At 40.1% G+C, this 118,497-nt stretch overlaps 11 protein-coding genes across 26 annotated transcripts; 4 read left to right on the forward strand and 7 right to left on the reverse strand.

The window, feature by feature from the left end:
- Nucleotides 1-8,564: 8,564 nt before the first annotated feature.
- On the reverse strand, nucleotides 8,565-25,601 carry ranbp3a (RAN binding protein 3a). 2 transcript variants are annotated; one of them, XM_042056836.1, is made up of 18 exons: nucleotides 25,522-25,582; nucleotides 24,039-24,116; nucleotides 19,644-19,699; nucleotides 19,485-19,521; nucleotides 19,293-19,376; nucleotides 19,113-19,184; nucleotides 18,956-19,021; nucleotides 18,197-18,289; nucleotides 17,887-17,996; nucleotides 17,371-17,484; nucleotides 16,680-16,780; nucleotides 16,515-16,590; nucleotides 16,266-16,374; nucleotides 15,893-16,029; nucleotides 14,399-14,519; nucleotides 14,037-14,179; nucleotides 13,606-13,819; nucleotides 8,565-12,472 (listed from the first exon to the last, which is right to left on the reverse strand). In XM_042056836.1, exons 2-18 carry the CDS (start codon nucleotides 24,049-24,051, stop codon nucleotides 12,429-12,431), a joined length of 1,590 nt encoding a protein of 529 aa, XP_041912770.1. In that variant the 5' UTR covers nucleotides 24,052-24,116; nucleotides 25,522-25,582; the 3' UTR covers nucleotides 8,565-12,428. The 2 variants fall into 2 exon arrangements, with proteins under 2 accessions (XP_041912770.1, XP_041912769.1); XM_042056835.1 differs by lacking the exon at nucleotides 24,039-24,116 and having other exon boundaries at nucleotides 25,522-25,601.
- A 302-nt stretch (nucleotides 25,602-25,903) lies between these two features.
- Nucleotides 25,904-31,063, reverse strand: ctns (cystinosin, lysosomal cystine transporter). 4 transcript variants are annotated; one of them, XM_042057605.1, is made up of 12 exons: nucleotides 30,915-31,063; nucleotides 30,610-30,677; nucleotides 30,434-30,512; nucleotides 30,262-30,349; nucleotides 30,027-30,130; nucleotides 29,752-29,889; nucleotides 29,550-29,673; nucleotides 29,106-29,225; nucleotides 28,076-28,246; nucleotides 27,359-27,476; nucleotides 26,122-26,979; nucleotides 25,904-26,091 (listed from the first exon to the last, which is right to left on the reverse strand). In XM_042057605.1, the coding sequence occupies exons 1-11, from the start codon at nucleotides 30,926-30,928 to the stop codon at nucleotides 26,834-26,836; spliced, it is 1,170 nt and encodes a 389-aa protein (XP_041913539.1). In that variant the 5' UTR covers nucleotides 30,929-31,063; the 3' UTR covers nucleotides 25,904-26,091; nucleotides 26,122-26,833. The 4 variants fall into 4 exon arrangements, with proteins under 4 accessions (XP_041913539.1, XP_041913541.1, XP_041913542.1 ...); XM_042057607.1 differs by having other exon boundaries at nucleotides 30,610-30,714; nucleotides 30,914-31,059; XM_042057608.1 differs by having other exon boundaries at nucleotides 29,550-29,649; nucleotides 30,915-31,056.
- An 8,109-nt stretch (nucleotides 31,064-39,172) lies between these two features.
- Nucleotides 39,173-40,791, forward strand: ccl25b (chemokine (C-C motif) ligand 25b). The gene is made up of 5 exons (XM_042058006.1): nucleotides 39,173-39,191; nucleotides 39,407-39,494; nucleotides 39,752-39,869; nucleotides 40,130-40,258; nucleotides 40,358-40,791. Exons 2-4 carry the CDS (start codon nucleotides 39,431-39,433, stop codon nucleotides 40,251-40,253), a joined length of 306 nt encoding a protein of 101 aa, XP_041913940.1. The 5' UTR covers nucleotides 39,173-39,191; nucleotides 39,407-39,430; the 3' UTR covers nucleotides 40,254-40,258; nucleotides 40,358-40,791.
- Nucleotides 40,792-43,299: 2,508 nt separating this feature from the next.
- LOC121678022 (serine/threonine-protein kinase NIM1) lies at nucleotides 43,300-47,638 on the reverse strand. Its single transcript, XM_042057194.1, has 4 exons — nucleotides 47,551-47,638; nucleotides 45,360-45,653; nucleotides 44,615-44,883; nucleotides 43,300-44,212 (listed from the first exon to the last, which is right to left on the reverse strand). Exons 1-4 carry the CDS (start codon nucleotides 47,570-47,572, stop codon nucleotides 43,466-43,468), a joined length of 1,332 nt encoding a protein of 443 aa, XP_041913128.1. The 5' UTR covers nucleotides 47,573-47,638; the 3' UTR covers nucleotides 43,300-43,465.
- A 1,564-nt stretch (nucleotides 47,639-49,202) lies between these two features.
- pole4 (polymerase (DNA-directed), epsilon 4, accessory subunit) lies at nucleotides 49,203-50,399 on the forward strand. 2 transcript variants are annotated; one of them, XM_042056870.1, is made up of 4 exons: nucleotides 49,203-49,557; nucleotides 49,781-49,865; nucleotides 49,957-50,022; nucleotides 50,166-50,399. In XM_042056870.1, exons 1-4 carry the CDS (start codon nucleotides 49,318-49,320, stop codon nucleotides 50,177-50,179), a joined length of 405 nt encoding a protein of 134 aa, XP_041912804.1. In that variant the 5' UTR covers nucleotides 49,203-49,317; the 3' UTR covers nucleotides 50,180-50,399. The 2 variants fall into 2 exon arrangements, with proteins under 2 accessions (XP_041912804.1, XP_041912805.1); XM_042056871.1 differs by having other exon boundaries at nucleotides 49,215-49,557; nucleotides 49,981-50,022.
- Nucleotides 50,400-55,565: 5,166 nt separating this feature from the next.
- ccl44 (chemokine (C-C motif) ligand 44) lies at nucleotides 55,566-57,780 on the forward strand. Its single transcript, XM_042057083.1, has 4 exons — nucleotides 55,566-55,663; nucleotides 56,402-56,531; nucleotides 56,846-56,993; nucleotides 57,317-57,780. The coding sequence occupies exons 1-4, from the start codon at nucleotides 55,603-55,605 to the stop codon at nucleotides 57,323-57,325; spliced, it is 348 nt and encodes a 115-aa protein (XP_041913017.1). The 5' UTR covers nucleotides 55,566-55,602; the 3' UTR covers nucleotides 57,326-57,780.
- Nucleotides 57,781-60,702: 2,922 nt separating this feature from the next.
- On the reverse strand, nucleotides 60,703-67,754 carry slc1a6 (solute carrier family 1 member 6). 3 transcript variants are annotated; one of them, XM_042056853.1, is made up of 11 exons: nucleotides 67,653-67,754; nucleotides 67,297-67,484; nucleotides 64,978-65,238; nucleotides 64,419-64,556; nucleotides 63,554-63,761; nucleotides 63,374-63,416; nucleotides 62,900-63,210; nucleotides 62,388-62,621; nucleotides 61,898-62,092; nucleotides 61,630-61,764; nucleotides 60,703-61,317 (listed from the first exon to the last, which is right to left on the reverse strand). In XM_042056853.1, the coding sequence occupies exons 3-11, from the start codon at nucleotides 65,192-65,194 to the stop codon at nucleotides 61,119-61,121; spliced, it is 1,680 nt and encodes a 559-aa protein (XP_041912787.1). In that variant the 5' UTR covers nucleotides 65,195-65,238; nucleotides 67,297-67,484; nucleotides 67,653-67,754; the 3' UTR covers nucleotides 60,703-61,118. The 3 variants fall into 3 exon arrangements, with proteins under 3 accessions (XP_041912787.1, XP_041912786.1, XP_041912788.1); XM_042056852.1 differs by having other exon boundaries at nucleotides 67,297-67,731; XM_042056854.1 differs by lacking the exons at nucleotides 63,554-63,761; nucleotides 64,419-64,556; nucleotides 64,978-65,238; nucleotides 67,297-67,484; nucleotides 67,653-67,754 and having other exon boundaries at nucleotides 63,339-63,392.
- Nucleotides 67,755-73,229: 5,475 nt separating this feature from the next.
- tax1bp3 (Tax1 (human T-cell leukemia virus type I) binding protein 3) lies at nucleotides 73,230-76,390 on the reverse strand. Its single transcript, XM_042056869.1, has 4 exons — nucleotides 76,132-76,390; nucleotides 75,468-75,587; nucleotides 75,100-75,177; nucleotides 73,230-74,691 (listed from the first exon to the last, which is right to left on the reverse strand). The coding sequence occupies exons 1-4, from the start codon at nucleotides 76,168-76,170 to the stop codon at nucleotides 74,557-74,559; spliced, it is 372 nt and encodes a 123-aa protein (XP_041912803.1). The 5' UTR covers nucleotides 76,171-76,390; the 3' UTR covers nucleotides 73,230-74,556.
- Nucleotides 76,391-76,917: 527 nt separating this feature from the next.
- On the reverse strand, nucleotides 76,918-85,137 carry hsh2d (hematopoietic SH2 domain containing). 5 transcript variants are annotated; one of them, XM_042056861.1, is made up of 7 exons: nucleotides 85,127-85,137; nucleotides 79,047-79,358; nucleotides 78,815-78,954; nucleotides 78,602-78,691; nucleotides 78,256-78,421; nucleotides 77,873-78,163; nucleotides 76,918-77,758 (listed from the first exon to the last, which is right to left on the reverse strand). In XM_042056861.1, exons 3-7 carry the CDS (start codon nucleotides 78,934-78,936, stop codon nucleotides 77,231-77,233), a joined length of 1,197 nt encoding a protein of 398 aa, XP_041912795.1. In that variant the 5' UTR covers nucleotides 78,937-78,954; nucleotides 79,047-79,358; nucleotides 85,127-85,137; the 3' UTR covers nucleotides 76,918-77,230. The 5 variants fall into 5 exon arrangements, with proteins under 5 accessions (XP_041912795.1, XP_041912792.1, XP_041912794.1 ...); XM_042056858.1 differs by lacking the exons at nucleotides 79,047-79,358; nucleotides 85,127-85,137 and adding an exon at nucleotides 80,184-80,504; XM_042056860.1 differs by lacking the exons at nucleotides 79,047-79,358; nucleotides 85,127-85,137 and adding an exon at nucleotides 79,772-80,150.
- tpm4a (tropomyosin 4a) lies at nucleotides 80,600-93,713 on the reverse strand. Of its 5 annotated transcripts, XM_042056866.1 has the most exons (10): nucleotides 93,599-93,713; nucleotides 93,355-93,503; nucleotides 91,841-91,966; nucleotides 85,596-85,729; nucleotides 85,234-85,351; nucleotides 84,964-85,034; nucleotides 84,679-84,754; nucleotides 83,856-83,918; nucleotides 83,672-83,741; nucleotides 82,350-82,598 (listed from the first exon to the last, which is right to left on the reverse strand). In XM_042056866.1, exons 2-10 carry the CDS (start codon nucleotides 93,466-93,468, stop codon nucleotides 82,516-82,518), a joined length of 855 nt encoding a protein of 284 aa, XP_041912800.1. In that variant the 5' UTR covers nucleotides 93,469-93,503; nucleotides 93,599-93,713; the 3' UTR covers nucleotides 82,350-82,515. The 5 variants fall into 5 exon arrangements, with proteins under 5 accessions (XP_041912799.1, XP_041912802.1, XP_041912800.1 ...); XM_042056865.1 differs by lacking the exon at nucleotides 82,350-82,598 and adding an exon at nucleotides 80,600-81,525 and having other exon boundaries at nucleotides 93,355-93,673; XM_042056863.1 differs by having other exon boundaries at nucleotides 93,355-93,672.
- Nucleotides 93,714-108,617: 14,904 nt separating this feature from the next.
- Nucleotides 108,618-115,551, forward strand: lpl (lipoprotein lipase). Its single transcript, XM_042056857.1, has 10 exons — nucleotides 108,618-108,881; nucleotides 109,656-109,843; nucleotides 110,134-110,313; nucleotides 110,591-110,702; nucleotides 111,015-111,248; nucleotides 111,397-111,642; nucleotides 112,508-112,628; nucleotides 112,770-112,952; nucleotides 113,120-113,227; nucleotides 113,646-115,551. Exons 1-10 carry the CDS (start codon nucleotides 108,788-108,790, stop codon nucleotides 113,695-113,697), a joined length of 1,518 nt encoding a protein of 505 aa, XP_041912791.1. The 5' UTR covers nucleotides 108,618-108,787; the 3' UTR covers nucleotides 113,698-115,551.
- Nucleotides 115,552-118,497: the final 2,946 nt, after the last annotated feature.

The raw sequence follows: 118,497 nt of genomic DNA on the forward strand, positions 1-118,497 counted from the left end.
CACACAGACACAATATGCACACTAACTCTCACACCCCATGCAGATACACACACACAGACCATATACACTAACTCTCACAACTACATGCAGACACACACGCACGCACAAACATACACATTCAGGGTTCTATTTTAACGAGCCGAAGCTCCTGGTAAATAAACAATGTTTACATATTTTCATATTTATTATTGCCATTGGTCTCAGAGTTCATATCAGTTTGATATCAGAATACCTTTATTTCAATTGTGACCGGTAATAAAACTCACTTTTTCATCTACTTTTCTACATTTTAAAAAAATAATTATTGATTACTTCAAAGGGTTGCTAATAACACATGATTTGCATATTTGCATGTCTGGGAAAAATTTGGGCTTAAATGGGTTAAAAGAAATATGCTGAATTTTGACAAATAGTTTTGGACCTCCCTCCACCCTCAAAGAAAAGGAAATATATATAAAAGAAATGTGCCCTTTGGGCAAGCTAAAACCTGTTGGTCTGCGCAGAAGTGACGGAATCAGAGCTACTCTGTTTCCTGAGCCTCTTGAGAGTTGAAAGGCCATGGAAATAAGGCAGGTGAAATGGATAAACCCCACAGCCAAGCAGAACAAGTCCAATCAGATTTCTGCAGGTATTCACCATATTCATTTATAAATATGGTGGTTCCCTTCAGCGGAAGTCCTTTCAGTGCTCACTGTTCATTCACTGTTCATACAAATGCTAACCTTGTGGGGGTAACTCTGAATTCTGTGCCACATCTAATCAAGTGGAACCAAAAGTGACCTAATTTCAATTCTCACTCTGAGAAAAAGTAATCTGTGACCCGATGCAAATTTCTGGGGGGCTTTCTGCTTTTCCTGCCTCAGCATCGTCCTCATTCGTTACATCTTCAAACCACAACAAAGCTTTCCCTCGCACAATAGAGTGACTTAAAAACATAGAATGACCCGAGTGGCATCTTGGTTTTCAAATGATTTTCAGGCTCTGTTAAGTATGTATGCCAGGCCAGTTCAGGAAGGAATGGCTACTCTTTTCAACGGAGTAAGCGCCAACATTTGCAAGCATATGGACTTAACTGGGGAGAATGTGATGTATTGTTAAGCAATGGCTAGTTAAAATGCATTCTCAAAACCCCAGACTTTCTGGTCTGTGCACACAAAAGTTTCTTAGGTCAGCATTAAAGGAAATCTCGCAGACAGGTACTGTCAGCAAAGCACCGCTGTGGCTAGTGTGAAAGTGCACCATGCAGCGGGACAGAATTGAAAAGTTTCAAGCAGCAGTGGTCAAACGTCTCAGATTACCTTCACACTGGGTCCTCAAAAGGAGACATCTGATTTGGAGAGAGAAAAAGTATGACAATATGTATTTCTAGTGTCTATAAATATGCTCAGCAGTGCTATTCATTTTGTGCCAAATATCTGGATTTGATTAATGACCGAAATCAGCAGGCTCAGTGCATTGGTGGAGAGAATACATATGGTTCACCTCTTGAACCTAAATATCTGTGATTCTTATGAGATTCTGCGATGAAAGGACTGCTTCCTTTCCTTATTCTATCCTCCTTAAAATTGGAAATTCAGTCACCCGTCAAATATACTATCCATCTGTCCAACCACACTCCCTAAAGAAACCAATTTGAGGTTAGGATCATAATAGAGTGGGTAGGGAGTAAAAAAACATTCTCACCATAATGCAGTGAGACCTTGTCTGGCCCAATCTATATGATGACAAAATTATGTGTACTGTCCACCCACACACTCAGTTGTTTAACCTTGAATGGATATGTCAAATTTGCTGCATGAAAACAACAAATTACCAGAATTACCAACCAATCACTCAGATAGGGGAGCCTTTTGTCTAGAGTTCGACAGACAGGCATAAATGTTAGGGTAACCAAAATAATGCCCAAGGAGCCTTCATTTCACAATGCCTCTTTTCAATATTTGGCCACTGCTGTCATCACATCATTGCCCTGCAACGGCCAAACAACACCAAGCACTGCTGTGTGTGCTTCCCCCCGTGCTGCGGTATGCAGGTTAGAGGCGCTCAAGGTTTTCCGTCTGTTTGGCCTGCTCTCAGTGATGCGGAGCGTAAGCACGGTGAGGGCCACAACACTCTATTTATCCTGACTCTAACCCCCAGCTACCACCGGTCAAGCGTGAGGTGATAAAAACCAATAGAGGATACCAGAGAGTGAGGCACAGCGGCCTGCTGGTGTTACTGGTGGTTAAAGCATCCAGCTCCTGTTGCAAGAGCCGGCACCGCTTCGCTCCTCTGATTTTCAGGGGCCTGGTTAGTCTCCCCTAATTCTCCCAAAAAACACAACCAAAGCCTTTCCTGTAATTTGTCTGTTTGCTCTAGAGTGGTTTAGGACTACACTCCCCTTTATTTCCACCTGCGGAACTGATGGTGGTCTGGCTCATTTCCTGTGCAATGACTGAGGTTTGTTTAGAAAATTCTGACAAATGTGAGGAAATCTCTGCATATTTTCCATGCTGGTTATAGACCCTTTCAACAATAAAAACAAAAACAATGCTTGAACGTTCTATTTGGGCCCCAATCTACTTCCTCTGCATTAAGATAACATATGGAATGTTAAAACGGAAGTCTTGTGGGGCCAACTATGATGCTGAGAATGGAACTCTCTTGAAAGGGTCCATACAGTTTAGCAATCACAAGCTGTATTCACCTAAGAAAGGTGTTGTTTGACATTTGCCATGTAGCATGTGTGAGTGACCTCAGTGCTGTCAGCTCACAAACAGTCTCACACGCTCCATAAAGATCAAAGAAAGCCACAAATGCAAATCTGTCTGTGAGGCACATGTATCGTGTTTTCATAGAAATAGAAACACAAACACGATCAATCATGGCAATGCTCACATGTTTGGGTCGACTTCCTCTGCATTGAAGCGTTCCATGAGGCATAAACATGACTGGGCCAGCATGGGTGAGTCAGGCAGTCAGAGTCTGCCCTGTAGGAGATGGAAATGTGAATCACCTCTGCCATTGTGTGTCACCCTATCACATGGAGGTATTAATTAGAACCAGAGAGAGGGAGAAAGTACCACTTTTGTTCATTTCTATGGCCCATTGCCTGACTAGCTGCTTCAGTCAAAAAAGTTTGAAATTCACCACAACCATCGTTTTCAAAATGGCGTTTTGCTGGGCTCAGTGTTCCTTGGCTTCATAAACACTTAAATAAAATAGGCTATAAGCTATCATAAGGTGAAGTAGGCCTGCTTGCAGCTGTCACTTTTTTTTAGGTACATTTTTGGGGCTGACAGGTGGTGAATGGAAGGGACATACGGGGTGGGATCGGTAAATGACCTGGTACAGGCACTGTAGCCTGTTGTGCCACAGCGCCCCCGCAGCTGTCATTTCTGGTATGGTGATGCTACTGATTGGCGGAGTATGTGACTTTTCGCTATATGACGCACTTCCTGTGCCATATCTCATATGGTGCTTAAAGATCCTGGGGCAGGATTTCTGGGGCAGGAGCTGTAGGAGCAAAGAACCGAGGAAGCAAATAGAGATATGAGCTGCAGCCTATGGCGTCATTGCGTATTGGTGGTTGCGTTGGCAGTTTCCTGCTGGAAGGATCAGCCAATCCACACAGTTGAAATAATTTGTGGCCATAGACCTCTGAAGTTCGCCTAGGAAAAGTACCCAACGCTGGCATCTTTGCCCATATAAGGAGATCCGGAGGCCGGGAAGCTAACTACATATGAAAAGTTGCACTGCAAGTTAGCTCTGGGGTGGCAAAAATCAAAGTTCGCCATCTTAACATACCAAAGATCACAGTACCCACTACAAGGCAGAGGACAAAAGTGTGTTGTCTAAAATGCAGACATTTTGCTCTTCTTCATCCCAGCGAGAGTTTAGTGTGGTAAAAATTAAAAAAATTCACAATCCCCATGTTATTTCCCCAGGCAAAATCGCAAGATTCGCAAGATCTCCTTATATGGGCAAAGATGGCAGCTTTTTTGTAGGCGAACTTCAGAAGTCTATAGACCCCTTCATGGTCCACGTCACAGAAAAGGTGTGCGCATGTTGGGGTCAGAAAGCTTTCCATCCTATTGAATTGTTTGTGTGTGTGAATTGACTGAAACGTCAAGGAAACGTCAAGAAAAATGCTTATTTGTTCTACTTATTTGCATGTATACACTGTATACATATACTCTGTTGTCGTCTACCCATTCTGTTATCAGTTCATGATCAGGCAGACAATTACCATTAGCTAAGACTAATTTATTAAAGTATGGTTTGCAGCTCTTACAATAACAGTGACAACATGCAGCTCTTACAATAACAGTGACAGCATAACAATGACAGTGCATTCCTTGACAGCTCAAAATACTGGCCTATTAGCTGCGCCATTTTTCTGACGCATGCTATGCACACATCACCATCCTAGGCTCTGGATGGATTACAAACATTGAAGGGGTCAATTGGAAATGTGGCACCTTAGGCGTGTTTGTGAAAAAGGTGCCAGAAATGAGAATGTCAGACGAAATTTTTATAAAGATGGTGGCAGCCAGCTGGGATTCGAACTGGCTGAAGCTTACCCTCCAAATCCTGATCTCCTTGCTGCTACTGGAAGAAACTGGAATCCATGCATTTCCACTGAATTATTTTTGGAATCTGATCCCTTATCATACCTGTTCATTCTTACTAGTTGCTCGACTTATCGTGACATATCGTCATATTCAAAATGGCTGCAAACGCTAAACTTCGTGAAGATACTGTCTGTATAAATCGTCTTGTAAGTAAACTACCAGTGCTTTTTCAAAGTTCTCAATGTCTCGTTTTAAATGTCAGGGCCCTCGGAAGTCTACCAATGAAGTGTGGAGATACATTGAGCCTCGTAAATGGGTGTAAAACAGTGATTTATTTGCATGGCTAGCCCGATGCCGAAGCACCACTATTGAAAAAGCTGTTGGTAGCATCGGCATTGTACTTTTGCTTCCTTGGAAAGGTCCCAAATCTTCAGAAGATTGATCACACCTTTCAAAACAGCAGTGTGAATGTAACATGTTATGCTAGTCAACAGAAATGAACAAACAGGATATTTATTGGGACAAAGAACTTCGGATAAGACAAATAGCGGAAACAAATATGCTCTCAACAAGACCATAAACTGATCTTGGAGTTCAGACCAATTAGTTGAAACTGCACAGGCTATCAGTCCCCAAATCATACAATGTAATGAAGTCATTAGGGTAAAAAAAACCCCTCTAAATCAAGGCCTGCTTTACATAACTTAGGATTGCTGATTATATTTAATATACATTATGCTGAAAATGTCAAGTGACTCGATAGAAACATACAATTAAGAAAGCAACTCCATGAACACACAAAATGTTTACAGTATATCCAATGGAACACGTTCTGCCCTTTCAAATATAATTCATACCTTGTCACATAAAGTCCTAAGCTTTAGCACTTAAAAATAGCAGTGACTGTAGACATTTATGGTCACTACTAGACATGAACAGTTATACAAAACTGATACATGGCTTTCTCTCCTTCCTGAAAGTAAAAACCTGGAAAATTACTCTCTGAGGCATGAGTGAGATCTGGTCTGAGCAGCATCTAGCGTTGCTCCATGCGGCCATAGTTACAACAAAAACAAAATTATGGAAGAGATAAATATGGCCATCATTACAGGGACGCGCGAGAGTCCGCTATTCTTGTTCCTCCCTTGGTTTGCTTACATAAGACAACACAAAACGAAAGCCCTGGCTGGGGATACAACCCTCCCCTGTCCCTTTATTTGTTATCTTTCTTAGTCATAAGAACCACTGTGTATATCGGTCTAGGCACAGCCATCAAAAGGTATAAACATTTGAATGAGGTCCAAAATATCATTTTGGGATAATCCGCTGGACAGAGTGTCTCTCAGCTCAAATGAAACCCACACTTATTCTCTCTCGCTCACACACATATATACATACACACACACATACTCCACGATAGAATCTCCACACACTAACACTCATACACACACACACACACACACACACACACACACACACACACACACACACACACACACACATACTCCAAGACAAAATCTCCACACACTAACACTCATACACACACACACACACACACACATACTCCAAGACAGAATCTCCACACTACACTAACACTCATACACACACACACACACAAAGCTATTTTTGTCCAAGCACATTCAGCCATTGACAAGCACCTCCATCACCTCTGGCCCTGTGGGCGAGAGAAGAGGCGCACCACACCACAGTATCCTTCTGTTTAGACTGGCATTTTAAAGAGGTGCTGTCAGGAGACTCCTCGCTCCACAACATCCATCCCTCAACCCCCTGACCATGTGTGTGTGTCCGTGTCTGTCCGTTTGTCCATCAGGAGCTGTCCACCTCTGGTGCCCGCGTTCAGGCTTCAGCGGCCAGCCGTGTCCCACCTGTCAGGAAGGGCCGCTGCACTCTCCCAGGGCCTGGATGTTTAAACATGAAGGCATGAATAAATAAGTGTTTTCATATGCACAAAGCAAGGGGCCAAACCTCTTTGACGTAAACATCAGATGCATCCTAGATGTGGTGCTGTGGGACACTTGCCTTCTGTTGGCACATTTGTGACACCCTAAATAGGGGTGGTTGAGGGGGATAGGAGAGAGAAATTAACAAAATATTATAGTCACTGAGCTGAACACTAGTGGAGCTAAAGTTTATATTACCGTAACTGTGAACTCAGTGATAGAGATTTAGACCTCAGCAGATCCGATTTACAATTTCCCTCGGGATGAATAAAGTATCTATCCATCTATCAGATCCACTCATCTTTCACATCACCTTAGAAGGTCATTCAGGCAAGAGAAGTCCTGGTCAGATGCCAGTGACGTGCTTAATACTGAGAGATGATTTCATTGAATACAATGCAAGTTAAAGAGCAAAAAGTAAGATTGAATCATTACGTTTGTCTACTCGAATCAGGTAGATGAGTGCTGAGAAGACCACATGTGGAAGACATCTTGAGATCCTGCATTTACAGTAGCCTATGCCTCACTTTGGCCAAATTGGACAAGACAAGCTTTTCAGAAAAATTCTGAGAAACCATTTAAGAGTTGAACACTGGCCAAAACCTTTTTTTCCCACATCCTGGTGTACTTCTATGCACCATCCTCATGGCTAATGTCTATTATTCTGGGATACACAATGCAGTCACATACACTGATTTATCTCGCAATTACAAGTGTCAACTCAGGACTCGTCTGTCGTCATACTGGTGCCTGAGGAGCTTTAAACATCAATAAATACCTTTAATCGCAGCATGGCAGCTTTGTTGTACCTGGCTACTGAAGGTTCTAAATGGAAGCAAGGTAAAGAGCTATTCGTTGGCAGAATGTGTTTCACCATCTTTGGGGTTAAAAAGGATTTATCTGAACAGGACCATATACAGTAATTCATACAAAAAATATTCTGTGCAAGCGACCCAAGTACTATTACAAGGTTCTGTTGGGATACAATGATTCTATTAAGGGCAGACCTCCAGACTTGTGGAGGGGTAAAAGCACATTCTAAACATAAGGTGTTATATTGACTGCAGAGGAACTGCAGATGTCCTGGACTCCTGGTACTTTTCAAAACCTTCAAGTCAGTTATTGCTGGAAAGCTTGTCTTTCACATGAAAAGTCTTTGCCGACAGAAAACCCTTAACCTTGACATCTCAATCAGGTTTTTCTCGTATCGCCACATTTCATGATTATGTAAATAAACAAAATCAATGGTGGAAAAACTCGAGAAAAAATAGCCTAGATTGAAAAAAGATAAACTTTGCTGTCAGTCTAAATTTGCTAGGTGAAAATTGAAATCTTTTGAATCGGGAGGCAGTTTTCCACATTGAACTTCGTTTCCTCTCGCTATGAGTGCAACAAAGGTGACAAATGTCTTCAAATCTTCTAAGCAGGTATATAAAAATATGAGATTGCCTCAGAGTAGGCTACAGTAAAATACAACAAACAGCTAAAACACCAGCGCCATCTTGAGTTTAAATGATTGTTGGTCAACCTATTTTAGAAAAGATTTACCTTATATTTTCAATAACACATTTTCTGTCATTGCCTCTGCAAAACAAAATAGCAGTCATTTACCAACTTGCCTAAAGATGCTGAGATGGTTTACAGATGTAAACTGTAGACCACTTGTTTCTGACCAAAGCATAGGCATTTAAAAGCCTAATGACAGATGATTAAATAAATTCCGATGACAGTTTTGGAACACGAGGGCATATTGACTGACATTAGCCAAGTGCCTTTTCTCTACCGTCGCCTAACTATATGAAAACGAATGTCACAAATCAAAGTATTTCTTGAGAGATCTGTAAAACATGTACTTTGAACTCTACTTCAAATTTGTTCTGAAAAGCCTTCACAGCTCATCTGGGAACATACTGCTTACCTCACTTGCATCTGCTACTAGCCCAAGGGTGCCATCTGGTGGCCTCTATGACACATTTTACTAGATTGAGCAGCTTAAAGCAGGAAGAAGAATTTCATTTCAGAAAGCAAAACAAAAGGCAAAGGCAAAATGTTACTGTTAAAAATTTTAATGTAATTCTCAAATACATTTGATATGACAATTGTACATAAACTTTTACATAACGACATGTTTCAGCAGTTAGCTGCTTTGAACTTTTTTTATTATTGTTTTATTTTTTGTTTTACTTTTATTGCTGAAGCTCAAAGCAAAGACACAATGTACACAGATTTTTTTTTTTGAATGGTCAGAAGAGGCATTTCCCCACAAAGAGGTTGACTGCACGGCCCAATCGAAATTAGTGGCGCGACAGAGAGGTCGTTTGTTGGCAGGGCAAGTCGACCACTCCCTAGCTTTCAGAGGCCCTTAGATCCTGTAGTTTGAAATCTCCCAACTCCTTAGCTCTTGGTTGAAGCTCTTTTGACTCATATCAGTATGAATAAACAATAATCTGTTCACAGGTTAAAAAAAAAAAAACAACAACAATCCATTCCTATACCCTATCAAAGGCAAACTGACTGACCAGCACAAAAACAGGTCTAGGTGCTTCTTCAAGGAAAGGGGAGAAATTATAGAACAACGATGCACTAACCACTTAAAGCCACTGACAACCAACAGAGGGAAGAAGGGCAAAGGTCAACACAACTGAGCAAAAAGAAAAGGATTTTCCTACTCATAGAAACCAAACCACTCAAAAGGGGTGCAGGTTCATTTGAGGTCTCATGCCTGTGCAAAGCGGTTTAGGAGCAGGAGCTCACTCGCTCGATGCTCCAAAAGATTTTACAGTACTGGGCTTTGGGTTGGGCTGAATCACGTTTCCACTAAAGAGGAACCCTTAGTGTGGTAGGGCAGAGCTACCTGATGTTTACAAAGAGACCACAGTGCTATCAATGACGCAGTGAAGCACCTGATGAGAGTGCGTTGTTCACAAGTGAATATGTAGTGTGTGGTTCCAGAAACATGTATGGTACACGTGGTTAAGATATGAATGTTAAAGAGCATTTTGTTCTCGGCCCATTTCCATCGTGACTGCACGCATGTCTAAACTGAGAGCATAACAGGTAAAAAATGCCACACAGATTAACCTGCTTTTACATCCATCTACACTGCGCTACGATAACAAAGAAAAAATGTTGCATGATGGTAAGCAAGATGGGCAATGGACTATCTACATGTGTCTTTGCATGGATCAATCATTTGCTAATCATTTTTACCCATCTGCACAAAATGTACTAATTACTGAGAGGAATTGGGCCTGGGCAAAACAACTGTTTTGAGAGGGAACATGCCAAGAATGTGACCTCTCGCTTGACTTCTCTGTGCTAAGTGATTGGTTAAGGACATTGCAGCGTCGCTCCTCTATACAAATGATCAAAAATATCCTGAAAGTAAAATCACAGCTGTTCTGTATATTTTAGGTCTGCTGTAATTATTACTAAAAGGCCTTCACCTTCTAATTCAAACAGATCATACTTCAATATCCTGATTAAAATGTAATATGTATTTTACAAAATCAGATCTGAGGGTTGATGCCAGGAGACCTACTTCAGAATTTAGAGGCTGAACTGCGGTGCACATACACATCATGATTGTAACTGTTCCTTTAACCAATGGCCTGCGGACCCATATTGCAGGACCTTAGCAAATGTGTATTGCTTTCAACATTTTTTGTAATCATTTTACCATAGATGTTTAGGCAATTCAGGGGCCCTCACAATACATACTTGTATTATTTAGTATGACCGGAACCAGGACCCAACCAAAATGGCAGGCAACAGAAAACAAAATGGAAACAAATGGAACACAAACCATGAAGCAAGTAGCGCTTGTGCGGGCAATCTCCTAAATAACAACATTTTTTTTAAAAAAGCCAGAGTGTAAACATTTGTACTGTAGATGGAAATCTACCACTTCACATTGACCTAAATAAGACATTTTGATCAATGCACAACCCCTGCTAACGTATTTAAATAGTCATATTCATATTGATGGGAGAGAGAGAGAGAGAGAGAGAGAGAGAGAGAGAGAGAGAGAGAGAGAGAGAGAGAGAAAGGGGGGAGAGGGAAAAAAAAGAGAGAAATACAGAAAAGTGCTGAAGAATTCCGGCCCTTTAACAAAGACGAATGCCTTACATTCATATCTGAGCCCTGTGCCCAAAGGAACGGTCCTGTGTCTCTGCTGCCGAGCAGAATGTAGAGAATGTGTTAGACAAAAAAAGAAAGAAAGAAGACAACAAACACGTTCACACGTATAAACAGTGACAAATCTATAGTTTGCCCAGAAAGAGTACAAAATAAAGAAGATTATCTTTACAACACCTCAAGGCTGCTTGCTCAGTAATATACATATAGATCTCAACATCTTCTTAAACCCGATAATACTCCTACAAGTAATTTTTTTTGTCTTTTTCTTAGTACTGGTTTTGTAGTTAAAATACATATTTTTCACATCAAAGGCTTTTTTTGTAGTACAAGATGAGGAGTACAATATAATACAAGGATTTAAAGAGTATTCATCTCACTGCTCTGAGGAAAGAAATATTTAAAAAAAAAGGGTAGCTACGCTTCACTGAAGGAAATAAGATCAACTTTTATTAATCTATCTCTCTTTTAAGAAGTACTGAACAAACACCATTGTATTTGTGAACACTGAATTAGCCTGCTCTGTGTGTAATAATGCCACCTCTCTCAAACAAGCAAGTAATGGCAGTATAGGTTGCAGATATGAGATATGTTTCTACTGTAAACACAGTTAAAGAGGGACGGGGATGGGGTAGGTGGGGTGAGGCATTCATCCATGGGCTGCAGTAGTAGTAGGAACTACCATTTCTCATTTCAAACCTGTTTGCTTGTCCATATTGACATCTCCAGAACAGCTCTGAATGCTGAGGGGGCGGGGGGGGGGGGATTGGGGGGGTACTGCATTACTATGATGTGAAAAAGAATCATTTAGTGGTGTACTAAGCAACCAAGAAACCAAGGGGTCATTTGAGGTCACTTTTAGTCAAAGATACTATTGAAGGGTCTGTGTGTGTGTGTGTGTGTGTGTGTGTGTGTGTGTGTGTGTGTGCGCGTGTGTGGACCAAACAGGACTTTGAAATAAAACGAAAAAGAACGGAAAGTGTCCAAAGTGTCAGAGGGCAGATAATCTCTTAACAGACTGAGAACAGCTAGAAAAAGGTTGTCTTTATAAAAGATAAAGAGGCATTTCAGCTATTACTCCCATGAAAAAAAGAAATGTGAAATGACGTTTAAAAATGATGATCTGAGAGCCGGCCGATCCCCTTCCTCTCAAAACAATTCAAGGCCTTCAGGACTACTACTACTACTACTGCTGTGTTTTGTTTTCAGTTAGTGGATAGACAGATCAAATGCATACTGTCCAAACTGTACATCTGAACCACTTTGAAATCTGTACATGTGAACCACAAGCAAATAAATCCTCAGTCACCCCCCCACCTTTACAGATCCTTCCATTCCGACGCCCATCCGCTCATCAATATGATGAGGCTTCGGCAAGCCATAGCGAGAGGTGCTGCAGTTCCACAGGCCCTTGTCCCTCCAATGAGTGGAGATCTACTGTACAGATGTGGAGCAGGAGAAAACGCCTGCATAGGATCCAGCCTGGAGCTAGCCGTCTGCAGGAGGACAGAGCTGCATCTGAGGCAATGGGGTAGTCTGCTTCGCTCCGCAGAAAGAGAAAGGAAGGGGGGGGGGGGGGGGGGGGGGGTGTGGAAGATGAGAGGAGGGGATAGATAAAGAGAGGGAAAGAGAGACAGACAGACAGAGAGAAAGAGAGAGAGATAGATAGACGGGGAGAGAGAGAGAGAGAGAGAGAGAGAGAGAGAGAGAGAGAGAGAGAGAGAGAGAGAGAGAGAGAGAGAGAGAGAGAGGTGGGTGGACAGGAGAGGAGCTGAGGTTATGTGCTCTCTGTAGACTGAGTTTCTCCTTCTTCAGCCTCACCTGTTGAGCAGAGACAAAGAGCGGGAAATCAGAACACCACCAGCATCCTCCAGACTGCTCCTCGCCCAAGGCCAGAGGAGAGCAGGGAATCTCAGCATCATTAGCCATTTCTGTCTAAGCAGCAAGCACTGGCTCGGTCCAAAAGATTCTCCCCTTATTTAGTTACTGTGCATAATGCATAATTATGTACATCAAGCTAAACATTGGAACTAGTTCAAATTGTAGAGTAACTCTAACTGAACAGGAGTACTGTGAAATCTGTGGAAACTGCAAGTCAGTTTTCAATATGAATTATGGCATCTGACAACATAATCAGTCAAAGGCTAATCTATTAAATCTGAATACTGAACCCACGGAGCCAATCATATTCCAAACTACAAGCAACCAGTCATACTCTTGACAACAATCAACCAAACACAATCAAATCAGGATCTAGATAAACAACCAACTAGTTCTAATAACACGAATAGAAAATCACATAAAAAGCCAAAAGTTAACTTAATTAAATTAAGTTAAACAATTTTTAATTAAATAAATTAAGTTAAACAATTTTCACATAACAGTAGTTCCCTGGCTATAATTCAATAATCAACAGACAAGCAAGGCACAAACATGATCACAGATAAGTAAGACAAAAGACAATCCAATAAACTGTCAAACGTGTTGTCTACAGACTCCTTTCCATGTTTACAAACATTGCAGCGCATGAGCGCACTAGCTGAAATCAGAAAGCCTCCAGCTGTTATCAGAACCAACACAAACTTGACCATTTCAGCGGTGTCTTTTAATGCTTTATCATCAGGCAATCCCACATTGCATCATTTTAAATATTCAGTTTTTTGTCCCTTTACAGAGAGTTCCATTATCAGCATCACAGTTGGCCCCACAAGGCTTCCTTTTTAACATTCCATATGTTATGTCAATGCAAAGGAAGTAGATTGGGAACCAAATAGAATGTTCAAGCATTGTTTTTGTTTTTATTGTTGAAAGGGTCCATATCGTATAGGACAGTGGAGAGAGACAGGAGGCGAGTGGGAGAGAGGCAGGGTGGGAATGGAACATGACAGCAGGCTGCAATCCAACCTGGGTCCTTTTGACATGACATGACATGACATGACATGACAGGCACGTACCACTGGAAGGCGTAGGCGTGGACGCGGACGCAGGGGTGGCAGCCATGCCCGAGCTGGAGGTGTGCTGGTTCTCCTCGTCGCTGTCCTCCTCATGGGAGTGCGTGATCTCTGGCAGCGGCACCTTGACCTCGGGCTCCTGGTCCGCGCGGCTGCGGAGCGCCAGGATGCGGTGGTGGAGAGCTGCAAACAACTGCCCGGTGTCCTTAGAGCTGGCCTGGAGAGACACCACACGGGCCATGAACCCTTACTGACAAAGTCAACCCGACTCAACAACTACTCAGCTCTGGCTTTACAGCAAGCCTCGGACCACCAGAGGTTAGAACAAATATATGGTGCATAAAAACTGACTAGAAACTAGCTCTTCAAAAATATTCTCACCAATCAAATCTTTGACCACAACCAGTCTCTTTTTGAGGAGTCATGAATCTTACCGATATGAGAAAGACCTTGACCCCCTGGTCCTCAGTGTCCATGGCCGTGATGCGGATGCTCTTCTCACTGGCCTTGTCCACCTGCATCTGAGGCCACAGCTTGGTGTTGAGGATCAGCCGCAAACTGCCCTGGGTTCTCATCACTGCACAGCACACACAGACCACAACACATCAGCTTACCTTAACTAGGATCTAGACATCTTCCAGTTATTTTGCAGCAAGTCATTTTGGAAAAAGAAGCAGATATTTGAGACTCGTTGAACAGGGCCATAAGACCACATGTTAAGGCTCCTTGTAGAGAATAATAAGAGAAAGTGTCTAATTTTAACCGAGACAAACTAAATATAAATCATGTTTATTACCCAATCTTGACTGCAGTGTTCCATCATCTGTTGACGCCATGTCATTCAGTCGGAGTAGTCCTCGTCCTCTCTCTATCCAGGACTGGGCCGTCTTGTCAAACACAAAAAGCTTGCCCTGTATCTAAGGAAACAAAACATAAACAAAATCTTGTTTAAAAAAAAAAAGATGCATTCTCAGTGCTACTAAAAATGTGTGCTGCTGACAGCAGCGTCTTTGGCTACTGACAGAAAAAAAAGAAAGGACATCTATTTTTTCAAACATTCCCAAAACAACACAGCATCAGGTTTTTGTAATTTTCTAAACATTAATATTGCTTATTGTTTGTGGCTGGCAAGCACACACAAGACCAGAGAAGATAGGTGTTAGAGGCTTTGTAGCAAAGTCAGCCACAACACTTTTGTTAGGTTTTGGTTTTCGAGGATGGTCACTGAAAGGAGCTATAAAAGAGCTATCTGAGGCTGCTGAAACGTCAAGCCAATGGCTATGGCGTTCACAAACTACTTGGGGTCATGTTGTTGTTACCTGAACTGACACTGAGATTTTGAAATCTTGGTCATGGTGTTTCTGAAGTGGTAGTTGTTGGTGCTGGCATCAGGGGCTGGCATTTTACCTGATTATGTTGCTGACTGGATCATAAATAGCCATGGCAACAAAGAGGAATGGCCAAAGAATTGGCCAGATGGGAGTGGGTCTGGGACGCCAGACACTGCTATTGAGCCTTCGGAAGGTGTCGTGGGCCAAATCCAATGAAACCCTGATGATGGAATGTTCCTGCTTGATAAGCCAAGTGAAATGTTCACAAAAGCTGCTCTGTTGGTGATACTGGCAGTGCATGTGGTACTGTGAAGGAGGGCGGTTACTGATCTTGGGTACAACATGCAGCACGTTTGCAACTGCCACCAAAGACCTTTTAGGCAAGTCCCACTACTCAGCGGCCATATTGTAACGCTTTTTGGGCATTTATCGGGCATCTATTTCAGCAGAAATGCGCGTGCGCAAGGTTTCACAACACCAAACTTGCTCCAACGGTGAGACCACAACTCATGATTGGCACGATGTATTCACAGCACACCACATGATTGGCACAATGTACATGTCGACTTTTTTGCCGCGGAAAGGGCTGGATATGTGTAGACAACTGCCATATTGGCGTTAGAAAACTAACCTCATGCATTTCTATGGAGGATTTTTTGAGTGCTGTGTCTCCTCATTAGAAAGTCTCTGCTGCCACCAACCAACAGTGTATTGTTGTTGTTTCCTGCATTGTGTTGTGTAATGTTAAATAGGCTTGATTGTTGACTGGCCTCTGACAGGCTCGGCTCAGCACAGCACCCTAAATAGCTAGCAACTGTCATAGTTTAGGTAGGTTGCCTGAATATTTCATTCCAAAAGTCACACAGGATTTGCACACCGTTACGTTGACACAACCCATCACTGCAGGCTGCACCATCCTGTGTATCCTGTGACCCCCAGAGGTCAGCAGTGTGGCCCACCTGCAGCACGTTGCTCTCCGACTCCTCCCCGGTCCGAACCTCCACCTTCTCCAGCAGGCACCTTTTGGCCGTGGCTTTGGTGTAGGCAGCAGCAGACTGCTCCAACGACTCTGCTCCGCTGCCGCCGGCGCCAGTGTCTGGAACATGGACAAAAACAACAAACATTTGACACACAGACAACCACAACACTTGGGTTGTGTTTGAGGTCTGTTTTAATTGATGACTAATCATGACAACTGCTGACTTACAGCCAATTCTTACTGCAGCTCTATTCGTTTTCAGGCAGAAACAGTGTGTGTTTGTGTGTGTATGTATGTGTGTGCAGTAGTAGTAGTAGTAGTAGTAGTAGTAGCAGCAGAAGCAGTCATGGTACCCTTTTCTGGGGTGTTTTCCTGTGAGGAGCTAGCTGGCTCAGAGACTGGAGCAGATGGTGGAGGGTCTTTACTGCCCTCCACTACTGCCTCACCGCTTTTAGGGGGACTCTGAGAAAGGGGGAGAGAAAGGGGGAGAGAGTGAGAGAGAGAGAGAGTGAGAGAGAGAAAGAGAAAGATACAGTCACAGTGTATGGGTGACACACCAGAGAGATACTGCTACAGGACAAAAATAATCTCCCAGCTCTTACCAGGACACGATCGGACATGTTCTGTCCAAACACAAACTTTGCACTGGAGTCGGCATTGTTGGCAGCCCGGCTGGCGCTTCAGGGAAAACACAAGACCAGATCTGTCAGGTTGTTTTACCAGAAGGTACTCTTAATGTCTGTACACAAACAAAGGCTGAGACCTACCCCGTGGTGCTGATATACTGTAGAAAGTAGTTGGTTTCCTCTGAATCGGTTGATGGCGACCCTGTGTCTTTGCTTTTCGAGGAATCACAGCTTTCCTCCACCTGAAAATGTCATGTGATAAATGAGAGGCCGCAAAGACAGTTTGCCAGACAGAAAAGCAGTTTGGGAATATCAACTGTTGAAAGATTAACTGTATTCATGAGCTCTCTAGAGGTTAGGCAATCAGCAAGTACAATTTTTATATGACCCAGATGTATTACAGTAAGCACATTTGTGAAGCAGGAAACAGGCCATTTTGCATCTCACAACGCGAGAAGGCGTGTACTCATTTTGGAACTGCTAACATGCTTTGTAACCCTGCGACTGCATTACAACGTGCTAGAGGCGTTAAGAGTTAAAGGTCCAGTATGTAGGAAATAATGGAAAATAAACTGTAACCATTCCAAAAATGATCACCATATGTTGTCAGAGAGTAAGGAAAAAAGACAGCATCAACATCAAGTTATGATAAGGCTGTAAAAAACGCATTTCTGATAATGTGCTGTCAGCTACAGAACTTGACAAGAGTGCACATGCCAATAACAATAATCCAATCATTTCAAAGTGAGGACACTGCCACAGGGCCCGAGGCGCTCTCTCATTGTGAACAGACATGAATCAGCTCCCCTGTGAGAATGTGAGGAGGCCAAACCTTGGCTCGGTCTCGGACGTTTTGCCCGAAGACAAACGTGGCTTCCAGTGGGGCCCCTTTTCCCACAGTGTTCTCCCCCTGAGCCTTGGCTCCATCCTCTGCTTTGTCACTTGCCTGAAGAACAAAGGCAGGGAGAAACAATCAGCACCATTTGATCTTATAAATAAGTTGCACTCACCATGTGCTTTTGTGTGTGGGTGGGGTGGGGGGTGGGGTGGGGGGGGGTACTGTGTGAAACCCAATCAGACTATGACATACGGAACTTGAACATGCCCTTGAGCTTTGAGAGCCAAGGGCAGGCAAAACAGCGGACAGGCCCAGCTCACCAATTCCCTCTCCCACACCGTGGCGCTCTCTTCACATGACCCTACATTGCACATGGAGCAGCCCACATACTTTGAAGTTCAATCCTTTCAATCCCTCGACTGAATTCAATCCAGGATGGCAGAGGTTGTGATAGACAGTGTGACAGACAGAGCATGCAAAAAAGGAAAAACAGAGACCTAAATGTCTCACCGGTGACTTATCTGTGTCCTCCTTGCTGTCCCTGGAGTGCTCGGTGTTGTTCTGAGCATCTGACGGCCCTTCTGACTGCTGGTTCAGCCCATTGGTACTGCCCTTTGAGTCTACAAAGAGGGGGGCAAATATATTACCAAGTTTACATCAAATGTAACAGCAGCGCTAAGAAATTACTGTCATCCTAACGTTCATATTCACTCCCACTAATATGACACAGCCATCTCCAGTGTTAATGAACAATGTCCCCTGACATGTCCCCTGAACACCGCTACGATTCTGGTTCTGGTCTCTGGCCCAACTGACTTACTGCACTGGCTGAAGGCCTTGGGTGGAGGTGCCTGCAGCATGGCTGGGCGGAGGACACTCCGGTGCTGCTCCTTGGGCTTCTGACTGGGGACGCCTGCAGATGAAGAGCCGCATTAAACACAAAACAAATCACAAATGGGTGAGTGTGCTAATAGTTAGACACACATACAAACCCTGGCACAGCGCATCAAAATGAGAGCAGATGACTTCCTGTTTCCAGAAACTTGAACAGTCTCTTTTATTTTTTTTTCATTTGTTTTAGTTTAGAGTTTGCATGCATTTCTGTATTAACTCATAAACAGCTACTTACTTTCTGGATGTTCAAGGAGGGAAAGTCTAGACTGGCTAGACATTTAGGCTCGTTTCCCATATATGGATTAAGTCCTGGACTAATAGAGATCTCTACTGAGAAAAAGCCTTCTAGGACTAGTTTTAATATACAGCTCTGGAAGAAATTCAGAGACCACAGCACATTTTTTCCCGAGGTCATCCTACGGTTGCTGAGTGACATTCGAATGAGTTGACGGTCATTTTCAAATTTGCACTGGTCTCTTCATTTTAAATATGACTGTCAACTCATTCAAATGTCACTCAGCAACTGTAGGATGACATCAGAAAAATGTGCAGCGGTCTCTTCATTTTTTTCCAGAGCTGTATGTACAGGGAACTGGCCCATAATCTGGTTGTCAGCTATGCAGTCCTGGTTTAATAAGGATTGGAGTAGCAAAGCAAAACACTGCTACAGATCACGTGTGCCTACCTGCACTTGGGGCCTGGCCATGGATCAGCGTTGGGGGTTTCAAGCGAAAGCCAACCGTCTTCTCCTCTGGTAATAACAATGTGCAGGCACAAAGATTAGTTTGTTTATGAAAAACATACCACCAGCACAATGCCTGGAAGGAGTACAAAATCCCAACCTGGTTCTGAATCTGAATTTCCAGTTGGAGACTGGCAAAAACTGGATGGCATGAACACATTATTCTTGGAAACTGCGAGGGGGAAAAAATCATGCATCAGAACAGATGAACAAAAAACAATATACTCCATGTCCTGAATAAATTCATAGAAATTTTATTTGGATTTTAATTAAGTGTTACCAGAGTTGGAAGGTGGGAAATGTGTTAATGACGAAGTTCTCTCCCTCTTGACAGGAGGGCTATAACTGTCCTCTTTATCCGAATCTAAAACACAAGTGGATGCCAGTGAGCATGATTACATTTTTACATTTTACATACTTAATTTTACTTTTATATACTTCTGAACAAAAAGGTTAGATTAAAGCTCCTCACCCTCTCCATCTTCAGCACTGGACCCATCCAGAGACCTCTGCAGATCCATGGGAAAACCAACAACTTCATCAATTTCATCATCATTTTTTAAATAATGGAATAATATCTATTTCAAATTTTGCCATTTGGTCATTATATGGTCAAATATATCTGCCTTACCTTCTGAGCTTTGTCTTTCTGAAAAACAAACACCGGTGGCGCTATGGCAGGTTTTTCTGCAATACAAAAAAATCTGTGTTGCTATAGCTCAATGGAAGGGACTGCAACACATACCAACAGATAGACACAAATACAGTAAAATAGACAATATCGGCTCCAATAACTTGGACATGTGAAATAGCTGGCTAAATGCATCTAGGCTTGGTCAAGCTGTATTCTTAGTTCGGCTTCAAGTGCATTGTAGCACTTTGAGGTCATTGAATTGATTTAAAGTGCGTTATAAATAAAATGTATTATTATTATAATTATTATTAGCTTCATGCCACCATGAAAAACAGGGGTACAGTGAGAGAGACTGACAAAGTGAGAGAGAAAAGGATAGACAGAGAGACCTGCAGAGACTGGACCAGTTGAAGACACCATTCCACCCTTCTCCCAAGTTCCACCATTCTTTTCGATAATACTTAGTTAAAACACATTGTTCTGACATGTTTAAATTCCCATTTCTGCTCCTCTTGGTGATATATAGTTGAGCAAGCACACTTTTGCAATTTTGTGGAGTGTCAACTGTCAAGCATATTACTTGAGCTGTCTTCACTTCTTAATTAAACTGGTTTAAACATAACAAACCTCAGGGGTTCTCTGTTTATGGTTAATAACTCAGTTATCTTAGCCTAATGCATCACCAGTCTATTAAATTGGGAACAGCCCCATGTCAGCACTATAATAAACACGTACAAGTTACAACATGGTGTTTGCTAGGTTTAACACTTTTGACATATCACATGCATGTTAGAGGACAGCACTGCTGTTCAGATGGAATTACTCACCTAATATATTCAATTGAAGATTTTGTGATTAAGCTAATCCAATTCACTGGCAATTATACTGGCTGTTACTGTGAATAGTGTATCATGATAGTATAATCTTGTATTACAAATTATTCTATATAATCCAATTCAAACTGTGAGACCTGTTTAGCAGTAATAAACATTTGGCTTTGCTTTCAATGACTCAATTTCATGGTGCCCTTTCCCAAATAATCTTAATAGTGTGTCACACGGAGAAGGCTAGACCTCTGATCATTTCTATATTGGGTGTTGCGTGAAAATTTGATAAACAAAAAGGCTGACTCCTATTAGCTGGTTGTACTCCAAAGATGTCCAACTAGTGTTTGTTTCAAAGCCCCCAGTCCAAAGGCTTGCTTCATCAGAGAATACTGTACTAGTCCTGAGATGTAGCACATCATTCTGTGGCCCGGAGCCAGGCTCCCGAGTCATGAGACGATACACTCACTGAACCTAGAATAGGTCGAGCCACTCGGAGGGGGCTTCTATTTGAGTGCTACTCATCCACAGCAGCTGAGACGGGCCAAAATGTTGACCATACAGGCTGGCTAGTGTATTTAAAGGACGACAGAAATGTCCAAAAGAAACATAGCTCCTGTATAATTTGCCTGTGGACTATTTTTAGCCAGTGGTGATGTTGGCTCAGCTTGCAGATACGTGTATGACTCAGGTTACTTTAATTTCACAGTCTGTGAACAAGCACTGCGTTCGCATGTCCCTGAGGGCCACAAGTGATGTGATGCAAGTGAAGTGATGATGACCCCATTTTGTGGCAGAGTTGTGTCAGTATTAAGGCAAAACTAGGCGATTTTCCCCTCAGGTTAGTCTGTGTTAGGCTTTTATTTCTCATTTAATAAAAATGAGCTCTGTGCATCTCTGAAGTATGAACCAAGACATTTTAACGCCCTTAAACGGATTAAATGTTCTTCTCTACTGTAGAAATATAGAAATGACTATCTAGAGTAATTTAAAGTTTTAGCTATCTTTTGTGCTCAATGGCTTTCCAATGATCAACAGTTAATTTTCTTGATAAAAGTCACAATGAAAAAGTACCCTACATCTAATAAGGCTAACACCATAATGCATTTCATTTTACTAGTATAAACTCAAAAATTAAATAGCATGGCAACCAAACTGTGTAAAAATGCAGGATACTTTAATATAGCCCAATGCAGATAGATAGATAGATAGATAGATAGATACTTTATTGATCCCCAGGGGAAATTCAAGAGCATATAAATTACTAAGAAAAAAAAAAAACATTTTAATGTGCCCCTCTCCAATAATTTCTCTATCCTGTTGGGTCAGGATTTAGTAAGGGTCAAAACATTGGGTCTTTTGTCTAACTCCTGACAAATATTTTCCAAACCTCCTAAGATACACTCAAAGAGTCAAGCCTTTTACAAGATCTAATCAGTCTGGTTCTGCCTTTGTTAGTGAAACAATACTAATGGAAAAGGTATGGGTGTGTACAGCATGTAAAGCACACATAGTTCAAAGAATGTTAGGATTAGGCTTGGGTATCGAATATCGAGTATTGGTTGGAACCGGGACATTCTTTGCGATTTTCCCGGAATCGTTCAAAAGTTTATATTTCGATTCCTAGTTTCGATTCCCTGTCCGCCGACCGGAAGAATAAACGGCTAAACACCAACGAAGCGCATAGTTCATAGAATTAAAATTCATGGAGAATGTCAGACTATTTCATTCAGAAAGCAGGGTTCCCGCGGATCCTTAAAAAGTCCTAAATACAACTGAATTTTCGAAAGAGAGGTATTAAATCTACGTATGGGACCGCCAGCGAGTGCAAGAGAGCGAGTGATGTCTCCACCCAGTTTCGTGTAGCCTATTTAAAACGCAATTGTATAAGTGACTAGGCTTAGGCAACGGGAGGAAGTGTAGTGGTCGCAGAGAGAATATGTTTTTCACGGGTTTGGTTAAAGGTGTGAAAACGGTAATAATACAGTAGGCCCATGTACAAAATAATATGCCTGACGTTTTCGTGGTGTAGCTGAGGCCTGAGAGATAGACAGGTAGTCTACGTGGAATGAGGGAGCCTATGGTAGAATGAGCGGGAGAAAGAGTTGGTAAGCCAGTTAGCGATAGGTTGTCCATATGTTCGAATTTAGGCCGCACATATGGATTTTAAAAGCCCTGTCCGGCGCAGCCTCAAGCCAGACGCTCATTTGTTCTCCTTTTTGGAGTTGCGCTTGCATCTAAAGTCTTTGCTCAGACGCAGCATCGTTTCACAAACTATGGACGCGAAGACTGCTGGTCAAATTATGTGCAGTGCTTCGCAATCAGGAGGACATACTGTATATGTTAAGTTGATCTGTTTGCATCTTTCCAGCGTGTGTTGCTGGCTTAGCCTAGGGAAGAAAATATCTGTCTAAGTTATAATAGCCTACCTGTAATATCTGCCAGCAGCTTGCTTGCCAGCGTTTCCCAGTAGGCTAGGCCTACTTCGCAAAAGTTGTGAAATATAACCGCATATTTTTTGAATGTCGGCGACTGCTACATAAAAAAAAAATCGTGCGTTCATAATACGTGCCTGCTTGAGATGAAACCAGCAGTTTTTTAGCAGGATCATGCGAGGAGGACCTGTCTCTTAATTAATTTAAAACAAGTCAATGGTTTTACAATGTTTCAGTCAAGCTTTGGTTGGTTTAGATACAACTGGTATGCAAAATGTAAAGTAGTGGATTAACTTTAATTTGCTGTGCTGCATATTGGACAATAGATGCACATAGTAAATTATATAAAGTAGGCGTATTAAAATATGTAAATAGCTTAGTCTAACTTTGAAAAAAATATTGAAGGGAATCCAGTCTAGTGCACATGTCTTTGGCAAGTAGCCCTAGGCTACTACAGACACAGGTGAAGAACAGTCAGCCTCAGCAGTAAGCAAAACCAAATATGTACAGCCAGCTTCAAAAGCAAGCAGGCCAGACCCTAAAATTGGGCATTTATAGCTGTGAAGGTAATTCACACACAATTATTTTTCTTTCGCCAAAATATATTTGGTAACCTCTGTAGACATCCAAAATGGGGTGGGGGTTAAAATTAGTAGGAAAAAAAAACTATTGCATAAACAGTCATATATATCTTTTTGTCGTGGTATAGTCTTAATTTTCATTTAGATGTCTTGAAAAGTATTTAAATTTGCACTTGGAAAATGTGCAGATACCCTGAGAAAGACCGTTGGTTAGCTAGCTCATTTAAAATATCCTAAACTTTTTTTGACCCTGCCTTTAAAAAAAAACGGAATCGAGAATCGTTAGGAACCGGAATCGAAATAATAAATCAGAATTGGAATCAAAATCGTTCAAATTGAAATGATACCCAACCCTAGTTAGGATGCTTTATCTTTATCAGTAGCCTGTGTCATCATAGGATACTGGTCTCCTTATCATAGTGTGCCGTTTCTTAGAGGCCATGGGGGATTTGTAAATGTCAGACAAAAAAACCCTCAATGACAATTAATGACACACATCTTTTCAGTAACATCTGGCACTTCTCTGATCTGTAAGCTTCTCTCTACACTCACCCTCATCAGCCATGCTGTCATCTCTGATCCCTAGCTCTTGTTTTAACAATCACTGTTACTCCTCACCTCACAATCCTCCTGGTAAAACATTGGACAGGGAGAAGAGTCATTAGCTGACATAGGAGTGATGAAGATACTATGGCAAGTCTTCATCATGTTAAACTTGATATTGTCCACTGATGTCAAGTGGACAATATCAGACATACATACAGCAAGTATTTCTATTTGAGAATAGAAAGAAACCGAGAAAGGCATCCAGTGGACATATGTGATAGACATTTATCTTTCTAACTCTTCCATTCACCTGTGCTGTAGCCTCTTAGCTCTAGAGGGGGTGTGACCTCTTGATATCAGCTTATCTTTTCCGGGTACGATTTGCAGAAATGTATGAATCGTTCTTAAATATTGCTTCACAAATAGACCTAAACATATTCGACATGAAACTCTGGTCTGTACAGTTAATTATGGATGTCAATTTTCAACACCTCAAAGTCTCGAAAAAAAAGGTAGTTTTTACTTCTGCAGTACGTTAGAGCCCGCTGGTTGAACATAATGCGAATGTCAGACTACAAACCTAGAGGAAGCGTCCAGACGCAACTGGTTTAGACCGCCAGTAGCGTCAGATCCAACTAATCTAAATCCCAACAGTGCATCTGATTTCCTCAGCGAGACATGCTGGATTAGAACAGGAAGGAAAAAATCCTAAAGGCGGATTAACAATGCATGTCCGTTAGACGGAACCCTAATGACCAAATCCGTATACTTTCGCTAACGCTACCTTTCACTTAACTGTTGTCTTCGTTACTACTACCCATCCCATCACCTTCTTCAAATGGAAAACGTAGAAGCACATCTAGAGATCCAAATAACGTTTAACGTGAACCTACAAGATTTGCACAAAACCGTTGTTTTATTTCTGAGTAGGCATCGTGAAGGTTCTCTTGCGTGCTCTGCTTATAATAACGTGCTGTTATTATGGGTTTACGATCATTCAACAAGGTTGGGTTAATATTAGATAGATGATAAAATGGCCAGTTTGCACACTTACGTCAATTAGCTAATATTAACGTTAGCAACTTAACGTTCCAACCTGGCCCAAGCTGACATACTTGACCACATCGTTAAAAGCTTAACACAACTGTCAAAAATGTCAAGACAACAGCATGCCTCTAAATTACACTGACAGGATTTTAACTTCAAAACCATGATTCCGAAAACGCTTTATTAGTTCTCTTGTTTTGCGAGTCGGATTGGCCTGCCTCCCATCCCCTCCCTCCTCTCATGAAAATACAGCTTGCTAGCTAAGATCAGGATCACAACCCTGAGTAGTTTCTCCAACGCCTTTCCACCACTTCCACTTAGTTTAAGGCTACGACTGATCAGTATGTTGCATCATACTTCCTACACATTTTTGACAACACAAACACAAATTAATTAACTGTAAATGAGGTTAAGTTCCCTTACGCATTCAGAGAGTGCTTACCTTCGTTTGCCAAGTCCGCCATTTTACTTCCTTACTAACACCCATGATCCCCTGCGAGTGACATGCGCGTTTCCTCTTTGTTGGCATGTGTTCGAGTAGTGTTGTTAATTTAACAAGCATTTAATGTAGCCTACTCCTCAGTTCCCCTATTTGTGTTTGGCACATAATCCTTGCTGAACAGGGAGGTGAAAGAAAACATTGTGTAAGAATATATTTTTTACAGAAAAGGAAAACATGTACTGTATATCAAAGATCCTTTAGAACCCGTCTCTGTATGTATTTAATTAATAAATAAATAAATAAATAAATGCATAGCCCACCACCAGATGGCAGGATTCACCTGCAACTCCAGCAATAAATAACCAACCTCAAGACGACAAAATAGTAAAAACTTTATTTCATACATTTAATCTTACATCATACATTCATAGTATTCCGGTATACACAAATTGAGTGGGTTGCATTTTTATAAAGGTAAAATAGAGAATGATTTAATTATTGTCTTTCAAAACCAAAAGTGAAGGACTTTTTTAAAATTAACTGGTAATACCATAAAATAAGAGCAATTACCTGTGTAACGGTAACAATACGAGCAATTACCTGTTTAACGGTAACAGTAACAACAATTACCTGTGTAACACAGTATTCAGTAAAGAAGACCATATTATAAAAATGCTTCTTTGTAGACAGGTGTAATTTGCATTTAGGATGATATGTTTCCAAGGCTACAGACCAAGCAAAGACAGAATAGGCCAAACCTAGGAGTGTTTAAAATCTCAAAGATATCAGGGAGCAAAGACAGGTGTATTCAAGTCCATTCTTATCTAAATTGACATTATTAAACAACTGTAACCGTTCAAAATGCTATGCTCCAGCCAACACAGAGGGTGATGAGCAGTCTTGACTTCTGGCTTGCATGCATTTCCAAGGATTTTTTTTTAGAACATGCTCAAAAATATAAAATGTTCCCTTTTATTTCCCTTTAATTCAAAAAATAAAATATTAATCAAAAGAAACAAAAAACCCTACAAAACTAGAATTTGATATGTGAATCATTGTTTAAATTTCAATGAAAATCAAGTCAAATCTGTGTAGGCTATTTGGTCCAAATGCCGATAGCATGTTCTCATTTACCTGAAAATGTATATAAGTGGGTACAATAACTGAGACAGCAAAAAGAATATTCATGATGTTTCTGATCCCTTAAGATTAGACTGGAGTTTAAATTAGAGTTCAAATAACTTTAAACTATCAAACTAACCAAACATGACAAGGCCTTTGTGGTATAAAGCAGTTAAGTTCACATTCACTCCTACTCTTCGTCTTGCATAATTTGATACGGGGACCCTGGTTTCCGGTATAAACAATAGTGCTGAAGTATAAAGATCACATCAAAAAATATGGAGAACAAACCCAAGCCAAACTTTGTGGGATCTCCAAAAATTAGTCTCCATTTATCTGCAATTCAACAAACAAGCAAATCACCTTAAGTCATACATTACATTACATTTGGCTGACACATTTTTAACCAAACCGACTAACAGCATGGTAAACAGTTTAAGTTTTACAGCAATTCTCTCAACAATTTTAGGACAATTTAAAAACGGTAGAGTACAGTAAGAATAAGTGCATTAGTGAGTGCTGTTTTTTTAAACAGTTGAGTGTCAGTTCAAGACGGGTGGTAAGTGCTAGGATCAGCAAGATTTGTTGTAAGTAGTGCTATGAGATGTTCTCTAAAGAGCTGGGTCTTCAGGAGTATTGTTGTGCACCCAAACCAAAGAAAACACAGATAGCAAATGTGTAATGTGTTTTGAGTCTACATGCCGTTAGTACTCACCATTATTATAAGACTGCAGGAACATCTGAATGATGCTGAAACTGCCTCCAGTAAAATCGAGCAGCACATTGCCAATGCTCCAGCCTTCTGTGCTCTTTCTCTGGTAGTTCATGTAGACCTAAAAAGGATTTGGCACCAAACAATGTATACATTCATACTGCAAGTGTAGTGTAGTCAATGCATGGTTTCTCTCAATTAAGCAACCATAAGCCTACCACCTTGTGGAAGAAAACACAAAATTTGATACGAGTTGAATGGATTTACACCAAATCCTAATTGCAAGCGAGTGTTAATAAAATCAGTTTAATTACATTGTTTTCAGTTGGAATGTCCTAACTGTACACTGAAATATGACACAATAGAAGGGCATATTTAACGATCATTGTGGACAGAGAGCATGCAATGCTACATTACAGTCGCTCGCTTGGATGCAATTAGGATACCATGTTAAACTTTATGGACTAGAGGGGGTTGTGGTGAGCCTGGCCACTACCTGCATGATGGCTTACATCCAAAATGTAAAGCAACATAACTTATTAAAATAACATACAGTACATGCCATTCATATGATACAAAGAATACCCAGAGCAGTGTATCCTTATACAAAATGATATGAGCTGACATTGAAAAATCAAATGAAAAACACCACAATATACTTTACTATAAAAATCTTGGAAATGGGGCTGATATAATGGCTATTACTTGGTATATATCTACCTGAGGGATGTACTTGACCAAAGTGACAGCCAGTTTAATGTAGGAGAAGTAGTACAGGTAATCCAGCCAAGTAATCTTTCCAGCGATGGCCACAAAGAGGGAAACCAGCACAAACATCCAGCCCACCGCTAGTAAGACCATGGCCACCTTTGACACTTTCTGCCCTTCTCTCTGTAAGGCAATCAATCAATCAAACACATCGAACAAATACAACATCATTACAGCCTGCTACCTACACACAGTTTCTGACATAGTCATTTGAATTACAGTAAGTGCCTTAGCCATTGCAACTCTGTTGATTAGTTACTGGCATCCTTCCCTCTGGTTAAGCTATGCTGAACCTCAGCACACAATAACTAGTTCATGAAAACATAGAATTTAAAGTAATAGGTTTCTAATCTCTATATTCTCACATCGGAGGTGGTGAGACAATGTGGAGAGTGTGAAAGCACAAACAATCTGTAACTACCATGGTTCCAGGACAAAACAAATGTGCAATATTAAATCCTATACAAATCAAACAATGTTTCACCTGCTGAAAAACATGTGAGGACAGAGCTTTTACAGCCATATTACTTCAGCTATGGTACATCCACACCCCAAGTTTGCTGATTCTGTGAATTCTTTTAAATGGCAGGAGCCACTTGTTTAGACAGGCTTTCAAGTTACTCACTACATTCACTGTGCTTTCCTTTTGGGATTTGCTGTCTATGCATCTTTTGTTTTACTTTATATATTGTTGTGCATTGTGTTTTATCCGTTTAGTGCTACCTTCTCTTGTAAAGCACGTTGTGACTTGTGTCTGGGGAAAAATGCCATATAAATAATTTTTACTTATATATTAATTTGGTGCATTTACCCACGCATTTATCCAAAGCGACTTAATTACTTATAGTACTAACTATTCTACTGATGTATTTGCATATCAGTTTTAACATGAAAGTCTCCTTTCAGTTGAACAAGATCTGATACCAGGAACTTCAAGGTAGGATGGCATTTCCTGATTTGATATGAAGCTTCAGTTCCTCACCTCATACATAACGCTCTGGCAGACATACACCAGGCACAGCAGCACTGCATGAAGGCTGAAAAACACATCATTGGCATCCACAGGGTTCACTCCATTTGGATCCTTTTTCAAGAACTCTTCCTGTCCGTTAAAGATAGACATTTTATTGAAGTCTGCCATATGCTTTTTAAAAAAATAACATAAAAAACACAACAGACTGCTACAAACCAGTTGTGCCGTATTCCTACCAAGAGCATTTGCTCTTGATAGGTTAACATTGGCTGTCACTGAATCCGTTTTCCAAACAGAAAAAAAGTGTCGTCGCACACTCAAACTTCCGATTCACAAACTTTCTGTTTGGCCGCTCAGCAGCACAACAAGGTGTGTGTTTACTTTTTGCTCAGACTACTGAATTCTACTGAATTCACCAGCTATGATAGCCATCTAGAGAATGGGAGCTCCTACCTTAATGTAGGGTACCCAGAAAAGGCCCACATTGAAGACACTATAGGCAAAGAATCCAGTTAGGTTGAGTGCGAGGAAATCAAAGTTCAGGCCCACAACACTATCAAGGGAATGCACAAACAGACTTTTTATACACCACATACAAATCCACTAAGGAAATGTTCAAAAACAGAAATGGGGCCAAGAAAAGACAGTAGCCTACCTCTTCCGTTTCCAATTTTCATATGCCTGAGGATAGAATGAAATAGACCACGCCACAAAGTAGATCCAACCAATAACTTGATCAATTATTGCAAGAATGTTACTTCTGACCACCAGAAATCTGATCCTCGATGTAAGACTGAAAAGGACACAGTAATTATGCATGAATTAGCCATAAGTTGAACTTGTCATTCACTTTTGGTACACTTTAGAAGTAATGTTTGACACCGGAATGTGGCTAATCATTAAGATCTGTGGATCATATGGCAGGCATACCTGGATATTTCTGTACTGTTGCTGTATAAGTAAGCAGTAACTTGACCTACATCTTTTGCCAGGACCTCAAACTGAGTGGAGGTAATTTCAGCTGGAAGAAAAACCTGTAATGAACGGTTAATTAAGTGAAGTGTGAATGAAAATGATTAACACAATACATAGTTATGAGTCATGTGTCACTCCAAATTGTGTCATCTTTGGCCCAATGATCAGAATAAAAGCGATATAGCCCTACCTGTCTGGGAAGTCCAATAATTGCAGTATAATTCTGTGATGCATAGGTGATGTTGAAAAGGATAGCAACAGTGACATTCAGCGAGGCACTACATAAAGAAAGAATAGAAAGTAATGGTAAATGTGCAGCCAACCTACGTACAATAACACAACATTTGTGATGACTAGATTACCTTGAGTCAATAGTAATGTTCTTAGATGAGCCCTGCTCTAAATCTACTGTTCCTGGAACAGTGAGGAGAACGCTTGAGTCTGAAACCCACAAAAGCAAAGAAACATATGGTATCACTGAACGGCACGAGATGACAAACATTGATTTCGGTTTGGTTTTTACTTAGGTTTTACTTACCACTTAAAACAACCATACAGCATATGCCTACTACGGACAAAAACAGTCGGACACCTGGTGACATCTTCGGTTTGTTGCAAGACACCGTCAGGACATTTACAACAACTGTTAACAGAATTTGACAAGGAGTCGGTCGATCGATACATAGGCTACTACATCGTGCAATAAACACTGACTAGGCTAGATGCTAACCGTAGCCGTCTGACTGGGCTAATCATCTACATTATAACTACTGACATGCACAAGATTCGAATGAACGGGGGGGGGGGGGGGGGTAATGTTGTATTAAAAATAGAGTAAATACCTGCACATTGAACATCTTAAAGGTCGTACACAATTAGTCTGCTTATTTGTTGTCCTCTCTTCGGTAAATACCACTACCAGTTCCGTGCTTGAAATTGGTCATATGACTGCTCAGCTGACATGTGACGTTTAGAGCATGCTGCGTGCGTGGGCCGGCCAGAATGGGGCCGTTTATGCAAGTCAGTTCATGGGTTAGAGATAGAGATAGAAAGCTAGAAATAGAGAAAGAATTTTCATAACATTTCTTCCTGCTGACTGCCAAGATAGCAAGCAATTCATAGGTTTCATCAGGTCCCTTGCCACAGGTGCATTAATCAAGCATGCAGCCTGCATTAATCTAGGTGCTTGATTTTATATACCTGTGGCAAAGGACCTGATGAAACCTATGAATTGCTTGCTATCTTGGCAGTCAGCAGGAAGAAATGAATAAAATGAAATGAATGAAAATTCTTTCTCTATTTCTAGCTGAGCACCTGTCGGCCACCAGTAGCCTGATTGTACTACAGCAGGAGGAGCCACTGCCTGGCATTACAACATGAAGTCAATTGATAACTGTAGGCCTAGTTTACACATTTCATGACAGATATAGCCCCTAGGCCAGTGTTTCTCAAACTTTTTCAGACCAAGGACCACTTAACCAATAAAAAAAAAAAAATCATGGACCACCTAGCTCAAAAAAACAGTAAATCTAGGTCTACTCCAACAGTATTGCACCTCACTGAACCACCTTGCTTATTGTGTCAGAGGATTCATGATTTAACTGGTGTAGCAGTGTTGCAGAACTGTTTGGATTTACATACAAGTTGGTTCAATATTGCAAACAACCGATCTATATTATATTTTACCCGTGGGATAGCTTGCAGAGAAACACTTTAAGAAACACTGCCCTGGGCCAACACATTGCCTGTCTAACAATAATAGCCTAATCCTTCACTCACAGACCTCTGTTGCTGCTGAGTTCTCAGGTGTTCCATAAATGAAACAGTTTCCCCCCCTCCACCAAACATTCTAAACTAGATGTACCGCATAGCGGTACAAAATATGACCGCCGCTCAGTCCTGTACATTCATTCCGCGAAAATAAATCACGTAACTTTCGTTTTTCCAACCCACTTTTAACTTCCAACAATATGAGCCAGGTTGATGTGGGCCCTTGAGACCAACATACCATAAAAGATTCACAGAGAACTGTGTCTGCCCTACCCTCCTTTCGGGGGGTCCAGTCCAGCGGGGGGGCTGCAGATCAAAACGAAAAATGACAGTTCCATGCTATCCATGTGGGGGTACATGCCCACCAAGTTTTGTGTACCCCGGTCTTTCAGTGTCCCGGGAATCCTTGTTGGTGTACGTCACTAAATGTACACATAAATTATTTTATTGTAAGGCCCCCCATGAACAAAAGTACACAAAACTTGGCATGCATTCAGAGGGTGTCATAATGATCCTACACTTTTAATTTCGTGCAGTTTTGACCTTGTCAGCCAGAGATATTGTGATGAAAACACCTAATGTTTTGTTTTTTAATTTTTAACTAGGTGGCGCTATACATGAAATAAGTGGTAATGGGATGGGTTGACATGCCCCCTTAAGACCAACATACAAAAAAAAAGGTGGACCTCCTAGGCCCTACGGTTCTCGAGATATTCACAGAAAACTGTCTCCGGCCACCTACAGGCCAGTTGGTGTATAGTAACATAAATTAATTTATTGTGTGGCCCCCCATGAACGGAATTCCACAAAACTTGGCGTGCATACAGAGGGTGTCATAATGATCCTACACTTCCAATTTCGTGCAGTTTTGACTATGTTAGGTCACAGCTTCAATTACACCACCTCATTTTTACTTTTTTGTGTTTAACTAGGTGGCGCTATACATGAAATGAGTGGTTATGGAATGGGTTGACATGGCCCCTTGAGATCAACATACAAAAAAAAAATGGTCCTCCTAAACCCTACGGTTTTCGAGATATTCACAGAAAACTGTGTCTGCCCTACCCTCCTTTCGGGGGGTCCAATTCAGCGGGGGGGCTACAGATCAAAACGAAAAACGATGGTTCCATGCTATCCATGTGGGGTTACATGTCCACCAAGTTTCGTGTACCCCGGTCTTTCAGTGTCCCGGGAATCATTGACGGAAATTTGGGCATGTGAAAAAGAAAAAAAAAAAAAAAAAAAAGAAAGAAAAAAAAAATCTGACTAAACCTATATGACCGCCGCTTCGCTGCGCGGCGGTCATAATAATTTTTATGCATCATGTGTAGAATAGTCATACACCATTTGAAGGCTTGGACTGGGAATCAATACATGACAACATCTTTCATGTAAAATATGTGTACAAATTTATGTTGCTGTAGCCCCTTTCACACAAAATTCGCATGAAGAGGAGGTAGGCTACGTCTTTTTGCCACATCGTGTGTCTAAAAACAAGGTGAAAATTTGCCGGCCTGCAGATCTGTTCACATGATCCGGCATTTTGGGGATCCAGGAGGCAGGACCAGCTAGCAAATTAAAACGTGACGTGAAACAGGGGGCGTGTAGAGTGATAGTCGCAGGCCTTACCATGCATGGGCCTTCAGATGCAGCAGGTGTGTGATTTTTATAACAGAAAGTTCTGAAGATTAATAAAAAACAAGCTTATTTTTCCCCATAGACTTAACATGGGCTGATGACATCACAATGGGCTAATTAACTTGATTTGCACCTGTATCAACTTCCAGCTGCTCACTACTAGGACCCATGAAAGGGCCAGTTAAACTGATTGCACCTGTATCAACTGCTTTCTGCTTAACTAGGCCAACTCTGTCTGTGTCTCTCCATTCTACAAGGATATAAGGCACATTCCATCCAACTTTCTATCCATTCAATTTCAACCTCTTCAAACCATTCACTCATCCACCCATTAAACTATCCATCAACATCCATTAAACAATCTGCCTATCAACATCCATTCAACTTTCTGTCTATCAACATCCATTACACTATCTACATTCAACTTTTAAACTATATACTCTGTCTCAGGCTTTAAGCATACAATCTGGCTCTCTTAAGACTACTATTTTCTCTGCCCACAACTGTTTCAAAATAAATATCCTCACTACAATAATTCACTATTAAATAATTTAACTATTTAAACTACTCAACTATTTAACTGTTAAGCCATTTCAACTGTCAGTTGTTATCAACTATGACTCCTGCCAACTGTTTCCAAATAAAAGTTTGTTTGGCATTTTATGTTAATATACATGTACAGTCAGAGGCGATTCTAGAGTCTGTGGGGGCCCCAAGCAAAAATTCCAAGGGGGCCCTACCGACAAGTTTTATAACCATTATGTTATATCACCATTAGGTTTTTATGTTAAATAATAAAAATACAAAAAAACGTATTATAAAAATTCTTATATTTTGTAATGTAGGCCCTATCTCACAAAATATAATTTTGAGTGCATGGTGTATGCACTCATAATGATTCTCTACATCTTTTTACGGCATTGCCATGAACAAAGTAGAAGCAAAAAAGGGGTTTCTTTGTTGAACAAATTGGGATGCAATGTGATGCTTTGCCACAAAAACAGACAACAATTCGTAAAAGTGGGGTAAGTCCAGCTATATGAAGTTATTATTTTGCTGTCACTTTGTCTGTTTTATAACCCAGAAGGATGTACTTGATATCAAATGATAGCTCTGTGTCTCCTCTTTCATCTGACGTGCGTGGCTATCCGATCACGGGTCCGCGAGTAATTCAAACGAGAGTAATGGGTGTGCAGCGTTGGTTTGTGTACATGACGTTATTATTTTGCAGTTACTTCGTCTGTTTTTATAAGCCAAAAGGATCGATATTCGTGGTATCAATGGATAGCCCTGTGTCTCCTCTTTCATCTGATATGCTTGCCATATCTATGCGATCACGGGTTTGCGAGTAATTCAAACGAGAGTAATGGGTGAGCAGGTGAACGCAGAGAAGTATAGACTGTAATATGATGCAATTTGATTTAATTTCATGATTTTTATTTATTTTCATACTTGATCGTACAGACAAGTGCGCAGTCTCGTTGGAAAGCCCCACTTCTGCTCTGTCACGCAATAAAAGTTTATCTCGCTGCAATGAACGGTTCCGGAGCAATGTAACAAAGAAGAAAGGGTCTATTTTTGACGCACTTTGCATCAATCGGGTTCTAACAAATTAACGCGTATGCTTGGTCCTTACTGCATCGCGATTAACATGTTATGGCTGACAGCCCTAATACAAACATAACGTTAACCATCTCCTTGCTTAACTAGTTGTAACTGCCGCTAGCTAGCTGAAGTTTACTGTCGTATAGATGTAGCAAACCATGTTCAATCTGTCTGCCAATTAAAATTAGCCTACTATAACTTCATTGAGTAGGCTAAATGCCAAAATCCGATGTTGATCCGTCATCACTGCACCCTCGATTGACGTTTACCACAGTTGCCTAAATATGTGCGGATTCTTTGAACTTTTCTGAACACAGATCCGCTGTTCATAAGGCCATAGCATCGGGCCTATATATGCACGTACTGTTTGTACAACAGGGCAGGAGCATGCAAAATACATCATTCAATCTCTATGGACGAAATTCTCGCTTGACCCACAGGCAAACGCGCTGACCAGGTCGGGGGCCCCCTAGCGGCTCGGGGCTCCAAGCAGTTGCTTGGTTTGCCTGTTGACGCCTCTGTGTACAGTATGTTTATATTTTCATGCACTGGTAATTTCCTCGAAATTACATTTTCTAGTTCTAATTGTTTCCTAAGAAACTACAGGCTCTCAGTTTTCCAAAGAGGTTAAACATTTGATTAGGTGGGAAACTAGGTGGGAACAGTGGCCTCTGAATAGGCGCTGTTCAATTTCAGGCAAAAACTTGAAATTGGTATTGAGAATTAATTATTTAAAATAATTGACGCACATCCAATATGCTGCTTTTTCCAAATGCCACTCCCTCTTTCCCTCTCTCCCTCTCTTCTGCTCATTTCATTCTTCTTCACTGTCCTATCTCAATAAAGGCAAAAAAGCAAGCCTTCAAAATATTGTCTATTTATTGTGTTATTGTATTTTATGTATTTTAATTATTGTATGTCATGCACATTGAGACCAAAGTAAATTCCTTGTATATTCCCCGAGCGCCGCCGTTGTAGCAGGCAGCTCACTGCACCGGGATTAGTGTGTGCTTCACCTCACTGTGTGTACACTGTGTGCTGTTTGTGTTTCACTAATTCACCGATTGGGTTAAATGCAGAGACCAAATTTCCCTCACGGGATCAAAAAAGTATATATTATACTTATATGTGAAAACTTACTTGGCAATAAACCTGATTCTGATTCTGACTCTGATTTCCTGATCCCACCCCATTTCTCTTTCCCACTCATTTCCTGTCAGTCTCTTCACTGACTAGAGAGCAGTTACAATAATTGTTCAGAATCAGAATCAGCCAGGTTTGCGTAAACAAACAAAGAATTTGACTCCGGTTAACTTTGCTCTCAAGTACTCTCAAATACTGTAGAAATATATTTTAAAAAATCATCAAAGCATGATGCTGATATCAAAGCATATCATCATCTGCCTTAACCTGAACAGTGTCAACCTTTGACATATGAGATGAGAGAACTTTGATAAGAATTTTAGCTGAGGGATGATATAAAACCATGACGGATCACTGAATTCCCCTTATTAATGCCAGATAAGACACTACTCTCCAAACAAGCGTCCAAACATTGTTTCTGGAACGACGCCTCTTAATTCCTGGAAAAGTTGAGTAAACCGGTAATACTGAATTGTACAAGTTTATTGTGTAAAAAGTCTGAGGGCATTCAAGGGTTTGTGTATCAAAGTTTGTTTTTGAAAGTCACATCAATTGCAGAGATCATGGACATCCAAAAGCGTATTGCCTAAAAAAGTCCTCATTTTATGGACTGTCTGTTAAAAAGTGAATGGATGGATAATTGTTCAGTGTGTTGAAAGTATAGGCTAAGTAAGTATATTGATGCAATGGCAGAATCTGTGGCAAGAAAAAAAGTAAACCCTTTGGAATTATTCTTCATCAAAGTAGGATATAAATTCATTGATAACACACACATTATTGCATTCATAATAATAGATAATCAAATAGATCATTAAAACATTCATGTCATTTCAAAAAGTAAGTAAATCAAGGCTAACGGCATCAAACAAATTCTAGTCAGATGTTAACAAGCCTGGAGTTAAAATCAATTAAACAAGTTTGGACATTGGTTAGAGCTATAACTTTTATAGGAAACACGTGAAAATGCATTTTTTGCTGTTCATGAGAAGAAACTTCTTATGTAAAACATGCATTGCAAGAAAGAGATCTTAGAATAACCACAACAAATAGTTATTATGCATTGAACTGGAAATATCTGTCTAATGTGATAATACATTATTGCATAGTTTCTGTAGAAGTGGCCACTCAGCCAAGATGACTCCAGAAGGCACAATGCCGAAACATCAATGAGGTAAACGCATGAAAAAGTCAGTTGGAAATGCATCATCTCCACCATAAGTAAAACCAGCCCACCATGTAAAACATTGAACAGACAGGGTGTCCATAGTGGGACGCCAGGCAGCATGCTCTCCAAAAAAGAAAGAGCAATGCTTCAGGGAGAGTGGTTTGTGAGTTGACAAAAACAGATTGGGTTGTTTGGAAAGAGTGCACTGCTTAAACACTGCTTAAAAAGGGCAACATGAAAATCATCTTAATGCAGTAGTACAGTTGGAAGAACATGATATGTGGTTAGTAATAATAATAATAATAATAAATAAAAGCCACAGGGGAAAGCTCACCAAAGGAAAATATATCTATAGGAGTGGCTCAGTCATCCCAGACCTTAACCAATAACCTCAGCATTCACTCATACGACTGAACTCAAGCAGAATGGGCTAATTCTTCTTGAATGGCGACAATCTGATCTAATTACAAGGAGTGCTTGACTAAGCTTATTACTCTCAAAGGAGATTCAATCGATTATTAAAGGGCTTGCTTAATTTTTTTGGTGTGTGTGTGTGTGTGTTTTTTTTTTTTTTTTTTATTAGCTTCAGGACATTGTTTGTTTGCTTGTGACTTAGTTGAAGATCAGATCACATTAATGACCAATTACTGCAGAAACCCATCACTGAGGGTTCACATATTGTGTTGCTGCATAACTTTTAATACTCAGGATCTAACATCTTAAGCTTTGCTTGTATTATGATTCATCTCAACATCTTTGAATGTTCCAGTCTTATTTCAGTATTAAGTATTGTCTTCAGTCCAGTATTATATCCAGTCTTTTCAGTCGTAGTTTTATTGACTATATGTGTTGGGTCAAACCTATATTCAGAAGACAACAAATATATAGTTTGGATTTCTTGTAAAAAGTTATGCTGACATTTCCAGTTAATTATTGAGCAATTTGACCGTAAAAGGTTCTAACTTGGATTAGATTTATGTTATTGTTGGCACAGCTCTCTGTTTATGCCTCACTGCCTTAAAGAAATTGGCATGGTTTTAAGAACAAACTGTTGTGCAATAGTCGTGGGCTTGTTGTGATTTAGACAAGAATGTGGCTTTCATATTAAAGACAGCAAATACATTCACATAAATTATAATGAATTCAGTGCTACTTGTTTAATGCATTGCAAAGGGAAAATTGGATTTACATGTTGACATGTAAACCTGCAGACGAGTTACCGTATCATACATCCACACTTAGGATTACAGGTATGGACTATGGATTCTGTGCAGTGAGATTTAAAGGCAAATGTATATCTCTTGGCTGTTAAGAAGTTAAAATTGATAAATGCTCTAGCTACTAATCCCAGCACTGTAATGTAATCCCAGCAATGTTACAAATTTACAACTTCAACGTTAAGGTTAAAAATCCATTGCATCCTTCCAAACCCATTCTTTACAGATTGAGTGTATTTGGATTTTGATACTGATCTGATTGCAACTGACAACATACATGAACTTTGAGAAAAGAATGACTTCTACACTGCTTAGATTTCAGGTTGTGAAACCAAATCTTTTGATCTTTTCCATGTGGCTTTTTTTTTGCATTTGTTTTTCTAAACGAATGGACCGTGGTATCAGTCATTCATGCGGTTGATCCTGAAATCTGAGAGGGAACAGCAGGAGGCGTGGAAGAACAAGTCTAGAGGGTGGGTAATAGGTAATGGTGTGTAAACATCTACTATAAAAAGACAAGAGGAAGATTAGTGTCAGTAAAGGAGCAGAAAACACCAAAGCAGCAGCCAACCACTGGTTATTGTAAGTTGTAAGCTTGTTAGCTTGAAGCTGTATGTATGTGTATGCATAAAAATCAACCTCTAATAAGATATTTGTTTTTAGACTGGATGCTGCATCTGCATAAAAATACTTGACATAATTTTTTTGATGTATGGTCTGCACTGAAAAGAATTGCACAACAACTTCCTCTCTGGATTGTGACAGATGGCCAGTAAAAGATGACTAATGTTTTGCAGGTTGTTACCTCCAGGGATTCAGCCATGCAGTTCTCTATTCTGTTCTTTGTGCTGATATTGGCGTGCATGTGCCCAAGCCTGGCTCAAGGTAAGTGTCTTGTGTGGGTCTCTGCTGATGGTCTGTCGGACCAACTTAACAAATCCTGAATGGCCGAATGGTGTCAAGGTGGTAAAGTGCATGCACTGTGTTCAATATACTTAGAGAAAATATCTTCATTTACTCATCCCCTTGTCATGTTCTGCTGTCATTATTTGTGTGATGTGTATCAGCAGTATCAGCAAACTTTGCCATCACTGATAGCAACAATTACAATATGAAATGGACTTTTCTTTCTTTTTGTATAGGTTCCTATGAGAACTGCTGCCTGAAATATGTTACTGGTGTCAAAAAGTCGACCAAAAGAAGGGTTGAGAAGTATAGGGTTCAGGAAACAGATGGAGGATGTAACATTCCAGCTGTGGTGTGAGTGCTTGAAATGTGTTTATACAAAATGTTCCAATACTGCTACAAAATAAACACAATCACACATCTTAACATGCAACACAAATACACACACACAAATTCACTTGTACAATTGTACAAGTGAATCTGTATACACACATACACAGACACAAATACACACACACACACACACACACACACACACACACACACACACGGTGTGGAAAAGATATGCCATTTTCTGTACTAAAACTTCATCTGTATTGTTTTTCATACTGAAGATTCACTCTAAGGAACAAAAAGTCTTTCTGTGCAAATCCTGAACAAACTTGGGTGAAACAACTGATCACTGAAGTTAAAGACAGGAAAAATAAAAAGATGAAAAACACGCAGAGCAAGATGTAACTGAGGTACTTATTTCACTTTACATGACTTAATTGTTTCAACTTATATTAAATAAATGAGGAAATATAACTAAATTCCTATATTATTGTTTCTTCTTTTGTCAGACCCCATAGTGGAGCTTGATTTGGCAGTCTACTGAAGGCCGAATCTTTCTAGACGATCGGTACTAGAGTGTTATCACCCAGGGATTTGTCAAGATAAAATTCAATCCCAAAATCTGCATTACTGTGAAATTCTGCTTATGTTGATATATGGCTTGTCACAATCAGTTCAGTTTATCTGTTAGTGTAACCACATGCCCGAAGGTGTCACTGATTCATGGTAGGTTAAGTTTTCAGTGAATGTGTCAAATAAAAAAAATACATTTAATCCTGATGTAGCCTACTTTTAACACTGTTATCAAACTGTGAATATTTGAATGTTTTGAATGTGATCTTTCTGTCTAACTGAATAATTTTGATAAGAAAAAAGAACACAACAGTGGCCATATTTTTGTATTGTTTTGTATCTTTTCAATAAAACTATGAACAGAAATCTACAGGTGTATCCATAGTGTTCTTCCTAATGAATTCAGAATGTGTGTGATCTAGTGTTCAGCGCTAGAAGTGATTATGCTCATAGCTTTTATGGTCCAAAGTAGTTTTGTGGTCAAAACATAAAACTGTTTTGTTTCTGCAGTCAGAAGGAATTTAAAAGTAGAGGATATTCCTCAGTATTTCTGTGCAATGAAGCCAGTTTCTTTGTTTTGTTCATTTTGTTTGCATTGTTTCAAACAAAACAAAAAAAAATAGGCATGGGAAAAAAAGTTTGATAAAGGTAAAATACATTGACATCTAGAAGCCATACTTTTCCACTGTATGCTTAGATGTGGACTATTTTATGCCCGTTAGGGAGCCAGAAAAAATGCATGTATAACTCACAAAGCTAATAAAACCTTAAAGCAAGATGTACATCCATCAACATAATTCATCCTTTGGCTGCCTTGACCATCAACACACTCGCTTCTACTAAAGAATTATGATCAGGGAGCTCAACAGAAACACTTACAAGTAGAAACATGTGTATGCTACTATGCTACTTTAGTTTATAATATTTATTACTTCCACTTAGTCATTTCATTTCTATAAGATGCCATGTCACTCACATGGCTCCCCTGAACTGTGTTTTCTCTTACCTTGTTCAATTCTTGAATTGTATTAATGTAATATATTGCTCTGACAGAATAACAAGAGAATGTGAGAGAGACTGGGAGCATGGGGAACAGACCAGCAAGTACAAGAGAGACCAGCATGCAAAGAGGAACTAGCTAGAGCTTGTTTGATATAGTGACATTTTCTGCTCCATTGGCAAAATTTGTCACACCCTTTGGCAGTAACCTTGTGTGTCATACTGGCATGAGGTTGCATGCTTGATATATGATATGGTGTTTCATTACCAGCTATTTCTTAACATGCTCATTCTTGTTCAGTATTAGATTTATCTATTTATCCATATTTCATGATTATATTGCAAGAGAGTTTTCTTAACTTTAATCATTTTTACATTCTGTTCATTCTTATTGTTACAATGTGTTGTATGTTTATTGTATATTGTTACGATGTGTATCATTTTATCCTTGCCAAGAACAGTTAATCTCAAAACATGACACGAACAACTTGCAGTTGATTTTGATAAAAAAAACTAAGCCATTTCAAAACAAAATACAGAGCCATTATAAGCATCTATTTAGACGTGTTTGAAGAATAACAATACCATTTATTAAAATATTATCTCAAGCCAGTTTCAGGGTATAAATACCTCTGAGTTCACTGAGAGTCCAATGAGTTTTTGTGTTTAATTTCCAAGAGAGTTGAATATTTCCGTGATATACAATGCTTTCACAAAATATAAACAGCTTCTGATGGATGAACAAGGTTTCAAGCTATGATTCAGCTTTGCAGAGGAATACATCTGCATACCAGGGTTTTATTACCTATAATCACAGTAGAGTGGTAAAAAAATAAAGACTCAATGATTTGGTATGATACAATTCTTTTCAAGAGTTGTCAAGATCCTCTTTTCAGACATGAAGCACATTGCGAAACTGTAGAAAGTTACTGCTGACATAGATTTTTTTTGGCAGAGATTTGTGACATCGTAAGTCATTCTATCATCATCTTGCATTCAACATTACGCGGGTTCTCACGTCTCAACAGGACTGGAATGGTGTTTCTCATACAGAAAAACTCCCGTGACTGTCAATCACCTGAAAACAGTGAAAGAAGTGCTAACCATTTAATAATAAAAAAAGAATTAGGGTAATAAAGTGCTGTAAATGCTTTACAGTGAGAAAATTATCAAGTTGTGATTAAACCTGAAACCCTGAAATTGAGATACAAATACAACTTCAACCAGATATACATGACATGTAATAGCCAAATTTGTTTTATACAAACTGATCTATGATAGAGCACCCAATAAACACTCAAAAAAGCAGTGATTGTAAAAAAAAACATAAAAAATATAATAATTTTTTAAACATAGTAGTCCTCCCTGAGTAAAATTCTTTTAAAGAAACACAAAATAGGAGATACATATCTTGCTGCATGAGTAAACTTCTTCATTTTGCATAAGTAATACTGTTCTTAATGCAATGCACTGATTAAAGGGCATATTGCACTTTTAGAAGTAATATCTTGGTGTTTTGTTTCAGAATAGAGAATTTGCCCCCCTCCCCCTACACACACACCATACACACACAAAATATACCTTATATACACTATACTTTTAATTTCTACTTTTCATTTCTTCTTTAGAGTTGAGCTGGCTCTTGAGCCCAGGGAATTTCATTACTTATAATTCCTTTTATGAGTAACATGTAATAAACCACTTGAACTCGAACTTGAAAACTGTGATGTCAGGTTCCTTTAACTAGGATTTAAAAAAAGTTCTAAATCTTTAATCCTGCGTCAGCCTCTGTCCTATTTTTTCTCTATATTATTGTGTTAAATGCTTCAAATGTAAAGCACTTTGAGCTGCATTCTGTGTATGAAAAGTGCTATACAAATAAAGCTTATTACTACTATTATATTATTATTGTTAGAAGACCTCTTCAAAACTCGAAAAGACAAAGTGAATGATAAATAATGGCCCTATCTGCATGTTTTCACAGGCAGATGCACTGTTTTTCTCCTGAAGTATGACAATATTGCAGTAGATCAAAGGACCAAGGCCTACAGGATAGCACAGACAGAAGATGGATTATGTTTCAGTGCCGAATCAACCCAAGAGTTTTTGGTTTGGAATTCCTCTGGATACAAAGACGTGTAGCCCACTGCTTCCACAGACCTCCTCTTCTGTATGCGGTGCATCAGGATGCGGTAGGTTCCTGTGATAGGGCTGTGAGAGTCCGCACAATTGTTCTGCAGGTGGGCCCCTGTGATGCCCAGATCACTCAATGCCGTTTTCACCTCCTTCTCCTCCACCATCAGCGTGCCGGTTGTGTCCACCAGGTGCGCTGGGGTCAGATTGAGCATGGGATACGGCTTTGGGTACTCGATCCCGCTAAGCCATTTGCTGCTCATGATTTGGGAGACGGAGGAGCGGTCATTGGGGACCTGCCGAAGCATCCCCTTGATGACCAGCTGACAGGGATCAGGCACGTGTGGCGGGATGACATAAGCGCCGTGTAAGATTATTCGTTTCAGTCGGCTCAGGTTGTCGGCGGCGAAGGGCGTGTTCGCCGTCACCATGAAGTACAGCAGGATGCCCAGGGCCCATATGTCCACGTATTGGCCGATGTAGCCTTTCTCCTTGAAGAGCTCCGGGGCTGCATATGGCGGCGAGCCACAGAACGTGGTCAGGGTCTCAGTGGGGCTGGTCACCGTGCTGAAGCCAAAGTCGCCCACTTTGATGCAGTAAGTCGTGGTGTAGAAAATGTTTTCTGCTTTCAAATCCCTGTGGACAATGTTGTTCTCATGCTGTGGACACAAAACATGAAAGTGCATAAAGGTTATCCACTGTAATCATACAACCTTTTACAAGTACATGTCACATGATTCAGACCTAGGTGGAAACATATACATCTTTACCAAGGCAGTACTTTTTTCTTTATGGGCCATGTAAGTAATTGTTGTGACCCGATTCTATCTATCTACACAGGTCTTCATATAGTGGGATATGGTTATTTCCTGTGATGATAAAAATGGTAAATATACATTACAGTAAATGATTAAATAATAATAATCATTTAAATGCATTTGATTGATTAGGATACTTTGAGCTATGGTATAAAAGTATCTGCCTAATGACTGAATATGTTACTGTCCATTAGCCAGATCTGACCACCAAAGCATAGTCATATTGAGGTGAGGACTGCTAACCATGTACTTGATGGCCGAAATGATCTGTGCAAACACCAGCTTGCTCTCCAGGTCTGGCAGGCGCCCCCTGCTGCTGATCCGTGAGTATAGATCCCCGCCACTTCCGTACTCCATAGCCAAATACAGGCGCTTGCTGGTCTCCAGCACCTCGTAGAGGCGAACAATGTTGGGGTGGGACAGCTTCTCCATGCACTGGATCTCCGAGGCAAACAGAGACTGTGTCTTCTTGTCCTGACGGCTCTTGTCAAGAATCTTGACGGCTACCCTTTCTGTATGGAGACGGGGGAGAGTGAAGGAGGGGGGTAGAGAGAGCACACTGGGGGGGGTCAGTCACGGCAGCAGGACAGAAATAATTCGAAGCTTCCCGCTAGTCTCATTTAAGTCTAAAAAATGTGTGCCCAAAATATCTGAATAAACCAGATACCCCCCACATATTTTCTGATTCCCCATGGGCATCCAAACTGTTCCTCAAAACAAATTAAAGAGATCTATAAAATATAACAGCATATTCCCAAGGGGGTCGTGAGGATTTGAGATGATTAGGAACTATTTATTCCAAAGGACCACCTCTTTGGTTTTGGCTACATTTGAAATGCTCAACTGTATCCTGTCAAAGACTTTACAGTTAAGTAAACCAAGAGAACACAATCTTTCAATAAAACTTCTCCATATGTACGCATGGTCAACTGTACTTCACTCAGTTTTTGTAACAATTGCACATAGTATGACTATTAATAGATCTTACCTTTTGTTAGGGCATGAATCCCTAGTTTGACATAGGAAAAATTCCCTGCTCCCACTTCCCCTCGGAGCTCATAGAAGGATATCCTTCGGCCCAGAATGAGGTCGTTCACCATTCTCTCATTGTGGGCCATGTCATAGATGACCCTCTCAATGGGCGTTTGCTTCATCCTCTGTTCTGCTGTGAGCGGTGGTGGCTTCTGGACTGGTGCGGGCTTGGCCTTGTTCTCGACCATCTCCTCCTTAGTCTTCTTCTTGCCTCGCTGCAGCATTGACCATGATTTCTTTGTCTTCAGACCTGGAGAAACAAAGCAAAGCCATTTGTTCACCAGACAAGTCATTTTTGCACAAATTTTGCCAGTCATTGATTGATTTTAGCATCACTCTGACATTGTTCACTCACATATATTATCTTACCCCCAAGACATTCAAAGTTATGAATCATTATAAACAATAGTCCTTGTTCAGTATTGTGTAAATGGGCTAAGTTCAGTAACACCACACCTCTCCATTTGAATGAATCAAAGGAGAACAGATATACAAATGTATAGCAGCACAAATACTCTCTCCACTGATGTCTCATCAGCTTACGTCAACCCACAGACTCTTACAGACAGATACGTACAGACTAATATCCTGAACCGAAGGGAACAGAGTGTACACTGCTGTAACACAACACACAGTTGTGTGGTGGGATTAGGTCAAGAGAGGCTGGTGCAGGATGATGGGATGACAAGGCCACCAGTGGCCTTTATAGACATGACCAATGTTTCTCCACGAAGCCAGCAGGCACACACACCTTTGATGCACTGACTACATGCTTCCTCCTAAAATCTCTTTAGAGTTGCTTGTGTTGTTGCATCAGCAATTATACTCCCACATTGAATCACTCAATGCAGTTCATTAACAGGTCAGAATAAAACTGTATATCTTGAAGCAGTGGTAAGGAATTTTGGTCAAAAACGACAAGCTATATGTAAATGCATGCATGCAGAAACCGGCAGCTGACACTGATCAAAGGCTTGCTATCATGCAAAAAATGATTTTGACATTTTTTGAAGGGGCCCCCAACCCCAGCCACATAACTACATAAGGCAGTGCTTCTGTTCAGTTGTGTGCGGTCTCAGTTGTATCCTTTGAATGCAGTATGAGTGGAGGTATGACATTGAAAATCCATATTGCTCTCTATAGAATCTGAAGTATAATTCAACTGAAAAACAAAACAAAAATACATGTAAAAAAGGTCATGTATGCAACGGATACCACTGTAAACAGAGGTGCGCTGGATTTTAAACTCAAGGAAAAAAACAGAGCATTGATGCAAAACAGAATTTAGGAAAATAATTGTTTTCAATCATTTTGATTATGTTGTTTTTATAAGTCATAACTGACACTATATTTCTTACTATTAAAGCAAGCGAAAACATAAAGCTCCACACACTCCATTTTTACTTTTGTTTGAGTAAATGGGCGAATAATTTCCGGTGGTAGGTCAGGACATCGGGACTGATAGGGTTACACAAGAGTTCAGGTCAAGATAAGACACAGAGAAGGAAATCCTTTGTACTCCATTCAGTGGGAGAAGATTCATTCATGACCTTAAAGTGCCTGTTCATTCATGGTGAGGTTAATTTCATTTTTGCAATATGGCTACAAGTCAGGATCACTTGACATACAAACACATGAATACATTCAAACACAGACATGTATGCACATTTAGGATAGGTAGCCATTCATTATCTGTTAACTGTAATATGATAGCATATTATAAAACTGTAATGCAAGTGTGGTGTATAGTCAGTTTGGTATGTGATGATTAGTGTATGAGTATGTTGTGTAGCCGATTTGGCATTATGATGTGTGATATTGAGCTTGTGGTCAGCCTTTTAAAGGACTAAATTCTGTAATGAGTAGCATACTATATTATTTTTAATCAGATTTCACATCAAATACTACCTTAGAAAAGCCTCAAATATATAATAGTCTAATCAAAAAACTTCAGAGGAAATTCACATTCAGTAAGGACCACAGCATTTACACCTGTCCATCAGACATGATGCTATAGGCCTACACACAACAAGCTACCAACAATGATCCATTTCTTCAAATTCCTCATCAACAAAATGTTCTACATTATCTTGTCCTCTAAACTTCAAAACAGCTAAAAATAAAGAGGAATGTCTGAGGATAGTTACCTGGCGGCTGCGGGTCTTTCATCCTCTGCTTGAGGCAGTTGGTGTGGACTGAGGACTGTCTTAGCCTGAGAGCTCTCAAGATCACCGCTGATTAATCCAATTAGACACACTTATTAATATCCACGGCCCCACTTTGCAATAAGGCCATGGAGGTGCTGCTAAAGCTCTAACAAGCTTGTGCCATGTCACAGAGGGTATATTTAGCGACAGTGATTTAGTTCATTCCATTTAAAATCCACCTCCTGTCTGACAATATTTGTTGCGAGCTTTATCATATATTATAAGCAAGCTATAATCATGTTTTATTGTAGATTTCATTATAGGCTACAATTTTCCATACCATTTAGGCCTACAAATGAGCAAAATTTATATAATATATTTAGTTGTTGTTTTTTTTTTTTCATAGTAGCCTATTGGAGTTTCACTGTTAGACTGTTAAGTCTGACAAGTCATATGCGGACAGTGAAACAGCATCTGAGGAAATCCATGTTTAGATGTGCAAAAGTTCAACAGCTGTAATCTGACACACACACACACACACACACATACAGCCTTAAAGAACCAGTCTATTACATTTTTGGTATGGTGCTTTACATTATTCCCGAGCATTTCATGCATTGGTTCTTAGGTGTGTAAACTTGTAAGCTTTTGTAGTGTAAAGTGTAAGGAAATTACAAAAAAACGAAAAGAAAACTATGGGTATGCCTAGGCCTAGACTACAACAACTTCAGGCTATTTACAAAGGCTACAAGCACTTTTGCGTTTGATTGAAAAACACAAGGCTATCCACGAAGACTGATTTCCTCTTCCGACTCTTAGGAGGCTTATATAACATGACAGGTGACATCCTTACATCATACCTGTCAACATTTAGCTTTCCAAAAACGGGAGTTTTTTTTCTTCGGGGGGGGGGGGGGGTCAGTGTTTATACCGGATCTGTGTTTGCATATTTAATACGTTTCATACACGTGTTTCAACACTGCATTTCGGTCGTTGCTTTTACCTTACCATTACCTTACGCATGCCAGTTATGTATACACCAGCTGCCTGCCTGCAGCCTACTTCCAAAACTCCAAAGCTGCTTGCTGTCAGATTTGGTTCCGAGGGAACAAGTTCAGTGTATCAACAACACTCAATAACAGTTTATGTGATGTGTTAATCAATTAAATACCCAACAATTTCACAACAGCTAGTTCTGGAGTAGGCCATTCAACTAGCCCGCTTGCTTACGACGAGACTCAGGCTGCGCAGTTGGCACCCGCTTCCTTATTTGGGTTTTGGGTTGCCAGGTTTTAGCCTATGACAAAACGGTTGAAATTGAAACTAAGTGATCGTGTATGTGTAGGGTGTGTTTCATACACAATCTGGCAACCTGAATGGATCAATGATTTTAAAATTATTGATCCATTATTATATTATATATGCCCATGCAAATTACGGGAGTTTTCCGGGAGAAATAACAAAACGTGAGGGTGCTGGGAGATGACCTTGAAATACGGGAGAAACCCGGGAAAAACGGGAGTGTTGACAGGTATGCCTTACATTTAATTGCATCCTCGAGCAACCCTTGCCTTGTCACATTTTGATAGCCTACATTAGTTTAGCCACACCTCCTTCGTGTTCAAAGAGGTTGGCGGTGGAATGGAAACAGAGCGACGTACGATTCACGACTACTATTTACGCCATTTACGTTCCCATCTCTCATGTTTGAAATAGGACTTTACGACTGAAATGCGTCTGTCATCATCACATGTTTAGTCGTGTAGAATGGCGGCAACTCTTGGACCTGCACAGGGTGCAGACTCTGACCTAGACCGAAATGTCATTGAAGACGAACCTCGGGGGACAGATGGAGACGAAGAAAATTCACAGCAAACGGGTGCTACAAACGCTCCTCAGAGCCGCTTGGCGAAATTACCTTTGGCTCGGATAAAGGCTCTCATGAAAGCTGACCCGGACGTCACGCTGGCTAGTCAAGAGTCTGTTTTCATCATTGCGAAGGCTACAGTACGTAGGCTAAGCTAGTTAGTTAGGCTACCTAGCTTGCTAGTCGGATAACTAATCATTAACATTAATAATCAGGCATGCTAATGAATAAGTCACAGTGTAAACTTGTAGCCTGCCAAAACCGGCATCGATCTTTGTGTCAGTCTGACACATAAATAAGACTACTATCTGTGTTGGAGGCATGGTGTGTTTAAATTGGAATTGCCCTTCTCATTCTTAACAGGAATTGTTTGTGGAAATGATTGCTAAAGATGCACTGGTGTATGCACAGCAGGGGAAACGGAAAACACTGCAAAGGAAAGACCTAGGTGAGATCATCTAAGCCCAACATATTTATATTAAAATCGGATTCAGTTTGGGTATGCCAACAGAAATCTAAATATTTTCCTTTGATCTTAGTTGTACTTTGCTTTAACTCTATAGATAATGCCATTGAAGCAATTGATGAGTTTGCGTTTCTTGAAGGTACGTTAAAACCTGAACTCACCACGAAGTGTACAAATGAATGATTTGCACTGATATCCACAGCTAAGAAAAGAGCATGCAGTAGTAGGCAGTCAGCCAATCCATCATTACTTAGCAGTTGTCTCTCTTTTCGTTGCCTTTAGGTACCTTGGATTGATATTTGCAGATGGAGAGCAAAAGTACTGTGAAAACTGGATATAGACCTAGCCTACATTGTGTTTATCTAATGGACTGGGAAGGATAATCCAGGATAATAGGACTGTTGTGGCCAAAATCATCGACAAGTGTTGGAAGTCACACTTTTCTTTGTGGGTGTAAGTGTCTTTTGTACATATTATGAAACAGCCTGATAAGTTTTTTGAAAATAAACTTTTTTTTTTTTTTTAAATAAATGTATATCTTTGCACTCCCTTTTCTTATGTAACTGATCTTCAGTTCTAGCCTGGCCTCGCACCCACCCCCCACTCATTTCTATTTCACTGAGATACTAGTCTGGCTCCTCTCGATGTGTTTATGTTTCCCTCAGCCATCAGGATGGTGAGACAATCGGCGACGAGAGGGGATGACCTTAGTTTCGAAATCGAAAGTGGCTGTAGTAGTGTAAATTTACAGCAAAGGTAAATATTGTTTCCTGATTGCTGATGCAGTTCATCATCAGGTTGTAAGGGTTAGGCGAAGTAGGAAGTAATGTTAGAAATCCGTGATCAATATGATTAGGTTAAGCTGGACCAATTATTTCAAAGTTAATGCGAAGTCTGCTCATTACGATACTAAGGTTGGAAACATTTCTCAATTGAGTACCCATACTCTCTTCATGAAGTGAATTAGGCTAGGGTCACACTACCATAACAAATCCGACTTTTTCACTTGATGTGACCCATATCTGATGTTGTCAAGCAGAGCGAAATCTGACTTTCAATTCTGATTTGTGCCACTTCCATATGTGGTCTGAATCTGACACAGGTCTGATTTTTTTGCAATGCGACATGCAGTCTGAATGGGCTCTGTGCACTAGCATACTGAAGTCGGCAAATCAGTTTCCTGTTTGTTGACATCGCTGTGAACAAGCACCTGTAGAGGAATGCTTCAGTTGTACCAAAACGTGCTCACCGAAAATACTTTCCTCCTTGCTTTGTACAGCCACTGCACGTAGGCTGGCGTTTTTAGGACAAAGGTGAGCTAAAATCGCTTTTATGACTTGAAGCCGAGCAGAGTGGCACAGCAGTGCTCCTTAGAGCCGCTCACGGACATTAAGGCTGCATTACATTGTATTTCTTTCGTTTTGGTACAACTAAAGCATTCATCTTCAGGTGCTTGTTGTAAGCTAGTACACAGAGCCCATAGTTATATATCACTTACTGATATATTACACTTACTCACTGACTTACGTTCTTGATTGACATTAGTAAGCGTTTTGCATTGGCATAATTCCAAACATTTCACTGGAGCACCAGAAGTTGGAGCACGCTCTCTGATGTGAGTTATAGCATCACTTGGTGAAAATGGAAAAAGACAGCTATGAATGTAGTCAGTCAGTCAGTCTAAGCTGTGTGCTGTGTGTGTGTATTTGTTTGTGGTTTTTTTGCTCATGCGAGTCAGTTCAGGACTCATACTGGGGAAGGATATTGGCCACATTTAATAAAAACAATGTGAACAGCCACACAAAAATCAGAATGGAGTAATAAGACTTGTGGTTTGACCCTAGCCTAAGTCTGTTGAAACCAGGCTAGTTTAGTTACACTTAGTTATAGCAATTGCTTGCTTCAGCTCAGTGAATTACACCCAAAATGAGCTGCGCTGATAACTGCATGCTTTGCTAGTACAACTGATTGCACTCGATTTGGTATTGTGGTCTTCAGTCTGAAGCAGAGTCTAGAACAGTTATTGATTGTTCACTGCCTGTGATGGCCTAATATTTAGGTCTGTGGTCTACTGTGTTGACCTTTTGTATATTGGGTCAACATATGAGTACCAATGGTGATCATGATGAGATCGACTTGGTTACGGCTCCTACACACAGCTGCATGCGTTGCGTTGCTGGAGACGCATCCCATTCACTTTACATGGGCTCACGTCATCCGTTGCCGAACTGAATTGTGGGTCCGTTGCGTCGCGTTTCTCCCGCCGCTCGCGTTGAGAAGTTCAGCTGTTGCTGCACCGACAGACGGCACCGGCCAATCAAGCCAATCGACTGACAGCACCAACCAAATCAAATTACGGTTATACTTCAAGTCATTTGCATAGCTACCGTCGGGAACACCCACTGGCATGCGTTGACGGAACGCAACTGTGTGTAGAAGCCGTTAGATCAAATTTAAAGTTTCTATCACATTTGCAAACCATACCCAACTTAGCTGGGTAAGATAGTGAAGATCACCTATTGCAATTCCCATCAGGAATAGGAGCATTATACAGCAGTGTTATGTTGTGTTTTCAACACCATGCCTTCTTTAGAATTTGAGTGATTTGAGGAAGGCATGTGAGTAAGAAGTTCAGAATAATAATTGACTCTGAGCATTATGGGGATCAGTTATCATCAGTTTGGCACAACTGAATGGGAAGAGTGCATATTAATGTAATAATATCCTCGCCCAGTGGTTCCCAACGGGTGTGCTGAGGAACACGATGCGTTTTTGTACAGGCGTATAAAATAGGTTGTAGGAGCATTTTACGAATTAAATATGCAGTAGGGGCATTAACACATCAATGACGACTTTTTGATTAAAAATAATTTTAGGCAGAAATGTGCAACTTTTATTATACAGATAAAATTTAGTAGGCGACCATTCTCAGTTTGATTTCATGTAAAGCTGAGTTGCGTCTCACAACTCCTTCTAGGCAAGCTTGTCATAATAGTTTACGGTTAGGAAATGTTGCAAGTTCTAGATTTGGCAACTGTTTTTACCTGCCTGTTATAGCACCAAAAAATCATGTCTACAGACCAATCTGAGGAGTGAGAACTCTCGCAACTTTGGCAGCACCGCACCCTTTCCCTTGTCGAGCAACAAAATAAAATCCCCTCTTCCAATCTGAATAAATAATACTTCTTTTGTGCTCTGCTCATGAACACTTGTATGGCAAAATATGGGCATATGAGTGCCTATAATAATGTGTCAGACATTCATCATAATTAGTCACCATAAGTCAATGTGCCTGGGTGCTTTGGTTTGACCTCAGGTGTGCCTTAGCCCCAAAAAGATTGAGAAGCTCCATATGTAAGGCCTATTTGTTTTGAAGAGGGGAAATTGTGTGAGCAGCACAAATGATCATACATTATATGGTATTCAAACATTTTAAACAAAGCACTGTAATCCCACTCAAGATGCAAATTACAGAATGGTCATATGTATTTCAGAGTATTACATTTGTAATCCATTTTTGGGCGTGGAAGCATGTCTTTATGAATACTTTATGATCTTTTATGTTAAAAGTTATTTTGTTTGTAGGGTTAGGGAAGGTAGAAGAACATAGCAAATTCTTGAACACTGTCATGACATGATATTAGTGGATGGTTGTCGAAAGGAAACATCTTGTACACTCCAGGGTGAAGACTAAAGGGGAATCTCCTTTTTGTTTTCCCAAATATCTATTAGTTTGTGTCCAGGCTGTAAGCCTTACGATTCCATTCACTGTGCTAACTGTGGACACATGGTGCACTGGGGAGGAAAAAGCCAAGCTGCCCATCTAATTCAGAAAAGCATATCAAGTGCTTTACTGAAGATTAGAATAAACCCTGTCCAGAGCAGAGGAAAACTTAGAAGCAGAACATGCCACACAGGTGGACCCCAAATATGGACAATGCCCCACAAAGGAAATGAACTCAGGCCTGAAATGTGAAAGGTATTCAGTCAAGGTATTTCTGGAAACATAACTACAAAACAAACATTTTGTGCCAGCAAAGGGGCATAGTTACAGCGCTCCTAAATGGCTTAGCCTTTTTATAGTGCTTGTGAACATTAATTTGCTTATTATAAAGCCTTTTTAAATTCCCGAAGACAAAACATTGGTTATTTGGCAATGGAGTTTTAGTGCCATTTGTGCTTGCCCTCATTACTTCTCTCTCGTTCCCTCATGATATTATTCACAGCCCATTAATCTCCATGCACAAGCACAACTTACACATTTTCTCACTGTTTCCATTGCCATCTTTGTCATAGAGAATTATTTACAATGAACACCCACATACTTGTAACAATTAACAGTTGATTGATGTGCTAGATAAGTACAATAATATAAGAATCAACTGTTACAACTTTACACACAGTACTGAGCATATGCAAGATACCTGTTTATCCTCCTTTGTGGCATTTTCAGAGACAACTGTTGATTAATTATGAATATTGCTCTGGGAGTCTGGACTTGTTTCTGGAGCCTGTTTCTTCCCACTGAGTCTCTGTCCTTGCAAGGACACAGTAGAAGATAAGTGCAGGAGTAGTTTTCATTCAGTGGTAGTGGGCATACTTATGACTGTAACTTTTCAGTCAGCTTATAATCGTCAAAAAGATATGCAGGATATGTACTTGGCCTGTGAGCACATTTGAAGTCATGGGGATGGTATGTTTTTGCAGCTGAAAAGTTCCATCCTGATTTTTTAGAGATGAATTCCATACCCCCCACCCCGCCCTGCCAAAACATAGACTACATATTTTCAATTTCACGACTTCAGGTATGTAAAAAAATCAGTAAGGGATCACAGTACACCATAACTGCTGCATAATGTAAATATTGTAAGTCTGAATGGAAATGTCAGTGTCACAATGTTAATTGCTATCACAATGTGTAAACATCATTCACTTTATCAGGTGAGCAAGGTTTCCTGCTTTGTATACACCTTTTCATAGGTCACGAAAGACCTTGACAAATAGAGCGATTTCATTTCATTATACACTTCAGTGATGCATAAAGTACAACTGATTAAGAACAAATTTTGAATAACCACATAAAAGGGCCTGAAAGAAAACCATAAATATCCTTGTTAAGTTTGTTGTTTTGGTGCCCAGAGAGGAAGCTGAAAGCCAAGGTACCTTGTGGTGATCTCACCCACTGTTTGATGATGAGAGTCAACTGTTTTGGCATTATGTAACGCCTACATAAGGTATTGGCTCTCAGGTTTTAAGTTTCTAACCATCTGACCACAAATATTATGGAGTGTTTTGCAGCTGAGGAGCTTGTTAAGAGTTCCTGTGAATTCTGGAGTGTATTTTTAGTTCAGGCCCTCTGGTACATGGTCCCTTTCCTTTGTAAGAAGATGGGGGGAAATCAGGTCTTGCAGTGTTTATATTACACTTTTTATGGTCTGCTGAAAATCTTCCAGAGGTGTGGAATACAACGAAGACACAGGAATCACCATAAGACTGAGAGGGCTGGAGAGGAGAGTGAAGGAGCATGTGGGTGTGTGTGTGTGTTTGAGAGAGAGAGAGAGAAAGAGTGAGGGTAAGAGAGTGTGCAAGATAGAGAGAGAGAGAAAAGGAGCGAGGGAGGGAGGGAGGAAAAAAGAGCAGGAGGGCGGGAGAGAGACAGGAGAAATAAAAGACAGAGCGCGAGAAACAGCACAGCGGATTAATTCCTCCCGGGCTCACCATGTATCTGCAGAGTGTGGCCGTGATTTGCCTTATTGCCGTTTTCCTCGGCTCCCTGGAAGGTAAGACAGCGTTGTCCTTCTGCGCTGCGAGCTCACGCCCCTGCTGCTGTGTGAGTTTGTCAGGTTAGTGTGATGGCGAAGTGAGGCTGCAGGAGGAGAGAGAGTGAGAGAGACAGATTGAGAGAGATGGAGAGAGGGACACAGGCCAACATGCTGCCAGCATGGACACTAGAGGGATGCAAACAGAAGAGTAGCACAGGGAAACATGATTCTCAAATGAGTGCTTGTTTAGATGCTTTAAATGCATGCTGCTATGCTTAATATTTCAGTGTTTCACCATGTAAAGGGAAATAAGCATTAGAACGCAAAGCTAGGTATTCAAGTCTCTGGAGAGGTCGTATTCAAAATGAAGTCTTTTCACAAACTGCATTCTAAAAGTGTAACCTGAAGCTTTGGAATTCTGCATGATGAAGTCTACCTGCTGCCTGTTCAAGAACTGTTATATGCATGCTTACAGTGGAGTAATCGGATTCCATGGACATTATGTGAATGAATAGAGGAGTGAGTGTTTGTGTGTGTCACTTAGGACCTGTTATCAATATCACTAACAATGTTGTAGGGAATTCCAATTCAAATAAAACAAATGTGATATTTATAGAGGCAAATTAGCCCCACCAGAAATCCCGAGGAGGGTGTATAGAGAGTGAGATCAACTCTTAACACCTCAAACCGAGGTTCTTATGGGAAACTACACTGTTTTCTGCATGTGAGGGTATCCCTGTGTGTCTTTTTGAACAGGGAAGGGTGTCCAGATGCAGCGGGACGTTCAGTGCTGCATGCAGTACTCCGAAGGGAAAGTGCGGACCAAAGATGTGCTGAGGTTTGAGGAGCAGACAGAAGGCCCAGACTGCAGCATACAAGCAGTCATGCAAGTATTCCAAGCATCCAGGAGTGATCACCAGACATGGAAAATATTCCATTGAATGCCCCAAGGCATTGCTATCTATTTCAGATCTCGTTATTGAAAAAAAAAAAATCTCTACTTGTTAATTGCATCCAGTGCCTCAAATAATTTGCAAAGGAATGTTTTCTGCCCGTGTTTTATGGGGGAAACCTCTAAGTTACATAAATTCTTGAGGATACTGTGAACAGATGCCCTTTTGTTGCATTTCTCTTAATTAAAACGGAGTTTAAAGGATTGCATCAACTTTTGACGTGTTCCCTGCTGTGCAATGTGAACAGATTGTACACGAAGAGGGCAGTGAAGTGTGCTGACCCGAGGGACCGTAAAGTGCAGAGGTTACTCCGGAAACTGAGGCAGAGGCAGGCAGAGAAGGCACACAGGACCATGTGGCTCCACCCGCACATGAATCTGCCCGTCATGGCTGAGGTAGGTGACATTTATGATCGCATCACATCACTCAGGCTGCTCAAGCATTCCAAACCCACATAGTCACTGGAAAGACTGAGATATCATTTGATGTGTGTATGTTCATGTATGTGTGTATGTGTTTGTGTGTGTGTGTGTGCATTCATTTATAAATCAATTAGTTGCCAACACCTACTACTATATGAAGAGGTGTCAATACAGATGTTGTCATAGGAACAATATTTGTAGTATGTTTCATGGCTCTGTTTCATATGAGAAAATGTGAAATGTGCTATATTACAAACATGTTTCCAATGAAACCTTTCATCCTTCTCTCCCTGTAGCCAAAATAACTGCCAACAATATGAACCATTCCTCAGAGCAGTCTTCTGACTCTGCAGACTGCATTGATCATTGCTAACTGCTTAGAGGTACAGTATGTAGATGCAGTGCTACCATTACCAAACACTTTGATATTTTGGAGGGGTTTTGATATGTAGTGGAATGTCTTTCAAACTGACTGTTGCTGACTATGCCAAAGTATGCCTCTGAAATATCTGTATCTGGAACTGGTCAATGAACGTTGGCAGTTACACGCTGAATCACAGAGTTAGGGAGGGGGACTTGTCCTTGTTTAAATAACATATATGGCTGAGACATGACTGTTAAACACAAAAGATAATCATTTATATAAAAATGTAACCTTTTAAGTGTGCTGTGCTCTCATTTCCTGTTGTATGTATTGCTATATTTTATACTGTATCAAAAGTTATTCCTTGTGTCTGTGACGGAAATGTCAGTTGTCTTCATAATAAAAGTTTTCTGTTCTTAATATCAGAAAATAATAACTGTTCCTGACTTCAGAAGTAATGCATTCCTGACACTAAGGCATACAAAAATCACAGTTGAAAGGTATAGTTTGTAGTTGTGATTGGAAAAATTCTGCTATCATGTTTGGGATTCTGGAAAGTTTTTTGACCTAGTCTTTTAAGTTAAGTGAAATTGTCATGTCCACCACATGTTGTACTATATCCTCTATTCACGTACACATATGAGGTGACTGTAGCATGCACAGTGGGCCAGACATACGCATTTCACATGTATTGCACTTGCAAAGACAGCTGTTTTGACAGTGTTGTTGCATTCTTCCCTGTCTGCATTTGTGTTGAACACGGCTTGGTTTCAATTTAATGGAATTGAGATCAAAGCATTGTCATCATCATCTGTCATGGCCTTGCAAGTCTGTGAAGCATGCAGAAAGTATTTGAAAAGTTGGTTTACTTAGGTAACTTAATATGCTGTAATTTAAGACATAGAAAGCACATGTAGTTGCAGTCTATGGCTTAAAGGGGGCTATAATGTCCATGTGGTATGCAAGGAATGTGAATATCACAAATATCATATTAAACTTCACTTATGTAATAAACATTAGGCAATACATAAAACAACCATCAGTTCTTAATTTTTGACATTTATTTATATACATCTTTCATACACCCTTCTGACAAAAAATGTATTCCACTGCCACAACCAACTTTGACAGAAAAAGAAAAAGTTCTCACACAAAAATGAGAACAGCATGTGGTCCCAACAATACACTTCCAAAATATGTGAAATCCCCTTAACAATGTATGCATTTGTGCATGTGGTGTCTATTTTAGAACAGATAAGGTTGTAATTTAATATAGCAATTGTAATGCCAAATGTTTCTTAGTCCTGGTGGAATTTTGTGGCTCACATGTCGAGTATATCCTGGCCAAGAAACGTTTTAAAACCTGAAGTGAATGATGGCATCTTATACTTACAATGCAAAAGGAATTATGAAGAGAGAGGAATCCACATACCTCCCTCCGGATCGAGGGCACTTGTCTGAGTGCCCACATGGTGTGGATAGTCACGCGATTTAGAGATCCTCAGCTCTTACAAGGTACCCCAGAGGATATGAACAACAGTGTAATACTTACATCAAACACAAATAGCATCAGAAAAGAAAGTCCTAAACATTTATCCAATGGTTGCACTACAAGCACTTGTGGACACTCAAATTAGTTGTGTCTACTTTAATTTTGTAAACATGGCATCAAAATGCCTTCATAGTCTGTCATTCAAGAAATCAACAGTCAATAACCAAAAAAACTACTTTCACATCTAAGTTACATTCTATATTCTTGCTAAATCACCCTTTCAACTACAAACACAAGGGCAAAAAATGCCTTCACTAGGAGTTTTTCAAAATCCAACTCAGAATTGTACATTCACAAATGCTTTCAAGTTCAATCACATGCCCATGATTGGAACACAAAGCTATATCAGTGCTTAACAGTAAAATGTCCCAGGCAGAAATAAACATTGACTTACCAAAACATTCTGACTATAAAAAGGCAACAGTCCATTAACACATTTTAAAAAAGAACCATTTTTTTTAAAAGCACATCTATAATAGAATACTTGAAAGAAATTCTCCCTCCTAATGAGTTCTCTACTGGGACAGTTTGGCCTTTAAAAGCCAGACTCTGGCCTTAAGTAACAAGTCATATGCAGTAGATTACCACTACATAAAATTGCTCTGTTACTCTTTTAAGGGATTATTAAGCAAATGAGATTTACATTTGAAGTTAAACCTCAACCTGAACCAATCATTCTGGAACAACCAAAGTATGTGAAAGAAAGTGAACAAATATAGATAAAAGGCATTTAAATTGCCTTTGTGGTATATCATCTTATCAAATGTACCAGTTTTGTTTTCGTCATTGCTGGTTTGCTGAACATTCGCAACAAACTTAAGATATTATAATAACTGCAGTTTTTTTTTACATACACTACCGGTCAAAAGTATGGGGTCACTTAGAAATTTCCATTCCACTCCATTATAGACAGAAAACCAGCTGAGATCAGTTGCATTGTTTTTTTTAATCAGGGCAGCAGTTTTCAGATTACATTATCCTTCTCTCCCTGTAGCCAAAATAACTGCCAACAATATGAACCATTCCTCAGAGCAGTCTTCTGACTCTGCAGACTGCATTGATCATTGCTAACTGCTTAGAGGTACAGTATGTAGATGCAGTGCTACCATTACCAAACACTTTGATATTTTGGAGGGGTTTTGATATGTAGTGGAATGTCTTTCAAACTGACTGTTGCTGACTATGCCAAAGTATGCCTCTGAAATATCTGTATCTGGAACTGGTCAGTGAACGTTGGCAGTTACACGCTGAATCACAGAGTTAGGGAGGGGGACTTGTCCTTGTTTAAATAACATATATGGCTGAGACATGACTGTTAAACACAAAAGATAATCATTTATATAAAAATGTAACCTTTTAAGTGTGCTGTGCTCTCATTTCCTGTTGTATGTATTGCTATATTTTATACTATATATATACTATATATATTATATATTATATTATACTATATATATATTTATATTATTCCTTGTGTCTGTGACGGAAATGTCAGTTGTCTTCATAATATTATTACATTATGTGCTTGCATAATTGCAAAACGGTTCTCAACTGTTGTAGAAAGAAATGACTGACTTTTAATGCAATATCTACATTGCCCATTATCAGCAACCATTCATCCAATGTTCCAAAGGCACATTCTGTTCACTAATCTGATATAATTTTAAAGGCTAACTGAGAAAAAATTGGAGAACCCTTTTGCAATTATGTAAGCACATAAAGTAATGTGAAAACTGCTGCCCTGATTGAAAAAACAATGCAACTCACCTGGTATTCTGTCTATAATGGAGTGGATTGGACATTTCTGAGTGATCCCAAACTTTTGACCGTTGGTGTACCTAAATAATGAGCAAATACTGAGAGGTAGATTTATATCAGGAACAAAGGATTTACAAGCACACTGTTATCCACTGTAAGACAGTTTGGTTTCCAAATCCAAATAAATATGGGGTTGGGAATAAATAAACAAAAAAACATTAAATTGGTCTATCAATAACACTGATATAGGAATATGCATGATTCTGTCTGTTCCTTGTTTCTATGGTCTGCTCCTCTTTACCTATTTTCCCATTCTATAGTCATGTCGTTATGTTCCCCATGACAACAACTCTCTTATCTCTAATCAGAGCTAATACAGGGGCAGGAGTCATAAGTGTGAGGATGTCTCTCTTCCCTCCCTTTTCTTTTACATGGTGGTCTCACTGTTGTGGTGCTTCGCTGTATCGTTCTCCTGGGAGATGAGCTGGTAAGGTTTCTCGTTCTCCTCGATCACCGAGTTTCCGATTTCTATGTCCTGAGACTGAAGCTCCTGCCGTGAAAGGTGCTCGATGATTCCGGCCCCTATGGAGTCTCCTAGAACGTTGGTGGTGGTTCTGAGACGGTCCCTACACACAAACAGCACAACTACTAATAACATCTCTGAAACAGTCTGCCTTACAAATTAAAATATTCAAGCACTGACCAATTAAACCATTTCATCCAAAATCATTCCTACATAGTCTGTTTTCATGACTCCATGCTAAAAAAATAGTTCTTATATGTTGCCATTACAACCTATAGCAGGCTGTTTGGATGCTCTTTGTAGGAGTGAAAGGCACCACCATTTTGACACACAGCTACATCATGCACTGATAACCTTTTGGGCACATTTTTGCTGCCACTCTCTCTGCCTCGATGTGACATTTAGGTTGACTTACAGGAACCAATCCACGGCGATAATCAACGTTATATCCTCCGTGGGCAGTCCCACCGATGTCAATACAATCACCATGGTTACCAGGCCAGCTTGAGGGATGCCTGCTGCTCCAATGCTGGCAGCCGTTGCTGTGATACTGAAAGAGAGTGCCGCAATTTCAGCAATTAAAATATGTAAAATGTAGCCTAAATAATAAAATGAAATGTCCACTTCATGTTTTAATATAAATGGATTTTTAGTGCAGTTTGTACATTTTTTACTTCAAATACCTGATGGTGAGAATCTGACCAAAGTTGAGATCCATGTCATTAACTTGTGCAATAAAGATGGCTGCCACTGCTTCATACAGTGCAGTGCCGTCCATGTTGATAGTGGCACCAACAGGCAGCACAAAGCGCGTCACTCGCTTATCCACATGATTGTTCTCTTCCAGGCAACGGAAGGTGATTGGGAGGGTTGCCGAACTGACAGCAAAAGAGAAGAAGACAGGGCACCGTTACATTACTGATTTAGATTTAATGCACAGCTGTACATTTCTGTTCTACTACCCGTGTCATACAAAGAGAAACTAAAAGAATAAGCATAGCACAGCAAAATGATACAAATTGTGAAAATATGAGTTATTAAAAAAATGAGCAGGAATTGTGTATTGTGTGCAAACTGTAAAGTGTGATCAAAAGCTAGAGTTCATGGTGCCTAAAATGGCCAGAGGGTTACAGCATGTGCAGCTTGTCTGCAGCTGAGGCATGTGTTCCCCACCTGGAGGAGGTCCCCAGGGCGGTGATCAGAGCCTGCAGCAGCCCTGCGATGAAGGTAAACGGGTTCCTCCGCGTCACCAGGAAGTAGAGCAGTGGCAGGACGAAGAGGCCGTGGATGAGCAGCCCCACGATCACCGACATGGTGTACATTCCCAGCTGCCCCCCCATCTGGACCAGGTCCTTCATCTCAACAATTTTCCCCGCAATGAGAAAGAGGATTCCCACAGGGGCATACCTGGCAGACAGGAACACTGAGTGACTATTGCCAGTGCATTCTATTGTATACAATGCATGTGAATGGAGATGAACTGCAGTCTATGTTTACTGTACTGTAAGATCTTGGTGGAAAATGGCAGAAACACAAGCTGGACTAGTCAAAATATTAATACCTGAATGTATGACAATATCAGGACAGTTTCAAGCTAAGATAGCAACATGAATTTGAAATGTATATATAGAGATGAAGGAATATTCAACAAAGCGTATTGGCTTTACTCAACACTTAACACTAACCAGATGATGATGGCCACTAGGCGCATAATAGCATCATTGAGGCAGTCAAAGAATTCACGCAGGACCTGGCCCTGCTGTTTCATGTTCCCGATCACCAGGCCAAAGCACATGGAGAACACCACCATGCCCAGAGCGTTGACCCCGTTGGAGGTGCCTCCCATGGGCACCGACTCCTCCACCGTCTCCTGGATGGTCTGAAGGACTATGCTGACGTTAGCCTGGAGGTCAGTGGCAGTGACGTTGGAATCGGTCATGTTGATTGGAATGGTGACATTCTTTGTGGAGATCAGTTTCTTGTAATGTGTCTTGTACTATAGAGTTAGAAAAAGATGAATATGTAAGGTAAGAAATTAATTCAATTTATTTATTTATTAATTTTTGATTGTAAAATAGTTTGTCAATGCTTTCACACTGAATGATAAAAATACGGATTGTTCACCTAGCTAGCATTAGTTATAAAAACATTTTCTCCACCTGTTTGAAGCAAGCTTCCACCAAGTTTGGAGGGAACATATTCCTATCAAACAAAAAATAGACAAAGAATACAATGATCCAGTAATTGAACATCACTTAAACCTACTTCAATTAGCTTTTCACATGAATCACACTTTTTTACAGTAAATGCAGGTACATATGAAAGACTGCCTGACCTACCTGATGAGGTCCAAAAAGGCATCTGCTGCCTGCACTGGCTCAATGTTGCCACTAGATGACACTGGACTATCTCTGCTGCCTTTTCCGGGTCTTATGATGATCACCATAACAATTCCAATAAACACAGCAATGAAGGTCGTAACCATGTAATACACAACAGCCCGCATTCCCATCTTCCCTGACGCTTTGCTGTCAAGAGAGGATATGCCTGGAGGAGTCAACACAATATATAACTCATGAGAAAGACACTTGTTTAGGGGAGTAGAGCTACAGATAGATAGATAGATAGATAGATAGATAGATAGATAGATAGATAGATACTGTAGATAGATAGATAGATAGACAGATACTGTAGATAGATAGATACTGTAGATAGATAGATAGATAGATAGATAGATAGATAGATAGATAGATACTATTATTCTATAGATATAGATAGATATTATTCATCCTGAGTGAAATTTTAACAAATAACATTTGCAGTAAGTGAGGAATGACACTGAGGTGGTGGACTACTAAATAATGGTTATGGTTGACCTCAAAAAGGGTGCTTTAAAGCATTTTAAATAAGTAAAGTGGAACAGAACATTATTAACTTTGCTCATACTGTGTATGGAAACCAAGCATTAGCACATGTGTGGTATGTTATGTGCATGTCGCCATGCTCAACGGGGTGTGTGCTATGTTGTATGAGTGGATCATGCTGTATGTACATGCTGTGTGAGCGTTGTATATGATGATAGGTGTGTGTATGTGTACTGGACATGCACTGATGCTTTTCACACGTGAAGTTCCTAACGGAAAAATAAAGTTCTTTGAATTGAGCACTTTTACAGTGTTGAATTGAGTGAACATGTTTGTGAACCTGTGACCAGGCTGGAGATGATTAGGGGCAGGACCAGCATCTGGAGCATCCTCATCAGCAGCTCTCCAGGGAAGGAGAAGTACTTGATCTCCCTGATGGACAGCTTGTATGGACGCAGGGAGAATCCCAACATGACCCCTGCACAGAGATTTTAAGATAAACACAACCTATATAAGAACGCATATGTGAATGCACATGAGTAAGTCAGTTGATCATGTTTGTTATATGACACTCAAAAGTGATTTAGTTTATTGATCAGTATATGTATATTGTATATATTTGTGTATTGTTATATGCATATTGATTTGACTTACAGTACAATGAATCATATACAAGTCAATTATGCCATTACTTTGCTGAAAGGATTATTATGTGTGCACATTCAGAAAATAGCTTGAATAAATTATATGCAAAGCCTGGGACTAACAATGGCCGTGTGAAAGGGCAACAATTACTACTTTGCATGTGTGTCAGTGTGTGTGTGTGTGTAGGTGTGAGCGGGTGCTGATTGTCCTTGTTTGTGTGTGTGAAGTATGAGTGATACATGTGCACAAAGTACCTAGTGCAACTGCAGCCACGGTGAAGAGCACGAAGGCGTTGCGACGCAGGAAGGCCCTGGTGCTCGCTCGGGTGATGGAACACATTCTGCTGCGGGCGCTGGACGCGCGTTTCTGCACAGCCTTACGGAGGTGGCGTAGGCCTCGCTCTGAGCGCTCAGGCTTTTCCAAGTTGTCGTTCAGAAATAGGCTGGCACTAGTCGGGGGTTTTTCATTCATAATCAGCTCCAGCACCTGGTCCAGCAGGCAGGTTTCGTGGGAAACTGCGAGGGACCAATACATATCATGACATGGGATGTAACAAGTAGAGTACACTTTCTACAATAACTGGGTTAACAGGCCTTACCAAGACTGTACTGTAAAAGACTGCTTTTATTGACACATCATATGTGATGTGATGTTTTTTTTTTTTTTATCCTCTGCTCTGAGGAGTTAAAGAAAAGTTGCTCTACACAGAATCAGTTGCTCTAAACCTAATTTCATAGATATCTCGACCAGATATTGCTTTAACTGCTTGAAAGCTATGTGCAATTATATTCAGGGCTTTTTATGTTAATAAAATATCTGAAAATTCACACAGCTATAATATTTTATCAAAGGCAACATGACGAGAGCATGTGAGTTTCTCTTCATCTAAGTGGGCACAATATCTATGTGAGGTTAAAATAACAGGGACACTTCTCTAAGTATCTGAACATAGTAATGATCTTTCTGCATAATTGCACCATTTACATGCCACTTACTGCATACATACCCTGTAAGTGGCTCTCCACTATGTAAATGAATAAATAATGGTACATGCATATTAAATGTGTATTTTTATATTTTACATTATATTTCTCTGTCTTCTTGCATGGTCTACTTGATTTTTTTGTATATTTGTGACTCCAGTCCTGTAAGTCCTGCCTTCTGTTCAGAGCGGAGGTGCCAATTATACATACAGAGTGTTTCTCTGGTGTGCTGGCTATTGCCAATTCTGTTTCAGACACCCAGCCGAGGGGTATTAATGCTGCATGAGAGCCCCACTGGAGACCGCTGTACTTCAGTCAGCTGTGGTCTCCTCAGTTCCCTCTCCAAAGCAAAAGCACTGTTAACAACAGAGTGTGCATGTGCAAGGGAACTGTAGCAGTAGCGTTAACGTAGATGAATGAGTCTTATCAAGACAAATTTACTTAACGCACTGGCAGACAAATTTGCTTGTTTTTAGGATGAGATGTCTTAAAATAAGTCAAACTTTTCCTAAATTAAGTCAAATGATTTCACGAGAAAGCGCTAGGTAAGTCTCTTTATACTGAAAACAAAACAAACTAGTTATTTTTATCTTGATATAAGACTAATAATCTTGGTTAGATTTTATTAGATAAGCAGTTTTTTGTAGTGCAGTTATGATAAATGGTCTTTCTTCAATTCAACCCCCCAAAATCTAAGATAATCCTATATAACAACATACAGCGTTTGACATCAGTTATGAAATATCTGTGACATAGGCTAATACATTTTTTTTAATTCATTGAAGGTTAAATGTATCTTGTTTTATCAATCTCAGAACAAGTGCCTTAGCTGCAAGTGCTTCAATTCAACACACAAAAGCTACCCTACACAGCTGTTCAAGTCAAATCCATATTGTCACACCACCAAACACTACCCATTACCACACGAAGAGTCTGTACTCACCACTCATGATGTCACTGTAAAGGCTACTATGACCAGAACCAGGCAGGTGTAGCACCTGTACTACCAAGGTGAATAGTGGCAAGACTCTAAGGACCTCATGTGCTGATAAATGTGAGACCATCACCTGTCTGACCTGACCTTCAGAAGTCTCCCCCGCCACCATCACCCACCCCCAAAGCTACCCTGTCCCCTACTGAGAACAGATGCCAAGAATGGACACTACAAAGGCTAGGGGTAGTCCTGTGCAAAATAACCCAATTCCTTGTTGTCACTAGGATACTACTACTAGACAGTGACAGCCAAGAAAGATGCTGACTGAGTGTCAGTGCGTATACTTGCAGTTATTTTGCAAAAATTAAACTGATTCACGGTTCAATAGCCTACAGAGCTGTGGAATAAAATTAATTTTAAAAAAGCACCACTTTATAGCAACCTATTAGGCTATTCAATACTTTCCACATAAAATTCAAAGACAGAAACATGCACAACAATTTTATAACCTAACCAAATGCGCTCGCTACCTCAGACAATAGGTAAAAACAACAACATCAACAACAACAGTTAAGTTATTAAATTATGAAATCATGTAATTTATGAAAATTATCCACTCAGTAATGAAATAACCTATAGTTCACCACATAGCCTACCCCGTTTTCAAAAGTGTCATCCGCCGCGCTTGAGCAAGTTTGGAGCCTAGTCTCAGCCAGTAAGGTTCTCAGTCAGTGATGTAAAGATGATAAAGTCTGCCTTTTCTACTTCCTCGTGTGCCGTTTTTGAGGAAGAACGCTTTTCCTCACTCTCCCAATGAAAACCCGCCTCATACGCGAACAGAGGTCTGCGTGGGAAGATAGCACTAGGTTAAGGATTCTTCAGGCGAGAAGAAAAGCCACCTGCTGCCCGTCAGGGAAAAAAATCTCAACAGCGTCCCGCTAAACTGTGTGTGTGTTCTGGTGAAATATTATGATGATGGATTTTTCATAAATTCAGCAGCGCATTGTTTTACTTGAAAATGAAATGTCTAGGGTTTCGCCTGTTTCAGACCATTGGTGTGTCACTAACGTTACATTATCTGTAACAGGCCATCCAATCTGTTTGCAGATTTAATCGTTTCCTTAGAAATAGTAACAAAATGCAGATTACATTTTGGTGCTCCTATTACCATGACAACATGCCCTCCTCCAATTGCTTAGGGTGTTGTTAGAGCAGCTCAAGGGATACACATATTACTGACCTTCACCGACTCCCTGCCCACTCCTCCACCTACACATGTCTTAGGCCATTTTGCTGCCAGCCACCCCCCAGTATGGATGTGCTATAACTAAGCTTAACAAAACAACTGTTTGCAGTCCATTGACTTTAAGAAAATATAGACCTATTTTATATTTTGACCTACATCTCCTGTAGCCAACTGCATAGGCCTACACTATAAATTAGTTTAAAAAACACATACTCTTATCAATAGGCTACTTAGGCTACTCAAGACAAAGTAGGCTAGGATGTACAATATAAGCTATGCCCCATCATGGTGCTCTTGCATGAGCCACTCCTCCTAGTCCCATCTTCCTTTCCCCCCCTTGACTTCCCTTTCTCTTCCCTCAATAGATATAAATCATGATATGGAATTTATATCAGAGTGTTCTGATGTATATCATTGTTGTCCATCTAGTAAGTGGCAAGTGAGGTGTTAACAACTAAAATACATGCAACCCTGCAATAAATTATCTGCATCACATGCATAGTGATAGTATGGTCACAATTTCTATTGCCTGTGTAAAACATAAGTGATTGAATGGTATTATTTCCCTCACAAGTAAACAGAGTAAGAGAGTGTGAGTGTGTGTGTGTGTGTGTGTGTGTGTGTGTGTGTGTGTGTGTGTGTGTGTGTGAGAGAGAGAGAGAGAGAGAGAGAGAGAGAGAGAGAGAGAGAGAGAGAGAGAATCCTTTTGCCATTAGACAAAAACAAAATATGCCACCTGAGATGATAAAGAAAGAATGTTGATCATGACAAAAAAGTATCTTTCCATCACAGCTCATTACAAAGCACAATTTCATAAAATGAGCACACAATTTAGGGTATGAGCCCACAGTTAAGCAAAATAAGTGCACTATTTAGTAAAGCAAGTACCCAATTTACTAAATTGAGTGCACAATCTAGTAAAATGAGAGCACAATTTAGTACAACAAGCACACAATTTAATAAAATGAGCACACACATTAGTAAAATGAGCACACTTTCTCTCAAAAAATATCTTGCAATGACACCTCTGGCGTCCCGTAGATTGATGATTAGTCAGTTAGTTAGTTAGTTTATGAGGGATTGTTCACATTTGGCATGGAAATCAAGGCTGTAGTCATGGAGTCAACATTGGGGGGGACCAAATGTGCATGATGGGGGAATCAGTTCCTGCAATTCTATTATGTACAAAGTCATAAACACATGGAGTGATATGTGTATAGGCTATGTTTTCTTTTAAACAATAATGTCTAATAATACTGTTTTTCTCATTACAGTGTGCCATTCTATCTTAAGTCAGTGAGGGTTGAACAAATTACTACCAATTATAATAATATGAACATAAATCTGTGCATTGGTATAGAAAATAAGTCCAGATATTGTGGCCAAAGTGGTAAATATTCAAAAACTTGGCTGTGCAACATCTGCATGTGCTTTCTCCACTGTTGAGAGGTTAACAAATCCCCCAACTGACATAACACCAGAACTTTTCTCAGTTGACAAATGTGAGGAGTTTGCATCCTTTTTCAGTAGCAAAATTGAAAAAAATAAGACTGAACATAACAACACACTTGCTAACAACTCTTGTTTTAGAAATGCCAGCTACTGAAAGAAGACCCATACACCAAATGTTAGAATTCAGCCCCATCAACTGTGAAACACTAATTAAAATGGTTCAAAATCTCAGTTCTGCTACCTCCCAACTGGATACCTTACCCAGTAGCTTTTTTAAATCTGTCTTGCATCTTATTACTGCAGATGTGCTTCAGATTATAAATACATCTTTACACAGTGGCATTTTCCCTAAGTCCATTAAAAATGCAGTTGTAAAGCCACTACTCAAAAAGAATAACTTAATTGGATCCTTCGATATTAGGCAACTACAGACCAATATCTAATCTACCTTTTATTGGAAAGATCGTTGAAAAACTGTTTTTAACCAATTAACTACTTTTTTATCATCACAAAACTATTTTGATGACTTTCAATCTGGCTTTCGTGCAAATCACAGCACCGAAACAGCCCTGGTCAAGGTGATAAATGACATTTGTCTAAATACAGATGCTGGCAAAGCATCTGTTCTAGTACTACTGGACCTGAGTGCAGCATTTGATACAGTTGACCACCGTATACTACTCCACAGACTAGAGCACTGGGTTGGATTTTCAGGTGTCGTCATAAAGTGGTTACAATCTTACCTGCAAAACAGGAGCTACTTTGTTGCCATAGGGAATTACACCTCAACACCAGTATCCCTAACCTGTGGTGTTCCTCAGGGATCGATCCTAGGCCCTTTACTGTTTAATCTCTACAAGCTCCCACTTGGCCAGATCATCAGGAAAAACTCAATGTGTTATCACAGCTATGCAGATGACACTCAAATCTACCTTGCACTATCTCCAAATGATTATGCACCCCTTGACTCTCTTTGTCAATGTCTTGTTCAAATAAATAGCTGGATGTCACAAAACTTCCTTCAGCTAAATTCAGATAAAACTGAAGTCATTATATTTGGCAAAGAGGAACAGAAACTCAAGATTACTACTCTGCTTGAGACAAAGAGACTTAAGGCAAAGGATGTTGTTAGAAACCTTGGTGTTATTATTGATGGCAATCTGAATTTTAATAGCCATGTAAAAATTAATCAGTAAATCAGCTTTCTTTCACTTGAAGAATATTGCAAAATTAAAGAATCTCATGTCAGCAAAGGACTTAGAAAAACTTGTCCACGCCTTTATTACAAGCTGGCTTGACTGCAACGCCCTCTTAACTGGACTTCCAAAAAAAGACAATAAAGCAATAAACAACAAAAACAAAAAGAAGCGAGCATATTACTCCAGTCTTAAGGTCCTTGGCTTCCAGTCAGTTACAGAATTGATTTTAAAGTATTACTTCTTGTTATTAAAGCATTTAATGGCATTGGCCCAAATTACATACACGACCGGTTCAAACAGTATATCCCAAATAAACCACTCAGGTCAAAAAACAAAAAACTTTTAATGGAGCCCACCACTAAAACCAAATGTGTATGCAGCTAAACTTTGGAACAGACAACCTGATGAAATTAAAGATGCTCCAACGGTTTCTGTTTTTAAAAACAGACTTAAGACAAAGCTTTTTAATGATGCATATTACTACATTTTTAAAAGGTTATTATTATTTTATTTATTTATTTATTTTTATTGTTTATTTTATCTTGCATTTGACTATTTCTTATCTTTTGGATTTTATCTTCTTTTTATCCTTTATTTGACTATTTATCTTTTACCCTTGTTTTCTACCTAGCATTTGATCTTCTATTTATATTTTATTCTTCATCTTGCTTTACCTTTTTATCTTGTTTTTCTGATAAACTGTTCCTTAGCATCTGTAAAAGCACATTGAAATGTTCTTATTGTATGAAATGCGCTATATAAATAAATCTGCCTTGCCTTGCCTTCTGAGGCTGTACAGTATTACCATGGTTCCATGTGATCATGTAAACTAATGCATTCAGAGTAGCTTACAAAGAGGGGTGGGGGGGGGGGTATTAGAGTATTGATATAAGGGCATTTTGAGCATTTCTGAATATTTGGGGGGACATGTCCTCCTCAAAGTATATTATGATACAGCCTTATGGAAATCCATTGACAGAATTTGTTAAAATACTGAAGAAATGTGCATGCTCTGTAGATTTTAAAGATTTTAAGCTCGTGCCAACAACAGCATACTGCTGATAGGCACAGTATGAAGTCTACAGGAGGAATCTATAAAACAATAGTACAGAAATCATAAGGACACATGTGCACACTGCAGTGTAAAATACACTATTTGAACTGAATGCAAAACCTGAGCTGGGGACACACAAAACAGGAAATAAAAGCAAAGAAATGGTGTGAAACTCCCTTATAATGCTAATACAAAACTACAAAATGGGTCTCATTTAAGGAAACATAGCACAATAATCTGCAACTGAATTGATATTTTACAGTAGCCTACATGGAGAAACACAGCGATAACAGCAGATTGCATCACTATGGAAACAAAATTACTTTGCCAATGTGTGGGAGGTGTAAACCATGATCCACATTTAGACATTATAATGATGTACTTGCACTATAGCAAAATGCATAGTGCACGTGTGCATTTGTAGTTCACACAAATTAGGAAATTACTACTCATGTGATGACGTAATTACAATATATGTTTTATGCTGTACGTCAATCCAGTCCCTAGTACTGGGAAATAATGCTTAAATGCAATACCGATGCCTTCTGCTGCAAACATGAAACAAGCTGATAGTTTGCTGCATTATACACCTTCAAATGAAACACAGGTATTTTCCCAAAGATGTGCTGTGGTTACTGTATACAAAACATAATTATTTTTTATTTGTTGTTTCTAAAACTGTTTTGCATGCAAATTAAAGACAATAAACATACACTGTCAGGTTTTGTTCCAACCTTTTTCCAAAAATATATTTTTTATTCTTGAAAATAGTCGTGAGTGATCATGTACACCTGCCTCTTTGCTTAAGCAAGTGGAATGAGGCATGGTTCCCTTAGGCAGCCAAACAATGCATCAGAGAAGACATTAGATGTGGCTCCTTTATTAATTTCACTGACAAGAGCCCAAAGTTACGATCTAATACTAAATCAGTAGTGAGATGCACCTATGAACATGTCAATGTATATGCTCCACTATGTAAGCAACACCCCATGTTGAAAGCTGTAATGATGGGTCTTGCCAAGCATCAGCCTCAATTATCGTATGAGGTCATGAACTATGTTAAGTAGCCTGCGTTAGCATACTCATGACAATACATCCCACCACTATCCTACAAGATGGTGTAGTACGAGGTGTTACTGAATGGATGAAGATTGCAATAGCCACTCTCCTGACGCTATATGTGGATACCAGTTTGAGTACACAGACTGAGCAGGCTTGTGCAGCGCAGGATAATTGCTATTTACTATAGTTAAGATGAGAAGGTTGTACACACATATGAAGTTGAAAGGAAACCATTTGTTTTTTCGTTGTCTGGCAACATTAGGGGATGAAAGAAGATATTCTCCTCATATCAAAATAACTGTACATGGTGAAAGGTCACCCAATGGATTCCATGCTTTGAAATGTCACCTGATTACTTTCAAGCTGATGTGATGATACGGGAAGGCTTTTTAGAGCCTTAACAGTGAATGGGGATCAACAAAACATACAGACATGGCTAGGAGAATGTGGCCTACATCTGTATTAGGCAAAGAGCAACAACTGGGTAATTTCTTTTCAATGGAACCTATGTTTGCAGTTTTCACTCAAACAGTATTCTGAAGATTGTTCAAATAAATGCAGAAAAATGAGACAACATTTAACTAAATCATTTTATATAGTCCATATATAAAAATATACAATCAAATGTCAAAATGGGAATATCAAAACTGTTGATTCTACCAGTAAAAGATTGCAGCAAGTTCAGGTAAATCAGTTAAAGAAAGGACACTTACAAAAGAGAGCCAGTGTATAGTGATTGAAATAAAGATAGTCAATGAAGTAAGACAGTGTGGCCAGCTCCCAATTGAAACATTAAAAGTAAAACAAACTCAAAACAAGAATTATATGGACATAAAGAAACATGATTTCTCCAGAAGGGTATGATCAACAATGTATATTATTACAGTTCTGGAATTTAATGGACAGTACTTGCATTAAATGCATAGATGCATTACAAGAGGGAAAGTTTACCCCAAAACCAAAGTGACTGTAAAACAATCAAGTAGTGGCCTAAATAAAAGAGAACATGAACCAATTCCATGCACTTAGTATGAAAAAAATTAGCACTGAGATACATGACAAACACAAACTGGGTGTATAAAAGGTTGAGTGAGATGAGTGTGTGGGTCAACTATATAATCATGAATTCCATAATGTAGAAGAGAATGTGTAACTGTTCATTTGATATACAATGTTGTTGCGGAGCCAGTCATATCAGCCACGTAACGCACACTGAACACAAAGTGTACGACTATAAATTTATGAAAAATGGCACATAGAGGAATGTTGTGTTTGTGTTTAAACTACAGGTATGATTTTAGGGCTATCAAATCCTTCCTGGCTGAAAAGTGTCTGCTGTTAGATTACAATATAATTTTTTCATTTTGTCATTTGATTTCTCCCCTTCAGTGTATACACACACAAAAGAGAAAATGTGAAAATTGAATCTCTTGGTATTTTGTGAGTTTGGTTTGAGCAAAGTTAAAGAAACAGTCAACACTGTTGTGGAATCCTATTGTTTTTATAACATGACCCTTAGAAAAAAAGTTGTGTTACTGATTATATATATAAAAAAAATGAAATAAAAATCAAAACGAAACAAAAAACGAAAAATATTAGAATGTGTAAGTAATCATGCACACAAAAAAAGTAATCCCGCACACAAAAATAACGGTCAGAGAGAGGCCACTTGTACAGCAGGCTCTAATACCTTCTAATACCTTGTCAGAATGGCTTTGAACTTTGGCAGATAATGCAGAGCTAGTTGTTCCCCACACATGTTATTTCACTCATGCATGTGATTCCTTTCCTAAAAACTCATAATTTCTAGCCTCTGCATCCCATTCAGATCCAATTACAGCTGGCCACATAATTGTTTGATTAAAATCCCCTTGAATGAGAGTGTGTTTGTTTGTCATCATTATTACATCATAGCGTTTCTGACAGCATTTTCCAGCCCCTTCCTGGTCACCAACAGCCGCACCACGTCTTCATTCTTCTTGGTAAGTTTTTTGCGAGCTTGGTCATGAGTCACCACTGTCATGTCCCAACCATTAACCTGTTGTAAGGTAGACATTGAATCCTTACCACCAACAAATTAATTGTTTTATAACATGAAACAAATATGAGTAGCCTCATATATCGGGGCTTCTTCACATTACAGTGGGTTTCATTTATATATTGTGTGTGTGTGTGTGTGTGTGTGTGGGAGGATGGGGGTTTGACTACATGGCGCAAGACTTATTAGAAGTGTGGCCATGAAAGCTGGTATATAGCAACACCTGGTGGGCAAACTGTAGGCTACTTTAAACAATGAATGCATACAGTAATACTGCAACAGCATCAAAGTAATCAATGACGTCCCCAGGATATAAGAGCGTCAATGTGTCTTTTTGGGACTGTACTGTAGCTTGTAGCATGGCAAGAGCTTGTTAAATGAAAATATGCAAACTTAAAGCTTTCCAACCTGCATTACTTTGTCTCCCATCTTCAGACCTGCCACTTCTGCTGGTCCTCCTGGTGTTACTCTTGTCACATAGATACCCTGATAAAAGACAACGTAATAATCATGAGACTATACCATTATTATATTAGGCCTACATGAATTTCATAATTCACTACCTATGATCTGCGGTGCCTTTAAGAGGACTCAATTCTCCTCGCTGTACTTCAGTGATTCATCGATTAGTTATCACTGGGTGGAGTCAACTCTCTTACAAAGACACGACGAATGTAGGCAAGATGTAGCTTACTAGTGCATCTTTGCTACTAGCCCATCTGCTGAAAAAAATATCATCAGACCACCACAGGAATGTCACTCAGAACATATCTTACCTTATCGCTCTTGTCCTCAGAAAAGGGATTTTGTCCTGGATCTTGATCTATTCCTCCTCCAATACTGAAGCCCAAAATCAAGTTGTCACCCTGTCGTAGTTTGACTATTTCGATTCGTTGCTGGAAATGCACAATAAACCAAATGAAGTTCAATAATACAACTGGAAGCTAACTACAACACAATGAGCATGCTTAATTCAATTGACTTGTTAGATAAAGCGCGACGCAGTGAATGAAAGCGTAAAAAAACGGCAATGAAGAAACGCATCTCCACCACACCTACTTTTAAGACTAGTGGTAAGGAAAGGGAAAAGTTAACCGGTGGTGGGTACCTCGATACGTTTTATGCAATAGTCCGTAAATTCAGCAAAAAATACTTCAACACTAAGTTAATACTTAGGTTCGTCCTAGGCCTTTGAAGAACTAATGTTGCTGACTGGTCAAATAAATAGTTAGCGACAAGCTAGCGTGCTTAAGTTAACAAGTAATTGAGCCGCTTTTCACCTATTTTCCCAAGTTATTAAAAAGGTACACACACTTTAACGTTAATCTAATGTCAGAAGTCACAACTTGTTCTTGAAGCTCACGAGCAAATTAAACGGTAAATAATATAAACGTTAACGTCACTATGAATTGTGTCCGTAAAAATGCTAACATAGCTTACCACAACAGCAGTAACCGGCTGGCCAGGCACGAAAGACATTGTTAAGTTAGACTAGCTTGTTCACGTTGACTGAAGTTCCCAGATGAATAAGAATTACACAAATGGCAAATAAAAACAATTTTAGTAGATTCTCTCTGCGTGATGCAGTTATTAAAGTCGCATGCCTTTGCAACAACAGCTACGGGCAACACTAATTTCCAGTTATCATAGCCAGCAAGATAAGCTAGCTCATTCTCTGACTTGCTATGACATGCTACTTTGCCAATGGCTGGGATGATGATGTCATACATACGCTAGTCATTTTCTTTATTTGAGCAGCCAAGTCTAGAGCTATTCATGTTGTTTTGCGAACGTTTTGTTAACGTTTTGCTGCCTTGCCTCATGACATGTGGTGGCTTGCTTTAGGCAGGTATACATTTGTTATAAAAAGTAGCCTAAATAAAGATGAGATATATAGCCTTTATGTCAAGATATACTTTACATTAGCGTGAAGTGAAAATAAATAGGCTGTTATTTCAAACAGTTTTCCAAGACTGATTGGCTCATTGTTGCCACAATAAACACCAATTTAATTAAATATTCACACACACCTTTTTAGTCCCACAGACATGTGAAACAAAGCTTACCACTAGGTGGTAATATAAGCCTTTCAAACTAAATTGTGTAACATGCAACTGTCCTTTAAGTTTAGTCTACTTGAAGCAGAAGGCAATGAAGACTAATAGCCTTATAATATATATAAAATTATATAAAACTGAGGGAAGAAGCATGAGAAGAGGAACTGGAAAGTTTTGTAGTTCCTTTATGTAAAACAGACAATAAATCATTTCAGTTGTCACAGCTTAATTCTACTATTTCTATAGCAATGACAGTAAGAAATTGTTACTTACTGACATATTAGTTACAGATAATAAAGACAATATATATTTAAATACCACAATTAAAAAATAATATGCTTCACCATACAGAAAACATAACTGTACATTCAAGAGGGGCACGGAAAGAGATTTATATCTGAGATATGACTACTCTGACCACTGACTGATCATAGAATGGTTCAATCAGATATATAGGCTATTTACATCAGCAGGTTCCCCCATTAATATCCTGGGGCAAAAGGTGGTGGTGGTAGGTACTCTAATGGCAGTGACTGCTCCGATTTCGATACACTACCAGAGGAGAGGCTCGGAGGAGATGTGGGCTTAATGTCAGAGGACTCGGCTGGAAGCTCTTCATATTCATTTTCAGAAGCCGTCTTGTTTCCATCTTTGCTTCCTAAACCTGGGAGGGGTAGTCTTTGCACATCTACGTCATTGATCTCAGCATATGTATGTTCTTCTGAGGCCCCTCTCATCTTCTGAAACTTCTTTCTTAACTGTGTAAGGTTGCTAACAGATTTTGCCTCTTGTGCTTTAGGTTGGTGCAGATCCACACTTGTACCAGGCTGAGTCAGTGGCCCTTCGTTACATGCTGCCCTGGAGTCGCCTAGTCCATTGATTCTGGTACATGGCTGCTCCATTTTGGGATCCAAGGTGTCCCGCGCAGGTAGCTCTGGTGGGTGGTCCACTTGTATGTTGTTGACACAATGTCTTTTCCTGGGTAATGGCACAGGCTTTGCATCTTGAACCTGAATGTAAAATGAAATGACACAACAAACAACAATGACAAGTATTTCTCCAATACAGTCACCAGTCCACTGAATGGAAAAAGACATACATCGGTGAAAGAGAAATGTCCATACCACAATCTGGGCACTTAGTGCCCCCAGTTCAGCCTCAAGACAGGGGTAAAGGCCAAGTCGAGGGGGGCCACATGAGGCAGGGACAGGAGATGCATTTGTACTCTGATTTGGGGTGTCATTGTTAATTGTGGTTGACCGGTAAGGTAGCGCTGGTGGAATGTCCTCAGCTGCGGATGGTGAAACATTACTGTTCCACTGAGGGGGGCTTGGTGACACTGCACCGGGGCCATGTGTCGGATGACGATTCTTGGCAAAGAGAAGTTCTGCATAATCAACCTTGTTCTTTGATGCCTGTAAAAAAAAAGGGAATCAATATTTTTGTCAGAACCAGTCCAGCGAGTGAGAATAGAAATATGGCATTTTCACACATACTATAGGCCTACCTGACCACAAGCAACTGTAATTAATTCATTGAAAGGAAGAATAGGAACCCTGCGATAATAAGCAACTAGATCCTGTAGAGACTTGTGGCGAACGCTCTCTCCCACAATCATGTAGTGATTTTCTGGCAGAACATCGATCATAAAGTGCCTGCAACGGTCATGAGCTCTGCAAGTGAAAATTAGAGTACTAAAAAAACTCAACCAACATATATTTACATAGCCATTTACCTTACATAGAATACAATACTTGTATATATAAATATGATATAAATATAAATAGAATATGAAAAAATCAGTGGTGGCATATTAGTGTAACACAACAGGCAGACTAAAGGTGTTCACTTACTGATATGACAGAGTGTATCCAATTCTGCTCTCACTGACTCTGATTAGAAAGTATCCTGGTGGTTTGGGAGACAGAAGATCCTCTGCAGCCCTTTGACATAATTCATCCACAGCTTAATAGTAATTATATTGTAGGCTATATAATTTTAATTATTTTGTATCTGTCATAGAGAAAATTATTTAATAATAATAAAAAAACATTAAAAGGCTTTACTTTCTGGTTATAATGCCATGGAACCAGTCTGGAATGATTCCATTCTTCAGAATATAACCCAGCTGATACCCAGAAAACCAAGCGACAGCTGCTTCATGTTTCTCTGGTGATGCTCCATCCATAGTCCAAAGACCTGGTAACTGCACATTTTTGATTATTAAACTACCATCTCCTCTAATTGTAGCCTAAATTATACAGAAATACAGCATCTAGTAATTCATTCAGTACTCACTTTTAATTCAATAGAAGACAAAACAATCAATCTAATCAAGTCTCAAATATTTGGCTGTTACAGCCAACGGTATACCCTTCCAAAATAATTTGTGGACCACCAAAACACTAATACATCCGGACATTTTGTATTTTACATAAGTAAGCCAGCCTACTGTGTCATTGTGCAGCCTGTCGTGTTGTATTTGATAAAGCCAAGTTAATTGTTAACCAATACAATTACAACTGTAATGAAAACATACAAACAATGACTACACAAACTTCCTTGCGGGCAGAGGAAAGCTTCTGAAAGCTAATGCAAATAAGCCATAACCTATTTCTGTAAATAAATCGGCAGAAACAAATAGGCTATTCATGGGTTTCATCAGGTCCCTTTCCACAGGTGTATTAATCAAGCACCATGCAGTCTGCATTGATAATCAAGATGCTTGATTTTATACACTTGTGGAAAGGGACCTGATGAAACCCATGAATACAAGGAAATACTGTTTGCACGACGTAAAAGTACGCTAGCGCTTAAGATTGAGCAGTATCCCGATATTAGCCTACTAAGATAAATATAATGTTGGCCTAGGCTACTAAGATAATGTAGGCTATTCTACCAACATTTTAAAAAGTAGTAGCAGAGTAAATGAAAAACGACCTTTGCGTCAGGTGTGATGTCATAGATAAGCTAACATACTACTTTACACAGGTAGACTAAACATTTAGGGACGCACTTGTTACCTGAGGCCGCTCTGTGCTGCGATGTCCTCTAGCAGGAACTTAGGTCCGTCTTATTGGCACATAGGGGCGGGGAGTGAGTTGATGCAGCTTTCAACACGGTGACGGTCAGGAGCTAACTACACTTCCCTTGATAAAGATTAAAGTGCATTTGTCACGTTCATTTTTGAGTCTAGGATAGCTAGCTATAGCCCACCTGACAATGAAATACAGTCACGAGTAGGCCTAAGCAGTTCACATTCCTTTAAATGAGACACTCCGGTAGGCTACTGTATGTCTGCACGTGCCACGAGGTAGCAACACCAAAGTCCCCAAGTCTGTTTCTAGACTTTCGTTTTCTCTGAAGCTGGTTGCACCCGTTTTGATTTGCCACATGGGAGCTAGGCTAGAGGAGGTAATCAGTCTATCTACTTACCTTTGACATTGACGTAGGCCACTACATTCCAAACCTAACATTCCGGTGGACAATGTCCAGTGGATGTAGGCTAGCCTAGCCTACTTTAATTTTTTTTAATCACAAAAAATAAGATTGCCTGGCAGTGGCAGCATTTACTCTGAAGTACAAAACTGCACTGCTGACACATTCATATGTGTGATACATTCATATGAACATTTCCTTGTTTGGGGTATAGAGTCCGTTTAAGTGAGGATGATTAAGAATAGATCTACAAGGTACATTAATATGGCATGTCACCCAACCATGTAGGCTAGCCTCTATGTACAGATTTCAGATGACAATGACAGTGAACATGACCAAATTGACTTTTAAAGAATTTAAACGGACATGACACGCTTAAGTCCAACTGCCAGAGACACAATGCAGTTGAAGAATCATGTTTCACTGGTTGTGTTTATTCTTTAGTTTAGTAACCATGGGCCCACATAGAACATTTGAATAATTATGGCCTTCCCATTGATGTATTCGCCTTGGAGGAACATGCAACATCAGCTTTGCAATGAAGAGGAAATGCTTGACGCATAATTCTACATTCACATGGTCCTCTGAAAAGAATTACTCTCTTTGAGTGTAGAGTAAATAGACGCTTATCTAACAAGTTTCATATGGCCCTGTAGGCTTAGAGGTGAAGACTGAATATCATTCATTCAGAAAGCATGCAAAATGTATTCAAATTCGCTCTACAAGGCATCCAATATACCAGTTTTACATAGATCATATCATTGTCTGTGCAATGTCCTTCCTTTGGAGCCTTTTGTAATTTTAACAACAAATATTCCCAATAGGTGGCATAATTGAGCTGTATTTTGAAGAATCCAACTGAAGCTGAAATACATTCTCAAATTAGGTCTCCATAAATAATTCAGTATGTTGTACATAGAGGGATCATTTCATACTCAGATCACAATTTCAATTAAACCATACTGAGGTGAATTCTTGGTGAGCATTGGGCTATAAAATAAAAACAAAATAAAATAAACCACAATTCTGTAAACATTGTTACATTGCAATTATGGAATGTATTTTGTTGGTGGACATATCAAGACATTTCCAGAAACAACAGACTGTTAACAAAAATGTAAGTTAATCTCCTAGCATAAGGTATGAGACTTTACTGCCGTAAACAGGAAGTGAGGTGTGAAATTAATGGAATGTGGAGCGATGTCTGTTCTCCTCCTCTCCCTCTCCTCTTCTTCTTTCAGTCCTCCTCACCAGACTTATAAACTGTTGAGTTCTTGCAGTGTTTGATCCAGGACCTGATGCATTCCCAGGTTCTCCTCTTTTGCACTTGCTACTTTTTCTGAAATGAAAATAACAAAGTATTTTACACATGCACCAAAAAACAACTGTACAGTTACAGTATGTGGACACACACAAAATAGCTCTTTGTGTAGTTAGGTCATCCATATGCAAAATAACCCACATGACAAGACTGCCATGATTCACATCACTACATGCCAAACAATATTTATATGCAGATTTAAGTAATAGAGTCAAACACTATATGCTCTCTAAATTGAGACATCCATTTCACATTAGTAGAGCATGCATTTTAAAATAAAGTTCAAAGATGTTATCAAAAGTATGTTAAAAGTAGGCATTTCATCACTTTGATTTATTTGATTAATTCCATTACCACTCGTGAAAATGTGAAATGATAATAAGCTCACCTGGGTTTTGTTCAAAACAACAACCTCTCTGTCTACAGTATACATGGATCACTTAACTGGATCTGCTCATCATGTTTGGCAAGGAAATCAATGTTCTCATTATACATGCATACTTGTAAAACCAAATAGATGCTGAGGTGTAATTTCTAGTTGTAGAAAACTACATTTCAAGTGATTAAATTGTATTAATGGTCTTAAGGACTGCCAAAAAATTGTGACTGGAATTGTGTCTAACTGAAGAAAAGTCTCAACAGCAGATGGTTCACAGTACTGGAGCCTGAAGACACTCAGTCCGATGTAGGCTAATACATTTTACTAACCCTGACTGCTTGACATTGTGAAACGTTTTTTTAAACAAATGTTTACAAAGGTAGCGAGTAGTTTGGACGATCTGTAAAATAGTTTCTGTCTTAAGTATTGAACCACTTGAGAAAAGCAAACAGACAAAGTGGAGTATGCATAGGAAAACCAGGCTTTTATTGAGGCCCAGCATGACGAGAGAGAGTAAGGCACCGATAACAGAGGAAATGGCCCGTGTTTGCAGATATCATAGAGCAACACAGAAAGGCCAATTGAGTACAGCAAGAGATGACACTTTGCACAGGTTTCTAAAAAGCTCTCTATAAAGAGGTCATGTCATTGAGGGCATGGTCCAGCTCCTCACTGATAGCCTTGTACTTCAACTTCTGTGCATACAGTTCATCTGGAGGTCAAAGATCAACAGGAGATGCAGTCCAAAGCAAGAGGGAAGAAGCACAGGCAGCAAAGACAGGGAGAGGCGAAGAGCAGGAAAGACAGACATGGAGAAAGAAGAATGAGATAGGTCAGGACAATGGAGAAGAATATTCAGTTCAAAGCATAAGCAGCCATACTTTACAGATGCAGAGTAGAAAGAAATCATAGGACAGAAGCATTTAATCAGAAACGTCTATTAATAACACATTTCTCCATGTTGCTGATGTAAAATAAGCATTGCTGATAAAAGTAGCTGTTATTTTACACAGCAAGAAAGGGTTGCGGATGGGTTTCATTATATGTTGGGTGTTACATTCCAATGCAGGCAAAGAGCCTGTGTTTCTCTGGGGAGCAATTGTTCCGTTAGTCTGGTAGAATAGTTTCCATGGGGCTCTTTTAACATTTTAACTCATAGTTTGCTTAATTCAAACCAGTTTTTAAACCGTTTTTTAAAAGACAACACTATCGTAACGTCAGCTATTACCAACCGTCCCGTATTTCCAACCTCTTACGTGTATGTGTCACTTAATATTCATTTCTATACAAACCAAGATGGCGGATTCCTAAAGAAACACAAGCACCCAGATCATAAGTGTATCTAAATACGAACACACAGCTCTACGAAGAGCTGTGTGTTGTAAGCCGTGTACAAATCTGCTTTTTTCTGATTTTGATTTGCGACGAGAAAATTCTCGGGCTAACCGTTGATGTGCCGTGAGAAAAGTTGGGAATAGGCACCCACCAGCCCAGCACTGAACTCTAAGCGTGGTAAACAAAATTGAATATTTCAGGTAGTAAAATCCCCGGTAAGAACCAAATGAGATTTTGTTCAAATCTACACACCTATGGCAACTGAAAAGGTTCATTTATCAAATGTTATTTTGAAGTATTAAAAAACTTTGTTGTTTTAGAATTTTGGAACAAAATGGTTGGTAATTGGCACGTTCACAATATGTAGACTGTTTGACTTTGCAAAATATGCCAGACACCATCAGTGTGTCTCTCAGGGTGCAAATAAATAGAATAGATAACTGGTCATACCTTCCAGGTCATCAATAGATTTTTCCAATTTAGCCACTGTCCTCTCAGCAAATTCTGCACGAGTCTCAGCCTAGGAACATAGTTGGGTAGAGTTTACAATAAATAACAACAAATTAAAGAAAAGATCCATTTTAAAATATTATGTTCAAACTACTCAGACAAAGTTATGATTCCATTATCTCACCTCTTTCAGTTTATCGCTAAGGACCTTGATCTCTTCCTCATACTTGTCCTCTTTTTCAGAGTACTGTAACAACACAGGTAAATATGTGATTCAGAAATGTAGAAAAGAAGAAACAAGACCATACCATACATTTTTCATAATTTCCCATAGATGAACATGAATTCTGTTTGAGTGTACATAGCACATCGAATAAAGTCTGGGCTATTGCACAAGTTATCAACAAACGGAATATTCCATAAGTGCCATTTATATACCATACTCATTACATTTAGTCATTTAGCTGACACTTTTATCCAAAGTGACTTACAAAAAAGACAAACAATCAGGGTGACAAGGACATGTTAGTACAGCAATTAGTACTACTCACAAACATCATTGCAAAATGTGAAGGACATACCAAATCCAGCTTGTGCTAATGAACCAGAATACTTTCAATTCTGCTAGCCTATCTATGTTGTTATCTATGCACCAGGCTGATATGGTTCAAACACATGACCGTGTTGGGCTAAATTCCTCATACTGTGTACCACACTGCCCATCAGACAGGCATGAATTGGTGATTCAATCACAGTAAACTAGCTGCATAAGTAGCTAGGTTAAGTCATGTGGCACAACTGGCACCATGCCTGCTCCAAACCCTTCCAGCTTTGCTAAAATAACAATCTGAGTGGCATAACCATCACTGCATGGAAAGCATTACTGATATACGGTGATTAGATTCTGAGACAATATTTATGAAGATATTTAGAGACATTGAACGGACAAACAGATGCAATTAACAGTGAGCCTTTACAAGAAATAAAATGAGGCCAATGCTACTTACCTTCTCAGATGAAGCCTCCAGTGATTTCAGATTGTTGGTTACATTTTTTAACTCTTCCTCTAGATCACTGGCTTTACTGAAAATAACAACCATACAGAAAGCATGTTACGAAACATCAAAGCTAAGTTCACCTGCACTAAACTGTACTGATGAGAAATGTACTGTTTGAAATACTCCAACATTTCTCTTTGATGCAATATGCAAATCAGCAGTTGTTTGAATGATGTTCTTCATATCTGAATATCCTGACTTAAAAAAAATGCAGACTGTCAAACTACAACTCACATTTCTGAGACCTCAGCTCTCTCCTCCGCTCGCTCTAGTTCTCCTTCCAGAATCACCAGTTTACGGGCCACCTGCCACAGAAGAGAAAGAGATCAAGCTACAGACCTGATCACTTTGGGAATATTGAAGACCTGTTCATGCTATAGTGCAATTTATGTACAACAGTATGTATAATAACATACATAGCATGTATTACTCAGTGTTATCATTGATTGTCCTTTGTGGAGCTATGACCTATATGCTCAGGCTCTCTGTTGTAAACAGACCCACCTCCTCATATTTGCGGTCAGCCTCTTCTGCGATGTGTTTGGCCTCCTTCAGCTGCATCTCCTGGATCTCCATCTTCTCCTCATCCTTCATGGCCCGGTTCTCAATCACCTTCATACCTCTGGGAAGACACAGAGTAGTCTTTTAAACCAAGATGCAGTCATTTAGTAGAATGTTTATATCCTATCTGAGTGGTAACACTATACAGACAGTAATTTGAACAGTATTTATAGTCATTGAAAAACATGAGTGTGATGCAATAAAAAAAAATTCAGTTTTTTTCTGACTGCACTACACACATGATTATGGAACTGTGACTGTCTGAGATCGATGATGTTCCCATGATGCCTTGCTCGCCCTCTCACCTTTCGCTCTCATCTGCAGCTTTCTCTGCCTCCTCCAGCTTCTGCAGTGCTGTGCCTAGCCGCTCCTGGGCTCGGTCCAGCTCCTCCTCCACCAGCTGGATTCTGCGGTTCAGGGCAGCTACATCTCCCTCAGCCTGAGGGTCACAGAGGTCACAAACGTCAAAGATGACCTTCCATGGGGCTCCACAAGGTACACTATTATCTTCCTGTTTGTCATACAGTGTTCTTTTATGGGCTAAAACCAGGGTTGATGCAATGGAGATAATAGAGTCCAGTGTAGTAAATTACCCATTGCATGAAGTGTACATTCAGTGTGTAATGTGTAATCAGAGCACAATGCACAAGACATAACTTGATTAGATAGGTCAAGGGATGTCCATCCAAGAAAGCATTCAAGGAAACAAAAAGCTACATTGTTCATCTCACCCCATGTCTCAGGTATACTACTATTAATACTCTTAAGATGACAATGGAAACGATAAAAGATGAAAGAGGCACTCTGATGACATAAGTCGAACTCAGTCTCTAATGCACAATAACAGGGGTAAAGACTCTACCCAAACAAACTGGAGTTAAGCTCCATAACAGTTCTAAACGGCAAAACAAACATTATGGCTTTATTTACACAGCAACCACTCTTAACACCATGAGTATTTGTCACTCTGGTCTGATAATCTTCAGAGCCATGAGGCTCTCTGTGGCAAGGCTTAGAGTGCTGAGGTAAGACATTTACCACGCAGGCCGAGTGTTTACAGAGCCCTGGGGTGAACTGAAATTAGGCTATTTAGGAGAATGGCTCCATGTTCTCATAGGCAAACTATTTCAGTTCAGAGGTGGACGGAGTGGTGGGGAACACACCCAGTAGCACAAGAGGCATGGTTTCCTGACCAGAGCATGAGTTCAGTGTTCTCCGCAACAGCCCTGACCCATTTTGAGCTCTCTGCTCTGCCATGTAAAGGCACAGTACTGTGAGTCCTCAGACGGAAATGTATTCAGAATGTTTCTGAGAGGTACACACTATTCCAGTAGCAAAGGATAAAATATGTCATGAGCATCTGGCATGAAACCACTTCTAAACAGTGCTGAGTTTTTGATCACCTTTCATTCCCTTTGGCTTTTCAAACTGACCCATGATTCTGAAACAATAAAGTTGAACCTGGTGAATATTGGGTGTGCCTCAAAGAGTTACTATGGAACATATGGGAGAATGTAAACATATCTGAAAAAACACTCTGTTCTTCACATGTTAATGCAGAGACTAAACCAGCTCACAGCCTGTGGCATTTAAACAAGTAGACTTAACAAACGGACAAAAGTTATGGAAGTCGACATTTATAGCCGGAATGCTAATTCTGGTTAAAGTAAAACACTGGGATTCATGAGAAGTCACTGGTGCTGAACACAAACATAAAAAAGACAGGAAACCAGCCCACTCTACATCCTTTCCCCCTCCCTCCCCCTCATTCATTCAGCTGCGGGTCAGAACACACCCTCTCTGGCCAGGCCCTCTTCCTTAGTCAGAGCATTCTCTAGCTGTCTGGGACTCATGCCTTATATGGTAAAACATACTCTGGAGAATGTCTGTAGTAGAATGCCAGGAAGACCAATCACTCAAAGAAAAAAAAAACTAAACTAAATGGAACCATGTGTCTCCCAGCAATAAGGATGGGAGAGATATCAAAGGTACTAAAGGAAACACCTGCAAATTAAGCCAGGATGATATCAATATGAATTTGTCTGAATGTGTTGTGCATAAATTATACTACAATTTAGGATCACACAATGTAGTACTGGACAAACTTCTGGTCTTCAAATTTCAACTTGCACACATTATATGACTCCTGGCAGGACCTTTAACCAGGAATTTCACAGGAATGATGTCTTTACCAGGCTATCGCACAGGATTGTTGGAAAATTATCAAAAACAATATGCCTGTTGAAACATGGATATAAAATTATCTTCTTGAGTGAGTTACAGATTAAAAAGACGCCCAAATATCCCTTGACTAGAACCACAACTAGAGGTATTTGTCATCAGTGAAAAGCTGTGTCCATACAGGCTCTGTGTCACCAGGACTGTGAGCTATGACTAACTCTATGGCTTGTGCTCAGTGAGAAACAATGGGAGACATGTACAGTCAGTTTCAGATAGATAGATAGATAGATAGATAGATACTTTATAGATCCCCAAGGGGAAATTCAAGATTCAAGATTCAATTCAAGTTTTATTCAAAGCCTTCTAGTATTAGTCTCCTAATAGGTCTCACCAGTGGGAGAGGCAGAATATGGAAACATGCAGTACATGTAATCACCACATTACCTTATCTTTTAGGATATGTAATTATGAAAATGTTCTTAAAGCTGACAAGAGTGGCTGGACAGAAGAAGGTAAAGGGATGCTCATCCTTCCACTGTTGTTGTCATAAGGCCCAGCACCAACGTTAAGTGCCAGGGAATGAGCAGGGGAAAGTAAGCCAAGTAGGAATCTAATTATTGCTACAATTTAGGGTTGTGTTTAATGGAAAGCATACGGTCTGTGTTTCTATGGATATGCTCCAGACTGCATAATATGAAATTTGGCCATCCATGGGAAATTGAATATCTCAGAGCCAACACAGCATGCAAAGAGGGTTCAGACTAAATGTATATCACAGGCAAAAATATGTCAATTTTCAGCAAGGACTTGCTCTGCCAAAATCTTGGACGTAACTTTGGTCCAGACCAAGCTCCCTTCCAGAACTGGATTTATTCCAGAATAAGATTCTGTTCAGGATGGAAACCATTTCATGTCTATGTAAACAGACCACTGGATAGGCTTATACTTACAATCTCGTTTTGTAGGCCTACAATAGGTCTTAAACTGTCAATGCTGAAAACAGCTAGAATTCATTTTGAGTTTGACAGTGCACAGTATACCGTATACATTTTTTTTTCATTGTGAATGGATCCGGTTTAGTCAACTGCTTCTGCTAGGTCCCATTGGATATCACTGTGCATCACTTTCTAAACCCATTTACGGTATCGTTATCGTCATCTTAATCGATTATGAAAGTGCATGGGACCATTTCAAATCATGGCATAAAATCAATATTGAATTTAATCTAGATTATCCAATAATATTAATAATATTATTATAATATTAGCCCAAATCCAAATAATCAAATGTCTTGAATGATATCATGGCAGCAGTATCATCTCTCCTAGCCTGTGCCACATCTGTGACATGTCAGATGACCTACAATAGCAGTGGGAACCTCAGGAAGCAGAGAAGTGAACTAGGATGACAACATCCCTCTCAAGGTCCTTAGGCCAACCATTAAAGGAAGTCTGCATCTGGACCAGTGAGTTTCCCTTTCCATCCAAAGACCCAAAGTGTCATCACAATGTACACTTGACAACCAGTTACTTTCAGTGAACAATTGGTCGATGAATGAGGTTGACAACCCTGAGACATTTTCCAAGCTCTTAGGTTAGGTGATAGGCTATAGCAGAGGCGCTTCACGACTAGCTTCACCCTGGAAACGAGTGTGATACACGTTCTATCGTGATTGTTGGACGTGTATTTAGCCTAACACTAAAAAACACTGATGACATAAAGTGTCTATCCTTCATCAACTTTTACGCTACACTCATTCAGCATGTGACACTCGCGTCAAAAGCCAGCACGCCAACAGCCAAGCATCACATAAAGACGCTGGGAGGCTGGTAATTGAATAAAGCAAGAATAGCGCGACTTTTGCATTTTGATAGAGATAGAACATGACCAGCGAAAGTGTGTCATGAAAAAAAGTTGTAAGAGTTATAAACGAGTTCTAAGATGCAGAGGAATGGGCAGGAAGTAAAAGTAAAGACCGCTCACTTTCTCCCGGAGTTCTCGTTCACTGTCCAGATCTCTCTGTAAAACCAAGGTTCGGTCTTCAGCATCATCAGCTTGTTGTTGCAAAGCCTGAATTTTTCTTTTAACAGCATCCAAAGAATTCAACCCTGCCATTCCCGTGTCCCGTTAAACTTCTAACACAATACAAAAGTGCAAATATACAGCGTATGCTAACAAAATGTAAATGCTAAAACTCCAATAGGCCTATAGCCTACCCGACGAATACTGAAATAGAGGACGAAATTAGTGCAAAGAATGTCTATCCAGGTATCCCGGTGGCTTCAGTAATCAGTCCTCCGCTGCGCCGCTAATCCAGTGCACGCCTCCGAAAACGTTTGATGCAATGTAACCTTTGGAATGTATTAAGTACGTATAGTGCATCATCTAGTCAACACATTACTGTGGAGACTGCGGATATAAATGGCTAGAACAACCGAAGAACGCTGATATGAAATCCTCCAATCCGTTAAAAAAGTGACTTGGGATGAGGTCACAGTTTGGGGATAGGCGGAGCGTGCGTGTGGGTTCCGCGGTATACGGGTAGGCACCAGACTCAGGAGCGCGTTCTCAAGAATTCAAGATGAACCCTATGAGTGGAACACGTAGGAGTGAAGCACAAGCATTGTATGAAAGAAATACAGGTACAAGCTCTAATCAAATAGATGTATGAGCAATGATGAGAGTCCAAATAATATAAGAAAGTGTCTTATCTTCAGTGTGGGTGCCATAGTGGTCTATAAAATACATTTACATTAGTAAATACAGTTACAGCGTTATGTTTGCTTCCGATACCTGTTGCTCTGACACCTAACCTAACTTTCGCTAGACCTAACTTTATTGCCATGGGAAAATATTATACTCTGTGAACCCTGGCGAGAGCTATTTTGATATGAGCTCATTCATTCTGTAAATTGACAGGTATTTTACCTCACAGGTCTGCTCTTCAGTAAACAAGAATCTTCAGGTCAGTCGATCCACTGAAAACAGTGTTGTGTAAAAGGGTTTCAGATAACCAGCAACAAAAGACCTTAAAATATATTTGGTGACTACTATCAGACAGAAATATGAGAGGCTTGTCTCTGTGCTTGGCCCACAGGAAAAGGGCGCTGAGTATTGATTTCATTAGATGCAGGAGTGCGGGCTTTTGTGTTTGCTTTAGCGGCATTCCTGAAATTCCGGGGCTGATGTGCTGCCATTGAAACCCCCTCCATCTGCAGCTACTCTTTGGGCTTATCAGTAACAGGCCCAGCTAAAGCACTCCATTCCATCAAAGAGCAGAGAGAACACATTCTCACACACACACTCACTCACGTACACTGCATACAGAGACTCTAGCAAAGGCACAGAATTCTTCTTGGGCACTCCTCCCTCTCTGGCATTGTGAATTCAGAGGTATAATTAGTTTACGGCAGCCTCTAATATGTGACATGTGGCGTGGCGGTGGTCAGGCCAGCCAACCTTGCAGGGCGGAAACCCCAGAGAGGGCAGCTGTGGCTGGGCCTGCAACTCCGCCACTCTGGATGCTTTTCCATGTGACAGCAAAATTGAATATAATAGGCTCAGCTGAATACTGAAACGTTGAAAAGAAATGATTCGGGGTCAGGGGAAGATGGGGTGTAGCACATAACATTTATTAATTCACTCGCACCCTTTTGTCTGTGGCTGAGGCTCTGTTGTGTATGCACCCTTTCAGGAGAGTTCCATTATCAGCATCATAGTTGGCCCCACAAGACTTCCTTTTTAACATTCCATATGTTATCTTAATGCAGAGGAAGTAGATTGGGGCCCAAATAGAATGTTCAAGCATTGTTTGTGTTTACCTTGTTGAAAGGGTCCATACATGAAGAATAGTGGATATTTTGGGGATTGTTTGACCTGGAAAATGAAATACTCACCCTCTCTCACTCTTTTTTATAACTTAATGGACAAGACATTTCTAAGAAGCTTAACACTAGCAAGGAAAACCGTCAGATTGCTCAATATGTCAGTGCTGCACTCCCACCCACAGCTGGCAGTCATTTAGAGTCATAGAGGAATGTGTGAATTGTGTAACGCACAATGTAATGATTTCCTACATGTGATCCAAGAGTGGCACTGTATTAGTCTGTGTTATATGACATCTAAGAAAGAAAAAACAGAATGACATACTGACAGGAGTGCAGACAGGCTTTGCTTATCATAGGATTGCCATGTTATAAGAATTTAAGGAAGACCAATCACATGTGTACTGATTAGAGGTTGTCCCTTTGTGTTTTTTGTGATTTCAAGTTGTGGTATGTTGTTGTGGGCTCTTTTAATTCGCTATTATTGTTCGTACTGTTTGGTATGTGAGGCTGGTTCAACTGTCAGGTCATGGTCCTCTACTCACGTCTGTGGCTTTCGCCTCTGATAGTTCCAGTTTCTCCTGAGCGTCCTTCAGGGCTTCTGAGTATTTGTCCAGTTCATCCTCAGTCCCTTTGAGCTTTTTCTGCAGGCCGACCAGCTCATCTTCCAGCTGATGAAACAGAGAGACACACCATTCCATAAATGTTCAAAAAAGTGTTATAGTGATGTGATAAATATAATAACGATGGGTATGGTGTATGTATGTACTCTATGTAGCTTTATTTGTATTTTTTCTAGTAATAGTACACACATATCTTCTAATCTAATCTCATTCATAGAATTGTGACGTTTGTGATGTAAAACAAACTAAAAGTATTGATTCATTCAAAGGGGCTGATAATGAAGCAGTAATTCATCGATAAAGTATCCCCATTATATTGACTTTAGCTTCTTGTTCTTGTCAGTGGATGCTTTCTTGAGTGACCAAATAATAGATAAAATACACAAACCAAAAGTCTGGGATAACTTCTGTGACTCTTGCACCCTGTTGCATGAGTGTTGATAGCAGTGTATTTTTAGGCTTGAGTGTCCAGCCCTTTGGTATGCTGTCCACTTTGCATTCACAAACACTTTCCGGTTATCTGTTATCAGGCCTGGACTCTGCTGCTGTAGTGGCTCTGATAATCCCTATGGATTCCATCCTGCCTGCCTCTCTCGCCCCCCCCCCCCCCCCCCCTCTTCCCCTCTCTTCCCCTCTGTCTCCCTTTCTCGGACTCTCTTTTCTTTACACACACTCTCTCTCTCTCACACCATCTCTCTCTCTTTCTCTCACACACACACACTCTCTCTCTCCTTTACTTACACATACATACACACTCTCTCTCTCTCTCTCTCTCTCTGTCTAAAAATACTGGCTTGCTATGCTGACCACTACAGAGGTCCGCTACATCTTACTCCCAGGGGATGGGGACACATGCCAGCAAAAGGTTAACACCCTCTTACACAGATCCCTGTCTGTCAGTGACATATAAACAAAATATTCAATTTGTCTCCTTTAATGCCTGGTGTTTAACATAGTCGTGGGTGGTAGAAGTTGTCTTGTTTAAGACTCTCTTGTAAAACATTGTTTGTGTTTAACTTGTGGCTGTTTTAGTAGTTTATTAAGTCTGAAGTTTTTGAATGCCTCATTTAAAGAGAGGAAGCACATCTACACCATCATTCAGCATCACAATTCTAATTTAACATCTAATGCATTCATGGATTCTGATTATTGAGTGATGCAGCTCATTTTATCTCATCATCTATGATGGATGCTGTGTAGTCATTATCAGCTTAAAGATGTGGCATGAATTCACTAGCCTACTTAACGAGTTGCATGAAGGCTGACAGACTCTTTGAGAATTTGTATCCAACAGCAGTCATGGTGTCAAGAAATGAACATTCATTCATTTCGGAATGAAGTCTTTACAGTGTTTTACTTCGCTCACCACTGATTAGAAGCTGAAACCACCTCACATTTGGTGGAAGTTAAATACTCCTTTTTCACCCATCACCCACCTGTTTACATTTTTCCTCAGCTGCTTTCTGCTCCGTCTCTGCCTGTTCTGCCCGGTCGATGGCATTCTCCTTGTCCAGCTTGAGCATCTGCATCTTCTTCTTGATGGCCTCCATGGTGGCTGTTTGGGAGAGTTTCTCTGCACACTAAACTGAGACACACAAGATAGAAGGACAGGTTGCTCGTGGTACTATCCTTAGTTGTAAATGAGCACGGCTGAGAGTTCCAGAATGATATGTTACATACGAGATGAGGAGCAGAAGTGGTGCAGAGTCAAGCCCAGTCACACACTCTAGCTAGCGTCTTTGACTGTTCTCCGCCTTTTACTTCAATGCCCCATCACTCTGAGTAACCCCCCCCCCCCCCCCCCCACACGCCCACCACTCCAGCCAGACCACTCTCACAACCTTTCTAAGGACTGGGCTCTCACACAGCAGCTCTTCTCTGGCAATCTCCTTATTTGGGTTGCTGCGTTTCTTTAAAAAAACAACAGAGAGAGCAAGAAGGAGAGAGAGAGAAACAGAGAGAGAGAGAGAGAGAGAGAGGACCCATAGCCAAATTTAACTCTATGACTGAAGATAACAGTGTTGGTTCAATGTTTGCAACACATACGTGATGAATGATATCTTTGGTCTGCTAAATACTTTTGGTAGGAAATTACCATGCCTCGGTTCTCCACCAAATATTTGTGTCGGTCTGCTCTGGATTGAGCATTTAAAGCAGCAGCAGCAGCAGAGATGGTGGGCCTCAAATCCTGATAGAGGCAAGCAACACTACTATGTTCATAGTAATAGTGGATTGTTCAGAGGTGAACAAAATGTATCTTTACTTTACTGTAATGCTACTTGACAGGCCTCGTAGCCTGGTATAATAATTTTCTCACGGTATGTTTAATGAATACTTTTAAGCACAGATAAATAGTCCATGTTCTTTTCTAATGGTTTTCAGTGTAAGATGGAAGTTCTTAAACAAGGAACTGATTGTGCATAAAACTACTTCAGCTATTATGGCTTTTTTGCCAGACTAAACAAATCTGAACTGTTGATGTTGGATTTGATGTCAGACTATGGCCAATCCACCATTTTACAAAACTTGTAGAGGCAAAAGCTAAAACCTCTTGGTCAACAGTGATTCATTGGTTTTATGTTGCTTGAAGTCATCATACTTTCCTTAATGCTCTGTCATTATGCTACAATTACTGCCACTTAAGGGATCAGAGCTTTTTTTGATCATACAAATTCATGCTTTGTGGCTCTACAGTGGAATCAGCAGAAACTGAAATCAGCCATCTTTTAAAACAGCTGTGATACATTGATTTGAGGTGAACAAACCAAGACCTGTAGTCTGTTTTCGCTTTTGTTCAGAGAATTCAGGTTGATTGTGATTTAGAGAAACTGAGCTGAATATGAGACTATGCATGATTTATTCTTAACTCACCCTCACACCTGTTGATTACAGACGTTTGACTGTGATTCATTACAGACCACCTGGTCGATGTTACCTAGAACTGTTCTGCTCATCCGAATGTCTCACCTGCGCCGTTGCCCCAGTAATTGTTGTACTTTTGTGTGCCTTCACATGATGTAATGGAGTCCTAAGGGTATGCACAGATGTTTAGCAAACCACACAGCCAATCAGATGAGTGCCACTGCCCTAAGGCAGTGAAGTAACAGGAAGCCGTGAGACAGTCTGTCATACACACACTCACACACACACACACCTGTGTGACTCAACCCCAGTTAATCTTGTGTGTGTCACAGTGACATCATACCAATATCATTTCCTCTTTACACAATATGTAATATGTGACGAAGTGCTTTGAGCAAGTCCATGATATTGGGACACTTCGAGGTTAGGGTTATGCCTACACAATTCATACAGTATGTGTGCACTTGAACAAAAGCATGAAGGTTGATTCAAAATGTCAATTTTATGATGAAGAGGACATTAGAAGGCAGCATCAGTAGGAGAAAGACCTTTAATCAATTGTTTTTAAGGCCGAGACGCAATGGTCTCTCTCCATTTCATTGTTCTTCTTCAGCTTCTTCAACACAACTGACCATTTTGACTGTGGACGCATTTGCAAAAATATTAACAGTGATGACGAGGGCAGACAGAGTGTGTAGAGGTGACTTGGCTGAGCACACTTGTGACAGCACACCTCTCCTATCTGTGCTGAAGGGCTGTTGTGTCTGAGGGTGGGAGTGGTGCTGTGTCAGAGCCAAAAAGCCTAAACGTGTTCCTGGACGGAGAGAGAGAGAGAGAGAGAGAGAGAGAGAGGTGGATAAGGGAAGAACAAATCTTCAATCTCCACACCAGTCCAGCCCTCCCACAGGAAACCATCTCCCAACTCAGCATGACCTTTTATGGTAAAAATTCCCCTAAAAGCCACAGGCCCGCCTGGGATTGCTAGTACATTTAAAGTAACAGAAAGAAAGTTTGGGAAATGGCAGGATATGTATCAAATACACATAAAGATGGATTATAGATTAATTTAAAGCATTTTGTTCGATGGATCAAACAAATACATTGCCTTCTGGAGTTTACCAAAAACTCTGAACAAAGGTTCCATCACTGATTTAATTTTTTGTGTGTGTTGTAAATGCTTCACCTTTGTGTAAAAAAAAATCAGGAGCACACACATTTTTCCATGTAACCCTGCTGTTGCTATTCTGTACACGGCAAAACATTTCATAATGGTGGCAAATAAGTATGGCATATATTGTAAATGTTATTTCAGGATTACCTGGATAACAAACTGGAAATGTGGCATGTGTTTACCCATGCAAACGTGCCACACAGTGAAGCCAAACATACATCAGCACTTTTGTCTCCCGCTTAAGCACAGAGATATTACTATAAAATCCTTAAAACAGAGGAAATATGTAGTCTGATTAATTGGCCTGGTTTCACCAGACTCACTCACTTTATAAAATTAAACTGAACAGAGAAACTAGGTGGGCGGGGCCGGGGTACTGATTAATCACAGCCTCCTCTGTCCTTGAATTGCACCTTAGATGTCTCTAAACATTACATTCCACAATGAAAAATCTGTGAAAGATTCTGGTTGATTTCAGTGACTTTGCATCGTGCTAAAGTGACAACTGAGAAGTTAAAGAGTTAAAAACTATTGGATAATTGTTATGACAACACTGCCATCTTGTGGTTGTATGAATAGCACATGTTCATAATTTGCTCTATTAGGCCTACTACAGTAATCCTCAAAAGGTGCACCAGGTACACATTTGTTACACATCTGTGTTTAAAGAACATAAGGTACATCTCCGGACACTGGCCTACAGGAATAAAAATATTTCCACCAACCCTGTTTATTTTCTGTTCTTTCAGTTGTCCTGATGATAACTGGTATAAATTACAATAAGGAAGATAGAGTGATAGTGTAGGCTACACAGAGGACAAAAGGTCAAGATGGTACTTTCTGTAGAGAAGGGCCATCTGAACACAGCAAATGTTTGCGTTCAGAGAAATGTTAGCCTATCCATCAGATATTTATTCTTTCTTCATAACTCAGGTTTTTACTAACCTCAGTCTGTCAGTCAGCTCTTTATTTTGCTGATTGTAGTCTGTCAGCTGAAGAATATGGCAGTTGTGGACAGTTATTGGGGTGTGACCATAGCTTCACGTGTATATTTGGTTAACAAGAAAATTAAGCAAAGTAAGGGGGTAAAAGGTTATTTGAGGATAGAAAAGTTTCCATGATAACACCCAAACACGCTTTGTAAGTTGGATTGATGTCAAATCCTTTATTGGTTTGCCAAGACGTCAGTCATCTACTGAGAAGGTGAACATCAAATTCTGATTGGATTGTTGCATATAGGAAATAGGAGGGCCTTTGACCCCTTTGTGAGGATAAAGGATGTAGCACAGTTGCTCTGCCTTCAAATTTTGCACAGATCTCAAATTAGGTTAAATATTCTGCAGAACATACATTCATTCTACTGCTCAGTGATGCATGGACTTAGACTTAGTCAGGCTGTGTCACTTTGTGACTAAAATATTGACAGTTCAACGGCTACTTTCGTCTCAGCATGTTTCCTTGGATCGAGGTTTACCAGAGTGCTAATTTGGTCTTGAATTGAATGGGTAGGTCATCTACTTCCTGAAATTTTGGTCAACGATACCCGGGACATCGAAACAACGGGGCACATGAAATTTGGTGGGTATGTAGCCCCACTAGACTTTTACGGAAAAATTTTGTTTGGTCCCCAGGGGCACTCCCCCCCCGTGCTGGGCCCCCGAAACCCCAAAAAATGCAGTTTTTCCTAAATAACTACCTGAACCATGGCACTGAGGATGAAGAAATGTTTATGGTATGTTGGTCTCAAGGGCCCACATCAACCTAGCCCATAATCACTCATTTGTGATTTGCACCTCCCCGGTAAAAATGAAAATGCAATATCATTCTGCTTTAATCGCCCCTCTCTTCAGTTAAGATGTTCAGAACTGCACCAAATTGTATGTTTATGGTTAACCTGACATTCTCTGGGGGTATGCCAAGTTTCGTAGAATTTCATCCATGGGGGGGTCTAAAAAAATTAAGTTATGTGTACATTTAGTGACTGTACACTCATTGGCCTGTAGATGGTGGTGCACACATATACACACGCACACACACACACAGGCACGCACATACCATCAGTATCGGCAATTAGAACGGCCGATACATAATTACAAATTTAGTAGGATTAAAGGAAAACCAAATATTCATCATAATAATAATTTGGCTGCATTTCCAGTATTGGCGTCACGTAGTCGTTTGTCCACCAGATGGCGCATCATTGCAGTGAGACGTAATTTTGTTGGAAGTTAAAGGTGAACTTGGCAACTATTTCAACGTAATAAACCGTTTAGAAATCATTTGGATGGTTAAATGACCTGTTCCGGTGAAAATGGTGACTTTCACCGCTGCGCCTAGCGTCCCCAGGCGGAAAACCAACCTTGCAACATTGAGACTACCTTCCCGGAAAGAGAAGTGAGAAACAAGAAACTCGTTTTAAATCGTGTTTCTTACCTTGTAACATCCACATAGTTATGCCAAACGTATGCTAGCCGTTCGCTAGCTTGTAAACAAATCCATGTGCTTTATCGTTACCTTTTCCCACAGTTTAAAATAGCATAATGCACAATTTCTCCAGCAGAGGGGGAAATCCTGCCAAGTTTTCCTTTAATCTAAAGTGGGTTGGAAAGACACTATGCGTCCTACAAGGACAAGACTGTACAGTAGTTTACCGCAGAGAACGTCTAATAAGGGTAGGATGATTTCTGCATGACATGTAATTCCCATTTCTTCTTGAAGCCGAAATAAATCTGAGAATGTTTATCGGACATGCTTGGTTTTTACTGCAGGTAGCTTCTAGGCTACGTTAATCTTAAATTATATAAATAGCCTAGGACGTAGGTAAAATAATGTTACCGTTAGCATTGGTTGAGTGATGGAGGCCAATTTGATTATTGATGTATTTGTAGAAAACCATAAATGCGGTTATAGGCTACCAAGCAAATTGATAACAGCACTAATTGTATCTTTCGACTGTCATCTCATTTGCTTATGACCATAACCTATGCTAACAGGAGCTAAATGAGTTAGCCACAACACGTTCGCTACGTGATGGATTTCTAATGGAATATAGTCTACCTGAAAGATAACCTGTCAATTAGAGTGTTTCCATCCAACTCATGCGAATTAGTGATGCGCATCCGTGGTAATGCGCATATTAAATGCGAATTAGTCAGCGTTTCCAACACCTATTGATTCTGTATGTATTTTGAAGTATTTTGGGACACGTTGCCTATGTTGAGTGAAATGGACGCCCTCCTCTCTGCGGTCGGAATAGCCTAGGTCCTAGGCCTAATTCATTCCTTAATTTTGAAAATATTTTGTTTAATATCGATTAGAAGAAGAAGGCGGAGAATGTTTATATTGCGCAATCGGGTGTTGACAACTTCCCATCGTCGGAGACCGCCATACACTTGGGAATGACCAAGGTCTCGGCAGTTTTTTTTGTCAAATTTGGCACTTCACTGTAGAGCTTCATTTCGGGAGCCTAGCCTACCTATGCTCCCCGGGTTCTATGTTCCCCGCTTTGTATGGGACCGGGGAACATAGGACCCTTTTTAAAAACCAACCATAACCATAATCCTAACCCTAACCCCGACCGGGGAACATAGGGCCCGGGGAACATGGATGACCCCCGTTTGGGTTAGCTGCGAGAAAGATGCAGAAATGGATGCTTAGGAGGTGAAACAGAGACAACAGAGGCTGGCCTCTTGAGACTGTCGTTTTAGTTGCACCGGCAAAGAAAGCAGTCTGAGGTGTGGAAAAGTTTTGTGCATAATGAGAATAATGAGCCAGTGGTTATGGAAAATCCAAAAGGTGCAACATTCTGTAGAACGACAGGGAATTCGTCGCTGATAAGGCATGTTGATCAAGGCTGTCAGTGCCCATCAGGATCACATCGTATGTTAGGCAACAGCAACAAAATCAAACCCTGGGCTGTAAACGGGTTCGGGATTTTAAAAAGCTGTCAGCCTTGGGCTCGGTAGGGCTCGGGCTGATTTCTGGCTCGGGTCTTGTCGGGCCTCAATTTTAAGGCCCGATTATAGCTCTATATCACTGACCAACAGTGGGTGAAGATCTTTAGATTCACAAGTCAGGGTTTGAAGAATTATGACGAATGATAGACCTGGCTGTTGCCCCGAGTAGCCTACTCGTTGTCGGATGCCTATCCCAACAAACAAGCCATCGCATGATCTATCCATAGCCTAAATTGCAGGAACGTCTGTCTGTCTGTCTGCGTGTCGTTGGTTCGTTCGATTACAAACTTGGCAGGTGTCTTGCTACTGGCATGAATAGGCCTAGTGTCTTGCTACTGGCATGAGTAAGTGCAGTGCATAGTTTGTTTGGATATAAAAAGCTAAATATATCGTTATTTATAGGTAAAAGAAGCACACGTTGGCTTTCTCCGCTCTACCATAGCCACCCTCTCACACAGCACTGCGTGCAGGACCAGAGAGAGGATAGCGGAGATTTGGCAGCACTAAATCACGGTTAAAATGCAAGATGTTTGATTATCATCTCTGACCTCAACAATAAAGACTTCCTGTATGTTTGCTTCCATAAAATGATTACGCGGATCTTGCAACAACACGGGTAGTGGCTATTCAAAATTACATGAAAAGTGTGTAAACTGACGCTTGAATAGCCCAGGCTACATTGGACGTACAACAACAAACAAACTTCCAGTGCATATGTGTAACAGAGATATGTATGTTGCTTGTTAAAAAGTATAACTAGTGAAACTCAAATGATTTTAGAATTATTTAGCCATTACCAAAAAGTGTTACTTTGTGCCCCGCGCTCCCCTAAACTTGCGATGTGTGCCAATCGAGTTGTTGGCGAAAACTTTAGCGTCAGCAAAACAACTGTGCACCGATGTGTGTATTCAGTTTGTTTTATTCTACGGAAACAAGCAAGAGAACACATCAAGTTGCCTAATGTTATAGGGAAGCGCCAGAGATTGCTGAGATTCTCTGAAGGTTACGTCACACGATGCGAATAAATCGTTTCCATCAACTTTATTCGCATTATACCTTATGCGCATCGAGAGTTAATCCACCCCCCTCTAGCGAATCAAATATAGATGCGCATTAGGATTTTTCATGCGCATTTCACGTGTTTCCAACCGGGATTTCTTATTCGAATAGATTAAATGCGCATTAGGAAGTTGGATGGAAGCACGCTATATAATGCATCCTAAACACCGGGCTGGGACATTTCTGCTCAAAGTCTCAAAAAGCATCTGAGTCAACGTTCATTCCCAAACACCCATATAGTTTACTACTTCAATCCTCTATTTTCAAAGGTGATTCAAGAGGAAAAGCATGGCTCAAAGTAAAGCAACTAGCTGAAACTACATAAATTCGTCAAAGTGAATAATTTGTGTCAACTCGCCGCAATGTAGATTTATTAACGCACCCGTGATAATCTACATCTCCATTTAAACCAAATGTTTTAGAGCGCACGTTGAGAGATGTATCCAGGGCAGGGCTGTAGCTACACATATTTGTTGCACGTGCTACAAAAATCATTCTTTGCGATGGATGATTTAGTACCAACGTTACACCGGTCCGATACAGTTTTGCCTATGGCTATACCGTAATGTAGATATATGCAGTGTATTAAAATTATTTTTTTCAAATCAGAGGTCAACTTTGAAGGCCTATACAGCTACAACATCCAACTTGCTATCATTTTCAGAAAAATATAGTGAGAACCCCCCCTAGTGACGACCCCCTGTGGCTCATGGACTAAATATTTCTATCGGGCGCCTACCATGGACTAGGCTGGGTGAACTCAGCCTGATCTGCCGGCGATTACTTTTCGATTTCTTAAAAGATTGATTTTGGTCAGACTAACCATGGACCTCATAGTTGCAAAATGCAAGGGAACATGAATCAGCATATTATTTGCACAAACAATAACAGACAGTAGCTCTTCAACTTCGCCTGTTAAAATGTGTATGAACAGTCTAGCAACGCATTTCATGAAGGCCCTTTTGGACATGTCAGTTATTTGCACCACTGGGTAAAACGACATTTTGTTTTAGACTACTGGTATTTAATTTGTGCATTGACAATAAAGCTGAATATCATATGAACTAGATGACTAAACTTATGCATATGTAGAAGAAGAAACATTCACAAAAATCCATGACATGACCTCTCTTCTTGATAGCTGTTGAAAACTGCATTGAACTGACAGGGATTGTTTTGTTTAATAATAAATAAATAAATAAATACATTATGCTGCTACCTTCTGCTTTTCCCAAATACAATGTAACCTACAGGTGTACCTTTCATCGGTCAGTTGCAATGGATGGACTGTGATGAACTGCCCTACTTGTGATTGTTTAGAGATTTTAAAGGTTTTATAACAATGCTACAAATCTTTTGGCAAGTGCTACAAATCTATTCACCTTTGCAGCGCCAGTAGGCTACTTTGTGTGCGGCCCGCAAACACACATTCCAAACAAGCAGACACAAAAGTTTCAAGAGTGGGGGATGGAGTAGATGATGGAGACAAATTCATTAATATGATTTATTTTTGCGGAATGGATGTACAGGACTGAGCAGCGGTCATATTTTGTACCGCTATGCGGTACATCTAGTTTGTAAATATATGCATATTTAAGGGTAATGCAAGGATTTTGTATTTAATTAGGTGTGCCCGACCGATTTGAGGGCTGCTTGGGCCAAATATGCCAGGGCCATTTTTTTGTCCCAGTCAGTAACCTGAGTATGAGTAATAGTGAAAATTAGTGACTATGGTGACTATTGGCACAGGAAAGCACACTGTTTAAGGTTTTGAATTAATGCACTCATAAAGTAGACGTGTTCATAGTTACGGCTGCAGCAGTTACTAATGGTGGGACCTTCTTTGTATATTTAAAACAGTGTGATTAAGCAAGGCCTATTATAAGTTTACATTGTGGTCATAGTATATTTTCCCACATGACAGTATTGGTCACCTCTGCGTTACAGGCTTTTTAGGCATATAGGTAGTTGATAATGATCATCAGTGATGTTGGCCACTAAAATATGTTATATTAAAGGTTCTCTAAGTCGTGTTAGGCAAATTTTTTTGTCACATACAAAAAACAAACATTTCCTCACAATCCTCTGAATACGCTGTAAAAAAAACACGGCCCCTGTGGACAGCAAAACAACAAAAACAGCATGAAACATAACAAATGGTTCCAGCCAATCACCAGCGAGATGCGCGTTCATGTGAGTTTTAATTGCACGGGAGGGAGTGGCAAGCTAGCTCTCTGTTTTGTTTGAAATGTCAACAGGAGTGACGTTACCCAACCGTGCTTAGAGAACCTTTAATTTAACTTTATTATATATAAAATAATAATAGATATTTCTAATGTAGAGATCAGGGCACTTTTACAGTGTTTTAGTACTGATGTTCATTATGTCATTGTTATTGCCATACAAATGTGGCATAGAACTTTGGTTGTGTAGGTACATCTCTCTACAAAATAGATTTATTAATTATTTTGAATTTTTGTGTACAAAAAGGTCAAAACTCCCCAACAGGACTGACTGCACATCTCTGCCTGAAGTAAAACGACATGTAAATAAGGCTACAAATGCTGCATAGTCATAGTTTCTTGAAAAGGTGCCAGATAGTATAGAATTAGATCTCTGTGAGCCCAGGTCTATGCAAATGAGTTAGCTGACAACTTGAACAATCCATCATTATAATCACAATTTGCCAAAATGAGTGGATCATTTGGTATTTATCATGCTTTGAAATGGGCATATACTGCAGGTTTATGTGACTACTTGGAGTTCCCCAGCAGCTCAGCAGGGGGAGCTTTAAGACTGAAGACACTTATGGCTTGATGGTCTTTTGGCCCCCACCCGTCAACTTTTGGGGGCCCAAAAGACCATATAACACACTTAGGAGACCATGAGACCACTTCAGCATATGACATTGAAATCACTGTGATTTCAATGTCATATGCTGAAGTGGTCTCATGGTCTCCTAAGTGTGTTATATGGTCTTTTGGGCCCCCACCGTTGACTTCAAGGCAACACTGCCTGGAAGGCACTGGGGTTAGGGTTAGGTGCCTTGAAGTCGACGGTCAAACTAAGAATTAGTGCAGTAAGAATTTATTTACAATAAAATACTAAATATTGCATAATTTTAACTGTGCGCTAACATCATTCATATCAGTTTTCCTCCTTTTTATAGCACTATTATTGCTAAGTGTAACAAAATGTTGCCAAAGATCCAGCTGATGTCTCAGTGGAAGTAAGTGTTTAGCTATTGCATGTGTGAAGTCATGTGTCATTTTATCAGAATGAGCATACATGTTACTGCAAATACTGTCTGTGGGATAGTAAACACAGTCTGTGCACTCCATATGAACCCTCTGTAGGTTGGCTACAACTCTGGGTCAAACAACTCTGAGCAAACATATCATATGTGAATAAACACAGTGGACCAAGCAATATCATGTGTGCGCCTAATGTTGTGACACTCTATATGTCTTAGCTTCGAGTATTATTCCACATGATTACATTGAGCCAAGCGTGGCTACTAAGACCTCTGCTGGGCCCTGTCACGTGAGGGCCTGCTGCGATGGGGAATAGTGTAAGACCCAGGCCCCTTCCAACACCCGCTGAGAAGATATGGAGAGCTCTTATAAAAGTGCAGAGGATAACAAAGCTGTCAAAACATCCTTATTGTGCTTCTAGGAATCCCAAACTTCACCATGTGGGGATAGGACCCGCAAGCCAAAGTGGAACAGAGCTACTATGTGTTTGATATTCAGCGTTGGTCTAATTTTTTAATGCTCCGGCATGGTACCAACCAAAATACATGTTCCCTGTTGCATAAAGTAATATTCCTTCAATTGTGTAATGATTAGAAATGATGCAGAGTGTCAAAGCTTGCACGCCATGACGTCCCCTGGAGTTTTGAAAGTGATGAGTTGTGAAATGCTGTCCACAGTTGTGCTAGCAAAGGGAATGGCTGTGGTGTGGGTGAGCAGAGGACAGTATATTCCACCAGGGATAGATAGCTGTCGCAATCGCCTCAGTCACCCCAGGATTTATGTGCTCTTGGGCTGAAAATGAAGGCAGAGAGGCCCTTGCATTACGATTTATTTCTAACGATATAAACTTTACTTAACTCCTGCCAAAATTTCACAAAACGTGACTAACCGAAAGTAAAATCGATTAGATGGACTGGCCATGAAAATCCAGCGAAAAGTTACCGTGTTAGGCATAAAGACTTGCTTTGTGTTATTTCCGCACTGAGGCATTTCTCTTGCTGTCAGGAAACACATGTGGCCCAGCAGATGTGGCATGAAAAACATACGTTTCCCATGTGTTCCCATGTTTCCCACATGTGAGAGTGAGAAGCGGTATGACTGACACGGTACATAACTCCACACAGACAGCCGTGTAATATGGTTGGAGTGTGTGTGTGTGTTGGGGGTTGGGGGGGGGGTGAGTATGGATTTGGGGTATGGGGTGTATGTGGGGGGAGGGGTAGTAACACTCTTGTATGTGTTTCACTGGCATGCACCAACAGTTCAGCAGCGGCAGTCTCGTCTAACCATTATGAAACAGAATGGTATGGTCCTTGGGGATCTCCCATGGAGTTTGTGGGAAGGGGACTTTGTGGAGATAGAAGGCACAGTTTTTGTGTTTTTATGTTGGGTTTTTTTCCCCACTGACCTTGTAGGAGAACTGGTAGAAGCAGGTCTCATTCTCAAAAGAAGCCTGTTTCTCATTACAGGGGCCAGCTCTCCTCTGAAGAGAAGCCCCTCGGGGGTCGGAGCTGAGGCGCGCTGGCATTGAGCGCAGTCCTTGTGCAGATTGACTGGCGTTCAGAAGAGCATCACACCTGAGAGATGAAGTTGGAACTGGTCGTCTCAGTGCTCTTAGTATGGTCACTCAGCCTTAGTGTTCTTGTTATAAAATCACGCTGGAATATAAACTGTGATAACTGCAGATTTACTGATGAGGAAAAGAAAGCGATTTACAGCTCGCCAAAAGCACTGAAATACACTCAGAGAACATGAAGTTGTTGTTTTTTTGTTGTTGCACACAGCAGTATTGGCACTAGGGCTGTCACTTTTGTGAAAAAATCCTGTTCGATTCTTAGCTTTCACAATGCTTACTGCACTTCGGAATTCTTTGTTATTTTTCTGCTTGTTCCTGAGTTTTGTTACATCTATCTTTTTCATTTGTTTAATTCGTTTAAAATTAATAGTGTACATATTTGGTTAAAATCGATTCCCTATTTTAGTTTTCGAAACTTGTGTTGGTTGGTCCAATCGATTGTGCAATCGATTTTCGAACGTAAAGTGACAGCCCTAATTGGCACACACTCACTGCCGTGAGATTAACCTTCACGGCTCCTAGGCAGGACCCAGAACCGAGACTGCTCACCATGTGTCCTTGTCTTGCAGGACTGGAACGAGCATGGGGTCCTTGATAGATTACAATATAGAGCAGAAGGCAGACAGGGTTTCAAAATGCACAGCTGCAAACGCCGTCAACCTCAAGTCTCGAGAGAAGAGCATTGCAATAATTCGGTTACAAAGCACAGAAACTGATGTAATTTTCACAGGGGCCAAATGGTATAAGTCTTTTTGCTAGATTGAAGCTTCTGAAGATTAAGAAATAAGAAAAAGATCAAACTGTTATGTATACATAAACTTTTCAGCTGTGGATTACAGTAGATTCATGAGTGTAAACCTGACTTTTTTACAAGCTGGGAAACAGATGTAGGCCTATTTATCAGTTGTACAAACATTTGGGTCTGTGCTGAGAAGACTCAGAGAAACACAGACAAATCTTAGCCTTTATTTCAGCTTTTCAAAACCTACCTCTCAAATGTTTACTTGTGTTTTTTTGGGGGGGGGGTTTTCTAAAAAAGTTCACAGTGAACAGGTTCCTGTCTCTTTCAGAGGTATCTCATTAAAAGGTTACATTGTTTTGGTTCAAAAAGACATGTCCTTCCACTGAAAATTCATGGCCATAGCCACTATCAAAAACAAAGAACTGTTTAGAATTCTCCATTGTCACACTGGCAACAATCCTCCCTGATGTATTTTTGATATTAAGTGAATAGACAATAACTTAAGTCCTGTTGTAGTGTTGGACTTTTTCTTTGTTTTTGTTCATTACATATCAAGGGAAATGGTAACAATAACATGTGATTACTATCAAAACTAATTTAATAGATAAGGATCACTTAGACCATGAATGCAGCTACAAGTCAGAGCAAGATGGCACAGTCCGCAACAGGGTGTATCCTTCCTGCCAGTTAAACTCCATGTTTGGGGTCTTAGTCAGGACAAAATTGTTGCATAATAAGTAATCTGTAAAAGGATTAAACAGAAACTATTATGCTATTTTGTTACTCCTTGACTGGACACTGACAGAAAGTGCCCCTGAAATGACTATGACATTTCATTTCTGCAAAATATGCAGTTCTGTTGTCACTTTTATAAAACTTCACAATCAAGATGAATGGCTTTAAGCCAGCCACTTTTAAGATATTGATGCCCTCGGCTGTTTGGTCGCCTGTCCGAGAACTGCGTGTTCAGAGAGCCTGAAGAGTTCATAACTGATCATTGAAATGTGGAATGAGTTTGAACATCTGGCACACAGCACTGAGTTTATCTTTGTGACAGTGTAATGGTCACCCTCTTGATGGTCACCTTAAGGTTACATATAATAATCACCACTGTGTGAAGTTTGAACCTTTCTCTGATCATGACGAAGATTACATTTATGCAGAAAATCTATGCATGTAATTTAATTTCTCATATGTTGCTGTTAACAAAAAGTAAGGGAGAAGTGACTTGTTGCATCAGTTGTTTGCCAGTAATGCTGTTAGCAGTCTTGTTATAGTGGACTACATATCAATACTTTGACCAATCAGAAAGGATGCTCTTCAACACACCCATTCTTTCTCTCTTCCCTATAGGAAAATCCCTTTGATACCCATGACATTCTTTCCACACTATGTAATCTATAGTATGCTCTGTATGTGCTGCATGCAATATATGTAGTATGTGAAGTGATCTGAGGTTTTGTGAGGGTGAGGGGAGCCCTGAGTTCAACTCAAATGATATGCCTCTTTTGTCACCTGGCATGATCACAAAGACCTTCAATGCCAACCATATCCCAGTGGCTCACATTTCATTGGAGTGTCAAAATTCTATAGGCTATTATGGTATCCAAAGTGATATTTTGGGTACTTGGGCTTGTTGAATATCTAGGATGAAACATCACAATCAGACTAATTTAAATGCTAGAACTACATTTAAAGGGATGTTTTGCCATTTACAAGAGAAATATGTCTTTATTGGCTTTTTAATTTAATTAAATGCATATGCATGATGAATGTGTCAGAAAATGTAGGCTAATGGGTTTAGGGACTCTTTACATCATTCTTGAAATATTGGGTACAAAACTATCTGCTGAAGCCACATGGGAATAATCACATTCAGCTTGAGTTAATAGCTTATGTAGACATACTGTCATGTGCGCCCTGACTGAAGCGCTCGCGCTGTTATTCTCACTCTGTTGGAACCGTTATAGAGCGGTTGCGATTGATTTACTTCAACTCCGCCCAGTCCTGTCTGTTTTGGCCAATGGAATATGAGTTATTTGCATGGGGTTCTGTGTTAGGCATAAAGACACGCTTGGAGCACTCTTAGGCAAACATCTCAAGTGACTTCAGGCAGTGGCCACTCTTGTAGTTATACGTCTAATTGGAGTAGCCCACTACAACGACAAACGAGTGACCTGGAATATCTTTGCTGTACAGACGCGAAATAACTTATTCAGAGCGACTGCACTGACTGGACCATCAATAATATGGGCAAAGGCAAATTATTTCTCTTGGTTGTTTGGATATACTTAGAAAACATTTGCACTGTTTTCTCAACTACCGCTGAAGTGAACTATTTTGGTAAGTAGGCTAGTTTAGTTTTGGAAAGGCATGCTCTCTCATGTGCATTTGAGAAAACTACTAATAATGTCCAGAATTACCCTATATATAAATTAGCCTACTCGAGCCGGCCCCTAAAGCCGCGAACCTTTCACATGTAAACATTCCAGCCTGAGGGGGTCAAATTAAGAGTCCGAATGATCGGAAGTTAACTCGCTGAGACCTAATCAGAAGTGAGTCACGTTTTGGACTCCTTCGTGGTTGTGGTTGGCTGCCCGCACTGTGCGCAGGAGAGCATGAAAGAAGCGATGTATTGCATTGTTTAATAGTGTCAATACAAAACTGGTATAATAGATTAAAAGCTTGCTTTTGCTTGTTATGGTTATGGTATTTAGCAGACGCTTTTCTCCAAAGCGACATACACATTATGCATGGTACTTTTACCAAGTCAGGTAAATAGCCTACTATCAGTGTTCTCATTTTTACAGTCTGTAACTTTGTTGCTATTTTTAAGTTACAGCAGTAACTTAAAAATAGCAACAAAGCTCTTAAAATTCAGGTTGAGTAATTTTACTGGAACTGTTTGTCTGTTTTAGTACAATGATATGTTAGGATGCTTTTTTAGTGTGCCAACTGGAGGCACGACATCAGTGTTTATTTGCTTTTCAGAAGAAAAAAAACACTAAAAAGTTTCAGTGAACAGAAATGTTGTAATAATTCAAAGTAATGCCTCACACCCTCAACTTTGGTTATTTGCTGTTTGGTTTAAACAGTAACACATTTATGTTTGTACAGGTAACATCACAATAAATGGCACAGACTGGCTCATAGACTTCTCAGACATCGAATCTAAGTTTGCCCTGCGGACAGCTGAAGTACCTGATGATGACCTGTGCTATATTGAGCCTGGCCAAGTTGAGAGCATCGTAGAGTGTGAATTCAACTCCGAGGCCAAGACCTTTATCGTTATACATGGCTGGACGGTAAATGGGACCCTTACCTATTAGCTGCCAAAACATTTCCATGTCCTTAACATATTTTAAGAAATCATTAAAATACAGTAAATTCTGTTTTTGTCAGAAGCATCATAGATTGGGCATGTAGGGAAACAACTTTGAATCTAACAGGTTGCATAGACAACTAAAATGTAAAGTAGCTCCGAATATTTGTTTGTCCATAATATCACCGTGAAATACATTTACCCTACAGCAAACGACATGTTAAAAGAGTTCGCTGTGTGAGACTCGATACTGACAGGGCTGTCTGTGTTAAGGTCACTGGCATGTATGAGAGTTGGGTCCCCAAGCTGGTGACGGCTCTGTATGAGCGTGAGCCCACTGCTAACGTCATCGTTGTGGACTGGCTGACCCGAGCCCAGCAGCACTACCCGACCTCCGCCGCATACACCAAACTGGTCGGACGAGATGTTGCCAAGTTTGTCACCTGGTTACAGGTAAGAGTAATTAGGGTATCATTTGAGATCAAAAAGTTCCCATCTGTTATATTCTGACAGTTTGTGTATATATTCCCTCAGTTCTGTCTGTATTGAGAGATTGGATGTTGGTGGTGTGATACACACGCACACACACACACACACACATATTCTCTCAGGTTTTTCTGTTGACATGCTGCCTATTGTGTAGGGTATCTCAGGAATGTTATTGTGTTACTTGTTTTTTACGAAAGTTTGGCCACTTTTCAGCATTTTCCCCATTCCTCTCCTTTCTCAGGGTACGCTTGACTACCCCTGGGAGAAAATTCATTTTCTGGGCTACAGTCTTGGTGCCCATGTGGCGGGAATTGCTGGACTGCTGACCAGCAGCAAAGTGAACAGAATCACAGGTAAGGAGTGACTTCACGAATGTAATGAGAAATTCAGTTCTCCCTTTATCAACATTTCACCATTTCTAGGAATTATATCATAAACACCATTTGGAGGATTTGCAGCATAAACAATGGCCGATGAAATGTCCCATGTTTCTTTTAGAAGAAAAATGGTCTACCTAACAAACATGATAATCATCATTGTCTACAGCTTGATTTGCTCCAAACCACATCAGAGGTTGAACGACATAAACACATCTGGTCATCACAGACAACAGCTTGACTGCATTTGCATGGTTCAGCACAAAATCACTCTATGATCTCTTCCAGGTCTTGACCCAGCTGGCCCCAGCTTTGAGTATGCCGACTCACAGAGCACCCTCTCTCCCGATGACGCCAACTTTGTGGATGTCCTACATACCAACACACGAGGATCCCCAGACCGCAGCATCGGTATCCAGAGGCCAGTAGGCCATGTTGATATCTACCCCAACGGTGGGACCTTCCAGCCTGGCTGTGACCTGCAGAAAACAATGAAGATGATCGTGTCCACAGGTTTCTCAAGTATGCTGACCGTTTCAACCCTTTCCATTTCATTTGGTCACACAGTTGGATGTAAACGTCACTACTGCTGAGTTGACATTTCAAAATTAAAAGGGCATAATGTTCTGTTCACATTTAATTGGTTTGTTTCCTTGCTCATTCTTTCCAGACATGGACCAGATCGTGAAGTGTTCTCACGAGCGCTCCATTCACCTCTTCATCGACTCGCTGGTGAACGCACAGGAGCATCAGAGCATGGCTTACCGCTGCAGCAACAAGGAGTCCTTCGACAAGGGTGTGTGTCTCAGCTGCCGCAAGAACCGCTGCAACAAGCTGGGCTATGAAATCAACCGTGTGCGCATGCGCCGAAGTGCCAAGATGTACCTGAAGACCAGAGAGATGATGCCATTCAAAGGTGAGACTGGTGAAGGGGTCAACTCATTGATTAATCTTATGAATCAGTGAATCTGAGTTACAGAACTAGAAATCATAGAGGTTTGAATTACAGTGTAGAGTTATGTACGTGCGGAGGTTATGTACAGTGTAGAGTTATGTACGTGCGGAGGTGCAACTTTCAGTTGTCTTATTGAGCCTGGTTGCTATGGCTTTTCTTTTATTGAACATGTAAATGCACGCACACACATACGGAACAAATTAAGTGAAACATTAAATTTACCCAGAAAATGTAACCTCAAAACACCTATCTTACAAATTGTTACCATATTTTTTGGCAGTACTAAGCAATATTCTTCACAGATTTCCTTTTATGAGTCTATTGAACCCACAGTGTTTTCTGTCATTAAGCCAAACTGTAAATGCTTGATTTGTGAAAATGATGTCAGAGGAAAAAATTTAACCAGACACGGGTCATTACAAGTGCAGCCCACACAACCTTCTGGCCATATGATCACATGCCAGAGATAGGATGGATATTTCAGTGCCTGATGCTCTGAAACCGGACACTGCTCCATGCATGTAAAGCTCAAGAGACGTCAGATTTCTTATGCCACTTATAACATTAACTCTTAGGGGTCAGAAGAGATGTGTTTCATGGAGATGTTCCGTATCATTAAAGTACCGGCACAATGCAAGTTATGCGGCCAAGCTTTTGAATAGAGCTGGAAGAGCTATATGAGGCATGGTTGTCTTAAAATAGCCCTAAAGGACATTCTGGTGAAGCTGCAGGTGTTTCTATACAGGCTCTCTGTATCTCTTTCTCAGGATTTCAGATGTTGTCAACAGGAATTTTTCCTTGTCTAAAAATATCTCTCTCCCTACAGTTTTCCATTACCAATTGAAGGTGCACTTCTTCAGCAAGGATGAACTGAGCTTCACAGAGCAGCCAATCAGAGTGTCACTGTACGGTACCCATGGAGAAAAAGAGGACATCACCCATGTCTTGTAAGTATGCTTCTCCTGCTTCAAAAGCACTGTAATATTGACATATGTCATACATCTGAATGTGACAAACCTAGAAAGTATTCTGTAACCCCCCCCCCCCCAATGTTTAAGAAAAGCGCTCATTTTGACCCTACCACATAGGCCTGAACTGAAGACGAACGTCACCTTATCTTTCCTCCTGACCACTGACGTGGACATCGGGGAGCTGCTGATGGTGAAGATCACTTGGGATAAAGATTCTTATTTCGGCTGGTCAGACTGGTGGAAGAAAAGCAACTTCCACATCCGCAGACTGAGAGTCAAAGCAGGAGAGACACAGGCCAGGTACAGTACGTCATGTAACATATTACTGCAGATTGTCATTGTGCAATTCATCGACTGGCATGCACTGTTTTTTCATGATAGACCAGAAACAAACCATCTTGTGACCAGAAACAATTCTTGGTGCCATAGAAGGTGACAGAATACTGACAGGCACATTATGTTCACAGGGTGATCTTCAGCTCCAAAGAGGGGGAGTTTGCGTACCTGACCAGGGGAGGGGAGCCTGCTGTATTCGTTAAGTCAAAAGAAGACCAGACGAGTCGCAAACATGAAAGGTAAATACTGTCCCTCATATAGTTCCTTTTGTAGCCTGGGTGAACCCAGGTTGGTCTGGAAAAGAGTCTATTGACGTCCGTTTCCCGAATCACCAAAAACATAGGAATGTGTATTTTCTTTGTAATTTAGTAAACAACTACATTTAAAACCTTTGTTTATAAAGCTGCACAAACAATTTGGTAAGACTCCAATGCACATATTTTAGTTTAATTTCACTGCTGGTTACACCTGTGAAAGTAGTAAAACTGCAAGTTCGGAAACAGGCATCGATGGTCTCCTTTCCAGAGGGACCTGCAGAGCAAATTCAAAGTTGCTATCAGGTTCATCTGGGTTCACCCAGGCTAGTTTCTGTGTGACTATGTGATTATAACCAATCAGGATAGGAGTGTAACCCCTGTTCATGTCATCTCATCACAGGCTTCACAAGCTGAAAATGCATGGAAGCTTCTTTAAGCAGAACACTGCATAAGATGGACTTAAGAAGACACATCTTTGGAGTGGAGAGAAGCATGGACCTGTGCCTGTGTTAAATGTTTTTTCTCTCTCTCATCATCGGTGACATTGGGCGGACGTTTGTATCAATCATGTTACATCTATTTCCACATTCTCATGAGATTCCACAGCTGCTTTTATGATGTCAGACCTTTTATTCTTTGCCTCTCTCTGCCTCAACTACTTGAATCAGTGTTTACACAGGTTTCTGAAATACTCAATATTTTTGCAAGTTCATCAATCATCCAGAATGTGTTTTTTGAAATGTCATTCAGACTAAACATATGCCTGACTTTGTAGAGATAGAAAGGATGAACCTTTAATATTCACTATAGTGCCTATAGGGTTTTTGTGTAGGGGAAAAAAAGCACAAATCAGTTGAAATGAAGAGACATTGTTTAAACATTCCCTCCAAATTAGTGGATGTCCACTGTTGTAAATAACAATCAGAAAAGGAGATATTATACAACAGTTTTAGAAGCTGTGTAGACCATGCTTTAGAATTACTGTACTGTGTATGGTAAAGGTTACTGGATGGTTATGAAATGAAGTTTGGCCTAGTTTAGTGCAATAACTACTGGCTTAAATGTATTCTTGACAGAAAAATAATTATTATTGACTGCTAGGGATTAGTAGTAGAAGACTGTTACTGTGATGAGCCCATATAATATTTGATGTTATTGATGCAAGCGTTGTATTGAGCATGCCTGGGTAAAATTCTATTTTAAGGGGGACCGGATTCAGTAACATTTGGTGCCCTGTTCACATGTACTTGAAAGCACTGACCTATGGGGAAAATACAATGCCAAGAACAGACCCTTGATTACTGAATCCAGTCTTCGTCTGTGGTCACTACATTATTCACCTTGCCTATTATCCGATTTAGTTGGAACAGAACAGAACAGAAAGGTCTCACTTATAAGGATGGCACATTCTTACGACTTCATATTTCTCTATCAGCTGTAGAATCAATTAAGAACTTAAAATGAAAAGAATGATTACTTACTCAGCAAGAAAGTTCATATGTATTAGTGCTCTTGCCATTGTATTAGATATAAACTTACAGTTGCTACATGTTGAACCTATTAATTGTCAGAAAAGCAAATGGTGGGAAATTATTATTTGCTTTGTTACATAGCTGAATTGTTGCAACCTTTTGGACAAGCATTTCGCCATGCATACTGTTACCTTAAATAAGAGCAATCATCCTGTGCCTTACCCATTCACTGTTGCCAAAGCAGAGGGACCAAAGACATAGACAGTCATTAAATATCAAATTAAGTATTGGATTTATTTCTTTATATACAAGAGATTTTTCCTTCTTTTTTGTGTAACTATTCTTTTCATTACTAGTCATTTTCCGGGATCAAAATGACTTGATTCCACTTGAAATTATATCTTAGGTTCAGAAGTACTCAACCACTGTTTCTTGAGTCGTCCCAGTCATCTTGAGAGGACTGTTGATATGAACAATCATTACTTTATCATTACAATAACAATGACCAAGAACATGTTAAAATATTGCAGTGTCCATGGTTACATTTCTTTTTAGAATAGTAGCACATAATAGCCATACATATACTAACAATGTTTCATATTTTATTTATTAAATGTATATATTTGTATATTAAGTTTAATATATTATGCCATGGTTCAAATGTGTTTTTTGAACAAATGTGTTCAATTCCTCCTATGTATTCTTTTATTATGTATTTAGATCTAATTGGTTTTGGTGAGCTGAACGCTGTGAACTATGCCAATTCACCTTAAAGAAGTGAGAAGTGGCATGCTGTATGGTAATCTTTGTGTAATAAACTGGACATATTGTGAACTTGTAGTAGTGTGGTGTCATTTTAAAACACCTTACCATATCATACCCAAACATCTCCAATATCACTGCTGCATCATACCTGCTCCTGATGAAAGATGTAAACAATTGGGGAAGAATCCCACACTTCTAGCAGGTTAACTTTGAATGTCTCTCCCTCTCTCTCATTCTCCTTCTCTCTCACACACACACAAACACACACAAACACCCATTCTGCAATCAAAAATTACTTGCATTTGTACTAGCTTCTTGTATTGAGAGCATATGGTCCTTAAAATATCTATGTCCAGCCCTAATCTAATCATCATCATTACAGTTATGGCCATGCAACTGAAATAATCTAGCCTCTTGGATGTCAGTCTGGACATTAAACTGTTCCTCTGCTCTAAAGAGTACTGCAGCTTTTATGTCTAAAGAATGCTGCAGCTCTACAACTGTTAAAGACCTGGCCTTATCCGATCATTTCTGCGTGTTCTTTGATGTGTCTGTCTCCAAACACTCAGAACAGATCTATGATGGTAAAAAGGGAGAATCATAAATGATCAGACAATTGCTCTCTTTGAGCAAGCACTTTCACAGACGTCAAGTCAACTGTCAGACTCAGTAGAAGACTTATTGGATCACTTTAATTCAAAAATGGCAAACATTATGGATGACATTGCTCTATTACAATTCAAAGAAGGTTAAGGACAAACAGAAAGCACTATAGAAGCAAAATCCAGCGATTAAACTCCTAAAAAGAGGGTGTAGGAAGGACGAAAGAAAATGGTGTAAATACAAACTTCAGATTCACTATGAAATCCATAAAGAGATGCTCCGCACATAACTCTTAAATATGCAAAGCAAGACAGTTTTTTATCAGTAGAAGTTCAAATAACACTATTTTTCACTACTTTTCAACCGTCGATAAGTTAACAAATTCCCCTTCACAATTAGCGCCTGAACTTCTACAGCTACAAATAGAGGGAAACTTAACTTGATGTCAGAATTTAGCTTGATAGACTACGAAACACTTCAAAAAACGGTACAGAGTCTCAGCTCTTCCACATGTGGCTTAGACACCCTGCCTACCAATTTCTTCACATTTCTTTCTCACCTTATAGCGGCAGATGTCCTTAAGGTACTGAAAACAGCTGTTGTAAAGCCACTCATCAAGAAGAGTAACCTGGATGCCTTCATGCTAAACAATTACAGGCCCATATCCAATCTACCTTTCATTGGCAAAATTATTGAAAAAGTAGTCTTTAATCAACTATCTTCCTAACATCAAATGGGTATTTTGATTACTTTCAGTCTGGTTTTCAGGCAAATCACAGCATTGCTCTTATTAAGGTTTTCAATGACATATGCTCAATACAGATTTAGGTAAAACATCAGTCCTAGCGCTACTGCAATATTTTACTACACAGACTAGAACACTGGATTGGATTTACAGGTATAGTTATCAACTGGCTCAAATCATATCTATCTAAGAAAGGAGCTTCTTTGCCATCGGCAACTGTACCTCAACACCAACGTCCTTGACCTGTGGTGTTCCCCAGGGGTCGATCTTGGGGCCACTATTATTCAACCTCTATCCTTCCACTTGGACAAATTCATAAATAATTTGATTTCATATCATAGCTATGCAGATGACACACAAATTTACTTAGCTCTGTCGCCAAACTGTCAACAACTCGATGTGTCAACATTTTCTTCAGCTGAACATAGAAAAAACTGAAGAAATTATATTTGGTAAAAAGGAGGAAAGACTTAGGGTTGCCACTCTCCTTGACACAAAAGGGCTGAAAGCAAAAGATACTGTTAAAAATATTGGTGTATTAATTGACAGTGATCTAAATTTCAACAGCCACATGAAAGCAATAGCAAAATCAGCTTTTTACCACCTCAAAAATATTGCCAAACAAAATAGACCATCTTGAAGTTCATTTTTTCAATAGCTCAATTTGAACTTGGCTGAATTGGCTGGTAATGATGGTGACAACAGATTCTTCATTAGAACATCCTCCATGTAGCCTGGAGAACCCAGACGAACCTGTTAGCAGTTGAGATTTGAGAAGTGGTCTGGTGTTAACCAGGCTATCCTCCACTGTTTGCTTTTGTTTATGTAAAGCACATTGAATGACCTCTGTGTATGAAATGCACTATATAAATATATTTCACTTGACTTGACTTATGTGAAAGCATGTCAGTATATGAAGTCAGTGTCAGTGTGGCCTGGAAGAACTGGAATAATCTGGAATAACCTGTCTGTATTCAGACTTCAAACTTGATACAATGATGTGACAGCATCTCTTTGAACACTTGCAGAATGCATCTAACGGTCAAGGTCCTTACTGCCACATACACAAATGATCCGCCACTGGTTCTTTGTCAAGAGCTAAGCTCTAAGGCAAGAATGCTGAATTTGTGATTAATGCGGCATTTGGTATATTCGAGTTACATGTTAACATTGAACTAACAGGCTTCATTTTAGAAATCCATTTGACAACTTCTCAGTGATTAAAATTAATATCAGGTTATATAGTTTTACTAAGTATGTGTATTTTTAACCATCGTATCTTCAGATTCAGTTATCATTTGATTCCTCTAGTTAGGGCTTGTACGACTTTTACTGCACTGCACCTCTTCATCCTCCTGTAGTCACGGTAAACAGGAAATGTTTCGAAGAAATGACATCACCAAATTGTTGCTAGAAATTCAAAAAAAGTGTGGGGGGGATTCTGGGAATACAAACAAAGGCTTCCAGGCCTTGGCTTCAGAGCGCTTCACTCCCTTCCAAGAATCCCTAGAACTGCATTTGGAATGGCTGAAGAAGTTCACCTTGGGAATGACTCTAAACTCTGAGCTCTAAAACAAAGTGGGAGATTCTGCCAGCCAGCTCTGTAAGGCACGTTTTAAAGCTATGGAGCAAGAAAAGCAAACTGGACATTTGCAAAGAACATTTAC

The sequence above is a fragment of the Alosa sapidissima genome, chromosome 12, assembly GCF_018492685.1.
Source record: "Alosa sapidissima isolate fAloSap1 chromosome 12, fAloSap1.pri, whole genome shotgun sequence".
Lineage (NCBI taxonomy): Eukaryota > Metazoa > Chordata > Actinopteri > Clupeiformes > Clupeidae > Alosa > Alosa sapidissima.

Excerpts from the sequence above, each read along its gene's own strand:
- ranbp3a (XM_042056835.1), bottom strand. The coding sequence starts at position 25,543 with ATGGCGGACTTGGCAAACGAAG. Across the intron at positions 16,030-16,265 it reads GGAAAACACCCCAGAAAAGG|ACACTGGCGCCGGCGGCAGC; the intron begins GTACCATGACTG and ends TCCATGTTCCAG. Across the intron at positions 14,520-15,892 it reads CGGAGAGCAACGTGCTGCAG|ATACAGGGCAAGCTTTTTGT; the intron begins GTGGGCCACACT and ends TTGTTTCCTTAG.
- ctns (XM_042057605.1), bottom strand. Across the intron at positions 30,513-30,609 it reads CTGTATGGTTGTTTTAAGTG|ACTCAAGCGTTCTCCTCACT; the intron begins GTAAGTAAAACC and ends TGTGGGTTTCAG. Across the intron at positions 30,350-30,433 it reads AACATTACTATTGACTCAAG|TGCCTCGCTGAATGTCACTG; the intron begins GTAATCTAGTCA and ends TTCTTTATGTAG.
- ccl25b (XM_042058006.1), top strand. The coding sequence starts at position 39,431 with ATGCAGTTCTCTATTCTGTTCTTTGTGCTGATATTGGCGTGCATGTGC. Across the intron at positions 39,495-39,751 it reads GTGCCCAAGCCTGGCTCAAG|GTTCCTATGAGAACTGCTGC; the intron begins GTAAGTGTCTTG and ends CTTTTTGTATAG. Across the intron at positions 39,870-40,129 it reads TGTAACATTCCAGCTGTGGT|ATTCACTCTAAGGAACAAAA; the intron begins GTGAGTGCTTGA and ends TTCATACTGAAG.
- LOC121678022 (XM_042057194.1), bottom strand. The coding sequence starts at position 47,572 with ATGAAAGACCCGCAGCCGCCAG. Across the intron at positions 45,654-47,550 it reads GAAAGACCCGCAGCCGCCAG|GTCTGAAGACAAAGAAATCA; the intron begins GTAACTATCCTC and ends TTGTTTCTCCAG. Across the intron at positions 44,884-45,359 it reads GATTCATGCCCTAACAAAAG|AAAGGGTAGCCGTCAAGATT; the intron begins GTAAGATCTATT and ends GTCTCCATACAG.
- pole4 (XM_042056870.1), top strand. The coding sequence starts at position 49,318 with ATGGCGGCAACTCTTGGACCTGCACAGGGTGCAGACTCTGACCTAGAC. Across the intron at positions 49,558-49,780 it reads TCATCATTGCGAAGGCTACA|GAATTGTTTGTGGAAATGAT; the intron begins GTACGTAGGCTA and ends CATTCTTAACAG. Across the intron at positions 49,866-49,956 it reads ACTGCAAAGGAAAGACCTAG|TTGTACTTTGCTTTAACTCT; the intron begins GTGAGATCATCT and ends CTTTGATCTTAG.
- ccl44 (XM_042057083.1), top strand. The coding sequence starts at position 55,603 with ATGTATCTGCAGAGTGTGGCCGTGATTTGCCTTATTGCCGTTTTCCTC. Across the intron at positions 55,664-56,401 it reads TTTCCTCGGCTCCCTGGAAG|GGAAGGGTGTCCAGATGCAG; the intron begins GTAAGACAGCGT and ends CTTTTTGAACAG. Across the intron at positions 56,532-56,845 it reads TGCAGCATACAAGCAGTCAT|ATTGTACACGAAGAGGGCAG; the intron begins GCAAGTATTCCA and ends CAATGTGAACAG.
- slc1a6 (XM_042056853.1), bottom strand. The coding sequence starts at position 65,194 with ATGAATGAAAAACCCCCGACTAGTGCCAGCCTATTTCTGAACGACAAC. Across the intron at positions 62,622-62,899 it reads CTAGTGGCCATCATCATCTG|GTATGCCCCTGTGGGAATCC; the intron begins GTTAGTGTTAAG and ends CCTGTCTGCCAG. Across the intron at positions 61,318-61,629 it reads ATCGCCGTGGATTGGTTCCT|GGACCGTCTCAGAACCACCA; the intron begins GTAAGTCAACCT and ends GTTTGTGTGTAG.
- tax1bp3 (XM_042056869.1), bottom strand. The coding sequence starts at position 76,170 with ATGTCTTTCGTGCCTGGCCAGCCGGTTACTGCTGTTGTG. Across the intron at positions 75,588-76,131 it reads AGCCGGTTACTGCTGTTGTG|CAACGAATCGAAATAGTCAA; the intron begins GTAAGCTATGTT and ends GTGCATTTCCAG. Across the intron at positions 75,178-75,467 it reads CTGAGGACAAGAGCGATAAG|GGTATCTATGTGACAAGAGT; the intron begins GTAAGATATGTT and ends GTCTTTTATCAG.
- hsh2d (XM_042056858.1), bottom strand. Across the intron at positions 78,692-78,814 it reads CATGGCATTATAACCAGAAA|GGCTGCAGAGGATCTTCTGT; the intron begins GTAAAGCCTTTT and ends ATTATGTCAAAG. Across the intron at positions 78,164-78,255 it reads TTACAGTTGCTTGTGGTCAG|GCATCAAAGAACAAGGTTGA; the intron begins GTAGGCCTATAG and ends TTTTTTTTACAG.
- tpm4a (XM_042056865.1), bottom strand. The coding sequence starts at position 93,468 with ATGGAGGCCATCAAGAAGAAGATGCAGATGCTCAAGCTGGACAAGGAG. Across the intron at positions 85,730-91,840 it reads CAGAGGCGAAAGCCACAGAC|GCTGAGGGAGATGTAGCTGC; the intron begins GTGAGTAGAGGA and ends TGTGACCCTCAG. Across the intron at positions 85,352-85,595 it reads GCTGCAGATGAGAGCGAAAG|AGGTATGAAGGTGATTGAGA; the intron begins GTGAGAGGGCGA and ends GTGTCTTCCCAG.
- lpl (XM_042056857.1), top strand. The coding sequence starts at position 108,788 with ATGGGCAAAGGCAAATTATTTCTCTTGGTTGTTTGGATATACTTAGAA. Across the intron at positions 108,882-109,655 it reads CGCTGAAGTGAACTATTTTG|GTAACATCACAATAAATGGC; the intron begins GTAAGTAGGCTA and ends ATGTTTGTACAG. Across the intron at positions 110,703-111,014 it reads CAAAGTGAACAGAATCACAG|GTCTTGACCCAGCTGGCCCC; the intron begins GTAAGGAGTGAC and ends GATCTCTTCCAG.